Source organism: Ciconia boyciana, chromosome 5 (genome assembly GCF_034638445.1).
Source record: "Ciconia boyciana chromosome 5, ASM3463844v1, whole genome shotgun sequence".
In the NCBI taxonomy this organism is placed as follows: domain Eukaryota; kingdom Metazoa; phylum Chordata; class Aves; order Ciconiiformes; family Ciconiidae; genus Ciconia; species Ciconia boyciana.
In genome coordinates, this window is record NC_132938.1 from 75,743,361 (window position 1) to 75,887,539 (window position 144,179).

Genomic DNA, 144,179 nt, shown 5'->3' on the forward strand with positions numbered 1-144,179 from the left:
AGCTGCGAGAACCTCTTTCAGACTTCTATTCATGCCTTGCAGAGCTTGTACTAGTAACCCTTAGGAGGGCCATCCTTCAGTCTTCATTCTTTGAAATATGTTTCTGAGGGGTGCCACTCACAGTGCCCCACAACGTGAATCCATGGGATACAAGTACAGACCCGAGAACAATTACTTACCCAGAGCTGCTTTTCAAGATGTATTGCTAGACAGAGGCCTTTCTTGCTCTGCTCCAAGTCCGCTCCATGCTTCCGCATCTTGAGGTTAGAGGAAGCAAGAGGAAAGGACCTACTGCGCCCTTCATGCCTTGTCTCCTAGAGATCCTGCTGTAGCAGCCAATGTTCTCTGTCAGCATTGCTTGACTATAGGCAGTTCATCACGTGAATGTACATTCAGCGTACTTATCTTGAAGATCTACAGGTAAGAAACCTCACGTTCCTGATCTCCCAGTGGAACATGTGTGAAGATTCTGGACTTTGGAAGGACATCATGTATCAACGAACGTAAATCATTTGAGGTAAGCAACATCCCTTTGAGGACCTCAAGGAAAAAAGCATACAATTTTCTGTTGATGGGATAGGCATAGCTGTCACTAACAAGACCCTAAAAAAAAAAAAATTTTCTCTTGCAACCAGTGTGCATTTTGATACCTGTAACAATCCCAATTAAATGCTTATTTTAACCATGAAAGTTGTTCAGATCATTGTAGTGAAGTGTTTACGTAAAAACCCAAACAAAATAACTGCTGCAAATTCTAAATCACTGCTGGCAAGGATACTGCAAAAATGTACAGCATTTATTCACATACAGACAAAAAGGCACAATTCTACTGAATATTTTAACAAAAAATACAGCTGTCTTCAACTAGGTCTTTATAAATACTTCAAAAACGGGAGAAAATAAATACAGGATTGGGCCATGTAATATAAAATAGTCATCTCTACATATACTTTTTATTTCTATCTGTTTCTCTTCATGCACCTTTTTTAATTAATTTCAGCTGAATGGACACCAAAGCTAGGCACATAGTGAAAAATCTTCTGTACAAGGTTTTACAAATGTAATGACAATTTTCTCAAATTTCTGAAATTAAGATTTGTACACAACACGTATAACCCTTCATTTAGATTTGTGTGAGTTTATAACCTAACAAATGGCATTCCAGGCAACTTTACAGAAGTTCAACTAGCCTACAGTTGGACAGAATACACCAACCATAATCAAAGATCTCTTGGTCAGTCTGCACAAGGAAAGGTAATGCTTAAAAACAGAAATTCAGCAAATGGTTCTATCCCAATAAAATACAGGGGTGGGGTTGTATCATCACTGCTGTACTTACGACACCTCTTCTGCTGAGCGCTAAGCATGGGAGACAAAACTAACCTACAGAGCTGGTCATACTGCAGTCTTCTTACAGCTTTTTTGGTTTTGGTTCAGCTTAACTTGAAACATTAGAAAGCTTATTAACCTAAACGTCAGGGAGCAAAACAGATAAGGCATTACTTCTGCACAACGTTAGCATTCATAATAGTGCAAATTAACAAGGTACCACTTCCAAACTGGTGTGAGGTTAAGCGTTTACTTAGAATCAAAATTTAGATTATTCCGTCTATGGCTTGACAAACAATTCCCTATGTGGTCATGAGCTTCTTTCTTACAAAAAATAACAGCGCCTGTCTGGAAAACGTTGCTGTATGTCGAGTAGAACCTACCTGCGTTTACCTTTTGTCTGGCTGTTGTTGTTTGATCAAGTAAGTACTTTTCTTTTAACCCATCCCAAGAGTGACTACGTAATTTCAGATTCACCAGTGCCCTGTTTGACTTTCACCTCTGTAAGTCATGAAGTTAATCTAACTTCTCGTTCCCAGCAATGGTATTTTAAAAGTACGCTATCTTACACAAAATCCCCCTTCCTCAACATCATCCCAAAAGGTATCAAAAGGTTAAGACTTCGGAGTTTTAAAACAAATGCTAGGGATGCAGTCTGTTGAAATATTTAATTAAGTGATAACTTGCATAGCAAGATAGCGTGTTAATAAGCCTTTTTTTTTTTTTGATTGAATCCTCTGGAAGACTCAGTTATGGCAGAGTTCTATTGTGTTTTAAGTGTTCCCTCCTCAAGAGGCAAGGGTCCAACATTACAAAGTGAGTGGATGTGATAACGGCAGGCTAAGAGTAGGAAAGGGCGGGAAGGGAGTTCTTTATGCCTGTCTTTCTGGAACACATTGCTGCTTAAACTTTTTCACCAGTACATACCTGACTTACATCTCTGCAGGATTCCAAAATCTACAGGCTCCTAACACTCCACTCTTAGATGTGCACTCTACTCGGTACAAAACAGTATCCTAATGATCTGTTAATATTATTGCTCATAGCTTACTAGTTATTGCCATTTGCAATTATTTAAAAAAGTACACAATCAGAATACGAGTTCCCTCTTCCATCAAATCTAGTCCAGAATAGAATGAAATATTTTTTCTTCATTTGACTGTGAAGAACTAATCACAATTTATTGCCTTTCCATTTTATTCTATTTAAAAATATATATCCATGTCCATTTTAAAGCAACCCTTTAGTGTCATAAGCCTGGCTTTCCCAATACATACCATTAGTGCATACGTGGTGGGCTTTGGGAAATCCTACTGACTAGTGCCTTAGAAATTTTTTTCTGGAATTGTCATCATACTCCCGGAGGCAGGTGACTGACTAAATGGTGACGGGTTATTCCACAGGGTGCGGTAACCCACAAGCCTGCCCCCTCTCTCAGAACTGAGCCGTTCCAGAGCGTCCTCTGTGCTCAGCCTGAGTCTTTTCAAGCTGCTGCACTGTAAGGCAGCTGCAGCCCTGACCTATCCCTTCCTCTTTCTCCAGTATAACGTCATGGTCAAATCTGCTCATCTCACAGGTGTATTTACATGTCAACACTCTGGAGCTTATGGAGGGTTTTGAGCTGCCATCTATGCTCAAACTGAATGCAACAGAAAACATTCTGCCAACAGAGGAGAAAGACCTACCACCATCCAAGGAAAGTGACGGGGTTTAGCAGTGCAGTATGGTTAACCAACCACCTTCGATTCAATACACACTAGTTAAATTAAGAGCTTGTGCTTTTCCAGGGGGCAGGGGAAGGGAGTAAAATTTTATCAGTGCTTTTAGCTAAAAGGGAGGAATGCAGCCTACTTCCCCCTACCCACCCTAGCCCCTTCTAAAAGGTTTTTGTGAGTTATTTTAGCGTTCATCACAAATCCTGTTGTAGTAGTGATGTCATTTCAATGCTTACTCAGGAAAGTTGCAAATAAAGGAGATTCAAACTTCTCACAGAAGCGGGGGGGGGGGGAGGGGCAAAAGAAAACCAGCTTTAAGTGCATGTAAACATGTTTATACAGCTCAGGAATAATGGGTTATCAATTTGTCAGTCTGTAGCCATGTCTAAGAACTCTCCTCTCTCACACCAATAAATAATGTGGAGTTGGCTTGTAGGCAGTGACTCTACCGACCACGGTGCTGACACCGTGTCCCTGTGTCCAGTCAGGATGCCAGGATGCTTCTCCTAATAATGTCCGTCCTTCTGCTGATAGTGCTGTTTGGACTGAGCCGCTGCTGCCTGCACTTTTTTTCAGCCACTTCAGTCTCTGAGTCGCTCATTTCGGCATCGGGGATGTACCCATCATTCTCGCTGTCAGGCTTTAGCTTGCTTTTTGCCCTGTCCTTCGGTGAAACTTTGCCCACGCCCAGGTAGGGGTAGCTGGAGTTCTGGCGGCAGGTCTCCTCCGGGCTCTCGCCCTGCTGTTGCCTCTCCCCCTTCTTTGGAATTCGGAATCCGCCCCAGTTTTTCACTGGGCTTGTGGGCGTCGTAGGCACTTTAACTACTGTCTGATTAGAGTTTACTTTGACAAGACCCCCGTTGCATTTAGGCACTATATCCCTCCGCGTGCCAGGTGCTGACCTACCACTGGAGTGGTTCACAGCCCTTTTATTTTCCGATTGTCTCTGAGAGAGTTCTGTGGGTCTCAGTGGTTTGTGGTTGTGTTTAGAAGTCTTTTCCTTTAGTTCCGCCTTGATCACCTCACACTGTGGACGATTGTCTCTTCGTTTTCTGTGGTCTGGTATAACTATGCCATTTTTCTGCTGTGCTGATACAATCCGTGTTTCTGCAAAGGTCTTGTCAAAATTTAAAAAGCTACTTGGAGCTGCACCGCCTTCCCTTTGGCCGGGCTGCCTCAGCATGGACTTGCTGTCACTCCCAGAGCTGTTTCTTACTCTGTCCCTCTTGTGTGACTTTTTCAAAGAGTGGGTTAGAGATGTGCCCATTTGTTTCCTGAAGAATGCAGAATGCCATTTCAAATCCTCTATTTTAGGGGCATTGGGGCCCAAAGATGGACTATTGAACAACACCGTGTTTTCCATCGAGGAGAATGAGGAAGGCACACCTAAATGTAAACAAATCAAGTTGAAGTCAAGCAATCCCATGCCTGGGTAAATACCACTTTTGAATGTAGCTATTTTAACTCTGTTCCTCGTGCCTGGCATGTTCTTCAGCACAAACGGGTATTCGGTTGCCTATCCAGCACCTCTACATCACAATTAGGTGGCTCTGTTGTGGTTTCACAACGTACTGCTGGTGTAGTTTACAGTACTCTCCTGTAGCTGTGCGGCACCTAATTACACTTGTAGCAAATATAAATCCTAGCACTACTCTGTCCACTAAGACAGACTCCTCCGGGAGGGGAGGAAGCAACCAGCATGCGGATCTGATTAATAAACTCTCTTTTAGACAGAATCAGTTAATGAATACTTCAAGGATAATCTAGTTAATGCACTAACTTTGAAGTTACTCATCGTTCTGAGAAAAGACTACTGTCAATGAGATTAGGCAGAAAAAAGCATGTTGTTTTAAAATCGGAGCGCTACCTTTTCAAAATTCATTTCTTTAAACTGCCATCTATGATGCAAAGAAGCACACACTGAACACTAATGCGGCGGCACTAATAAACCACAGACTTACTAGGTACCATATGGCACCTGAATGTAAGTCATGGTCTCTCTGTCATAAGGAGTCATTAAAGAATCACACCAGAAAGGATCGGAAGCAGCAAGCCATTCAGCGCCCCATGGATAAGAACACAGACTTACCAGTTTCTATAGCAATGTGCCCACCATTAGAGCTACGCAGATTCTCCTTTTTTCTTCCAATCTGCTGATGCGTGGTGGACTACACGAGATTTTAATGAGAATAAATGAGGTCCTGTTTGTCCTTCAAAATTAGTCACTAGCCTGTAACCAAACCCCTCCATGCTTGTGCCTGCGGTCTTACGTGAAAAAGGTAACACTGAAGCATACCTGAAACTCTTTCTTGTTCCAACTGCTTTGCGTAGATATTAAATATCTGTTCTTGAACTTTGCAAACAGATCTCTTTATTTTTTCCCTTCGGGTCACCATGTAAGTGAGATTACGCACCTAGAAGACATCAAGGTGATGAGGAGTTTGACAGGAGTTGTGTTTCTAGAACGTCAATCTGTGCTTTGAATTAATTGAGTTTAAGTAAGTGCTACACACCATTTAAACAAGTTAGTAACGTATTTAAATTTAACCTTCCTCAACACACTTCTTAGAGAAGAGTCTTAAATACCGTTTAATTGACAGATTATTCCATCAGATTCGGGAGGGCCACAGCACAGAAGTAACTTCTATGAACGCCTGGATCAAATATATACACACAGATACAGGAAATCTAGAGAAATGCTGGAAATGCTTAAATATACTCAGTATTAAACAGCCTAGCACCATTTGCTTCTTATTGTTGGAGACACAACAGAAAATTATACTTAATGAGTAGCATGAAAGTGTGGAGAGCTATTCAGCAGCACCAGTCTTTCTGATGACCCTGCCACTGCAGTACGATTGATCAAAACGAAGGCAGCCAGTCTATTCATGCCATAGCACAGTGGAGGTAGCGGGGACTGGAAACAGTAACGAAATGAGTATTTATTTTGACTAGCTCAAGTTTTTTTAGAAGAAAAACTACATTTCTGCCCTTAAAATGTGACTGTCTAATCTAGACAGCTGTCTCAGTTTCACAGCCACCGCTCTCGTAGAGCTTAGGAGTTATCTCTTTCCCAGATGAGGGAATCGCCGAGAAGTATACGTGGGTGTTTCCCAGGCTCCTCTCTCAGTTCAGTGTAGCTGCATACAGCGGGGTGCCCTGTGGATTACAACCTCGTAGGCTGGCCTCAGCCATTAAGGAGGAGACGCTTAACAAGTGTGACTGACTGGTTTTGCTAAGGTCCTGCTCTATTTAAGGCTTCCAGTCCCGAACAGCCCGTACTTGTAAGTAACTGTCACTAGACTTGGGAGGGATTCGTCTAGCCTGGCACCCTTTCTGATACAGTCCATGGCCTTTTGTTCATTGCCTTGTCTGAGCCAAGCTGCACAACAGATGCGTCATGGCCACAGAAGTACCTGTTTCATTAGCTGAACTGGATGACAATGACTTCAGAATCTGTTCCTAGATGGATGACACTGTCACTGATGTCATTCATAATCAAGTCTACCTGACTTTACCTTGAAGAGGAGAAAAAAAAGGTAGACCCCATTTCTTTTTTTTTTTCATCCAAGTTATCTTGGATGTTACAATCACTGGGAACAACGGAGTAGTAAAATCCTAAAAATATTCCTAGAATGATGTATCCTGTTTTGACATCACACTTAAAAATGGAAAGGATACATACAGAATAATTTAGGAGCCAGAGAACATAGTGACAAACTCAGCTTATTTAGCTGATCAAAGAGAAGATTAGAAGAAATCTTGAGCAGAAACAAAAGAGACTAGATAACGGCTATCTCACTGAGCTATAGAAGGGTCATGGGCTCGAAGTTGACACTAGAAAAAAACTTCAAAAGAAAAACTGGAACAATTCATTAGAAGAGTAATTAGCCATCGGCATCCTTTACAAAGGACGCAGTAGATGCGTGAGCACCTGCTGTCCTGATTTAAAGACTAGACAGTATTCTGGAAGAAAGGCTCTAGTTCACCCACAGGTCACTGAGCCTGAGGTAGGACCTCCTGAGCTGGGTTCCGTATGTGGCCTGCAGGAGCCATATGCTGTATGGATGTGAAAAACTAAGGTAATTTCAGTACTCCTTCTGGCTCTACCATACCTTACACTCTACTAGTTAACCCAAAGAAAAACAAAAAGGAAGGAATTCAGGTTGTTACAGGATCAGATGTACTTAAGATAAAACACCAAACTGATCCTACTGAACTGTTCTTTAAACATTCAAAACCTAATCGAGTGGAGCATCATGTGCCTCCCAAACCTACTACACAGCTAGTCCACTGAAATGTCATCCTACTAGGCTGTGTCAATGACAAACAGATCTGCTGCAAATCAAGGGAAGTTTCATCATCTTTTCCTTCTTGTGCACCAGATGAAAAGAGCAGAGAAAGCCCCTAAAGGCTAAAAAAGCTCCAGCTGGGGGTTGCAGTGCAGTCCACAGCCATCGGTGTTAATCAGTAAAAAAGCACAAGCAGAAATAGGACAATCCAGTTACAAGGATATTGGATACTACAACCAAGACCTGCTGGCCCTGTGAACTAACCCTCTATTTGAAAAGGATAATTGACATGCTCTGGAGAAATTTAGTGTTAATGGTCTTTTCTGACAATACAACTTTAAGATGCGGCACGGAGTGCCTGCGTACAAGGGCAGTAACGGAGAGCGTAGTTTGGAAACTCGGCTAACGAAGGCCAACACACCTCACACAAGCACAGGCAGTGCAGTGGCTTACCCGCTCTAGATCCTGCCGGAGGTGTGTGAAGAGCTGCAATCTCCTGAACAGAACATCCTGTTCCCGTTTAGCCAGATTGTCCTCTTCATCCTTCTTTGGGGTAATCAAAGGCTTATTGAAGTTGGCTTTTCTCTTCAGCTTCCAGTACTGGTAAAGGAATCCCACCGGCTCCTCGGGCAGCCGCAGCGCTTTAGCCACTTCCAAAGACTCGACAAACGTATAAAACTCATCCTCCAGCTGCTGGAGCTTTTGCTTGCGGAGGCTGACTCTGTGGGCCTCCTCCTGGTTTTGATCCATGCTGTGGAAAGGGTCGATGTGGGCAGGGAGAGAGCTGTCCTGAATCCCGTTCCCGTTCTCCTGACCTGGGCTTTCATTGAAAGTCTCATCATCCGCTTTCTTGGTGGAGCTGTGCTTGGGACAGTATGACTTAAATTTCACCTCATCGTTCTCTGCCAGTATGGTCTTCATCTCTAAGCCACGGTCAAATGCACAGGTGACGTGAAAGGCTGTTCTGCAGTTCTTCACTGAACACTACAGAAATTAAATTAAAATTAATCAAATACAAATTTTAGAAGCCACACTGCCTAAAACTATCCGAGCAGCCAAGACTGCTTTGGAAGAACAACCCTGTTACCACGCTCTGCTTCTAAGCTGCATGTACGTTCTTGCTCGCCTTTAATTAGGTTTACGATTTAGTGCTTTTGGGCCAGGCAATGATCAACTGGCCCAGTGGGACAGGAGTGGTTAACCCCTCCCTAGCCCAATCACGCTATTCAATAACCAGCAAATCCACAAGAGGAGTGTTCTTGCCGTCACCGGAGCCACTCACGTAAGGCAGTGTTACACAGGAAAACGTTCCCCCTTTGACTGCGCCAGCACGAGAGAGGGAAAAACATCTCAATGGCTCCAGGCCAGTCTGGTACTTTTAATTAAAAATCTTTCCCAGCACCTGGACCCACACTACCCAAAAGGCCTCAACCAAGGGGAATTTTTTTTCTTCTGTTGTCCCAATTTTATACCATCAAATATTAAATCACTGTCAATCACTACTTCACCGACTACAGCCTTCACTTCACCTGGGGGATGAGGAGAACAGGAAATTCAATTTTTTGTCATTTTTCTTCCCTCCCGGTGAACCCAGCCGTCACGGAGCAATGGGCGCTTGTTCAGCTGATTTAGCACTTCATTTCAATTATATGTAACTTTCTCTTGCAAAATGCTGTCATAGCTATTGCCAGCTACAAACGGAAAGGTTTAAATATATGTATGTATGTATATACACACACGCGCGTACATATGCGTTTGTATCAACTCACACCTCTGCCTCCAGTGAGAAGAACGTAAAGTGGAAATGAACATTAGCGCTATTAACGAGGAGGAAACAAAGCTATGCTTAACCTAAGTCATCTAACCTTGAAGAGAAATGCATTGCACGAGGATGTTTATACAGTACTTTGTAAAGAAGCCAAATATCTTTCTCCTCTGGGTTTTCCTGCTCAGGTTGACTCAGCAGCCAGATGGCATATAAAGGTACAACGGAGTTTAAATTGCCAAAGTTTCAAATTAACATTCTTTAACAAAATCAACATATCAAAGGAATTAAAAAATACGAAAGCACCTTTTGCCCTTTCCTCTCTTACTAACAAACAGGGCTAAAGCAGCCCAACTGGAACAGCAAACAGTACAGAAGTGTACTTCAGCCATGGCTTCCAAGCTGCTCTCGTTGAGAATAATCAGCTCTCAGTGTGGCTAATGTTTTATTGGGAGAAGAGGGGAAAGCCTGTCTCATCGGAAGGAAATCTGCTGAACCTGGGAGAATATGCAGGCTCGTTTTTCCCAGCTTATTGCAGCTGCTCTCTGCCCAGCCTGATGCACACTTCCAGCTGCCGGCTTTTCTAATTGTTGTGCACATCTCACAACGTCTCCGGAGGATCTCTCTCTCAGTTCATCCAGTTAATGCTACTTCCTTTCTATTGCAGAGGCTTTGTATAATGTTCTCCTCTGCTGTATAAAATTTCACAACACAAATCTCAGTACTTCTCACTGCTAGCTTTAATGACACCAAGATTTACACAACTCCTATAAAATGTCAGGCGAAACTGTCATTTTTTTGGTCTCTCCCCCGTAATTCCAAATGTAGAACTGTCTGAAGTGGCAGCCACCGTGCCTGCATGTCATCATCCTGTGTCGTCACTAGACGAGGAGAGGTGGTATCAGAAGAAATATGGAAGGACGCTCCTGTCTCCCCTGCACACTAACACATCAATACGCCAGCGTTCAACTTAAACTACTCTACGTTACCCCTCAGAACAGGTCTGGAGGATGGGCAAAACCATTTCAACCATTTCAACAGCAGCCAAGAGGAAGGGGGCAGCTCTGCAAGGAGGTATTACAATTGCAAATTTATATGCTGTGGACAGATTTATTTTCTCAACTTAACATTTACTATTTTATACATTCCTTAAATGGAAACGGACTGATAGGTTTCTCTGGAACTACTGCTGCATTGCTGTTTTACAACTTTTTCTGGCAACCTCATCAAATGACTCAGAGCACGAGGAAAAAAGGAAATTGATAAAACCTAATTTTAAAAAAGGGTAGGACTTCAGCAATTCCTGTGTCTTAATCCTGGTCTTACCATCACGGATCCTGTAACATTAGGCTAGCCACAAAACAGAAAGAGCTCTACTTCTTCAGACTTCTCATCAGACAGTAGTATCTTCCTGTCTGTCTCAGGGAGCTTTCTGAGGATCATTTTCCTGAAGTGTATGAAGCACTTCGGAGGTGAAGAACATTACCACAATACTAAGCTACTTTTTATTGTCTCTTTCTGCACAGTCGCAACACTGCCCCGACTGGGTCACCTGTCCTTACTCTCATGATTTGTTCTCGAGTAAGGTAGATCAAAGTTTTGTCTCGCATCTCAGGAAACCAAGTACCTCCCTCTTTCAAAAATTCGGGGCTCGGTAATGTGTTTTCTCCATCTCTCTAGATTTTAAAATTGTTCTTAAAATTATTATTTAACATTTCTGAGTGATTTTCCACTATAAAGGATCTGCAAGTGCTTTACAGCTAACAACCCAATATAAATATGCTCATGAAACCACACGGCCCAGTCTGAAATGCTTTGGTGCAGATCAATTCAGTTATTTATCAGCGACAATTCACAGGCTACGGTGAGAAAGGCTGAATCCAAATCCAACTGAAACTGCGGAGAGAATTTCAGAAGTATGCAATGAGACAAATTGGCACTGGCCCAAGAATGAGTTGTTGGTATGAAACAAATGGCTTTATAGTGCTGGCTTTACAGTTTAATTATTTATTGAAATCATTCTTTTGGAAAGAAATCATTCTGGAAATCATTTTGGAAAGAAATCATTCTACAGAAATCATTCTTTTTGGAACTATGGAGACTAGACATTTATTTTGATTCTGCCCCGTCTTGCTGTTTCGGGTAGTCACCATCCCTGAGCTCAAGTGAGCACCAGAAGGCAGAACGATAACATGGCACCGCTTCTACAGCCATGTGAACTGGGAAACTCACACCCAGGAGTTCTTTTTCCCCTTAGAAACACCAAGAGCTCCAGAATCTACCCACAACCAATGGAGGAAATGGGGCTTATTTCCTCAGCTTGTGGCTTGCTTGAATCTCAAGAGCAGACCAGTCAAACAATCTCTTTCCTTCCTAGTGCTCAAAAAGCCTAATATTAAATGATCAGATACTCTCCTCAGCAACTTAAAAGCTGGACCAACAATAAAACAGTTACAGAAAAAACAGTTACAGCAAAACAGTCCAATGTTAAGTAGTACCTAAAATTAGAAATTCAAAACTACAACTAGCTTTGTCATCAAAGCAAAGGCATTCACTTCCACTGACTTCACTGAGAGCTGGGCATGCTCAGCACCTGAAAAATTCAGGTTGTTACAGGAAATACTCAACTCCCCCTGAGGCATCCAACTTGTCTTAGAAGTCACTACATAGGGACTAGCAGACAGGTTTCAGCACAGCAGCTTTCAGCATTCAAGCTTCGTTTTTGCAGGTGGTACATCACAGAAATATAGGTTTTTTTCCTCTACTCAACAACATTTAAGTTTTACTTCAGTGTACTAATAAACGTATCAGCATATCTACAAATTAGGAAGTCTTATGGGATGACCTGGCTATTATTATTAAAATTTTACTAACAAGTAAGAGCACACCAACCTTCAAAAGCACTCAGTGTGCAATTAAGCCCATAGTAACAAACAGGAAATTAAAAAAAGTTTACTGCGGACACACATTTTGTGTATCTACTGAAAGCTGACAAAACAAAACACACGGACATCTGTGCAATTACATTACCTGTATAGATGCTCCAACTTTTTCATTACAAAGGCTGCACACCAGTGCCCATCTACTGCTGGGAATGTGAGAAACCTTTGTGATGGGCTCCATTTTTTCTGGGCTTCCAATGCTCACCTAGGAGAAAAAAAGGTTAAAAATCACAGCGTGACTATTACACCATTAAGTGAAAAGGGAAACAATTTTATCAAAGAAATCAGATTCCGTGTGTGCATGTGCAAAATTAGCATGTTCCAAGTTCCTCAGTTTATAAGGAACTAAAAAAAATTAAAATTCTGTTTTTAAAATATCAGTTCCTCACTGCACAAACAAAACAGTTTCAAGGTGAAGCCCTCCAATTTAAAGGTGAAGCCCTCCTATCGTACAGGATGGGTATTTTGATTATGAGAACCCACAGGAATTCTCACTGTCACATCCAAACCCTCCTGATTCACCTTTAATGTTCCGTTTACAAAATAAATCAGTACTTTGTGTGCTTGTTACATGAGCTTTGCCAGCAGCAAAGGCCTAATTTTTTGAGGCCTAATTTTGGTTGACAAAGGTAATGCAATTACTCTCTTTACAGATGACGCTTCATCCTGCCAGACTTTACATCTAATTGAAAATCTTTTACACTGTCTTCCTAATAAGTACCATATATATGGTACACGCACCAGGTTGAACAATGTTTTTAACAGACTTCTCTCCCAGACTCAATGCGGCCCTGAACTCCCAGAGGATCGGCACCTACCTCTGGAATCCACAGAGCACAGCTAACGTGGACCCACTTGGTGCCGCTCCGGGTCGGCTTCATGGCACCACCCTTCTTGGGACACAGCAAACACTTGGGCTGAACGCCAAGCGCGCAGGTCCTGCACAGCCAGCTGCCTTCCGGCACCTTCAGGATCCCGTAACATGCCTGTGTTCCCATTTACAGAAAAGGGAACGAGAACAAACGAAACAAGATGCATTTCTGTTACTTTCTAGCTGTTCACACATAGCCTCTCACAACTCTCCAAATGTTCTTTATGGAATTTCTAACACTGTAGAAACATTAGCTTGTGGAGGATCTCAGGATGCTTTCATAAACTTAGCCAACCACATTACCCATTCATTCCCTAAAAAGATCTTTCAGTGAAAGGAGCAGAAGTCACGACGAGCTGTTACGCAAAAAACCACTGCCCACTTCAGTTGGGAAAATGAAGAATGTGTTTACCAGCCCAAAGAGCAAGAGGACTCCCGACAGACAACCCTGCCAGCAGCGAGCTACCACGAAGTTCAGTATCACAAAGACTACAAGTAACAGGAACTGGACTGTATCTAATTCAAAAGGCAAGAACCACAAAGTCAAGAGCTCTGCTGTGCAATACTCAATGTTATTCCAAAGCATTGGGGTTTACGTCTTATTCAGAGCGAAAAGTGCAGAACAGCAACTAATTAAGACCACTTTTTTCAGAAGAGTGCATCTTTATGGAGCCCTCTGTCCAAATTACTGTCAATTTTTACCTTCTTAAGTTTCAGATTTGATGTGATCAGAGCCTAAGGATCAGAGAACCACCACAGGTCCAAAAACATCCACTTTACTCTGAGTATCTTGCAAGATAGCCATTTGTACCTTACAGCTGTCACATCATTAGTACAAATGCATTTAAGTAACACGTGCAAGAAAATGCCATTCTTGCTCATCGGACAACACAGTTTTCCAAACACTGAATGACAAAGCAAACTTCTTAAAGCTGGGAAGGAAGGACACGCTGATAGGAAGGCATCTGCCACAGTAAGAAGCGTCCATGGAAACAGATATGGTAAAATTGTATCTGTTCTTTCATGCTAAGAAGACTTCTTAACTGCCACGAAAAGGTGGCACATAATAGTGCTTCATTAGCTCAGCTCAGGTCAGTAGGTTCTCCATGAAATTACAGTAACTATAATAAATCCTACCTGTGTCCCTACTGATTGCCTGAAATTTCTTTTTTCCCCTCTCTGCTGAGCCTAAGTTGCTGATACCAAAGGTGTGTTAGCCCCAGAAGTGTGCAGAAAGAGAGGAACAGAATATAGCAAGGGAAGTAACCAGGTGAGAACGTACAACAATACATGTGTATGTTTTGGGGAGGCTATTCCTCACCTTGTAACTTCCTCCACACAGACACAGTACCACTTTTAACCTGCTTAGCATGACATTTCTAGAATTACATGTAACAGTTCTCCTTCTCAATTACATAATTTCTGAATTCATCCCACCGCTCAACGGTGAGCTCTGCAAGAACTTAACAGATCAATGTCTGTCACTGGAAAAAAATCCAACCTGTTATCTTTAATGGTTTGGAAAAGTTTCTGTCACCACCCTTACACTCTCCCACTCTCCCACCACGCCCTGGCTGCCATACCTGGTGCACACAAATATTGCATTTGTCACAAAACACCATCTCGTTGCCATCTTCTCCATCTGGAGACTGACAGACGTCACAGACAACATCTTCATCATATTCAATCCCAAGTCCTTCTTCTGTCTCAATAGCATGATTCATGTTATCATAGCACCGTTGTTCAAACTCCTCTATGACCCTTTCCATCGTGTACTCATCCAGCTCAGGCATCCCTGGGAAAAAGGAGTTGTTACTTATTTAAAGGAAAGAGTGATAACCACCGCCACACACAACTCCACTTTCTTTTTTAACAGCTGAGTAGGTACAGCCAACCCCCACACGTACACATGCCATTCCTAGACAATCATGCCTACTCCAGCACAAACTAGGGAAACTAAAACCAAAAAAAAAGTCAAAGAAGTCTTATAACTGTATTAAACTAATAGAAGCAGAGTATCCAAACCGATCTTTCAAAATCCTGAGAGAAACTTTCATAAACTGATTTTGGCTTCCTGGTCTTGTTCTCATTTTTCCTTCTGGGACAGCACTGTCTATGGCTTTTGCTTCAATTTTGCAACCCAGATGTTGACTCTTTTGTGAAAGATTTGAAAGTGTTTTGAACCAGAAGTGATGGCAGTAGAGGGGGGAAATCAATTACAAAATCTGCTATGATACTTGCAGCAAACTTGCAGTTTCGAACAACGGTTGTTGTTTTTTTACAAGTTCCAACCCAACAGGGTGCAACCTCAACTGAGGTCTTCATCAGACCCTGCTACACCAATAAATTAGTTTGTTTTAAACAGTGAAAAACACAGTTGTAATAAATGCAACATCAAGTCTGAGACAATAAATAAATGCAATGTGGGATTTGGTCTTTTCAAACAGCTTCCAGCAGAAAATTATTCATGACACCACAGCTACAGGCTGATTACATTGTAGTATTCTATAATTCAAATTTTTTAATTATATTAAATTACTATTATAGACCTGAAAAAAAATCTATCATAGAAGCAGCAAAAAAAACATCAAAAAAAGAGTACAGTGCTTCCCCCTCTGGCTTCCATCTCTCACTTGCCATGACAATGAGCTGGCTCTAATACTTCCAAGTTGGTACTACACCAACCTTCACACAAAATCATGCCACACAAACAGCTGTGAAAGCAAGAAAGCTACACTACTGCAAACAATTGTTTTCCTCTTGCAAAGTCAGTTTAGCACAAGAGTCTCCATATACTTAAATCACTCCATTGAAGCGTAGGTTTAGGACACCCTGCTTTTGGTCTAATTCCCAATACCTAACGTTTACTGTGACATACGGAAGATGGCAACCTCACGATGTGTGTTTTAACACGAAAATCCTCCCTTTGGCTCTCCCTGTGAATAACCAAGCCACAAAATCCACAAAATGAAGAAGAAAAAAAACCTCTCTAGCTCCCCCAGATCAGAAGGCAAACACTCTACAAAAGTACTTCCAGCTTCCCTTAATGACAGGTAAACCTTTGCAGCAGAGATCAACGCATCCCATACTACCCAAACTGAGCAGCTGAAAGGCAGCAAGAGGAAACATCCAAAATCCTGCTGATGAAAGAGAGTGAATTTTGCCCTGCAGCCCAGAAATACTGCACCAGCAAAGCAGATGATGGCAGGTTTTAGACCAGTTTGCAACTTAACTCTAACCTCACGATTGCTATCACTTTATAAAAAGCCAAAGCCCTCAGAGATATGTCATTGACTGTGCAATTTATAAGGGTTAAAAAAGGGAATCAAGGGGCTGCAGCTTCAGTTCAGATGTTTACATTCATTCTTTTAAAGACAGCACATACATTTTCAGTACCTGAAGTACTCCAACAGGTATCAAAGAAAACACAAGGAATTCACAGCCGCAGGGACACCATAACGGAAGCGCTACAACTGTGGATCAGGAAATACTTCCCTTCTCAAATGCCCATTAATAGTATCTGTAGAGTGCAGTGTCTGACAGAACACCCAGGTACATATTTCAAGACCCACAACGTACTGCCTGGTACTGACAGGAGCCTCTCCTTCCCTCTGCGTACAGCAAAACTGAGTGGATAAAGATTTAGAGCAAATGAACTACGAGAAACTACACCAAAACACAACATCAAAGATGGGATCTGTCAAATTCTAGCTGTTCAGCATTTCATGTGCAACGTGAAGGTTACGTTGGTGTAGCAGAATGGCTACCACAGGGCTTCACGCACAGGTACAAATCTGCACGACGAAGAGCCCCTCTTGTGTGCTTTATCACTAATGCTATTCACACCCCAATGTAACACTGTGGTAGCCCTCCTCCGGTTTTGGCAAAAGACAGACAGACAGAGGGGATTATCTACATTGGATAGATGGATATCAATTACAAATCATAAAAAGTATTTTTAATTTTTCTTTGAAGAAAGCTAAGGGGACTTGCTGCTTCTGTTTTCCTTAAGATAACTGGAAAGGTAGCCTGAACTCTTGAATCATGAACTGTTTTGAAATCGTCTAAGCCCAACACTAAACCTGAGCAGGCCTGACTTGAGACCTGGAAAAAAAGCTTGGGTTAAGAGGCCAGGTCAAGGCTGAGTCATCTGTTTCTTCCATATGTGGGTTTAAAAAGGAGGAACTTTTAAAGAGTTATAAATGGTCAGTTTGTGGTTTACCAGGTCTTGAGCCTCTTCCACCTGGCACAGCACCTCTTCCCTTATCTAAACAATGTGGTAAAAGTTCTGTGCTGACTTACGTCCTCTTCAATTCCACTGAAATCCTCTCCTGAAGCACACACCTTACCAAATAAATGTTCCTGTTCTTGCTCTGCTCCCCTGCCCCTTCCCACACACAAGGCATCCCGTAGAAAAGGGAACAGTTGCTCCCCTGGTGACAGCTCCTCTTCCTGCTTTGGAACTGGAGCACACGGTCACAGTAAGGTTTGCAAGGTTCCTCCAATAAATCACTGCGGGAATTCCTTACTGTCTCATTCCCTGCGCAATTCAGCTGGCGTAGGTTCTCTACACCTGCCAAGACTCCTTGTCTATCCTTCGCACTGAACACCGCTAGCTAAAAAGATGATCCGGATATGTTACACAGAGAAAAATACATAAATAAAACACAAGGACTACCTGGAAAAACCACCTGAATGGTCAATCTAATGTTCTCTTCAAGGACCTTGATAGCAAAATGGGAACTCTGTGAGAATTCCCTTGTGAAATAGAAAGCAGCAGAGAAAAAAAACCACGTGGCCGGATTCTGACCTGGTCTAAGGAGTTACAACTCAACAGTTATGAAAGCATATATATCTTAGGGCTTAATCACATCAGGTCTGGTTTCCCGTGGCTACCCCAACTCATATGATTACTCTCTCTTCATACCTCTATCATCTCTTCCCACTGCTGCCCTCCCTAATATTATTCTTAAGATTGCCAGCTTTAAAAGAAAAATAAAGCAACAAAAACATAAGCACTCATTGCTCACCCATTTCTTTGAATTCTTCATTGGCAAGTTGCAACCATGCTACGTCCACGTCATTGAGATCGTAGCGACACACGCTGTCTGCTAAGGTTCGAATGTCAACATAGCCCAGCTCTGGAGGCTCTGAACCTGACGAAACAATATACTTCCTGGGACGCGTAAATGTGACAGCTTTTGTCTCAGACACAATCCTAAAACAAACAGACAAGCAGACATCAGGTATGCTGGGCTGCTGAAGGACTTGCTTCTCGAGAATTCAAAATGCCTCATTCTAAGTGACTAACAATCATCAGCAGTCATCTAACCATCTAAGCAATTGTCTTGCACCACTGAGATGGGAAGAGAAACAGTACAGTGCACTTTCGTAACGGACTGGTGGTATCATAAGACATTAATTGGAGTTGTCTAGAAACCCAATTCATTACCAGTATTCTAAAGAAAATTAAAAGATTAGAGGATAGAACTGTGCTTACTCTTACCTGAAATTCACACTTGTTTAAAGCTAGAGTAGGAACACTGTATTCATGTAGTGATGGCTGCCACACACAGAGCTGTTAAACTCCGTTTTAAGACTTTTTTTAAATCAATCTGTTTACCTACAATACCAAGATCAAGAAGATTCAAGGAAAAAAGTAGCATTTCCTGCTACATTTGAGGTTTTCTTTCTTATAGTACGTTTCTTCTGATTATTTTTTTGTATGTGTGTGTAGCTATGGAATTGCCTTCTTTGTGAAATTCAGAAGACCTTTCCACAGAGAATCAGTAATTTGCACTAGCTTCACCTTCACTTACCCAAGCAGATCCAAGCTCTGACATCCTGGGTCTGCATTTCCTCTTTCACAATCACTAATGTCATGGTGGGCCAAGTGCAAATATCAATCAGCCGCTGCTGAAACTACCTTCTCTCAGGTTTCGGAGGCTCCAGTTGGCCAACAACCAACCATGAAAGCGTATTTTAGCTGCAAGCTAACTGAAGCTTTGTTTGACCACAGGCATTGGTTCAGGAAACAGTGAAGTACCTACAGCACGTAACTTGTTCTAGGTCAGATTCCAGCAATGCCACAACTTTGCAAAGCCAGGAGCTGGGGGCAAAACTGCCCAATTCACAAAGGACAGCAGTTATTCTGCCAGCAAGCTGGTGACTTGCCTCCAAACAGCAAGATAACTGTCAGCCCATCTGCAGCACGGTTCTCTCAGTAGAGGACACTGCACCTTCTCTTAGTTAACTGCACAAACTGAAATTCAGTTTGGATGAATCCCACTTCACGATGTAACGCTGGTACCTGCAGGAGCGACCGGCCACGCTGCCAAATGACTGCCTCCTGCAGCACCAGTGTTGATGATTTTTTGGTGCTCTAGTGCTTCAAGGGAGGAGATAGTACCAGTCCGCGTAGAGACAACTTTGAGCTGGGAACAGCCTGAGCTCCACAACAAGCAGGACATCCTCCACCCTATTTTGTCCCCATCTGAGGTCCAACCTGTTAACTCCTCCTCCTATCAGAAGACCCTGATGTGCTGCTACTGTATCTGCACGCATAGATCTCAGTAAATCTTCTCCCTGTTTCCGTCTGCTGCACAGCCCTAAATCTTCCCCTCATCTAGCTTATTTCAGACAACAATCTGAGAAATGGTTGGCAAGAGGCAAATGCTGAATTTGGGGCTTCAGAGGTGCAGAAAGGGACTGTGGAAGAATACGAATCTGAATGACCTTGCCAGCCTAACTGCACTGCCCAAACTGTTCCTGGTCATACTGCACAGTAGTATTACAGACTACTACATCTCACAGAGAATTTACTTTAAACTGGGCACTGCTCTCCCAATCTTCTGTACCATAAGTTCCTTCCTGAGTACTTCTCCATGTGGAAATCATAACCTCTGGGCAGCACCCTGCACATGCTGTCTAAATACCACTGTAGTGGCACAGAAGAAATAAGCACAGGTAGTTTGGCTGCAAAACAAACCACCTTCATCTCTTTATTTCTGTGATAGAAAGACGTAAAAAAAAGCAGCGCTTACTACACACCAAAAACCACATTCAACTGAATTATCCATCTGACCGCATGCTTACACTGAATCACCACAGACTCACTCCTTTCCCCACCCCTCTGAACCTCCTCATGCTGCCCTGACCAGTCGCTACAAGGCCAAAACCTTTTATTCTCTATTATGTACCTCACTAGCATCAGCTATCTGTACTCTATTTTGCTTCTGTTCTACACTAGCTACTATTTGACTATTGCTGATTCAATTTACAGAACATCTCCCTCCCCTCCCAGTTAGGCACAGAACAGTTCCATCACTCCAGCACCACCACGGCAGGGCTCTGCAAGTGTTTTGTGAGGGAGAAAACTGGACAACAATCGGGCATCAGAGGGCCACTCTGACCAACAGGTACTCACCAGTGGACTATACAAGATAGCTCAGCAACTAAAAGAGTGGTGCCTCCTGTGCTGATACCTACAACTCTGGGTGCCTTCTTTCCCTATCTCCTTCAGTATCTTAGATTTGGAGCAACATCCCTGTTGACCATTGGCAGAGAAAAGCTCTCTCTTAAGTGAGTACCTGGATCTGATATAGGCACCAAACCACCTCCCTGAAAGATACGGGGTGGGGATCCCCTGGAAGGTCTCCCTCTGCTAAAGTCCATAGGTCTCCTGGCCCTGCTGCAGCCTTGGGAGATGCTTGAAAGAAAAAGCAGTGTTACACAGCAGAAGACAATGTGAGCACACATGTGCAATGTGTGTGCATTTATGCAGGGACTGGGTGAGGTCAGTGTGGAGCAGGCTATGAGCACTGCAGGGAAACAGTACGCTCCCATGTTCTAAACCGCACAGCAGAGAGGAAAATGCAGAGTTCTTGGAGCTCCAGGTCCAATCCTTCAGAAGGAGAAGGAAGGAAAGGGTTACCTGATGTGCGGGTAAGTTCGTCATTGTACAGACCTAGTGGGGCTTTGCAGCGGTCTGCAGGTTGCTGCACAGAACACAAAAAGCGCTAACAAACATTCCTGTAGTCCCCCTACTCCAAGGTTAAAGCTGGCAGATGCAGACCTAACAGAAGCAGAGCAGTGTCACCCAGAATTTTTTACTGTATATCAGAGATGGGACTGTTCTGGCCCCTCCAGCACTGGTGGGCCATTTGGTAATGCCTTATGGGCCAGCCTGGACTTACTCAAAGAGATCTAGTATGATTAAATGGCAATAATCCTTGTTCTTCCCACTTTCTCCAACTCCAATCCAAACTAAGCATAAAATAGGTAAATGGGCTGCAGCACGCTCCTGCCCTTACAACTGTACTATTTAATTTGAAACAGAAAACAATACCTAAGTGTAACAAACAAGGTAAGGAAAGTAAGGGTTTCTTGGATAAGAGCTAGAAAATCTCACATTAATGTACTTAGTTACCTGCACATCTGGATGGTTCTTAAAACAGCTGAAATGTTGTACAACAAACAATTTCCTAAAGTAGTAAATGAAACAACCAAAAAAATAACGTGAACCAAAATAAATGCTGTATTTTCTCTAGCCCTTAAATCTGGCTTGTCTAACTCTTCCTTGAAAGGAAACTATGTCTTGGAACTAAGCACAAGAAGCACTAGACAAGGGCTCTCCCAGCAACGCTGAGTGAGGTCAAGTCTGGGCTTAAAAATTGAAGCTGTTTTTAAGGTTCTGTCATTACACTCCATCCTAATGTAATGCCAAAAATGATTCTCTGACATTCATATTTCAACACACAGGCAAAACAGGCCTGATTCTTGACCTCTCCGACCATTCAAAAAGCTGAGGCAGGTTGCTCTTCGTCTCTGAGAACCAAGACCTTTCTAGCTAAACACTGTGGAACAAAGCTCAAGAAGCCAAGGCAATGTAGACATAAGCTGCTAGCATAAACATGTGTGTATTTGTTTACATTCCTCCAAACTATACCTGGCTACTGGTTCTGGGATGGTCCCTGGGCTAACTGGCACCTGAACTCCCTTTTCCCACTCCTGCCTCCAGGGGTCTGCCAGCACATAGTATTCATCAGGGTTCAGCTGGAAGGAGTCATGTAACTTCATGGCAGTGATCAGGTCCGTTCTGAACACCTGCAAAGAGAGTGACCAAGAGAGAAAAATAGAGACACTGACATTTGATATTTACACTCTATGATTCACAGCTTCAGGGTAACCATGGAGGACAGTGTGTAACAAGGTCACTGTATCAACAGTGAACTAACCCAGCCCACTGCAGGACAGAAGTTTATCTTCATCGCAGGGAAAGGGGTGGCTGAAGGTGCAACTACTGATAGAGTGACTTCCAGCTAACTCCACTAACAAGTCCTGGCACTCCCCCTGCACTGGAGACATGATGCTAAGAGGTGCTACCCACTTTTACATCTGTTTTGGCTGCAGTAAAAGCTGCAGGAGCTTTGCATCCTAAAACAGCAGCACAAGACTCATTTTTGCTCAAAGGTTTTTCGGGGTTTTTTTAATTATCAGAGCTCTGACTAACCCAAAGACATTCTAGAAATTCCCTGTGGTAGAAATCAAGGCGTGACTCTACCATGACCAGCCGCAAGAGGAAATTCTAAGGAGATGACTCTTTGTGCAAGTATTTAAAATAATAACCCAAAAGATCAAATAAAATAAGACCCAAACTGGAATTCTGGTGGCAGCTCCATGTTCAGCACAGGTGCTTGTTATTTGATCAGCTACAGACACCTCTGCATCATAGCTGTAACCTTACTTTGCCTTTGCAAAGGCATCCACCTCTAAAATAAGCAGGATGTTTGGCAACTTTTGGGTTAGCAGCCATAAACAAGCAGCGATGCAGTCTTCAACAAGCCACAGAATGAAACAAAAAGGGATTCACTCTTGTAGCAGGCATGCTGTGGCACTAGTGTGGCAGCTTCAGCCTAGTTTGCCACTGCCTGGCAGCACTGCAGAAAGCAAAGGGTGCTGTCACAGGCATCACAACTACAAGCCTGCACTTGTTTACAGGTATTCCAGCTCTCCCCACCCTGCTCTCCCTGTAAGGCAAGGTTGCTGTAGACTACAGCCACTGCACTCGGCACTCCTCACCTCCACAACCACAGATTTTTAACTACTCAATGACATGTTCAAAGGAAAGGGTTAAAAAGCAACCAGGTGACAGAAAATAAGCACCGCCAGGACGAGAAAAAGGTAGGTAACATCTTAAGAAAAGTTCCCCTGCAGACTCCTCAGTTTGTGGTAGACAGAGTCAACATCCACCCAGCCCCACGTTGCAGAGTTACAAAGGAAAAAAAGAGATTATCAGGGCAGCGCTCCTAGATAATCTTATGGGGCTGCTAATGGGGCAAAGTGACACAGCCTCCCAGTCTCCTACCCAGTCCCAAACCAATGGCAACACTGGCTGTTTTACGTTAGCTCCAGCCAACTGCTGCATATGGCTGAGGAAAAACCAGATGTATACAGAGTGCTAATTAGGCAGGCCTCCCCAGGACAGCAACTTCTGTCACAAATTATTCACGCACCTGAAATCTCAACAGATTCCCTACAATTTTTGGGAAGTATTTTAGGGAAACAGTGAACCTGACGGTTAATTACACTTCTGAGAATATTTCAAAGTGTGGTTTGCCTGACCACACTGCACATCTTGAAACCTCTCCTCCCTCCCAACACACACATACTATCCCACTTCTGTCTCAGTATGTTTCCATTTCCACTCTGGCTTTGTCATAAAAATAGCTAAAATCAGGACGTTTTTCTTAACACTTGTCTTGACATGTTCAGAAAAACTGCCAATGTTAAAAAATAAAGAATAATATTACCATATGAAGGAAAGGGTGAATGCAGGTAATGAAATATAATGAAATGTTTTAAACAATCAAATTACAAGTCCTGTGAGGCTCCAATCAAGAAATGAAAAATAAGCCACAGAGTACACTGGCTCACAAAACAAACAAGCACAGCTGGCCAGGGGATTCTGCACTTCGAAGCGGTTTGAATTAAAGCAATCAAATGTCAAATGAAAAGAAGACTAAAAATATAAAATGGGACACAAAACTCGCTCAGACTGAGAGCCCAAGTAACTCAGGCTCTCAGATAAATTTGTCACAAAACTCCCTCTAAAGCAAAGCTAATGCAGCACCTGACAGCCAAGAAACTCCTTCCCAGGCCAGTGGCCCTGTGACACCATTCTTTCTGCTCTAATTTCTGATGCAATCAGACTGCCCGGAGCAAAGCAGAGACTACAGAAGTGCTGGCTCTCAGAAGCGCTGAACACTTCAAAGCTAAAGGGTGAAACCCCGGCCACGCTGAAGTCAATGGGAATTTTGCCACCAACTTCAATGAGACCAGGATTTCACCCGGGGAATTTAGCAAGTGTCACTTTTCTGCCAGCACACTTATCATCAGAATAGCGTGCTGTGACGAGCAGAGACAACGCAAATAGAGGGAGGGAGGGAAAAAGACTGTGGAACAGAGCTAAAGGGAAGTATATGAGAAGTCCATCCAGGCTGAGAAAACAAGAGAGAACAGCACAGAACTGCAAAGATTCTGACAACAAATGCAGGGAAAGGAAGAGGAGAAAACAGAAGCACACAAACATCAACAGTAAGATTCGTAATTATCTCAGATTAATTCTTGATAGCCTTTCATGAGGTAGTTCTCAAAACTGGGTCTAAGGGGCTACTTCTAAGGGATGTACAAAAGATAACTAAGGAAAGCAAGCCTATCACCAGCAAGAATAAAGGGGGTCTCACCAGGGGTCTCCACATTCACCAAAAAATAAAAGGTCTTTAACAGCCAACAATCAGAAAAGACAGCTGGAAAACACCAGTACTAGGCGTAGTTCACACTAAACAATGAATGGGGTTCTTCTTGTGAAAACTCTTCTCTGGGACTCAGGTATACTGTCGTTGGGAGATTAATAAACAATGTTTTTTCTCAACACCAATCCCTCACTAATGCATCAGAAATACATGTATTGGGCAAGTAAGTTAAACAAAGAAATTCCATCTCCCAAAGCTAATGCTTTCTTTGCAGCCTCTACAAAGCCTGCAGTGTACTATTTGCCTGAACATAGGGAGATTCAGCAAGAATATTTCCAAAGAACTGGATCACATTTATGCGTTACTAACAGTTGATCCATCCTGGAAAGTTCAAAGATTTGTATCTTCCTTGATAGGACTTCCTCAAAGCCCTACGCAAGACAGAACTGTCAGGAAGTGGATTTCTAGTTTGACAAGCACTTTAACAAAGATCATATACCAAGACCCACACCAATATGAAATAAATGCATCTAATGTAAAGTTTCACAGTTCACAAATCAAGCTACAAATAAACCCTGATGCCTAAAATACTACAAGAGAGACTGTTGAATACATGCCAGACCATAACAAAATTCAGATAGAACCTGGTGCTGGCAGTGGCTGTGCCAACAGCTGAACTCCCTAATCTCCTGGCAAATAAAGAAAAAAAAAAGGGGGGGGGGGAGGCGCCCGCTAAAATGTAGCAAAAAGAAAAGAAAATAAAATGTAATCAGAAGAAATTGATCCAGAACCAGAACATGTATACGGCTTTGTATTTGATAGATGTAACAAAATGCAAATCAAATCCCAGAAATACCTCAGAAGGTTTTCGATCTTCATGTCTGGAACACGAATTCCTCCGATGTCGAGATCTGGAATGCTGGGACCAGGTGGACAGACCTAGGATACAGAAATGATCATTTGCAGACACTGCTGCCATGTATCAGTAACAGCCTTTGCTCTCTCCGCACACCCAAGAAGGCCAATTGACTTCAGTGGGACTATATGAGTAAGGCAAGCCAGAGCCAGGTTTCTATGACAAACCTCCAAAAGACTCTTTCAAAATGAACCAGAAAATAAAAGTTACTCAGTCATACACTTCAGTGATCACTCTTCTGTTTTGGTTTATAATTTTCTACTGAAACACGCATGTGTTGGCTGCACTGCACTTATCAGCCTTCTACCCAGCATTTGGAGAAAGCTACCTCATAACATGCTTCCCCCTGAGCATCAATAAACCACTTTCTGCAGATTAATAACTGACCAGGAGGTCTGCTGGTAGCCTGAGATGTACTCTTTGAAGCTAATGTATTGATGTCCTAAATATCTATATCGGTTACCCAATTTTTACCAGAGCAAGCCTTTTCAAGATGAAGCACACTGCCATGCACACACAGTAGAGCTCACAAAACAAGCTGTGGTCTCTTCTCCCAAGCAAATCTCTCAGTGTGGTTGTACAACTTTTGTCTGCATAATTATTCACTACATTCCAAACAAATTATATCTTTTTGCCTTGAAACCTTTTGACAGAGTCTCTGTCAGCTCTCAGAAATATTGTAACAGGAAAAAAGGAAAAAGAGAAAGAATCTACACTCCATTGACAAGGCAGTGCTTTGACACCAGACTGTATTATACCTGTGCAAATCAACTAATTTTAATTCAGTAAGATTTACAGGTACGGCAGGTATTTTCCACTGCCAACTACACAGCAGTAATGAAAAAAAAGAGCCAATAAATCCTTATGGGTTGGAGAGATGAAGGACTTGTAATAAGGTCTATATGATAGGGAAGCTAGCACCTACATGGTGAACTCTGAAGGATGAGCACAGATTTTACAACTCTGGGCATTAATTGTAGACAAATAAAACAGAACCAATGTAAAGGCCTTCCCACACTGCTCATTTCTTCACTGGCCTGTGCACATAGATGCTAGGAGTGAAAAGTGCAAGGCTACAGTCCATAAGAGCAACATTGCCTCACATCATCCAGCAGAAACATCTTGGGGATCAGAAAGCACCATTCAAAAACAGATTGCATAGGATGGGCTAAGTTCTCTGTTAAAAACAAAAATCAGTTTCAAAGTAAAGTGACTGTCCAAGACTTTCATTGAAAAGATACGCCTGAGTAACAAGTCATCAGAAGAATTCATTATGTTGTAGTTATGCTTTTGTCTTCTCTTTTCAGTTAGTAATACATTAAGGAATCTACCCCAATAAAAACCACTCTGTAACACAGCAATGAGTAACAGACGTTCTACAGAACATGCATAATGGTCAAAAACCGAAGCAAGGTACTCAGCAAACAGCTAAAAATCTTATCTTCTGAGGTAAGAATACAGAAAAGATTATTATAAGCAAATGTTAGTGTTTTAATATAAAAGCTGGTGATTTGAAAGGTTTTTAAAAAGTCAGGGGCACTTTTCCTAAGCCCCTCTATTTTACAATTATAATTTTCTTTTTTTTTTTGGGGGGGGGGGGGGGGGGTGCAGGGAGGCAGGAAAAAAGTGACCAACTGCCATTTACTAATCTGTGTGGAAAGCCAGACTCCCAAGATCATTTAACTACTATTCCATTTAAACATTCTCTTGAAAACTAAAGAGAAACACAAGCAGCAGTATAAACTCCTTCTGAGGATCCTATCAGCCCATACCCAAACTCAACCTAAAAAAGTCAGAGGGGAGTAAGTGAAATCACTCAAAAAGTGTCAGATGTACAGCTAAAATTCACGACAGAAAAACAGATTTTTTCCTGCAATATAACAATATAAATATTAACATTTTAACATTCTGACAGATGTGATTTCTTTAACAAACAGCTTCACATAGACAACACAGATTGTTACTCAGTTCTCGTGGGTTCTGATATTTTCCATCGGCAAGACATTAATATCTGACCAACTATCTGCCACTGAGGTATTCAGCTAGTTAGACCACCGCACCAGCAAGTCAGACACTTATTTGTGGATCTGAGTGCTTTGTACACTGTTGGACCTTGGGGAGGGAGCCTGCATACAAGATAAGGAATTAAGAACAACAAGCTGTACTGGCAAAGTGGTGTTTGATTCCGAAGTTTCTGTGGGAAAAGAGCTGGTGAGTCTCGAGGCTTTAATACAGTTGTTCCCAAGTAATGCATGCATCTGGCAAAACCAGAGCACTAGCAGTATGATGTACTTCTGGATCTTTACCTGCGTGCTTTAATTCAGCTCTGATGACAACTCATCATAAACTGAAGACGAGTAAGCAAGCATATGGGCTACTTTTTTTTTTTAATGTGGGTATTAAAAGATGGATTTCCAAGTCTCTCTCATGCCACAGAGAAGCTACAAAGGTGAGGAGTAAAATAATCCCTACCATATCTTCCACCTCCATTTCTTTACTGTGTCATCTGCAGATGCTACACATCAAAACAGTGTCTTAAATGTGTACTTCTATTTTAGACACAGTCCATGTACACAAGGGTTAAGCCACTGGGTTAATTAACTATTCCATGCAACATGAAAGGTCAACTCTTAGCACCAAAACTACAGAATCTTCATTTTAAATTACCTTTTTAAAGTGCTATGCGAAAGCACACTACGTAAAATTTCCATGCATAAAGGACAACTCAAACGCAGACAGCCTTCCTCAGGATATATTATAATGAGTATTTTTTCCATGCCAACTAACTTCCTACAATGAATAAGGGAAGAAATAGTTTCTTACATAGTTCTGTAATGGTTCTTTCCTTGCACATAAAATTGGTGAATGCACAGTGAAAACACACAATGTTTTCAGTAAGTTACTGAAGACCCTGTTGTATTTTTCTGAGCAGTGTAAACTGACTGTACATAATACTAGGAGAAAAAGGTGGAAGAATTTCTCATGGGACTCAGATTTTACTACCCACTAAGATCTGTAACTGTAGCTAACAGATGACCTCTGGCAAGGGCTTCACTTCAATAGGGAAAACATTTACTCACTGAATAAACAAAACCCAACTATAAGGCATGCATTCACAGATTCAAACAACCACCACCACTCAGACACAAAAGTGCAAGAAATTGAAGGAGCCAGCCAAATGACAGTAAAATATCCAGCCCATAACAGTATTAAATTTAACTACTTTTGAAATCTCAAATAAGAGTTTCAACTCTGCTTCCATTAAAGTTAATGGCAAAATATCACTGCCTTCAACAGTGCCCAGACCAGGTCACTGAATCACCCAAAGCTGCTTTCATTAATGAGCAATCCACCCACTCCAAGTACACTAATAAAAGTGCAGGAGGAAAATGAAGGATGTTATTTGTCTTTTAAGCATCCTTTCCATATTTTCATACCTAATCCAGAAGAGAGACCTCACTGAAAGAAAAAGTTCACAGGCGATTACAGCTGCTTCAGTGATTAATGATCTGATTTTTACGTCTAAATACATGAAGTAAGAACCATTCCTGGATTATACGGAAGGAACAATCTACTGTGGTCAAAACAAACACAGGATTCAAAACAGCTCTTCTGTATTATAAAAGCACATGAACCTAATTGAGTTACTTTAGAAAGATTCCAGACACTTTTCACCAAAATTATCCTCTTGCATTAAGTATCCGAAATGACTATATCCATCAACGGTTTTCTGAATACTAGCTTTAGTCCCAAACTGGATTAGGACCACCAAGACTAGAAAAACAACTAAAGATCAAGACAGAGTTAAACCCAGTTTCGGTAAAATAACAAAAAAACATAAGGGAAGTCTGAATCACTGGGATTTGGAAGATGTAAAACTTTTGTAAGATAACGTTATATACCTCATGGGAGAAATGAGTTCTACAGCAGATGGAAAATTAATGAGATGTTAAGAGAGCCCATACTACCAAAAGCCATGTGAATAACAGTGAATATGAAAAATACACAACTCCAAAGCATGAAGCTAAACACACACATCCAGAACATGCATCACTACCATTAGACATCAGAGATAAGAGGTGTCTTATTAAGCGCCTATCCTGTTACATGATCGTGCAACTTAAGGATGAACATAGTAGCCTAGCTAGCACCATCGCTCCAGGAGATACACCAAGACCACTCTGATTCTTTTACAGTTAGGAGCCTTTCAGATGGCCTAGATGTTCCTCTGTTTTACAAGGTTTTCATCACTGAGAACAATGGGAGGAGGATCATACTCTTACTGCATGTCTGTTTTCCCTTTGCATTTATCCACTTATAGACACAAAGCAAAAAGAAATCCCAAACCACTAATGAGGTGTAATTCACAGCAAGAAAAGCAAAGCTCTAACACACTACTGGTGCTGGAAAGGCAACTTCTAAGACTCGAGTACGAAAACTTTCTGTTCCCCTAGGCTATTATATACACCTTACGCTGTAATACAGTGCTTTTATAATACCGCTATAGGGTGTATGTAACACATACACCTCCTGATAATAAAAGAAAGCTATCAAGGACTGTGAATTCTTTTTCCATATTTGTGAAGAACACACACTTCCCAAAAGGAAAAAAATAATCAATTTTAACTGCATCAATTTATTAAATGATCCATCAGGAATATGTTTTGATTCAAAAAACGCCCATCAAAACAGAAAATTCCTCAGGACCAATAAAGCAATTCAAACCCTCGGGGAATTCTACCCCACAACTAATATACTACTCAGCATGAGCAGAGAAGGCTCAGCTATTATGTATCATGCACAAGGCTGTTGTAAAGCCACCTGCAAGGCACCCAGCTGTGTCCCTGGAGAACTACCTGCTGCTACAGCCTCTGAACACTTCAAACCCTCAGATCACTGGGAGTCTGACAGCACTTCCCCCACCGTAAATACACTCCCACTACACCATTACACCAGGCAGCACAACAGAGCAAAACATCCCTGACATGGATGTATGTCTGGCTGTCACTTCTGCTTTACACTGGCATTTCCAGATGCCTATACTGTTCCTCAACTCACTCTGAGACCAACTAGGTGCTGCTGCCAACACTCTGTCAGAAAGATCTGCAGCCTGAAGAGAAAACATAGATGCTCAGAGTCTCCCCATTTACTGCCTGGCCCACAACTCTCTACAGTAAGGCTCTGTGTCACTCAGACATAACTCCACATGTCTAGACCCAAATTCCAGCACAAATAAAACAGAAGCAGGCTATTCTGGGGGCAGTTTTCCATTATGTTAGGTACAGAAAGAGCTGTCTGTTGCAGAAGTCTTCAGGCCTTATCACAGAGAAAGCAGCATGTACGCAAACGCAGTCTATGACATTGCTTCACATAGCCAAATTCCCCTTCTCATGTTTCTGCTGCTGGAGGATTTGCCCATCTATCTTCCTTATCTTTATATAATAGTGTATTATTATACAATAATCTCATTCAAGATCAAAACAGAAAAAGCAGCAGCCTTTTATCTCGTCAACACCGAGCCTAATCAAAATTTAGCGTCATTTGACAACTACCCAATTGCAGCTGCTGCACAATGCATGGATCCGTATGATCTCTGCAGTGCTTTACAGCAACACTGCACACTTGCTCGGTGTCTGACAAACATAATGAACAGTCTTTGCAGCTCCCTGCCACAGCAGTTCAATACAAGTTCCCTCCTATGATCCCTCTTCTCAGTAGCACACATTTGAGTATTACAATCTCAAAGAACACACACATATCCATGTATAGGCACATATCCCTCTTCTAACAGTGAGGAATTCCTAGACCCCGTCTTATTTTTTATCACAAGACCCAAGTGCCACTCTAGCTCCCTAGCCCAAGGCTTCCCACTGTAGCAATGTTCTACTGTAACATTATACAAAGTTATAGCACAAGTTTAATACAGGTTATCAAAGTAAATTTGAGCACCTCCCAAGCTAGCATTCATAGATTGATAACATGATGTCATCAGGCCTTAAAACTCCAGTGGAGTTAGGTGTACTCAATATTAGCAGTCCTGTAAAGAAAAACATGCCTCTCCAAAAACGACGGTGGTAATTACGTGATGTCTCTTCCTCAGGCGCAATATCCTATCAGCCCAGGTAAGTCTTTCAAATCACTCTTCCAGAGTGCTCAAAAGCGTAACAACTTCACCAAAAGTCACCCTGCCCCAGTGAGCCTAACCTTCAGGTAAGATGCTAGCTCTGACCATTTGTCATCACTTCAAATGCCACAACCCTTTTTCAAAAGCATAGTAGTGACTGCTAAACTTGCTGCTTTGCCTGAATTCTAGCACTGTAACTACGTTACATTCTGTTGTTTAATCACCATCCCTCACCTACCAGCCACTTCAACTGAAAACCAAAAAGTGTTCTTCACTTCCTTTCCATAAAACGCTGCACAGCATTACGCGCACTGCTAAGTAATTGCCACACTTCAGGCCAGCAGCAGCTGCAATTCTGCGGTAAATGACACACACGCCTAAGGTTATGTACTCGGCAACCTTTGTGAAGGCACTCTGGGATCCATCTCAAACACAACGGGAATCCACTGGGATGAAAAGCCCTTTCTAAATCTAAGATGCCCATCATTCAGCCAGAGCGATGGATATTAGCAAAATATGTTTAACTTTAAAATAACATTTGTTTAGCAATGATAGAATAAGGGTCCATCTAAATTACAGAACTATATTCCATAATCCATAAGTATTAAATCTTTCATTTCTCGGAACTAATGTGAAACCTTGTAAATCTTAGAAGTATTTTTCATCTGCAAGTGTCTTCAGTTCTTCTCTCAGACACTCTGCATGTAGGAGTATGATGAATTGATAACCCCTCCAAGAATAAATGAAGAGGCATTGTGGGAGCAGGTATAGCGTGAAGAAAATCATGTTCCGAGTTCCTTGCTCATGGAAAACTGTAACCAAACTCTCTTTGACACCAAGGGGGGCCCGGATTTCACCCAAGCTCCCTGCAATACAACTGCCTGAGCTTCAGATCTTGTCTCAAACACAGTCTGTCCCCGTGTCCAAGTAATTTGTGCAAAAGGAATGCCCTGAAGCTGTAAGTGGAAACTACTCCACTGCACAACTTTATCTCACCAGGAAACAAAGCACATGGAATATTCAGCACAAACCACCTTTGCAGATTTGCAGACCAAGGAGGCTAAAAAGTCAGGTCAAACACTGAGCAGGAAAGATAAGACAGCTTCAGTATCTAACATTTAATTAGAGTAAGACCTGGAATCATACAGAGACAGAGGTTTCGCAATGGAGGAGCAAGCTGAAATACAATGTAACAAAAATTGCTTAAAAACTATCAAAGCCCTAGCCAGACACGACAGATAACAAGGAGGTAATCGAGTTTGAGGTAAACATTACTAATTTACTTAATACAGGGTTTGAAGGAGATGGCATGTACATCACAAGGCTTTTATGATGGGCCTGGCTAATACTAACATCTATTATAGTTGCTGTAATACATTATCTGAAAGGGACAGAAACTAACAAGCTGCCAGGTGACAAAAAAAGGATTACTTTGAGGTGCCAATAATCTTAAACCCTTCCCCAAGCCTCTCCCAATACCATTCCTCTGTATTTAGACAAATGTTCAAAATCCAGAACTATGCCTGCAGCCATTTTTCATTCAATTATACTTCATGGATAAAATGTTCAAAAGTGACCTATAATTTCAGAAAACGAAATCTCTGAGAACACACTCAGATATCCAGGGACTAACTGCAGAACTGCTGTGCACAACTTTCACTGACACCTCTTGCTCAGTGCTTCAAATATGCTATTTTGGCCTCATGTCTAAATGAGGATTTAGAACGCTGATTTTAAGGCAACACAGCTCGATGATTTTCAGTAGTTACGCTGAAGGACACAAACACTTTTGGGGGCTTGAAGTCTGCACTTAGCTTTTGGGAAAGAATCGAGTCAGAGAGCAAAAGAAGTGATGAGAAAATGAAAGGTTCTGTCTCTAAGCTGCAAGGCTTTAAAATACTGCAAATAATATATAAGCACCCACACTAAAATATCTTACGTCGGTAAACACACGCACACACTCTAGGATGGCAGCCATGTTGTTAAGCGTTCTTCTGTTCTATATTTCACCCCTAAATGAAAACAGTTCTCCCTTCTTTCATCTCACAAAAGGAGAGCACCTTTTTCTTCCTCTGAAGAACTACAGAGATGCTTATCTCTTCAGTAGAATACATTTTTAATGCTTGGAGTATGAGGTTTGTTCTTCTATCACCTTGTGACTACCAAGGAAACTGAGTCAGTTCAGTGATCTAATGGAAAGCAATCTTTGTATGTTCATTTACTTTTTTAGATTAATTCCATTATTAGTAGCATCATTATTATTACCTTCTAAATATTCAGGTTCCTGAGCTCAATACAATAAAATGTGTATTTCTTCATGCCAAAATATTTTCCAGGTGGCACTAGTCTACACACTGGAGCCTACCCCAGACACACATCGTCATTCAGGTTACTCCAACAACATTTATCCAGTGACACCCATGATGAATCTGAGACGCCTGATCACACAGTATGAAAACTCAACTTCAGAACTGAAGAAACCCAACAGTTGGAGGCCCAGTCCTCACCTTGCGAGATGAGGGAGAGCAGTGCTGAGCTCTAAGCTGAAGGACTATCGAGTTCAGTATGATGGGAATGCAAGCAGCACACTGGAGGGTCAAGAGGTGCCACCGACTGAAGGGAAGCAGATGTTTGGCAATAGGATTCCAACTAAGTGTTGATTAAAATTTCAACTTTTCAATTAGAAGACGGCTGTTTGAAGTGCTCAGACTAGTCTATTTAATTGTTTTCTGCCTCTTGAAACTCTGAGAAGGAAAAATAGCTAGTGATAAACTTAAAGCCTTCAACACAGAGCCCAGACATTCACAGAAATTTTTACCTTTTATTTTTTAGGCAACAAAATTTGCTTACCCTTCTAACACTGGTACCAGTACAGTGAATCAGAGATACTACTGACAAAGTAATAATACAGAAATTAACATAGTGAGAGTAATCAGTAATTCTACTAAAGACAAGGAAAGATTAAATGAAGGTGAAACCTGTAAGGGGAGACCCTGGACATTCAAACATAGTTGCAAGGAACTACTGGTATCTCCTGTAACAGGAAAAGAGGACAGAAAAGGCCTGAGCATCAGACATTGTTCTGAGGGAAGTGTGAATGACAAAAAGCCTTGGAGATGCTGACCCTACATTAAATGTTATCTCAGCTTCTGATTATTAACCCTTGATCTTTTTGAACATGTACATAGTAATAGAATGAATATGCAGGAACCTGGATCTGAATTTGCCCAGTAACTTCACAAGGGGAAAAAAACATAATCAAGTCAAGAAAAAAAATGTGTCATGAAAGGAAAGTGGTATATATTTCAAACACTACTTGAAAATACTTTTAAAATTTCACTGCCTTTTGCCATTTAATTTATTCAACAAATAGTTATTCATATTAATTAGGCTTTAAAATAGAGAGATCATAAAAGGGCAAGGGTTTGTTTTTCTCTTCCTCACTCATTTTCTTACATCTTGATCTATGGAACAGATGAAAATACAGTTTTTTGGAAACATAATTCAGTAAGTCAACAGCTCTATTCCAGATAGTTATATATCAAATGACATTACAAACAAGCATTATAATCAGCAACAGATCAGTCAACTGTATCTATTTCAGAACTTCAATTCCAAGATTATCTGCTTCATATTTTATTTGGTAAAGCCTATAACACAAGGCATACGAAGGGATCAAAGAGTAAAAAGAAAGAGATAAGAGAGTGAAAATAAACACTATTATCAAAATGAAACACTATTACATAAAGCTGCTAGGGAATGAAAAAAGGGTAAAGCAAAATTCTAACGAAAGACATCACATTAGCTGCTACTTGTCTATTTTACAAGTGAAAACACATCTTTGTTTCAGGGAAGTACACGTCACCTTTGAGGAAACACACCAACTTCAATTTTTATAACCCCAAGTAAACTTCTAACCAAGAAAAAACAGGTTTGATACGGGATTTTTCTTCTTCCAAAATCCCCCGACTGCAGGTAGTTCTCCCAAAACAAGCCAAATCCCACACCTCTTTAACAGATTTTACTCAATCCTTATTTGGACTAACTCCTAATCAGCTTGCTAGTTCTCACCTCCTCCAATCCTTTTATCACACCTTCATTTCAGCAATAGTTTGCCTAAGGTTGTTTTCAGGTGCAGATTTGGCCATACCTGAGCAGACTCCCATGCAGTACAGACACACCTAAGAAATGCATGCAGGTGAAGCAGTCCCCTGTGCAGGACCACAGTGTAGCACAGGGCTACATTCTCAGAGTAAAGCTTTCAAAAGCATCTGGAAAACCTCCCTGATCATTTTCTGTTACATTTCAGACTGAAGTCCCACAAAAGACTTCAGATTTGAAGATGTGCACCCAGACAGATCAAACTAAAACCAGGAAAATCTCTCTGACAACTGGCTAAGCTGCACTATTGTCAAGTACAATCAACTTGCTTGTTTGGGCAAATAAAACACCCTGGCACGTTTCCCATACTGTCATTTTATCTTCCCCCCCCCCCCTTTTTTTTCCTGCTTAAATGAAAGATTATCAATCCCTGGAATCCAAACACGAGAGATATATATACCGTACAGAGCTCAGTGTTAGTTATGTCAGTACAGAAACAGTTAAAAAAAATAAATATATTTTGTATCCAAATTACTGATCTACTGAATTCCAGTCTTGAAAGTTATTCCTCAAACAAGATAATCTTCAAATGAAGTAAGGAACAACTTCTATGCACCATCAATCTTTTCTACTTAAGTTTGAAGCAACATACCTTTCCATTGCATAAGAGAGTATGAGAACACTGAAGCACATTTAAAATCCTAATGCAAACTTCTATTAAATACTAAGCTGTGGACAATGTTAGCAGATGTCTCCATGCAAGTTCTGTCCTTGTAATGATGAATTATGCTGCTTGCAAGGATTTTGAAGAACATGACCAACTTTTTCTCTTGTTTTATCTTATTAACTAACACTGTATAGTCAATAGTGGGGGGGGATCCTGAATCCACTGTCCACCTGTGTTCAGAATGACTGAGTTCAAAACTAGATCCTTACAAGACACATTTCTACCAGTCCAACCAATATGCAGAATGCCTCTGTCACATAAAATACTGCATTAAAACGTGTTTTCAAACTCATAACCTACTGCACTCTACAACAAAGGAGCACTTACTGCCATTGTCGTCAGAATCCTCACTGCTGCTAGGAAGCCGACGTCGTTTCATGATCTCCACGGGAAACAGCAGGCAGCCTGCAAAGCAATGAGACAGCACTTAACCCAAGATAATAATACACAGTCATCAAGTTGTGTTTCTGATGGTATTCGAGGATTTACAGCACACAAAGGAAAACAAACAACTTTAAACAGCATCTGAAATATGAACAGTGAATATCTCAAGGATGCTTAATTAGGCAGTCATCATACGAGCAGGTGAACAAAACTGGAGAGTATCAATGACAACCCCACCAACACTTTCACCCCAAAACAAAAGCATATTTTGTTCTGAGAGGTCTTAAAATCACTAAATATCTGCAGTCAACGTGCTTAACTTCCCCTGCCCATTCTGACACTAGATTTGCAATACAATAACATTTTTACTGCTTGTGTAAATATTTACTTTGGCTAGTATGTTTTTGGAACCATTTTATTCCTGTTTAAAGTGCCAGATTTATGAATCAAAGATTAAAGTCATCCACTTACGTATAAAAAAAAGAAACAGCAGCAGTAGCAAGCCAAGTTTTCCCAGATTAACTAAACATGCATCCTCTATGCCCTGGAAGGCATCACCCTCTAAGGTAAGAGAGCTACTTCCTCCTGCAGGCACATTTCTAGCGCCATGCCTAACACTAACTGTTTTTCAGGAATCAGATCACCAACTGATTACACAAAAGCTCCTCCAAACTGCCAGACTTCCAGCAATATTGAGTTCAACTGCACATGAACCAGCGATGTGAAGGCAAAAAGTTCTGTGTCTTTTTAACTGCTATTCACTGGGCGTTGGTATTTTCGCATGTATTCTCTGGGCAATGAAACCAAATTCAGAAAAATTAAGGAAGCTGTAAATAGGTAGTCAGCATTTACATGTAGAAAGCTATTAAAAAGTGTAAGTTGAAGAGCAGAAAACACGTGACAAGACAGGTGCAGAAAGGCATATCTACTGGTTAAACTGACGAGGACTCTAGGTGCACATCAAGTCACCTGAGTCTTTGCTTGCCACACATCAATCGTGGTAACAAGGTCTGGGTGTTCTGCTAGCAGCAAAGCCCTCATACATACCTCTGGGGCACAGATCTGGAAGTCAGATGCCAAAATACTTTTTTGCTTCTAGGTAGGTGCAGAAAATCTAACCTTCTCATTTTCGTGTGAGTTGGGATTTCCTAGCAACCTTTCCACAAAACTCTTTTCAATTACCCTTCAGTATACAGTTAACTACTCCAACTTTGTTCACTGAGAACACGTCTCTTTGTAGTAAACTCAATAATGCTTTCAACTTTTATAAGACTAATTCCCAAAATAAGGAAACCCAAAAAGCCTAACCAAAGCCTGACACGATTTCCAAAAAAGCACAAAAATATCTTCTCTTCCAAAAGTGATTCATATAAAAAGAAATAAGCATTTTTGAGGGAATTCATTTTATCATCACTAGCAAACCACAAGCAACTGAACCTGAGACTCTATTTTACACTTCCAGTGAACTTAATATAGTTGTAAGAGCCCGAGCATTGCAAGATTGCCTCCTTTTACATATTATACATGCAAATAGAGGTGGGGGGAAGCCTCCCTCCCACAGAGTGACTTTCCAGAGTGCAATTTAATATGGCTGTCCTTGAAACATACAACAGTTTTGAGGTGCAAACTTTGCTCACTGAAGGTAAAGAGAAACTGAATGGTTCACTTCACCAAGGCTTTTTGTCACCATTTCATAGAGTAAAAGTTCACATACAATGTCTGATGCCAGAGAATAAAGAATCATAAATGACAACCTCTTACAGCACTAGAAGAATTCTCTCCAGAAGAATTGCTTTGAAGCAGACCAGAACTTTGTGTGTATGGCAGACGGAAATGCTGCCAATGAACAAACACACAGACCAGCCTGGACCATCAAAATCATCTGAATACAGACCTGGTATAAAGTAGTAGATCCAGAGCCAAGTTCTGATACGATCCCTTATAAAGACAGAAAGCCAACATTCAGATCCAAAACAGGCTAAGACAGAACTGAAAAACCAATTAGCTGCTACAAGGCCAAAACCAGGGGGATAAACATCTATTCTGTAAGGTACTTCTAGTAGTTCACATACTTTTCCTGCAACTGAAAGAAATATTAACAATAGCAATGTAAAAAAACACACTCACTTAGAATGGAAATATCTCCCATAAACAAAGTAAAGAGGATATGGAAGAAAATAAAGAAAAATTACATTATCTCAGAAATGTAGCTTGTATATTCCTAGTCAAAATCCTCACTTCTTGGTTCATTCCCACATGGTCTCAAAAGTACTATGCACTGTAAAGCAAAATAACATAGTGCATATACACTGAGACACACTCATGAGCTTGCAACGAACAAGAAAATTTGAAATTCTGTTCCTCCACATCTTTTTGGATAAGTGTATTTTGAGTTCATCTTCCTAGCCATACTTTCTGCAAATTCACAAAATAAGGAAAGACCTGGAAGCTTCTTCTTCCTACCATGTGTCTTTAAAAAACAAACTAAACATCTTTGTTGTTGTTGTTTAAGGGAGAGAGTGGTATTCACACCTCCCAATTCAAGCACTCTCCACAGTTCTTCAGGAAACACGAGAAGCCAGAACAGAAGCCACCTCCCTGGTGTACAGAGTATTAGGTAAGGCAGCTAATTTCCTTGGCCACTCTAGCCAGGTTTCTGAAGCTGGCCATATTGAAAAGCCTGTGTTCTCAAAAGTAACATTAAAAGAAATACCCCATTTGATGAAGCTTCTGTGAGATTCCTTTATAGATGCATGTGAAAAAAAAAAGTTAAAATCCAGAGATCTCATTTTCCCATCTTTGAACCTAACCTGAGTTTAGAGGGAGTCAAATCACAGATGGAAAAGCAGTATTTGGCTTCTTAGAGCAAGTCTCAAACCTTGTAAGATTAACCCCCTAGAATTTTTGTCATTAGAAGTAATAAAACAGCTTTTTTCAACTTCTGAAATCATTTTAAACCATTCCCACCAGATGTTCATATCCACAGTTCAGAACACATGTTCTAGGGATAACACTAGAACAGCTAATAAGAATTACAACCACACAGACTGAAATGCTGCTGCTCTTAAGGGTATCACAGTGCCTCTGCCTCAAAGACTATCAGTTTCTATCAGGTCATGGTGACCTCAAAGTCACGCAAGAACTGTATTAAAAATAAACACGGATTATGGATAGTGATGGTTAGGTGTAGACTGAAGGTGCAGGCTTTCCCTGTTCAACCACAGACATACACATTGTCCCAGCATGTTTAGAGAATACTGTGAAGTCAAGTAATGCTTTTTTAATCTTCAAGGAAAAAAAAAAAAAACAAAAACAAAAACCCACTAGTATCTCATTCTTCATGGGACATCCTTAAACTAAAAATAAGGAGGTATTTTTATACTGAAAATGGCAGAATGGAGAAACTATCAAACTTTTCAGTAAAATTACTTATCTCATTCTCTTTCCTTTCCTAATCTGAGATTTGAGTGCCAGCAATATTACTTTTCTTTGAAATTCTCACTCTTCACAGTGATGAAAATGTTGGTATTTTTCATTTGACTCTATTTTGACATACACTTAATATAGTCAGGTGCATACACAATGATCTGATCCAATTCTGATCTCATTAGAACATATTCTGAAACTGAAGTAGGTCTGTCAATTCCAATGGGTCAGAAGTAAAGGCAGGTTCATCAAGACTGATTGTACCACAGCTAGTTTAATGGTACAAATTGGCTACGAACACTATGCCTGTAAGCCAAGAGAATTCACATGTAAGCATAAAAAGGGTGAAACATTTAAGCCAAGCTTTAAGATCCTTACCAATAATAAGTAAAAACTATGCACTCAGCCTGCAACACTTGCAGGACAGGACGAGACCACCCAGGTTACCGAGCTCAATTCCCAACAACTGCACACAACCACATAATTGCTGTTTAGTCCAGAAGTTTCCACAAAACATTCACTGCACCCACACATGTCGCAGAACAACTTCCCAACCCCCTTCGCAAAATGAACGCTTCTCTGAAGCAAGGAAGCAGACAACCAAGCAGTGCCCTTGAACACTGTATCTTCTATCACAAACATTTCTACAGCTGTTTTTCCCAAATTCTTCCACCAGCCCCAAAAGGGCATTTGCCTGTGTATTGTTGACCTGCAGAGTAAGCCCAACACTTGAAAAGCTACAACAGAGTCCAGCAGCCCTAATGTAACAAAGGCTGCTGCATCACCAAGCCAAACATTCCCTGAGTTTTCAGTGACACATGTAAGTTCCTAATAACCCAGCAACTTCTGTATGTCGTTTCAGTTTAATCTCCTTCAAAGACGATTGTTTCTTCACGTTAAAACCATCCTTTCAGAAATCAGACTGACCAACACACAGCATGCGGATAGTTATTTCTCCTGAAGACTCTATTATAACTTACCCATTTATTGGTGGGGGGCAAGTGGACTCAGGCAAATGCCAGCCTTCAACCAAACACAGCTTTATAGAAACAGCCATGACTCTGCTGGCAATGTTACTGCATTTCCAAGGGTGGACAGGGCATCTAAGAGCGCTTCGTGCAATCACACCACTGCAATAAATGGCATAGATGGGGCAGAGGCCACGACTTTTTAGCCACCAAGCACCCTCAGATGAGCTAGCCATGCCAGGGCAGTACTGGTGAGGCTGGCACAGCTTGCAACGTGCTCCGCTGGACTGCTCCAGGGGCTGAAGGCACTGTGCTTTACAGAGACAGGTCACCAGTGGCTTTTCCATCCATTTTCATCCTGCTAGCTCTGAAAGCTAAGCTCTGGGTTTTACTCATTGATTAGGTACAAACTTCAAATATACAAACGTAACTCTGGACTTAAATGGTACAATTGCCCAGATCGTTTTTAAAGGCAAGATTACAAAGCCTGAAATGTCTCTTCCGGCTATGGTATTTTGGAGAGAGCACTAAGCCTTTTTCAAAATACTTGTAAAATGCTATGCAAATGAAATGTCTAGATGATAATCCATATAATCAATGTCAGGCCACAAAATAACATTTGTATTTACATATCCTTGTGGAGGTGAGCAGCAAAACATCTAACTCTACACAAGTAAGTAGATACAGTTAGGAATACAGGTATTTCTGCCTACTTCCCAGTATTTGCTGGCAGATACAGTGCAATGGGTTAGAATCAGCAACACGACACAGTACAGCAAATTCACTATTTTTACCAGTATGCATTACCACGCTCCTCCGTTCTTAGCTCTGCAAGAGATTAATTTAAAAGAACCAACAAAAACCGAAAACCACACTGGACAGCAACGCCAAGATCCTTCCTTTTACTTTTTTCCTCCCACACTGAAGTCCCAGGAGTTGCACAGGTAAGCGTGGAAAAAATCCAAATCCTTTTTCCTAGCTTCCTCGGAGCAGAAGTCCAGACATTACCCCATAAAATTGGCATGGCAGTGTGCACACATGTACACCCATGTGCAACACACCACAGAACTTTTTATGCTACTACTGTGCAGTTAAGAGCACCGTATATTCTTCCATTCAGTTTGACCCCAAGTAGAGAGATGATCAAAGATGTAAAGTGTGTCACTCTTTGTTATGCAAATAGCTAAACAGAACCAGATTTTTAAAAATAATTATACATGAAAAAATCTACATGCTCAGGTCAAAGGTTTTACATAGCACAATTCTTACTAAAGTATTTTTAAGGGCTGTATAAACCTCTGGGTAAAAAGAGTGTATAATTCAAACTCTGACAGACAATTAACTGTAACTGTGTTAACGGGTGTCACTATAATAAACTGCACTGAACAGCTGCAGAGACAGAATGGGAAGAAAGCAGAATTATGACAGATGTACACCCTGAAGACAAACTGAAAAACTGGCTTTTCCTGAAAGTAACCCACTAACTGCAATGAAACTAAGACCTAATTATCTCCAGTACAAGAGAAATCACTTCAAAATGCTTATTGTACAAATGGAAGTAAAGTCTGACATCGTCTTAACGAAACGGATGGTAGATGAAGGCTTCTATTACCGTAGTCTTTTTAAATAGCTTGTTTATGCCACCAGCCCAGCCTTCACCAACCGACACCTGACACAGCAAGAAAAAAAAAAGTTTTTTTCCTTCTATGCCCAGACCAAAAAAAAAACCACCACCATCACAAATAAGTTATACTATTAAAACCCACCTAAAACTTTGTAATTCCTCTTTACCACCTATGAAAGCTTCAATAGCGACATTTTATAGTCACAAAGACACAGAAAGAGTTCTTAAATTAAATACTACAGTATTACGTAGCACAGTCCACAGTACGAAAAAGCCACAGACCTTAAATTTGGAGACAAAATCCTCCAAGTATCACGAAACAAAAAAGTATGTTCCAAGGCCAAGAGTGTTCTCCAGAAGGAATATTTCTACTGACTTCAGCACACATATTCAAAATTTCACAAGGAAAGGCGGAAGCACAAGTTGGACTTATCAACCCAACACTTCTCAGCAATCCACATGCTTATTTATGCACCTGTGCAAGTCAGCTCAATAATGTTACCTTACAACCTGGGCAGTGGCAGCAAATTATTCCCAAACTGTACTGGTGAAACTGACTGCCCGAAATCTTGAGCAATGATAAACTGGGCTCCGTGAATTAACTCAACCCACCCTGCGCCCATTGCAGTTCATCTCTTCCATCTAGAAAAAGCTGTCAGCTTGGTCAGCTCCAGCTGAAAACAGGAGTGTGAAGCAACAGTACTAACCACATGGAGAAAACATTTGAGGAAAGACTGGAAGTTGTTGGGTTTTTTTACTATATTCTGTGAATTGGGAATGAAACCAGAGAAGCTGGAAGGGAAATCTGCAGCTGTGAGGGGAAAGGGGAGTTTGTTATTATTATTTTATTTTAAACATATGTATTAAACATAGCTCAAAACCAGGGAGCGAGTGGTACCTGAAGCCAGAGGGAAAATCCTGCCACTAAAACATACAACCCTTGCTGTTCCAACAATATCCCACTGAGTGTGAGAAAACTCTAGAAATAGAATCATAACAAGCATATTTTTGCGTAACTTTTATGAAGGTTTTATGTTTGCAAGTGTGGGCAGCTTTTGACTTACTTAAAAGACAGCACCCGCTTAAAAAGGAAATTAATCCAAATCACAGCTAAATCTTTCTCTAAAAAGAAAAAATGGGGCTAGCATGAAAGCATCTTCCTGTTTAACATTAAAATGTCAACTAAACGCTATCACAAATGCTAATACTACCTACCAGCTATCCAAGGAGAAGCAACCTATTTTTAACGCTTGCGTGCAGCCACACAAACCAGTCGGTTTGCAGGTCAGACATGGCCGGTTCTTACTGGACGGCTGACAGGTCTCAAGATCCCACGGACTTCACCTACGGGTGCATCTAATAAACTTTATTAGAATAAAGCTGCCAGCTGAAGGAAAAGAAAGAGACCGAGGGAGAAGTTAGTCAGAGGCACGTACTCTGCCCGGGACGCCCGGCTTTTTGAATCGTCTCACAGGTGAGCAGTGCCTCTACCGACCCCAACGAGCGGTCGCCACCCGCCGAGCCAACGGCTGCCAACTCAGGGCCGCCTTTCCAGAGGGCGGGAGCCGGGGCTTGAGGAGTAAATTCAAAAGCGGCGCCTCACGCCCGCCGGCTCCAGGCCGGCCGGGTGCCGCTCGGGGCGGCTGCTCTCCTTCTCCTCTTCCTCCTCCCGCAGCGATCCCACCTCAGCTCCCGGGCCGGGCGGGCGGCGGCTGCCCACACCCGCGCGGCGCCTCGGGCGCCCGCCGGCCGTTAACGCCCGCGCCGAGGGCTCCTGGCGCCGGCTCCGGAGGCGCCGAGACACGGCCAGCGGCGGGGAGAGGAAACGGAGCCACCTCCTTGCCGGCTGCCGCCGGGCTACACCTCCCCCGCGGGGGTGGCACCTTCCCGGGCAGCGGCAGGGCCGCCGGTTTCCATTTGAAACGGCCCGGCTCGCCCCCTCCTCCTCCTCCTCCCGGCTCCCTCTCCTGCTCCTCCCCGCCGCCGGCCGCACCAATCCGCTCGGCCCCGGCTGCAAATCAAACTTGGTGCCCCCGGCTCGGCTCCGTCTCCCCCAAACCCCTGTCACTGCCGAAAACGGCCAAAGCACCTTCCCCACCCACCCCCCCATCTCCACGCTGCAATGGAGGGAGCGGGGAGGGGGGGACACGGGACGGCGATTTGGCGGATTGAGCAGCAGCAGCAGCACGGAGGAGACTTGAGCTCGTTTTCTGTGTCTGTCTCTCCTCCCACTCCCAGACAGTTCTGGAAACTGTGTATCACCTCTTGTCACAGGAAACCAACCAGCAGGCGGTGCAAACAAACAAACACCCTTTGCCTCCACCCTCCCCAAAATAACGAACGCCCCACCGCCTGTCGTTAATGAACTAGCGAGCGCCAACGAGAAGGGAAAAGCAAAAAAAACCCAGCAACAAACAAAAAATCATCCTCCGAGCAGGCAAGCACCCGAGCCCAGGGACAGGCAGGGTGGCAGCGGCAGCAGCATCAGGGCGGCTTTGTCTAATTTCAGCAAGTGGAATAATCGCTGGAGCCGCGCTCGCCTCCTCCGGGAGGCCGAGGAGGGACCGTTACACAGACACAGCGCGGTTCTCCGGCACACCGCAGCCCAGACCCATCTTGCTTGCCAGGCCCCGGGGGAAGAGCGAAATCGCGGAGCTACCCTGACTGGCGCCCGAGCAACTTCAGGCGCTTGCCGCCGCTCCCCCGCGCTTGTTGTTCTGTTACGTTACGTTCGCGTTTCAACACCGCCGGTGACGTTCCGTTCCCTCGTCAACAAACTCCGGCACGGCCACGCCGATTCACCCCGGCGCGCCACAGCCGCCCCGGCAGAGCGACGTCCTGCCCCAGGGCACCCACCGAGCGCCGAGCCGCGGCCGGGGGGCCCGCTCCACCGCCGCGCCTTGACGAAGTTTGCACCGCGTCCGCTGCCGGCAGCGCCCCGCTCTCGCACTTCAACTCCCCCAGCCGGGGCGCGGGCAGAGCGCTGCGGGGCCGCCGTGCACCTGCTGGCCGCTGCCCCGCCTGCCCGGGGCCCGGCGCGGCCCGGCCCGGCCCGGCGGCGGGGATGCCGCCCCCCTCCCCGGCGGGCCCGGGCACCTCCGCACGCCTCCCCCCGCGCACACGCTCTCAAACACGTGCACTGCAGGGCTCTCGCAAGTTGCTCGCCAGCAGCGGACACAGTGCGCTCGCCTCGGGGGGGTTGGGGGGGGACACGGGGACCGGAGCACCTATGACAGCCCGCCGCTCCCCACCTCCAGCGGAACACCCACCGGTGCCCCGGAGCGCACCCTCCTGCGCCCATCGAGCACGCGACTAACCGGCTGCGGCTCTCCCGCTCCGAAAGGCAACTTCTGCTTAATTTCACCGATGAGCAGTTTTTATGCTTTCCAAGCATTTTCTTTTCTACGAGCGAACGCCAAGTGCGACGGGGGGGCGGGGGGGGTCAGCGTAACTACAAAGCTGCTTCTGCACATAAACACCTCCTCCCCCGCGCACACGCTCCCCGCCCTCGGCGAGAGGCGACGGGTCTCGTGGACATGTGGGTGACACGGTGACAGACGCTGGCCATGGCTCCCCCCGCCCCCTTCCTACGCATCAGTATCTGAGCAGGACCTGCGCTCTGCCATTGCCATCTGTCTACCAAGTTGCTCCAACGCTCCCTACTTTCCGCGGAGGGTGATGCCCGGCCATGCCCCCGCGGCGCCCGCCGGCGCAGCCTGCAGCGACGCCCGAGGCGCGGGGCCGGGAGCGCGGCACGCCGTCAGCTCGCTTGGCCGCTGCACCTTCCACGCTGCGCGGTCCTCACTTGCCGCGCCGGAGCCCGCAGCGGAACAAAAAGCCGCCCGCCGCTGCCGGCACCGGCCCGCCGCGCCGAGCGGCAGCGCGACCTCCCCTCCCTCCTCCCACCGCCCCGGCCCGGCACAAGTTGCTTGTGGGATAGCGGAGCCGCAACTCGGCCGCCTCCCCTCGCCCCGTACCGAGCCGCACGGCTCTTGGCGCCATGTTAATGACGTACTATCTTATTTCCACTAGGCAGCGACCTTCGGCACGAAACTGCTCTCTCGCCGCCTCCGGAGCGACAAAAAAACCCATCAAATATGGCTGTGCTGGCGGCTCCCCCGGCTGGCGCTGCGGCGGCGGGGCGGCGGCGGGCACGGTTACCTGCTGGCGGCGGCGGCGGCGAGGCGGCGGCGAGGGCGGGCGGCGCGGCCGGGCTCCCCCTGCGCGGAGGGCTCGGGGCCGCCTCATGAGTTCGGCGCGGCGCCGGGGAGCGGGCGCGGAGAGCGGCTCCCTGCGCCACACACACACACACACACACGCACACACACACACAGACAGACAGACAGACACTCTCCCACACACACACCCGCTCTCTCTCTCTCACTCTCTCACACACAGAGACTCCCTCTGACTGACGCTTGTACTTGTTATGGAGGAAGGACTCCGTGAATCAAACTCGTTTCTGGGTCACTGCTGCCACAGGGGGGAGCTACTTTAATCCCCTGCCAAAACTGGAAGGCGAGGGAACGGGGGGAAATCACAATAATGTAGCGCCGGGGTGGGGAGGCGGCGGCCGCGGCCCCGGGGGAGCCGCCGTTAACTCTTCGCGGGCCTGGCCGGAGCCGCGCAGCAGCGCGGGGGGCTCCCGCTGCCGGGCTGGGTCTCGCCGCCGTCTCCCCCTCTCCCTCGGCGGCGGGCGGCTGCCCGGGGAGCGCCTGGCTCCCAACTGCGCCGACTTGGCCGGAGCCCGGCGGTGCGCGGCCGCCCGGCTCCTGCCGCGTCCTCGCTCCTATGCAAGCGGGCTCCAAAATGAAGATAGGAGGCAACGTTGCGAGGCTGGCAGCTGGGAAATTATACGTGTCTGCACCCAGATCCCGCCCGTGGCACTGCTGGCGTTGCCCTGCAACAATCAACTCTTCTCTCCAAAAAAATTTAAGCCGATTTCGCAACCGGGAATTACGATGCTGCACAGGCTCCCTATGCATAACGCTTAAGTCTCTATTTTTCAGGCAGAGAAACTGAGGCACCTAAGAGTTAAATGCTGTGGCCACATACGTAGCGCATAATTGCCAGGGCAAGAATAAAACTGCAGGCTCCCTATTCTCAGCCCTCAGCGTTATCCCTCCAGCTCCCTAACTTTGATACTTCTCAAAGACTAGAAAGAGCTAACACATACTGCGGTTCAGTTCACATCTTTCTAGCAGGGAACGAAATTATCTTAAATTGGCACCAAATTACATACTAAACCTTCCATTATAAAAAAAAAGTATGTTTGAATGCAGATTTCTTTATTTTCCACAGAAATCACTTTACCTCACGCCATGCACCTGTGCTCCCCGAGTGAAGGAGAACTCCCCCTTTTGAGCAGAATTCCTGAGCAAATACAGTATGAGGTAATAAACACCACAGAGAAGATTCAGCATAATCTCAGACACAAAATGAGGGCGATCTGTGGAAAGTAATCCCCATAGTATGCAAATACAAATTAATGCAGCCTCCACAGCAATATTAGTCTGCCAAAGAATCACACCTTAGTTCAATAGAGGAATTGGGTCGTTACTCATCCATGCAAACCGAGTCATTTATCCTGCTGTCTCACCCGCCTACCACCCAATAATGAAACAGTACTTACATTGCTACACATCCTAAAAAGTTGTAGTTTACTCCAAAAATATCCTTTTCCCCCCAAGATATTTTTTCACTGTGATAATAAGAGTCGTGATTTTATTCATAGAACAGCCTGAAGTATCTTCAGATTTTAGAGCCTAAACTAAGACTTTGATTCCCCTCGTTTTCATCTACATGAAAATAAAAAACCCGTGCACATTCTCTACATTCTCCCATGCTTACCTTGGCGTCCAGACCTATAAAGATACCTGATGAAGTAGCTTTGCAGACATCAGCAGTCTAATTAGAAGTAGCTCCACTGATGTAATTCATATTTGCAGGATCGGGGCCTTAGCTTTTTGCCGTTCATGGTACAGCCATCGGGCACCTGTGATCATCTGTGTGACACACCAGAGCATATTATCTGAGAAAGGTCCACTTACTGCCAGAATTACATTCATACACCCATCATCTTACCTCTCAGCTTCCACGAACCTACCCCACGCGCTAATTTTCAATACTGCCAAAGGAGTCAGTGACTGGAGACTTTGTTGATCTGTATTTTATCTAAACAGCGTGTGCCCGCTGCTGTGCTATCGTATAAACCTCGGAATGGATCAGGTCAGAGTTTTTTCACTCAGAGGTCTGCAGGCCCCTTGGGAGCTCATGGACTACTTCTCATAAGTCCATGAAAAGTAATTAAGATTAGCAAAGCTACTGTCGGTTGGCATTTACTATACAAAGGTATGCACCTCTATGGGATAAATATGTTGGGTTTTTTTTTTTAAATACTGTCCGTTGTAAAAGGCTGAAGAATCACAGGAAATGCTGTTTGTCCCACTTTTCTGAATTCTTTCCAAGAAAGTTCAGAACTGGCTTCTGAGAAAACCTTAAATGTGAATATGCTCTAATTTCTGAAGAAGAATGATAGAAACTTTCCTCTCTCAAACTCCTTGGATTTGGGGCAATATTTTTGTTTTTCTGTAATTAGTTTTCCTTTGCATATACAGCCAAGTTTAAGTTACATCTTGTATTTTAGGAAACATTTCTCTTGGAAGCCATGCAAGGCCATACATGTAGGAACAGAACATGAATGTTTGCAGAATGATGGGCTGTGTTTTAGAAAGTAGCGACTAAAAATGCTATCTAAATTACTGTAGAAAACTCACCAAACGTGAGCCCTCTGCGCTGTAAAAGCCGCTAGTCCAGTCTCTGTGAGGAAGGTAATGCAACTGGAACAAAGATGCTATTTGGTCTCTGCGTGCAGTGTGTCACTGAGACTGCTCTGGAATAACGTATTCATATGTTTTAAAAGGAAATATTGAAAAATTGAAGGGCTAGTAGCTGGAAGAATAATTTTTGAAATTAATGGAAAACACTTCACAAAGAAAAGATTACATCCTGTACTACTTCAACACTACAGGTATCAACTTGTATACTAATACAGCTATGGTCAAACAGGAATGAACATAATCGAGCATACCAGAGTAAGCCACTGGCATGATTAATACAAAACAGTGCTAAAAAAAAGGATCTAGGTATGATCTGAATAAAGCGATGAGTTGTTCACTGCAGAATCAGCTTTAGCAGCTTAAGACACTGTTATGACTCCTGCTGAGAATACCAGTGGCAAGCAGCGGAATGGACTGTATGAGTGATCCTCGCTTGCTTCTCTACAAACTCAGTGCCCAGCTCAACCTGCCAGAGCAGGCAGGCTGCCTACAATGAAAGACACCGGGCAAAGAAAGAAATCTTAATTCTGCATTAAACATCTGACCACAGTCCGACTCTAAAGATTAGGAACCAAAACAGTGAGAGACAACCTCACAGTAGTCTTCTGCTACCTCCACTGGAGTTATCAGGCTTGGAGTTAGGCATTGTACTAACACTCAGAACTTCTGGTCCCTTCTCCAAGTTGTTTCATCAGATACAGCCACTCATATATTACATTTTATTTAATTTTTTTGATCATTTATATAGTTTCTTAATGTATCCCTCTTGACTGTTATTTCTGAGCAGATGCACAAAGCCAAGGGAAGAATATGTGGCTTTTCAGCACTTTTTTTCCAGCCTTTTGTGGAAATCTGTTGCTGCAGCAGTGTCTGATGAAGTATTTTTACTTACTTCTTTCTTTCTTCTTCTTTGGTTTTTGTTTTTTTTTAATTTGATAATACTCCTTTTACACTTGGAATCTTTTCCAGTAATCCTTGCAGAGTCTCCACACATGAAGGCGGAGCTAATGAAGCTGAGTTTCTCCCCACTGTTAAACTTAGCCCAAGTATCACTTAGAACTCAAAACTGTTCTTTTGCTCTTTTGGCTCCAGTTTTTAAGAACTTCTACTTCCATTTTCTCTTTCTTTATTTCGAAGATTAGAAACCTGAGGGGAAGAACACAGTACGGATCCAAACCAGCACTGTCAAGATTTTAGCTTGTACTTAATCTTCAAGAGTAAGAACTTCCAGAGAGCTTTCACATCTCCTGTGAGAGATGTATCTATTGCAGAGGGATAAGACAGATGCACACTTGGGTCAAATCCTGTTGAGGTCCATTTTGTCTCTAGTTGGTCTACTCACATGAGCAAGGGAAAAAAAAGATTTTGACTCATGCATATGTAAATCTATACCACTTACAAATTGCGTAAGTGCAATATTTTTAACTCCTGCAGAAATAAAACTTGCTCACATGGCTTACGTATGGACCATAGAGGAACACAGTTGTCACAGTTTTGTCTAATCCAAATACATAATTTATGGCAACATGGCACCTGACCACTTCACAAAATTATGCACAAAAAAATTAATTGGCACTCTGGCTTTTTCTTCCTTCTCCTTATCTACAAGCACTGAATTTTGGCATGTCTGGATTAGGGAGGTCAAAAAGACTAAGCTCAGGTAGTATGTTACTTCCTTTTACTCTGATGCTGAGGTTTACAGCTACCAGGATTGCTTGTGGGAGTGATTTGCAGATTCACAGGAGATACTGCAAGGATGTGCTTTCTCCTGTGCTCACAAGCCTCATTCTTCTAGTATATAGTTCCTTTGTTTTACTGAAATGTGGTTGTTGTGAGAGGTCACTAACTGGGTGTATCAGCCAGTACCCCAGTAAGCAGAAGCTGTGCCATTAAGGGATGAGGATGGAGGGGGATGAAAATGAATCTTTAGAGCTGAACTTAATATTTAACATGCTATCAAACAGGGTGCTTGCAACAGAGAGACTAGTGTAGTCTTTTTAATGACAAAACTTGAGAAGTAGAGATTATAATATCCATTTTATGTGTGGGTAGGCAGGGGCATACAAAGGTTAAATCACTTGCACAAGTCACGTGTTAAGTCCGCATTAAAACCAAGAATAGAAACCTAAAGTCATGCCTCTGAGTCCAAGGTTTCTAATGATTAAACTATATCCTCTCCTTTGGCCTGGTCTATAGCACATAACACAGTACAAAGTATACCTCCATGACATTTTGCACATAGATATCTTAAAATATTTTTGCAAGTCAAACGCAATCATTGCACAGATATGCAACCGCTGACATTGTATATTCATCTGAAAGTGAAGTGGGAACAGGTAGGCCCAATAGGTAAAATTTACTAAATTCCAAAATCTAAAAGTACAGCTACTGAAATCAAGCATTTCCAAATTACTCTAATTGAAAAGCAGAAGCTGACAGGAAACCAGTAGAACAAGAACCTCAAGGGAACAAATAGAAGCAGGCAGTTAACTCGCAGGTCTGCGAGTTAAGCAGGATGAAGCTGATGCATTACCTTTAAGGTAAACAACACAATTTTGTACATGAAAAGAGAAGTAATTAGCAGCCTAAATAATGCCCCAAGTATAGGAAGAATGGACTGTGAAAACCTCAGGCAAGTGAGAGTTTAGCAGCAACAGATCAAATCTCAGTTGAAGTACATACACGTGCCTATCTGGCAGCTCATCAAGCAACATTACACTGGCTAATCTAAATGAACTTCAATATTAAATTGTGTTTGTGCAGGCAGAAATCATGTAGTGAAAGAAAGGTGCTGTGACAAGACTCGTAGAAGAGTTCAAAAGAATCTGATTACAGATTTTCTGATTGCAAAGTGTGTCTTGATAACTGGTTGCTAAAAGTGGAGTAGTGGTACCAGTTTATTGGGGAAGTACAACAAAAATCAATTTCTTTTTTCAGTAACAACCTAGTGCCAAAATGACTTTAAAAATAAAAAATAAGAAAAGGCAACTTCAACTCTGGATCCTTAAGAGTCAGAAAAAGATTACTCTAAAAAAAAGAACAGCTGTCAAAATTGCTCTGAGCAGCTTGTGGTAACATTTCTGGAAAGAGCAGAAACCTTGAAAGTAGCTTGCCCTTCTGGGTTCCACTCGATACTTTATGGAATTGCCCCAGAGTAGGTTCTGTTTGTGGTCTCCCCTCGAACAGCCTCTTCCAAATGTGATGACTCACAGTTCATTGAATTTAAAGCTGTTTCCAGACCATGAAACTGAGGTCTGCCACAAGAGCCAAGAGATCATACACCCTCCATGGCAGAAAACAGATCTAGGACAATTAGACATCAGTTACAATGCAGAGGAGATATTCTGTTTATCCTCAATAGGTATAGCTCCCTCTCCTTAGTTTACCAGCTTACCAGTTTCCGTGCTTGAAATCCCCCTTAGGGGATGTGTCAATTATAATTTTGACAAAGGGCAAATTTTCTCCCTTAATAGTTAAGAGGTCCACTGATTTCAGATGCAGTTGTCCTGAAACCTACTTCAAATATTAGTAACTTTAGCTCAATAGTACACAGATATAAGGCAACAAGGGTGTAAAGAAGCCATCGCTTCTAAATAAAGAAAATGCTAGTCAAACAAATAGGCAACTGTTGTTTACTTCAGCTATTTTACTTTACCAGTTATATGTTTTAGAAGTTAAGTTATTCAGTGTTTAACACATAGGAAAAACGAATGAGAAAACTAAATTAAATGTCTTTTTCTTGTGGCAATATTGATTGCTGAGGTTTTCTACAACTTTCACCACAGAAGTAAGCACTAAAAACAGCTTAGAAAGTTTTAATCAGCATAAATGTAATAAAAGCTGCCTCATGTACTTGCATTTCACTATTATATATATTCAGAGGTTCAACACTACCAAATAGGACTCGGAACAGGAGGCTCAGAATATCCAGGACAAAAGAACCTTTACATAATAGGGAAGTTGAGTCCTTCTCTAACCTCCCTCCCTCTATCTCTCACCCCCAAAAAAGGGCGGGGGGGTACTGGGATAAACAGGGCAGTTTATGCCCTGTATCAATGAGCCACATAACCTTGCAGCAAATGGCCCTAGCTGACTGTCTCTGTATCTGGCCAGCATTAATATACCCAAAACAACACAGTCCACGCTGTTATGCTTCCGCTTTGCTAAGAGCTTATCAGAAATACACACCCAGTAAAAAATTCACAAACATAAGAAAAGCCACAGTACCCTTATCAGGTAGAGAATTATTATCTATTTTGCAAATAAGACATTGAGACATAATGGTAAAAGGATACAAATAAAATCTGCCCCTGGCAAAGCAAAGAGACTCAATCTCATTATTCAGCCCTAACATATTAAAATAGCGTAATCCTTCAGTGTGCTTTGAAACATACACAATACAAAAGGTCAGCTATCCTTAACGCTGCATTTGCACACTGGATGTGTCTAACCCCAAATTTCTGCTTCAGACTGTAGGAGAGCAGTGAGAGTTACAGGAGGTAGCAGAGTCTTTGCACATGAAGATGTTCAGAGGCAGAACCTCAAACAGCTGCATAATAAATTTTCAGTGCACATAATGTGAGGATGTAAACCATCCTCGAGTCATTTTATACCATTTATAACAGTAATTCTGAAGTTGCCTTTTTTTCTTAATGGACAAAGGAGTTTATTGCTTATTTAGAAGTTACAGCTTCTTTGCTACTGCTCAAAGCCGAGACTGCCACAGATATATTTAACTAAGCACACAGTGAAGAATGAAGAAAACTTGGAAATCAAATCATTACTCTGGCTCCTGTGAACTTTGCTTCACTAAGCAAAAAAAACCTGCAGCAAACAAAATAGTCTCTGACCTTCCAGAACAACATGTAAAAAAAAAAAAAAAAAAAAAAAGGTCTGATCTGCTTATGTGGGCAGATTTTGGCACAGGGTAAACATCTATGTTTGCTCCTCAAATTGCACAAGTCAGAAGAGAATCTCTCTGTCTTTTATCCAGGACATGCTTTTAAACCATCGCGCAATTGTGTTTCGTTGACAATATGTAGCAGGTTACTTTCTTCACGTGGAAGTGCGAGTACTGGGGCAAAGTAAATGTGCCAACTGCCTGTAATCTGGTATCTCTAAAGGAGGAACGGGCACATCCTGCAGTGAGCACACACATCCTTACGTAACTGCCAAAACCACAGTTCCAGCCTACTCGGCTTCTCAAATATTCAGCCAACCATAGCAGCATCTCTGCCCTCGGCCAAAGCTAAAGGTGAGCCCACGGTGTCTCAGATCTCTTCTGGAAAAGGGCCCAACTACTTAAGGGAGCCAGGCAGTCTTCAGCCACAGCACAGAGAAGGGGGAAAAAGTTTACAGAAGATAAGTTCAGGAAAGCCTGAAAGAGCGCCAGCCCCGTAGCAGACAGTCCCATGCCAGAGTACAACGTGTACTGGCACTCTGGTGTAGTGCTTTGGATCAATAACATCTGTAATAAAGCACATATTGACTGATAGGCTGGACAGATGCACAGAGGGAGCAAAGGGATTTTTCCTCTCCCAACATGCTGTCACTGGAGCCAGAGCAATGATTTGGCTCTGCCTTTACATGCTCATCTTTATTTCATGCTTTGCAAAGAGCTGCTCCTGTGGGTTCTTTGGGGTCCCCCCCCCCTTTTTAAGCAAATTAACCGTCTTTCATGGCTGCCTTAATAAAACGTTGCAAGTATTGTGCGCTCAGTAGTGCCTGACATGCCTCAGACATCCTGGTTTGCTTGTTTGCAGGAGTTCAATTTCAGGGAAGGAAATCAGTGACAGCAAAAAGTTCCCATACCTCGAGCAGCATAATGAGAGACCAAGATCACCGATTGCATAAGCCCTGTTGTTTCAGGTGAACAGATTGAGTAAGTATTGAAAATGTGCACATCTGTCATGTACTGTCTCCAGCGAGGAAGCCCCATTAAGTAAGCTAGTTACCCTTCAGAATACAATTAACATCAGCTGGTTAAATGTTTTAAATCCTTTTAAAGTTGCCAAAGATACACTAATACCCTGAATTCTACATGTTTCCATGAAAAAATAGCAGTCCAGAAAATCAAGCTACAGTATACACACAAAATCCTTTTCTACTACATACACGCATGCTTTGTTTTCGCAAGTATCTCAAAGTCAGGAGATGTCCAAGCCCAGCTAAGAGAAGAAGACACTGATACTTGTCTTACTTTAAAAATTCCTTCCATGTACCTACAATTTGTAAGCAACCACTGAAACCAAAAGCATGAGTTGAAATTCTCTTTTCGCTGGGAATGAGTGTTTATACCACTGACTTCCGTGGAGCTAAGATTTTTCCTGAGCCTATGTTTTATAATTACAGAGAGTTCTGTATAGCCATTGCCATTCAAACCGTATGATATTTTTTAATAAACTGATGTATCAAACACAGCACATTGTACTCTGATTGAAGACCACCATCTCAATCTGAACATCAAAGGAGGAGTTAATTGACAGAGGGTTCAAAAGCTGCATGTCATTTCCAGCGTATGCACCAAATGAAATCATACTTAGCAAGGTGTTTGCTACAGTAACCCTGTTTACACTTCATAGCACAAAAATAGACACATTTAACCCTGTGAAAATTTAGGCCGGGTCTGAGAGCATTGAGCACAAGCAAAGTGAAAAATGTGCTAGGTTACTGAGACTAGGTTCAAAGGACTTTGATGTCCAAGGCTAAAAATGTAGTTCAGCAAATTCTTGCTCATTTGTCTGGCTCTGGAATAGTCTGAACTTACTTAGTACCTCCCTGCATGATTGCAACATTCCTTGAAGATCTGCAGCTCTTATTTTTTTGGCATCATCTGAACTGCTTCAGTTTGCATAATGAGGTCATGGCTTCAGTCTCAGCCCAAGGAAGCCAGATGCGATGGTCTAGGGCTACCTATTGGTTAGATGCTTCCACTTTCTCCAAGCTGAATTTCGCAACACTGTGCTGCAGAGCCAAAGGGCCTGCTTGTTCTCATCCCGCTTCATGACTCGTGTGTGCTCTGTTGCACAATGTCTCAACTTTAATAAAAGGGATGGAGAACACACATCTCAGCCCAAGTTCTGGGCTGAGATTTTGGGCTAAATCATTCTCTCATATCTTTGTACTTACTAATTTTGTTCTGACTATAATACTTTTTAAAAACTGGAGGAAAAAACTCTTAATGCTTGACTCATTTTTTAAAACAATACTAATATTTTAGGTCTGAGACTTGCATAAGACTTTTGCTAGATATGCCAGAGACATAGGACGCCGACTAAAATATCTTAACTTTTTTGTATTTTTAACCTCTATTAATGATACCAGTATGTTCAGCTTACACTTCTCTATTGAGAAATCATTTTGTTCCACATAAAGGAAAATCTCCTGTATATGTAGGCCACAGCTTGCAAAAATAAACAAATAATACATTTGCTAAGAGATTAAGTTCATAAGTATGTTACACTGCTTGACAGTGACAACAAACCGTATGAATTTCCTCAAGGAAAAAAAAAAAACTTTTGCAAGAAACAAGTGAAGTTGCAATTTTTTTTTCTTTGCACTAAGGTTCCGTCACTTATCTCTTGGGTACAGATGACACTAATAACCATGTGCCTGGGCTCCAGCTACATTATCAGTTTCCTTTAAATAGTATGAGGGAAGAAAAACAGCAAGAATGCTGTATAGGAAAGTAGGAAGGCTTGGTCTTGAGCCTAATTTTGAAAATTCTTTCAGTTTAGCCTCCGAATTTTGTTCTACAGGTTTTCATATACAAGAATTTTTCATTTGTGCGTGCAGACTCAGTAGCTGCATACGTAGCTGCCCAAACTGCACACAATGTGGGCACAGCACCTGCGCACACTAAAGGTGTCCGTAAACAAGTTCTAGCTATTCAGCCCAAGCATTTTAAATGATCTCCACCCTTTAGGAGACCACTCTTCGCCTTTGTTGAAGATACTTATTTCAACCCTGAAGTCACTGGTCCTCATGAGTAGCATGACATTACACAGAAGCGTGCATACCCAAGTGTTTGTAAGTCAAGTTCTGAAGAGGACACCTTAACCCCTTGACTCCCATAAAATGCATCACACTCTAAAAAATTGGCTCTCATAGTTGCTGTGTAGAAGACTTGAGAAAGATCAGGTAGGTGAGGCTTCCAAAAAAAAAAAAAGGGGGGGGGGGGAGTAATTCTGTTAAATTTCAGGTTGCAGATGCCCTGCACCACTGAATTAACTGCTGATACTTCAGCTGAATCCTCCATGTCTCTACAAACACCCTCTAAAGCTAAAAGAATATCTAGCCATAACACAGAGTCCTGTTCACCAGGATTCAGCTAAACATTCAGGTCCTATTCATGATCAGAAATTCACAGCCAAATACAGGTAGTACCAAGAGCATTCTAAGATTTCTACAGCAAAATGTAATAACTTCATTTTAATAGGTAAACATGATGAGCTCCACAAATGACTTCTGAGGCATTAGAGATCATTAGTCCCACAGAGAAAGCACTAACATCCTGCAGTATCAAATTGTTTATCACTAATTTACAGAGACTGAATCCACAAATACATTTCTGTCACTTTGTAGTTGCTTAATTAATTACATATATTAAGCAAATTAAACTGAAGGATGCAGTGAGTACTCCCAGGGCAACCAATGGCTATGTCACCAGCAATTTGCTTCTTTTCCATTCAGAGAAGTCCTCCCAGTTTTCTTTTTCTTTTAGTGGCAAAGAGGATCATAAAAGGATGAAAGCTGTGATCTCACTAGCACAGTGGAGATCTATTGAGATTAGTGAGATAACTCCAAGCGAAGAACTTCATAAACATGTGCATGAGTGAACAAGCAGCCCAAACCTTGGGGAATCTTCAGATCGCAATCAGAACATCCCAGTGCAGCTTTTCATTATGATAAGACCAGAAGAAGCCCACAGATAGCGATAAAGCACATAGGCGTTTGCAAATCCATTCTAAACTTCATATGTGGAGTCTTCTAGAAAAGTATGATTTATAAAAGCTAACATTTAAATAATTTAATTGTTTTAATATATCAGATTAACACTAATGACTATAATATTTACTGATTTGTTATCTTTATATAAAATGTTGTTAGCGGCAATTGTAAGCTTGTAGTTAATAACTTCTTGGATAAAGCTGTTCTGCTAATTCATTTTCCTCTTTTCTTGTATAAAATAATGCAAAAGAAAAATCAACACTCAGATCTCAAGTGGTTAAAAAAAATAGAATGTTATTTTGCTTGAAAACAAAACAAAAACAAGAATAAAAAAATTTCTGTCCAGTATTTTCAATACCATACAGGCTGCTATGAAAATAGTTGACTGCCTGCCAGGCAGACCCAGTACCTCCACAAACACTGTTTTACACACATTTAGGTCCAGAGGCATCAACTGGACTGTTATCATACCTAAAATTAGACAACTTCATAAGTTTTTGTCAGACTGGGTGCTAATGTGCCCCAGGCAATTAACAATTTACTTTTTTTAAAAAAGAAAGCAATATACTGATGATTTTGATTTAAATGTTTAGGAGGTAGTTCTCCTTTTGATATTATTCCTTAATGTTCAGTCCTTGTACCGTGTTATCCCTATTGTGCGTACATACATATTTTTGGTCACACAGGCAACAGAACCTATACATGAAATATCACCACAGTCAGTTTATTTAAAATGTATACCCATTTTTGTTAATTTAAAAAATACAGATTTTTCCTGATAATCCAAAATCATCTTATAAAAATAATTTCTGATATTTGTGGAGCTCTATTTGGATTTTGAAAAAAAGATTATTGGCATTCATTTTTTCCTGTACTGTAAGAGTACAGGACATTTGAGCATCATGTCTTCCTCTCTCGTACAAAAAAAAAACAACCCCAAAAAAGAACAAAAAAAACCAAACCAAAAAACACCCCCCCAAAAAAACCCAACCCAAACCAGAAGGGAACATACATAAAGGGCAATTCCACAGCTATTTTGTGGTAAATGATAAACCACAAAGTGCTCCTTAGTGGATGTGCGGAATGTATGATCCAGAGTTTGGAGTGTCCTCATTTCCTCACACTTTTCCCTTTTTTCATCTATGTAAGAACTGCTGACTGCTACATTTCATAGGGAGAGGCAACCTTATTCTTCACTGGTTTAGGTGCCAGACTTAGGAATGACTAATTCTTCTGTTCTAGTATTACAGTAGCAGTTCTGAAAGGAAAAAGATAGAAAATATAAAAGTTGAGGGTTAATGCCTCTCCCCATCTTTTTTACCCCAATTGTGGGACATAATTTTTAGAATCTTCTTGGAATACTCTGTGAAATGTTAAATTTGCGCCATGATACAAGGTCAAAGCACTTCTTCCATACTCATTGATACCAGCCTTCACACTTTGAATTAAAGGTCAAATGAATCAAACAACTTAAATCCTATGCAACTAAAAGGAAAACAGAACAGAAGTTGATGACCAGAACAGCAGAACATTTGAACTCTTTCACTCCAGGTCCTCCAGACCCTTGTAGTGGTTTTACTTTAATGTCCAAATCTATGCCATGATTACACTAAACCTTTCTTGAATGAACAAAAAGTCCTCTGATAAACAGCAAAAACAGTAGATGCACTAAAGAATTTCATTGATACAGACCACAGCAATAACATTTTCAGGAAAAAATTGCTTCTTAGATATACCAAGCTCCAACTGTCTAAGAAAGCAATCTGCAATTTGGTTTCTTACTTCAAAGCAGGAGCTGGCTGTACAAATTTTCCTGGAAAATGCACTAGCTTGAACCCAAAATCTGATGAGCCATTCCTTCCTATGAATAGGTAACTAAAGCATAACAGCATTTTACTAATATATTTATAATCTATATGGTCAAAGTAAATAGCACTTTTCAACATATCTCTTCACCACAAATCACAGGCTAGATCTGGCTGCCAAAACACAAATTATATGTTCCCTCAAAGGTTACTCTGCTTCAGTCAATATAAAGTTTCCTCATCAAAATTATTCCATTAATTGAGCAGAACCTGTCTTGTGTCTTTTCTTTCATTTTAATGCTTCTTATTTCCTCTTCTCCTGTTCCTCATGGATATTCTTTGTGTTGTTTCCATTCCTGGCAGCTGTTCCTCCCAGCAGCTGCAACAGCAGCGAGGGACAGGAGTCACTTGGACTCTGTTGGCCACGTAAAACAATCACACTGGTGGTCCCCTGGTTACTAAATGCAGCATGGTTAGTTGAGCAAGAGCACCCTCTTTCTGAAGCAATTTTTGTGCCAGGAAGCCTTGCTGGTTTTCACAGTGGGCGAGTATCCTGTGACTGAATGAGATTTGGACTTCTCCAGCCAGCTCCGTGTTATAAACACATCACAGTCTGAAACAGCTGTCTAGACATTCATCAAGCTGTTGGGTTTCAGCCCTCCATATTTAGTCTTCGTGTGTCTAGGCTTGCTTGGATTGAACAGGCTTAAGTATTCTCTCTTTCTTTGGCACCTTCAGTACATTTCCAGAGCACTCACTAGCTCTCTATCAGTCACTCTTTCATGAGACTTCCTTGTCCAACTGCTTTGCTGAATCAACCTATACTAACCTTCCTCAAAATAAACCCTTTTCTACATCTGTGCCTCAGGACACTCCGATTTTCAGCTCATTTCTGCAGGAGGCACATGGCTACTGGAGCAAACTGATCCTTAACTCTGTGTGCAACGTAATACCTGCAAATCTCCATTTTAGGAAGCAGAAGCAGTTTGTAGATTTAGCTTTTAAAAATGTCTTATAGACTAAATACACCCATGTACATACCTACCTGATTCTCTAAATAGTCTAAAAGGTGTCCAAGACTAAGACTGACGTCCGCTAAGAAGTATACAATTATGCCTTTTCTACACAGAGCTGCTTCTCTGACACAGAAAGCCCACCAAACGTTAGCTTTTCCTCACTTCTCAGTTAGCGTACTTGTTTTCTCCATTCCAAATGTGGCTAGCAAAAGACCTATAAATCCACATTTCTTTTCATGGTATTACACAGATAAGTTTTAAAGTTCCTTCTTCTGCAAGGTGAGCCATTACTTGCTTACCTGGCAGAACGGTTAGGGGTTTTTTCTGACCACTACTTCTAGCATGTTAAATTGTACTCCTGATTCAAATGTCATCGAGTTATAATAGTCCAGGCAGCTAATACATAGTAGTCAATGCAGTGACAGTTGCATCTTTATTTCTTCCACTCCCAGGAATCATTTCCGTCAGGAAGGCCATACACTCATCTCCATTAACAAAGCTACACAGAAAAAAAACAGTCACATAAAACTTGTGGAACACTTCATAGAAATAATGCAGAAGTGGCCTTATTCTTTGCATCATAAAGCTGACATTTTTCTGAGTGCATTTTCTCAATTATTGTACACTTTGTAAGAATTAAAGAGAATTCAGAAAGTAAACAGAGTTTGCTAATTTATCAGTAAATATTGACATTTATACTTTAGAACTACCTCCATAGTAAAGGCAATCTGCAGAATCAGACAAAAAGCAGCAGGAACCATTTTTGTTTAGTTTGATTTGCTTTAGTAACAAACATTCAGAGAAGAATCACGACAGCAATTTTTTTAAAAGCATGCATGCCATGGTTTGAGCTGTGGCAGGAGTTATGCTGTCTATATTCTTGCAGTTTAGAAGGAAAGCCACCTTGTAAAAAGAAAAAAAAACAGCCCAAGGTTTTAAAGAGGAAAGCTTTTGTCTGGAGTTCTATGATGCCAATGAGTGAAATTCAGGTCTGCAAGTACAGTTCCATTGAAGTAATCACCATTAAGAAATAGCTCTCCTGCACTTCAGAAATGTGTTCTCTCAATACAAATAAGAGTTCTTTGTGTTTATTTTAGTGATGAAAATAACATCTACTACTCTTTTAACTCAGCAAAGAATATCTGTGAAAGAACTGAATTCTATTATTTCACTCTGGTAACCATCAATAGAATTCCCTACTAAACTTCCATCACATACATCTGATAACATCAGGATTAAACAGATGCTAAATATTAAGCACCTGCTTTAAAGACCAAACTACTGTCCTGATGACCTGTATTTTTCAGTAGGCTTTATTAATGATGGTTAGGTCTAAACTGAGCTTGTATGCTATCGTTTTTTGAAATGCTATTCTGTTGAAAACAGCACCAAAATGCTAATATTTAAGCCTATTTTTAGGACTCACACCTCACTTTAAATACTTTTTTTTGAGGTTGATGAGAATATAGCATAATTGTGGCTATGCTTTCATTAGCAAGTTGTGCAGCACAATCAGAGCAAGTCTGAAGAGCAAAACAGGTGTTGCTGGAAACCAAAAACCCATGCTACAGGTGTTTCTGGAGGGAAGGGGAAATGCTTTACACTAGTTCTACCCCAGCCTCCTGCACTGAATGACCATTAGCAGTTAAAGCACTTTAAATATGCTCCTGTAGGCTGCCTTTTGTTTTTGTTTAATCTGAAAGGAACTCAGTTTGTGTTATCCAAGACAATTTGGCAACACAAACCGACACGAGGCAAGGAAGGAGGATGGAAAGATTCATGTCACCAGGACATCCCCTCTCTACACTAACACATTAACATATACACACCCTGTGATGATCAGCAGAAATACCTGAGGCAGAAACCATTTCATATGGAAGAAAAGGATAGAGAAACAGCATGTTTTCCATGAGGGTTCTATTCTTAAAAGCTTTCCCGCATTTAATAAACTAGTACCTTTTCAGGAACATTACAAAGCGTGCTAACGTTGGAGTAACTGTTTAGGAAGGGCAAAAAGGTTACAGCCAAGATGTCTGTTTAGTATTAAAGTACCTTAAGGAAACTCAAATGGGACTGTGGTAGGAAAAGTAAAATTAGAAGAAAAAGTTGCACTTCTCAGACATTTTTTCTTTGAAAGAAAAGCAATTGTCTGTAGCAATATGGACACAGATGTTTTCAGATATGGAAATAAAATACAGATGCTGGAGACTAAATGAACTTCATATCTATATATGGGTCTAGATTGTCTCAAGAAGAATGAGAATCAGATTCTGCTCTTCATTTCATGTGTGCACCATCACTAAAGCACCAAGGGGTTCTCCAAGTTGTAAATTCATTCATCGTTACATCTAAGAGTAGGACATCTCCTGGTAAGTCTGACCATTCAACATTAATCCCCACTAAACTTAAAGGATATAACAAGTCAGTGTAATTAAACAGGAATTCTAACATATTGAGCCATTGCCATCTCTTCTCTGTAAATTGAACCCAGACCTATGGCCCAGGAGTTCAGATTTCTGTGGTCTGAGGCTGAGTTCTGCAAAGCACAGAGGTATGACCTTGGCTCAGCTTTATGGAAAAATTATTAGTAAGACTAAAGTGAAATTTTTTGAGTTGGAAGCAGTAACTCAAGCACTCGAGAGGCAAATACTGCCATGAAAAGGTATAAAACCCCAAAGAAGTAATAGTCAAAAGTCAGCAAGATCAAGGAACAGTTTGTTGCAAGAAGCAGCAGAGGCCAATGCTTCTCCACTTGACTGACCAGCAGAGACTCATCAGATGTTTGCATTAGGGGTGGTGCACACATTTCTGGTTGGCCTAATAGAATGTTGTTCCTGCCAATGTGCTAGCCAATAAATAATTACTGGGTACACATTGGTTATATATACTCCCACTTGCAAGTCTCTACGCATAGTATAGATATCAATACTAACAATTTTGATAACCTATTTTGATACCAATAGGCATTGCTACTTATTGATTCCAATATCCATTGGCATCATTACCCATTGACGCCTATCGATTTCAAAACTTTATTGATACCTATAAGCATCATTACCTTTTGATATCAATAGGCATCAATAGGCATCAATACCTATCAATAGGCATCAATATCTATCAATATCAACACCTTTCAATACTGATAGGCATCAATACCTATAATTTTTAATACTGATTTCAATATCTATCAAAAAGCATTGATACCTACCGATAAGTATTGTTATCAGTACCTCTTGATTTTTAAACCAAATTTCAATATTAGTATGCATCAAAACCTATTTCAATACCTATTTTGATAACAGTAGGCATTCAAAGAGTACGGTACCTATTGAAAGGAATCAATACCTTTTAATATCAATGTCTGTCAATACCAATCTCTATATCGGTAGGCATTGATAGCTATCAATTTCAATATTGATTTTGATATCATTAGGCATTGATACTACTGATATCAATAGGTATCAAAAGGCAGGCACTGATACCTATCAATATCTATACTGATTTTGAAATCAATAGGCATCAATAGACATTGATACGCATCAATATCTATCAATTTCAAGAGCTACTAATTTCAATAGTCATCTATACCTATTGATTTTTATGCTGATTTTGATATCAGTAGGCATCTATACCTATCAATATTGATACCTTTCAATAGCAGTACTCCTTATTTTTACAATTACTCCTTAATACCATTTTTAATACCTATTGATAGGTAGGTATTGATAGGTATTGATAGACTGATGTAGATAAACATTGATACCTATCAATACCTATCAATATTGATACCTTTCGATAGACATAGATACTTATTGTTATGGTAGTCATCAGTAGATGTCAATACCAATTTAATTTTTATACCTATCAATATCAATCAATTTCAATACCTGGGTATATTAAGAGGCAGCAATTCATATGGATGTTTACATTCTGGCCAAAGAGTCATATGAAGTTTTGGTATGTAGTTTATAGGTGGTATTATTTGGTATGGAGCTTGTTCACTTCTGCTATACCTCCTGGAGCAAAATATTGAAGAAAAAGCATATTATCCTATAAGATATTTTACATTCACAATCAGGTGTGCAAAATCCTGCATTACAAGGGTCAGTGAGCATGTGCAATATCACAGGCACAGATGCAGGGGTCATTTGTTAATAACTGGTCCTTGATATTTAGATAGAGGCAAAAAGATAATAGTCTTGTTATTTCATTATTTCCAGGAATTCCGAGTACTTACATATTGCTCAAATTAATTTGGTTTTCTTAGAAGTCAGTTCTCTTTAAAACAGGTAAGTTTCCCTTAAGCATCTCTCCAGACAGCTCCGTGTCAGCCCCTAGAGGTGTACTTCCTTCTTTCAGGTTTTGCAGAGTTATTAGTTTTATTTAGATTTCTCTCTACAGTACGGGGTCCTCTGACATGCCCACAGTTTCATTTCTGAAGGCTGACAACACAGACAGCCATATCAGCTTTTTTACTTTCAGCTGCAAACATCATTTCTCAGTCCCGCTCACATACCTCTAAACCCAGCAGGGCGAGACAGACACACTCCTACAGAGCTGCCTAAGAAGCAACAGTGCCACATGGAAAGACAGTTGGATTTACTGGCATTGTTTCTCATTTTCAATATTTTGTCAACTCTGCATTTTGGGTTTAAATTTGCTTATGTGACTAAAGGAAAACTGATAGCTACAAAAGATATTGCTTGCTCATGTTATCCTAACACAGATCAGTGTTGCAACCAGAGTATCAGCATATGTGGTGTCACTGGCAGCTCTTGAAGAGACAAGCTTTCAAAGTTCACCTCTTGCCTGCTGGAGAAAGCTAGGATCCCCAGAGTAATGCTTCCTGCTGATGGTAAATGTCACCATGGTATCACATTACCACAACTAGTTTAAAAAAGTCTGACATTTAAAAGATACCAACTTAGAAATTGCCTCCCAACTACACCACTGAGGAAGTACTGAGCAGCAAGGAAAAACCACTCTCTAGCAATTCAGACAACCTTCATTCAGCACTTTTGTTTTTTCCATGGGCATTTCCCATGCAAATAGTGACTCTGCCCAAATCCCGTTACCTTAAAAACATTAACAAGATCACAACCTTAAGGAGCATGGCTGATGGCCAATACTGAATCAGGTAAGTCAGGACAGATATAATACCCTATAGCAACACCTGCCACACCAAACCTGAGAATGAAAAATAAGACTGGTCGCCATCCTTAAGTAATGTGTACCAATATAAATGGTATCCCAACATCTGTGCAGTTGCTTCATTAAGAAAACAGTCACAAAGTGCGACGGAGGTTTTTAATAAAAACTGCCATCGTTTTCACAAGTTATAACAGATCCCGTTATGAGTACTTAGCTACAGAAACAGGGTGATGCACTTTGCAAACAAAATGAGTTAGAGTAAAGATTAAATGGCTAAAAGGACTGAGAGCAAGCACCTCAGCTTTTAGGTTGTTTCACCTCAGGAAGTAACAGCCCAAAGCGAGCTGTTCAGCAGATCTATGAGGTTGGTGCTGAAGCACCTCGTATCTCCATCATATTTGGTTCAGGAGGGTTACTTTGGATCAGAGCCTGGCCTAGGGCCAAAACATCTTCACAAAACTGTTCAAAACTTGCTGGAGGGAAGTTATCCTCCAGGGCTTCAGGACCTAAACTGCAGGTCTCTGCAAGAAGCACTGCACTGTCTTCTCATTTCTTACAAATATTTCAGGACGACATTAACATCAGTTATGAATGCAGCGAGACACAAAGAAGAGAGAGGATCCTTTGCAGCATTTAGGTGCCCATTTATACCATGGGACATGCTGCAGATCCACTGTGACACTGGCCTCTTGTACTGGGTCAGTCTGGGATGGAGTTAACTTTCTTCATAGCAGCACATATGGTGCTGTGTTTCAGATTTGCGACTAAAACAGTGTTGATAACACAGCAGTGTTTTGGCTATGGCTGAACAGTGCTTGCACAGTGTCAATGCCGCCTTTTTTTCTCACTTTGCGCTGGAAAGCAGGCTGGGGTGGGCAAGAAACTGGGAGGGGGCACAGCCAGGACAGGTGACCTGAACAGTCCAAAGGGATATCCCATACCATATAATACCATGATCAGCAATAAACACTGGGAGTTTTTGTCTTCCAAGGTGGCCATTGCTCAGAGGATAGCTGGGCATCGGTGTCACGATGGGAAGAGGTGAGTGATTGCCCTTGCATCACTTGGGTTTCCCCCCCCTCTCTTTCCATCGCTTATGAGACTGTCTTTATCTTGACCCATGATTTTTTTTGCTTTTGGTCTTCCTATTCTCTCCCTTATCCCACTGAGGGGGGGGGACCACGTGAGCTGCTGTGTGGGTGCTTAGCCACTGGCTGGGGTCAACCCAGAACAGTCATAAAGCCATATACCTCTACCATCAAGCTGCTAAGAGAAAGGACAGGTGAAGGAAAGCTTGATAAGAGCTGTTAAAGCAGCAGCCTTAGCACAGGAGAGGGAAAATTAATGACAATTAGGGAATCAGGTGGTAGAGCCGGCTTGGGTGGGAGGGATGACACCCTCTCAGCAAGAAAACCTTCTCTTTCGCCCTTTTATTGAGACATGAATTTCTGTCCCATCCTGCACCCCTCTTTTTGTAGCCTGTGCCATAGAGGAAGGAGGTAGAAAATCTCCTGTTGCCCAAGAGCAATGGATAAGTGATCTCAGGACAGCAGGGGACTCTTACCAGCATTTGCTGGGAATCTACTCGATTCCCTGCAGACTCACGTGCTAGCGGGCTGGGAGGAATGCTGTGGGCTGCCCTCTCTGGCATTCCTGCTGATGCGCAAGTCTGCCTACATCTCCATCCCATACTGGTAACGGTATGGTACTACATGAACTCAACATCCTGTTTGGAGTAATGGCATGACAGCACGCAGTGGCCGACAATAGCCCTTTCTCTCTTTCCCACCCCAAGAGACTTATAACTGATCCTGTCTGCAAGCTGTTTGCTGAAACTAGGAACCAACAGAGCTCCCAGCCTCCTAAAATGAGAGGGATGACTCTGTGCTGCACAGCATTTCTGCAGAGGGACTCCCACAGTACAGAAAGTCGCAGCAGCAGGATCGCATCCTTGCGGCTCCCCTTCAGGGACCGACTGAGGATGGGTGACACAGCAACTTCTGCTTGTTGAGAAGTGCAGGGGAGAGAGGGGTTACTGCAACCAGCACCTCAGCCAACAACTGCTTTGTATTTCAGATAAACAGAAACCTCCAAAAGGTACTTACTCTTGTCCCTGGGTCAGGGACAGGCTCCACAAAGTTACTGCCCTGTGAGCAGGCTAATCCATGGCAGTTAGTGTGAGAAAGGGGCTGCATTGTAGGTTCTCGGCACAGAAGCGTAGGAGAGCTGTGCTTTCGCAGCATGCATTAAACACAGCTCCCCGATACTGGGGCTGAGCTAGGCACTCACGCAGAGTTGGGACTGGAGAGGTAATTTCTGAGATAGGTGTTCCACAGAGGAATTTTTCTACAGCTGATGGCTCTGGAGGAAGTGTTTTAAAGGTATAATGGCCTCAGTCAGACCAGCAGTGTGCACAGTTTCACTGTGGCTCTGAGCCTGATGCCGTAAGCCTACCGGAAAGGTCAGGCACTGACTCCCCCCACCCCAGAGCGACATACCGAAAAAGCAGCACACTTTGTGGGGCTGGAATCCAGAGCCTTGGCACAAGGGGTTGCTGACGCCAGGCCTGGCTGGAAACACGGAAGGAGGTATTTCTTGGCCTGCCCCTGCAGGAGCCTTCTATGGGGAATAGGGATCCTGGAGCAAATGCCAGAACAGGCGCCCTCCTCTGGGTTCTCCTACATGGTGTTTATGTCCTAGGAGGTGCTGGAGCCCACGTATGACACCAGCTTGATGGCATGCTCCCAAGCAAAGATCCTTTCCAGCTCCACATAAAGAGTACACATCTGCTCTGGTGTTCCCAAGCATAGATGTTGTTCCTGACCTTCAAGGACTCTACCTTCACTCTTTTATCTGGTTGAATTCCTCATTGCTTGCCAGTCTCCTCTATCAGCAGCCATCATGAGATTAATGACTTCCAGCTAGGCAGCAGGATTATTTGATGGCACTAAAATTCCCACCATTGCACAACACGCTCAAAGACTATCAGTTTCTTGGGGCCCCATCCTGCAGGTCTCTGAATTTTATGAGGTAAAGCAGGTAACTCTAAACTTGGCAGAAGGTGGTGAACAACGTAGAAAAGGCATTATAGAAAGTGGAAACAAAAAGAAATAGGAATTCAGCAAGGGAAGACGGCAAGAGAAAGATGGGCAGTTACAGGAGGAAAAGGATTTCAAATCCGAGTAGGTACAGACGAATGAGGAAGGAGCACCAGAACTGCATGAGAGAGCAGAGAGCTGGCAGTCAGCAGCAAATAGGAAAGTGTTCATGGCGTTTAGCCCCTTACGGAGCACCAGAACTAATTCAGGGCGCTGTGAGAGCCATTGACGTTTGAGACCCTTATCTTGACCCTTCTGTATTGGGTCTTCCCAGATGACCTCCCAGTGGCAAAACCCAAACTGGCAGATAGAGCCTAACGAACTCCAGCAAACACTGGAGCGTATTTGGACCTGAACTTCCAGTTTTGTTTTCTTCGAGGGACCTAGTTGATCCTAGACTGCTTTGAGAACCAAATCAATATCCAATAAATTGGGAAAATCAAGGGCTTCACTTCAAAACCATAATCTTATTTAAAATCCAGCTACTAATATAGACACAGCTTTAGTCTTCCCATTACTGCTCTAAACCTTGGCAGGTATTTTCTCTCTTCTCTTTTTATTTACAAACTGGTAATTATTTTCTTGTACTTATATCTGGAGGACCCGGTATTTGACATGTGCAAACATTCTTGTCTACCACTAAATAAACTGCACCCGTTGCCTAGCTAACAAACATCCCTCCCCCATCACCACAGGCCTCCAAATACCAGTTTAACCTCATAGTCTAAGGATTAAATAGATACAGGTTCTGATGTAAAAATTACGGTTTCTATTGAAAAGCATCTAAAGACTAAAATTAGGGATTAGACCCCCCCCTTTGTACTGGTCACTGGATAAATATGGTATCCACTCCATTGAGTTCCCATGCTTTCAGAATTAAAAAAAGCCTGTAAAAATTGCAGGGTTTTGGATCACAGCACTTGAATTGTTTGGGAGAGTTGGGTGGAGCGTGTTAGTTTTTCACCTTGCTCTTAGAGTCAGGGTTGATGGACACATATTAGGCAGTATAAGTAAACTTGTAAAATCATTGCCTGTTCTACACATATTTTAGACACAAATTGAGACTACTCCACCTTTTGGGGAAAAAAAAGTGTCTTCAAGTTTCATTACAAAAAATAAAAATCAATCACTGTAAATCCTAAGGACTGTGAAGTCTAACCTACATCCTCAGTTTTGTGGTGTTAAAACTAGGAAGCGTCACATGCAACGTCTGACCTACATAGTCACACCACATATGCATTTACATAAGTGCTCCAAAGCTTTCCAAGGGCACAGGGTTCTAGAAAAAGAGCAAAGAGGGGGCATCTCCAAAGAATTTCCCTGCCAAGTGCAAATCTTCCCAAAACCACATTATTGGCCACAGCTCTTGTGCATGGTTCAGCTGAGAAAGCCTTTAATTGCAAAGCACTACTGATCCTCTCGTGGATTTAGGAGCCCCTAGAAAATGAAAACAGCAAGTTGCAATTCAGCAGCTAATAAGAACACACAAGAATTCTTTCTCTGAATAAAGCTGAAAAGCTCACATAAATTTCAGTGTCCTTGAGATACTGTAACTGCACCCAAGGTCATTTCCAACTGATGTTGGTCCCACAGGGAATTTCTTTAACTACTGTTCACTAGGCTGTAGTCATTCCTACTTTTTATGTCAATAAATCATGGTATTCATGTGGTCAACCAGAAGTAGCTGTAGCCTGGTAGCCCAGTCTCATCATCATATGGGGATCTAATATAATTTAGACCAGCACAGAACAGGCCAAAACATGCTAAGTGAGTCTTGCCTAAATATTTTGTCCGGGATTTAGGCATGTGTTCACTCAAATCCGGTTAAGTTCATTTTTGATAGAATCTACTCTAGCTACAATTACATTCAAACCACTATTTTCAAAGTCTTGTTGAAAGCCAAGGAGAGATTGACCGTAGTTCTAATACCTTTTTCCAACAGCTCACTTTAAATAATACATCTTTTACATTGATCTAAGCAAGTCCCATGAATCTTGAAGGAAGATCAAAGAATCAATGAAATTAACCTCTTGGCCTTCCTGGACTCTCCATCTGCTTGCCCACTCTTACTTCTAACTTAAGATCTATACATATCTTTGCAAATACATTGCTTCCAGCAGTGCTTGGGACTTTACTATTACTATTGTACTTGCCCATTCACCTGCATCATGTTCCTAATCTCTTTCTCTTTCTTGTTGAATAACTCCTTTAAAGGGAAAGTTTAGATTTGAGATTGATATTTATGAAGACTCTGTCTGGCAGAATGCAGTTTATATCTTAAGATACTGTACTTCTGTTAAGCTCCCTCTGTAAAAATGTTTAGGTCACCCCATAGGAAAATGTATGATACTGTAAGAAATACTACATACATACACACTAAGACAAGCCCGTATCATTTACAAACATCAGAATTGTGGGTTTTCTTCCTGTGATGAGTTTACCACAAGAGCACTACTTAAAGATAAGGTTTGGCTTATTTTGCAGCCTCCCGAACTTTTGGTGTGAAGTGCCACATTTTTTGCAATTCTTCCTTTTTCTTCAACAATAGGCTTTGTCAAATAATCTTGAAATTAAAAAAAAAAAAAAAAAAAAAAAAGAGAGAGAGAGAAGAGAAGAAAAAACCCTGCAAGGCACTTCTAGCTTTTGAAACACTGTATCTATTTAATATTAGAGTTACTTCAAATACTGTGAGCCATCTGGAACATTATGGCTCTGTCTTGACTGCCAGAAATGGGTTTCTTTTGTTTATTCACTAGTAGAGACCGTTTCTAGTCTACAGAGAGTCTTTAGTCTTATCACAAAACAAACCAGATAGTCAGCCATGAGCAAATGAGTACAGTGAACCCTGTCCTTAAATACCCCACAGAAACAGCCTGCCTCCCTTGGGATTTCACAGTAGGTAGTCCATCTTCCACAGGTAGGCAAAGCCTGACATCACGTTATTGCTGGTGTTAGAATTGGGCTTTCCTTTATTTTATTTTTCTGCAAAGGCAAAGCCCAGTACTTGAGAACCTGTCATTTCTAATGAATTTTCTGGAGAAAATATGGACCCTATATAGAAGGAAAAGGATATCTTAATGCATATGTACTTCAGCATAAAAATGTGTCACGCAACCGAGGCCTTTTGTCTTAGCTCTCAAGGCATCTAAAACTATACGGTAATATAATTCGTGATGCAAATACCTTTGCGTATGTGGTGTGGGTGTAACATCTTTCTTACTGAAATTTAAAGCAAACGGAAGAGCCCCAAACCCCCACAGCTTGTAAACTTATCACTTCTTTCATTATTAGAAAGCAAGCACAGAAGAAAATTCTCTTTAAAAAGGAAAAAACCCAAACACACCACCTCAAAACTATTCACCAAAGAAACAAAAAGCCACAATTGAGACAGAACCTTTTTGGTACCCTTAGCCAGACATAAAATGGAGCTGCCTTGTTTTACAAAGTGAGTTGACATCTGTTTGACTAGGACAAGCCTGTCCTGCCCCAACGCATTCTCATGCTCGCAGTGTAACCTGCGGCTAGCAGCATCCTCAAGGCCAGGTCTAATAACTACCAGAGCCCAGAGGAAATCTGTCTCAGTACTAGAAAAGAAATAATGCCATTTGATAGCAGATGTATGTTCTTATCATTGTTTGCTTGTAAAGCAATAAAGCAACTTACTCTTGCCTAATCAATCTCAACTGTTAAGAGTAAATACATTTGCTTTAGACACGGTCTTTATTGTTAAGCTACTTTAGTGCCTCTCTATCTCTCTCCTCCCTCCTTCTGTTTTGAGAATATAAGAACGTTGCCTTATTTTCACACTGTGGCACACACAGTGTGCCCACAGCTTCTACTGGGAAAGGTGGGAGAAAAAGACTAAACAAAGCCAAAAATCAAAAGAACTTATTTTTCCCTTTTCCTTCACTCCTGTCCAGTAACAGCCATACAGTAAATCTTTGTAAATGTATTTCCTTTTCTCTTTAATCCTCACAACTTTGTATATAGAAATTTAATAAATTACTATATCTAAAAAACTGTGATGTTCTATTGAATTTTATACTTGCATCTGCAGGATAGAACAGAAGCAGCCAAAGGATTTCTTCCCCAAACCAGAAAGAGGTTAACAGCTACAACCTCATCAGCTTTTTTCTCTGCCATTAGATTACCAGAGGTTACATCTTGCAGCTCTCGGCTACAGCTTCTCCCTTCCAGATGAACCACTATGTGTCCAATTCAAAACCCACCTACAAAGCGAGATAGCATCAGCATCCCATTCCTTATCAAATGCATCTTCGATCCATTTTTTGACCTCTTCTGGCCATGGCATTCAAGGAGCCTATTTTTGCCAATTAAATTATTAAAGTATTTGGGAAATTTGCCTTAAAGTATTTGGGGAAAGCGTGCATCTATAAAAACCAAACCAACAAACAACAACCTCTTTGTACCAGACTGCCAGCAGCTGAGCACTAGGGCAGGAATGCCACTAAAAGGCGGCAGATGTGCGCTCTCTGCTGTGGCCCCCCACTTTGGGAACTCGCACCCCCACCCCCTACCTACAAACTAGTTCTAGTTTATTGACTTTCAGGGCACACTAAAAGGCCCATTTGTTTTCCCTAGCTGCGAGAAGACTGGGAGGACCCTGGTGAGAGATCATAAAATTGGCTCCATTCTCACTTACAACAGTAGTGATTTGTATGTTAATAATAGGAAAACTCGGGGAGAGGAGTCTCCAGAGAAGTCTGTGTGTAAACCTATTCCCAAAGCGTGTCAGAAACAAAGCCAGACACTTAATTTCTAAACATTTAGTTAGTTAGAAAGAAATCCATGTTGGTGCCTAAACAAAAAAGTTCTCTTATTTTCAGAGGTGCATAGCACATACAAAATCACACTAGCCCAGCAGTCATTTGTACAGAACATAACATTTTGCTCAGCTTTTTGGATTTGACCAGGCAGGAAGATAAAACAATACCAACCATTAAACTAATTTAGTACATGTGCTCAATTTAAGAGTACCGTAGGTCTGCATTTGCCTACACAAAGTTTTCCAGTGCTCCAGTCTCTCTCACAACTGGTGCACTCCTTCAGCCACATGAGGTTTTAAATGTGGCAACATGACTTAGTTTCATTATTTCGGTCAAATTAGAGATCTTTTCTCCGCTATGAGCTGAACGTGGATGAAATTAACTGCAAGTGGGGGAGGGAGGAAGATGAAGCAAGACATTCTATTTAAAAGCATTTCTCTATATATCTACCTGAACATGAGAAATTCTGAATGATGTATCCAATCAGTGAAAACTTTTGCTAACGTTCTAGCTGTAAGAGGGCAGAGCCCTAATAAAATTTTGGTGAGAAACAAAAGTGGAATGGAAAGAATTAGTAACCATACCATTACTGAAGGAGTACATAAAAACCAGGCAGTGACAAACAGAAGAGAGGGACTTTAGCATTTACCACTGGAAAGGAGGAGCTACCAGAGGCATTGTGGCAGGCAACCTAACACTCAACTTGGAATCACAGGCAAATTAACACACAAGATCACTACACCTTTGTGAATTAAAAAAAGAAGCATAAAATAAGATTTTAAAAGCAACAGCATTGAGGAAAGAACCTGCAGGATGTGGAAGTGCAATAAAAGAAAGGAGTATGATTAACAGTGAAATAAATTTTTGTTTTGAAAACAAAGATTTTCAGAAGCTAAATTGTATACATTAAATTTTTTTTCCACTGTTCTTGGGACTCATTATTTTAAATATGCTTATTAGCTGGTCTGTAGTTGAAAAAATCATGCACATATTATGCTCTAGAGAAAGAAGAGAATGAGAGGTAATTGCTGCAAACTTTCATCACAGATGAAGGTACAATAAAGACCTTCCCTCAAGGAGGCACATCAATGAGAGCCTAGGATAAAAGGTGTGGTAGTAAGACAGCAAAGACGGACACTTGTTCTGCCTGAAAAAATGGCTAGAACAATTTGCAAAGCTAGTTGTACAGCCTTATTTTCCACATTTAAATTAAAAATTGCAGCAGAAAGTCCTTTTTCAGTTAAATCAGAATATAAAAATATCTCATTTAACAATACAGCTCCTCTAGTGGTTTTCTGTTTAGATATGAATGCAGATTATCTCTCCTGGGTCATTACCAAACAGGAGAGGAACATGATATACTGAATAATTACAAATGCTGAGTTCACAGCACTAAACTACAAGTATAGGTTTTTTTAATTATTGAAGTAGACTAGCAAAATATATTTCCATTATAAACTAAACCTTTCCAAAGAGTCAAAACCATGACTGCATGACAATAAGAGGCCGATGTGAAATTAGTCAGAGCTACAATGGCAATATCAAAATTTATCTTCGAGAGGTGATGGCTGAACTTATCAAGTAACAACCAGCAAAGAGTTCCTTACTGAGGGTAGATAAGTTCCACCTCTCCAAACTGCGTATTTTATAATCTGCTTATACAGCAGCTCATCCGTACAGCTGTCCCTTCATTTTAAATCCACCTGCTGTTTTAGCTGCTTCCAGTGTGCTAGCCAATGTGCAATACAGTCCTGAATTGGGTCTTCGGGATAAAGAACGGTGAAAAATACACAAGCCCCCACTATTCTAAAATTAAAGGTAAAGCAAGCTGTTAGCGTTTCTTTTAACTAAATGCTCTTGCTTCATACCCTACTTCAGAAACCCTGTGGCAGGAAAAGAGAGAGGCAAATTATTTGTAGTAGACAGATGATGCAATGCGCTGCATGATGTAACTTGAACTGTATTATATGTATGGTGTTGCTACACTCATCTCAATCTGGCAAACCATCTCCATGTTAACAGGCCCCACCGGTATCCAACTGGGCAGAAAGGTCAGGCTGAGAACATCCCATTGTAGGATCCATTGTTTTCCTATGAACTGTGCCTTGTCTATCAAATTAGTCACTTAAAGAAATGAAACAGTTACTTGGTTAAATGACTGTTTCCCCTGGCTATTAGGCAAAATGTATTACATCTCCAGGCATGTGATCAAATGATTGAGAGTTTGACCTAAATTTACTTACTGTGCTAAACAACCAAAGGAACAAAAGGAATTACGCCTCACTGCCTACTGTCAGCTACAAAGAATATCTATCAGTCTGTAACTGCAGATGAAATGCAGTTTTGTAGTTTTCTGTGCCGGCTTCTTGTAGCAATAGCAGTTCAGGTGACAAAAGACATTTCAGGGAGTTCAGGGCTTTTTTTGTTGTTTGGTTTTGGGGGGTTTTTTTGAAGCTTTATGCCAACTGTTTTTGCACTTTTGGGACCCTAAAATGATATGCTTTAGAGGTGCCTTGACATCAACATAGCTAAGCTTGTGTGGAATTTCCACTTAAGACAGATGCACTTTGAATCCTTACAAAAATACCAATCTCAAAACAGCAGAAGTACAAACAGATCATAGTCTCACACATTCGATAAACCAGACTAAAAACACATGCACTTTTTAGAAATAAGCTTTCTTTAGGGGGAGGGGGCATTCTGAAATTTCATAGACTCCCTTGATTTCTGGAGCACCTGCCAGAAGCTATTAACATGCAGTCATTTGAAAACAGGTTGAGTTCTTTTATCATGATGTCATTTAAAAGAAAGCTGGCAAAATAATACATTCAGTTAACAGGGCTGGATATTTCCAATTGAAATTCAAATGTTTTGGGCACCCGACTCCCTTTAATTCTTTTATAAATAGATTTTCATATTCTGGTAACAACAGTTTTTCAGTCCATAACACCCCTGAATGTGTGGTTCGTGGCCATTTTGCGAAGCAGCAGGGAATGAGAAATAGGGCTAAGGGAGTGATCTACACCAACAAAATAGTACTTATGTGCAAAGCAAAAAATGTACATGTGTCTATTCAGTCTCCCTCAACACAAAGTAACTTGCAGTTTTACAGGGAAAAACAAGGACAACTATGGAATAAACACTAGTGTGTAACCAACCTAGATGCCACAGTTCAGAGAAGCCCAAAGAGTAATACAAATAGGGACTGACACCACCAAAAGCAGCAGGACCTGGTTCCAGTCTATGAGATCAAAGGGTCCGGCCCATTTTAATAGAAGCATCGGTACCGTGCTATGGGCAAAGCCTGTCGGAAGAAGAGATCACTGCAGGACTACAGGCTTTATCAGGCAACACTACCAGCAGAACTAGGAAAAAAAGAGCATGAAAAGGGACTTACTGCTTGCTTATGAACACGCAGCCCGTACTGACACACTTGGATCTGTGTATATGAGTATAAAACTTGTGACATGAAGTGATTGTGCTTGCAAAGGTCATTTTGTATACTGTTTTTCCCAAGTCTAGCTTTGCTGTTTGGTCTGTTACAACATTTAAATTTACGAGTTGCATTCAGTGTTGAAGGTGTTTTAACTTGACAGAAATATAACATAAAATAAGTTTTATACACATTCCTCCCTTCACCTGCTCAACATCAAGCGTCTCTCAGCTCCAGCTTCCTCTTGACACCTCTCACCATGCTCAAAGAGAGTTTATTCTTGGTTATTCCTTTAACCACTTTTCTTTCACAAAAACTGCTATCCAAAGCTTAGCATCAGCTCTTAAAGGTTTGTAGGACTTTTTTTAAGGTTTTCTTCTTTGTTTTTCTGTGAACATACCTTTTTACAAATATAAATGTCTTTTTTCCCCAAGATGTAAAGGGAAAGGATTGAGAAAGGACCGAGTTTATTCCCAGTCCTAGGCACAGTCCAGCTTTATTTCACAAGATCAAGCAACAGGACATTCAACAAAAGGCAGGGTGAGGGGAAGAGGCACACATCCTGAGACACTGACAGTATGTTGACATACTTCTTTCAGCATCAAAAGGCTTCCTTCTTTTTGCAACTCATTTAAAGCTCTTGCTCAAGGTTTTGGAACAAATGGGCCATTGGCAGTCCCTCAAGATTAATTTTCAGAAATTATAGCTCCCAAAAAAAGCACTGCTTACAGATAAACATTTACTTCTGTGAGTCAAACCAGCACCCCAACCCACCCACCCACCCACACCCCCCTCCACACACAGAGCCACATTTCAGATTCTGGAGAAGATGAGCATTGGAGCCAATGTTTTAAAGGCACTTTGAATATATCTCTGGTGGCTCAAAAATGTCTCAATCAAATCTTTTTTCTTTCTAGAGAACAACACGATGCGGTGAACATTTATCTGATGTTTCAGATTATTAAGCCTGGATAATAATTCCTTGCTGCCGGCACAGTGAAGTTGTCTCCACCTGCCCCAAGCCCCACATCCCCCCCACCCCCCCGCCCCGTAATGCAAATCTATGCTCTTCATATACCAAATAAAGAACTGCAATCAGAGACAAGGGAGTTGCCTGCAGCTGAGCTGACAGTGACAAACTTCAAGTTATACAAAAGATCTCCTTACAAGCTATGCCAAATGGTATTACAAGCAAAGCCAGCAATCTGAACCAGCAGCCCTCTAGTTCTCGCTGCCTGCGCTATATTCCTACCTTCAGCAAAAAATCCTTCAGGGCAGCAAGAACAGCAGTAAACCTGTCATTAACAGCCACAGTACTGTCACATCAGCGACTCTCCCATGTCAGCTACGATCTTTAGCTCAGCTGTTTGCCTCTTTGGGGAGAACTTTCCTTGGCTGTCAGGAAATAGAACACGTACGTTCGTCCTTCATAAGCACATACAAGCACTCCAGGGCACAAATAAACAAAACAGTCCTATTCTTTGGGAAATTATGTTGATTTTTAAGAAGAAGCCAAAAGATGCCTCTGTGAATAGTCCTGTATATGAACTAGCGTGGTAGAACTTACATGTAAATATGCCATGTAGAATAAGCCACTGTCACTCGTTTCCTCTCCCTGCACCAGCACTGGAAAACAGATTGTTTTTACCACATGCTTGCTACAGAACTGTGTTTCCAAAACACATAGCTGAAGTCCTTGAATCATGGCCAAACAATTGGCTAAAACCCTAGAAACCTACAGATCATTACCTTGGGCACTGGCATCTAGAAGCACAAAAAAAGATCTCTTTCTTCATGTCTCATGAGCCTTTGTGCCCCTGTCAAAATCAGTTGAAAACACCTACTACCAATAAGGGAGCGTATCTGTTCAACAAACAATCCAAGGTGCTATCCATTAGATAACAGCATCTGAAGAGACAGAAGTTGCATAAAAGTAACTTTTTTGGTATAGCCAAAGCAGTTGTACCACAGTGGAGTTGTTGCAGTGGCAAACTAATGGCATTCTGATAAAGTAACATTAGCTTCAGAGAAACTTGGAGCATTAAGACAAGAGTTTTGAGGCCACCAAAATTGCTGGAGCTTACTCATATCTCTGGCCACGTAAAATACAGCTGCTAAGACATATCACATGGGACTGAGCAGAGAAGTAACAACACTATCAGAATGTACTTGGTAGTGCAGTTAAGAGGCCGAAGAAACAAAAAGTATAAACGTCTTCAAATTAGAATCCTCCACATTACTGAAGTCTGTAGGAAATAATTTCAGAGCATATGTTGGAAGGCTTGATTACCTAAGTACACTCAGAAATCCAAATTAATCTAATGGAATACTTAAACCATTAAATCCTTGTGTGGGTTCTCTCATTCAGAATTATGGTGGATTTAATGTTGTTCATCTCAAATTCATTTTCAAGACTAACTACTTGGAAGACTAGGCTTCTTATCAACTATATGCCTCATTCTTACAATTATTTACATAGCAAACTCAAGAGGAACCAAGGTGTGACTGAGACCACAAGAGCACTGTGTACCTGAATATAAAGCCCTTAAGAAACGATAGATACAAACAAATGCTGCTGTTCATCTCCCAAACAGCAGAGGTGTGTGTTTCCCCGGCTATGCATGCAGGCTTTCCATAGCAGAGCAAACCAAATTCAAAGCCTCAGTCCTCAAGAGCAATCAATGATCTAAGCCCAGCGCATACAAATAAGCGATGCACTGGAGACTATGAAGCAAAAGAACGTCCCTCCCAAAAGCAACTCATCTGTGCAGGAGACAGAAAGACACAAGAGCTAGCCAAGTCTGTGGACATAGCTTCTCATGGGTACTGAAGCCTATGACAAGTCCAGGGACCTAACAGCAACAAATTAAGACGGGGTTTAAATGCAAGTATATGCCAAGCAAGGCACTCTACTCTTGCCTGTGGGAAAGACAATGAAAGAAGATGATAGCTGTAAATGAACACACTATATTAAGATATTCAGGTGATTAACGCAGACCCTGTAGTGAGTAGATTCGCTTAAAAGGGCTTTGTCAGCCCAGTTGTGGTAGCTGGCTGATTTCTTTTGCATCTCTCAGCTAAAGAGGCTTATGTAGTAAAAGAGCCCAGCAGTAAACCAGAAAAGTATAAATTGTTCAGGGCCTTATAAAAGAAATAGTAATTTGATACAATGGGGGTCAGGATACAAAGCTGAAGAAGATGCAATTCAGACAGAAATAAACTAAGCTATATAAAAGGTGAGTTTCCACAATCCAAAAAAAAGATACCTTTACATATCCAGTGCTGACAAAACACATATTTTGACTCTGGAATTAAGCATCATGACCTCTACAACAAAGCAGTGCTATCAGCCACAGATTGGACCTGTGTGTGCAATGATGTACGTCTTCACTAGTGTGACAAATTCACAAAAAATCTGTATACTATATGCACAAATATATTAAAAATTGTAATTTACAAATAAGGTATATACTCAAAATGGTTTGTCAAGCGTTAAATGTTTTTAAAAGGGTCTGAGCTTTGTCTGTTTCTTAAAAAATTAGAACTACTTTTAAATAATTTATTTTGCAAAGCTTTAGGAGTGATGAGTTGCACAGGAGACAGAGAAAACCACAGAAAGCTCTAGAACAATCTAAGATAGCTTTCCTGCTAACATCATTCAACAGGTCTTCTGAGAAGTTCTCTTCATTAGGTTTGCTCAGCTTTATGTCATTTTGGTTAAATGGCTGAAAAGGAACATTCTCCCTTTACATCCCTGTTCTTCCCCAACACTATTTGCAGCAACCTTCTCTCTGGTGATAACACAAAGCCAGAACTGCAAGTCTATATATAAATATGCCATAAGATTCCCATATCTGTCGGCAAGTATGAGATTCAACTAAAACACATTTGAAAGAAAGTTTAAAAATCATGCATAATTTTTAAACAAGGATTTCAACTCTCATTTTCTTCCTATATCACAAACTCCTCCAGACTCACTGCATAGCACTTAGACATCTAACCACCTCATTTCTGAGCCATCTCACCTACAACTGGATTATTTTTTGCCAAAACAGCCTGAGCTTTTAGGATCCTGCTAAAAGTATGCTTGCTAAAGACTGCCTCTTCCACAACATACAACATTTTACTCATGAATGAACTTGGTGATGCTAGCAGCGGGTGTTGTGGGAGAAAATAAAAAGCCTAGAAGATCCCCTGCTGTCCTTTGTATTCTTAAGGTCTCACTCAAGCATACATCTGTAACAGCTTCAAACTATACTAGCTGAACAATATACCATGTTGTTTGTTTGCTTTACACCTATTTCAAGACTGAGAACAAACAGTTGTCACAATGGGCAACTTCAGATAAGTGAGTTTGCCAAGTTTTCTTGCCTCCTCCCATGATTATACTTGAGACAATGAGTTTTGCGTAAATGAAAATCTCTGTTTTGAATCCCCTATGGAGAAATTCTCCACTTTTCCTCCCTCAAGAAAAATTTCCAAGATCCTTCTATGAAGAAACAGGTGTGACATGATTACTGCAGGAATAATTAGATGCAAAAAAAATGCAGAAATGAATAGGGAGGAGTGGAAGTAGGGCCACTCCTTTTTGTAGCAGCTCAGCATTGAAGATCCGCTAACCTGCCCGCATCATCAGACAGAAACAAGCATCTCTACAGGACCTTCCAAGTCCACCTAGAGTCATTAGAAAAGCTGTAAGAAAACTGACTTTTTTTTTCCTCCACTGGGTGACTTGGAGTGAGGGGAGGTGGGAAGAGTCAAAATTAATACATTGTTTTCAATTGTAAGAATTTAGTTCCTTTAAAAGAAACCAAAAATCTAAAAAGAGGATCTTCTAGATGAAACAGTCTTTTTCAGAACTGTTTCAAGTTTCTCTCTGCACACTGATACGTCTCAACGTGCCAGACACAAATTTATGAAATGGTTCTGTTGGCCCAAAATAGGGCATTTTGGTTTGAAGAATTTGAAGAATTCACTCAGCTCTACTCAGTTGTAGAAAGTACTTGATGCATGCCTGAAAAGCAGTTGTGTGAGGATCTGCAAGAAAGTCTTGCCTGCTTTGTTAGATGGAAGTAAGAACCAAACCCTGAACTTACAGAAATTCTTTCTTTAAAGACATTCACCATGTCAAAACTCTGCATCTGGAGTTCCTCAACAACTAAATGAAAATCCGCACTTTAAATGCAAGGAGTACAGTAAGGATACTATAGGTCGAATACTCGCTTAGCTACTGCCAGAAACAGTCAGCTGCTTTTATACTATATCAAAAGGTTTTGAAAGCTGACAAAACTAAGGATTCTACCAAAGTACATTAGAAACATGACTAGCATACAAGACAAAATTATCTGAGGATGAAAGTAGATTATTTTCTTTTAATTGTGAGGCATGAGTCTGTAATCTTTTAAAGTAGGCCATTTCTTCAGTGGGAAAAAAATTCAGATGATAGCTTGTATCTCATTGCATGCCAAGTTTTGGCCTCTTATGGTACAAACTGGATCAACTATAAATGCTTTCTTTTATGTGTCTGTCAACAACTCCCCACTGCTTTTATTTTCAGTCTCCTGATTTTCATTTCACATGGATAGTTTGATTTGTACAAAAAATACAGTTTATATTGATCCAAGACGTTCACATCTGTAACATGATATCAACAGGATTATGCCAACATGGAGAATATGTAGAAAACACAGCAACCTAAAAAATACTCTCTGATACCAAGTAAAAAATATGAAACCCGTCACATTAGGTTTTGTGATGTAAAAATATTTTACAATATCATTCGTGGACCGAAGCAATGAGAGAGACATCAACTTTGTTTCAAAATGTAATTCTTAGATAAAAAGAAACTTTAAAAGCTATCTGCACTCGTCTGTAATGCATAATTCCGCGCATATTTGCTAATGCACCTATCAAGCAATTCAGAGTCAATTTTATGAAAAGAAATAAACTGATAGATCTGGAGGACAAGATACAGACAGCATATAGACACAGACAGACGTACAGCAGAAACAAAATTAGTACAGGCTCTCACATACTTCACAGGGGCCTGAAGAAAGCCCTTATATATATATAATTATAGTTCTGATTCTTATACACCTTTAAGTGTGTACAAGGAAGACTGCCCACTTATCTATTTGTATGTTGTGGAAACATGTTACATCTCATATAATTGTATTAACGTGCACCAAACAACACGTGGCTTAGGTCTACATAAAATACTGATCCAGTGCATGCCATCTTTAAAATTCCCTTGCTAAGATTTGAAATAGTGAAGAAAATGGGAAGACCATCATTTCTCTCAACTCCTTCCGATCAAGACAAGTCACTACAAATTATCACTAGAATCCTCACCTAAAGAAACTGTCTCTTGAAGGCACTCTCCACTTAAGAGAAGCTGGAAAAAGTTGGGTTTAGAGTTGAAAGGAATGAAGAGCTGACAGCCAGGAAGTGGGACTGGCTGGAAAAAGAAGCTCATGCGACTCTCCAGCAATTTTAAGAAGTATTTCACAGGAATGCTCCCTATATGTCACATGCTATCAAGAAGCCAGAATGGATATAATGCTATGAGTCATGTATGGATGAAAATACTGGAGCTATAGATAAAAAGATTGGAGCCCGTTACCTATTAATCTGTTCATTTGTAGCTCCACATCACCAAGAGACACGCTTGGGAAAGGTGAAGACTGAAGCCTATGATAATATCTAATCCTAATAATGTTAGCTTTTGAAGAAAAACTCACCATACCCTTAGGGAGGTATTCATTCTTTCTCTACAGCAGAGCAACATCAAGATACTGAATATTGCAATTGTTGCCCACAGGGAGCAAAGCCACTAGAACCATGAGAGAAAGAGTCTGAAGGCTCAGAAAAAGGCCAGTCTATTTTGGATTGACTGCCAAAGGGAGGAAGAAAAAGAGCACAGCCTGTGAATCAGGTGCTCTCAAGTCAGCACTGGAAGAGTGAATCTATCCCTACCTGTAGGTGTTCTTCTGGTCATTTGCAGTTGACGTTCAAGTTGCCAGAGTGGTGGTTTGTACTACAATGAAAAGTCCTCAACAAATATGGTGAGGTACTCTGGTTTTACCTGAATCCTGATCAGATAACTTCAAAAGGTAAATAGGATTATTGACTGGATACGTAACCCACGTTTAACATATATATGTATGACTAGTATGTGCATGTGTATAAGGCTATTTTAAGCAGAGAAAGAATCTCTGCATCTGGATTCATCCTTTGGATATTCTGTTCTTTTTTCCCCACAGGTCACGTCAATGAACGCCATACATACATGAGTCCACACAGCATAACCTGCAAGATACTTAACTCATCCAGAGTCTTGATTAGACTTCTATGTTTGCTCTGTCTCTGAAGTGGGAAAAACATATGTATAGGAATAGGTAAGAAGGTTTGAAAAAGGGTTACTGAACGTGATATGCAGCTTCATAATTCCATGGGATCAAAGTTGATTCTTCTCCAAGTCAGACCAAGGAGTTTCTGTTTATGGTAATGGAGATTATGGAGCAAGTTATGCTGGCCACTCAAGGCTTACAAACTTTTCTAGTGTTAATCAGCCAAGAAACCAAGAAGAAAGCTGTTCTGTTGTTTTGTTACTTAAATAAGACCACCTTTCTTGGATTATTGGTTCAGAAACACTTTTATATCTGAAGAGTCATATACACTCCTTATCTTCATGGAAATAAAATACAAAAGTAATTTCACCACTCTTTCTCTCTTCCCTAAACAAAATGTAGAAAGCTTGAGAATTTTCTTAACAAAAAAAACCCCCAACCTAAGTAAATTCTGAGTTTCAATTCTCAGCTCCAGTCCTGCAAGAGAAAGGAAGTTGAGATTTTGACCCCAAAAGTCAGATTCTTAATTAGTACAAACCTCAAAGTTCCAAATTCATCTAACATGAATCACTGCTTCCAACTGTTGAAGCAAATTTAGTATACGTCAGCAGCACAGCGTCCCTTCCTACAAATGAAGGGAGAACAAAGGGAAACTGGATTTTGAATAAGGTTCTGCACATTCATTTTTTGCTCATAGTTAGTCTTCAGAAGTAGAAACATTAGCATTGACTGACATAATCAACATCTAGTCAGGTTTTTCTACTGCAAGATAAATTAGGCTGTTTTGATACACTCTTCCCACACAAAGCTGCATATTTCCTTTTTGCTTGATGGAGAAATTGGAATTGGCTAACATTAGGCTCTTAAATGACAATTAACTTTAGCAATGTTAAGAATGCCTTCATTCAGTTATTCAGATTATTGAGATTGAATGTTTTTTTTGTGGCATAATTGTTGCTGTGCCAGATACATTATAACTAAAAAAAGAAATGTTTTCTATTCTCTCTTTCTTCTTCTTAAAGGACTCACTGAAGCAAAATTTCAGTGAAAGATTAATGCAACTCTGGAGGAGATAAGTTTCTAACAAACAGGAAAATTTGAGTGTTAATTATCAGCATGAATTGAAATAAAGTTCCTCCTTAGGAGGTTTCTATTCTGAGTTTCCAGTGTAAAAGGGAAGGACTTGCCTTTCCTTCTTATCTTATATATTATGCCAATCAATTTACTTTAAACAAAGCGGGAGATGGTATTTCCCCAGCCTTCCCTCTCCTTGTTGTATGTTTCCTTGCACAGATTTTAATTCAGAGCTACATGCTTTGGGAAACATTTGGAAGGGAAGGTGTGATTTGGCTTAGAGGCAGAGACTTTGTTTTGTTGTGGTTTGGGACTGATTTAGTAGCACACTTCAATTATGATTCTTTGAGTATTTACTAAAAAAGTGGAAAATGCTCAAGAGTGGTAAGGAAAAAGCTCTCCAAAGCAACAGGCAAGGAGAAATGCATATGTCACATTTACAAAAGGAAAAGCCATTTTAGGTTTCATAGTTCCTCACCCCACAAAGGCAGAACAGTCTTTTAACGGCACTTTCTGGAGCTTTACCTTTGGCAACCTTTTCTTTTTTAAACACAACTGAGGGAATGCTACACTATAAATAAATAGAAAAGCATGGATGCCTTAACATGCAATTTTTTCTGTGATCTGAATACCACAATTATTTGGTGTACCTCCCTTCTTTTCCCCACCCTTCAGAAATTGCTGTATGTAATTGTATTGCATGGCTACAGCTATTTTCCTTCAGCTTAGGAGCTCATTTTCTCGTCTAGTTTTGCTTCCTTCCTCTTCTGTGTGCTTAATTTTCTGTTTACCTTTATAGATATAGATATATATCTCCATCCTGTATTCTCTCTCTCTCTCAGAAGAATATGTGCTGGTTGAAACATCCAGCAGAGGCTGCACAGGCCTGAGCCTCACCTACAGAGCTGAACCTTATGAAAAGAATGTATGCACACAGTTTTTACACTATAACCACATCCTGATGTACGTTACTGCTTCCAGTGTATGCCAAGCAATGTATTTTAAAGGTGATTTACAAAGAAAAAGACCAGAACAGATACCTAGTGCAAAAAAAGCAAGCCCAAAACAGCCTTAATCATTTTGGAGTTCCTTACGTTATAAGGGAATGAAGAAAAACAGAGTTCTTATGTAAGACAGCACTAAAAATAATTATCTTGATACTGATCTTCACTGCCTTAAAACTTTTTTAAGCCAAGGGTTCCCAAAGAAATAATCCTCGCATGCTCTCTCTCACTCTAGTAATTTCTGAATCAATTGGCTAATTTCCTCAAAGATAGTGATTTTCATCAAACGTTATGATATTAGGTAGTTAAGCTAAGGAGGGAGAGTATCAACACCTCAACAGAGAGAGAGGCTGGAACACAAGTTCCAGCCTTACTAGACACCAGAAAATGCATGCATAGCAGAGGTATTGAAATCGTCCTATCTGCAAAAAAGCTTCAGCTGAACCTCACATCTTCCTAGACACCAAAAATTCCAGCTGCTCAGGCAAATCTGTAAGAAACCAGGGTTTGTTTGTTCTGCTGCTGGTGGAGTGACTTGGTTGAGAACTGCTTTCACAGTTTTTATAAAAGCAGTTCAATTAACTTACATACCTGATTAGCTGGTCTAATCATCTGATTTAGTTAATCTAAATTCTTTTTATTCCTCATCTTTCCCTACTGCAGCATTTATCTGTGCTTTGAAGACACAGGCAGCATTCATCACATCTGCAAGACAACTGGGACAGGAACAATTCCTCCTATGGAAAACTTATGAAACATTCCTCAAAACCATCCACGCATCATAACATAAAAGTTTATGGAAAAAAAATTACCATGTAATTTAAGCACATGAAAATTATGATAGAGTGCATAAGGTGACACAGATGTCTCCCTTCAGGTTATCTTCTGCCAGATGTCTCAGCTAGCAGATTTGAGTGGTAAAAGGTATGCAAAACTCTTATAAGTACATTCAGTAGTCACAGTAATTTTTTCCTTGGTCTGTTATTTCGTTACTAATGTTGGTAGAACCAAACAAACATGAAACATTTTTAGAATGGAAAGAAAAATTTACAATAGCCAAAGTATCTGCTTGTCAACCGCCCTGTTCTAGTTTTGGCAACCAGAGAATAAGTTGTCTAAGAAATTATTTATTGTCTTGCTTGAGAACTAAGTTTAACAGTAGAGCTGGACAAAAGCACCCAGAAGTTGCTGCACTAAAGACAGTGTGATTCCGTATGCCTTACCCAGCACTGGGAATTTTGTCCATGTGCAGAGTGTAGAACCAGAGTTATTCTTTGGGTAAATAATTCCCACTACATACTGCTTTAAGGGAATTGCACGCAGCCCATTTTTCCCCATAACTGAGAGTATAGTTTAGCAAATGAATTGAAGCTTTCAATCCTGATGTGCAGTTGTGCAAGAGAACAACAACGAATTCATAATTAGGTGAATAGGTTTTTTCTCACCTCTTCCCCCCTCCCCCATACGAGCAAGAGTAAGCCATTTGTTGAGCTTGGTTTGGTTTTAGAACAGCTTTGATGATTCAAGTAATATTCAGCTCAAATTAGCATCACAGAGTCTCTTATCCAGCTTTGTTGAACTAAAAATTGAACATAGTATTAGCAAACAGCAATACGCTAAAATAGTCAGTCTGCTAAGTGTCACCTCTTATATCAAACACCTAAAAGGCTTTCCTGTGATTTAGTACTTAATTACAGCTACAATCATGCTGCAGATGAAGCGAACTCTCGGTGGTTTTTCCTTAGATTTATTTATGTCTACTTTTGAGAAAGTTTGTCTTAAAATCAGGGTATGAATTAAAGCTGCCCTACCAGATTTGACAAGGAGGAAGCATTAGTCTATCGTATACCTGAAGTGTACAATACCTGCAGGCAAAGTTCAAGACGTACAATTTATCAAAATTCGTGAACAGAACACAAACACCGATTACATTTTAAGGTCAGCTGGTCACTTTTTAACTTCCAAGCACTTAATTTTGCAACCCCGTCTGTGCTAGCGGACATACTAAACAATATGAATGTTTTTGTGGAGACTTTGGGAAACACAGTTGCCTCCGTAAGCAACCTGAACGCCATGTCTTATGGATTTCTCATGTCTTACTTTTTAAAAAATAGCATTCTTAAAAGTGTTTGTCCTCCGATCATGGATGTGCACCTGCAACTTCCAGTTCCCTTTAGGAGGTCATTTGGGGCAGGAGAATTAACAATGTATAGCTATGAGACATTCTCTCTTGACATAACGATTCTAATTGTCATGCTCACTAGAAAGATATTAATTGACAAATCCCAATATGAAATTTGATATTTCCAAAGGGAAAAACTGAAAAGACAGACAAGACTCTATGCTGGCTAAGGACATGTGGCTCTCATAGTTTCAACTAATGGAAGAATGCATTTACTTTGTAAATTGATTAAATTTTTTCTTCTCTTTTTCTGCTTACTACTATTGCATTTCCATTGTGCCAGGCTAAGCAATTGCAGGTAGCAATCACCTCAGAATTAACCTGACTGTATGTAATGAGGAGGAAAATGCAATAAACATTAATTGAATTGCAGGAAACACCTACTATCTAGAAGTGACTCTAAAGTGCTTGGAAAACATATGGAAGGAAGAGGTGTAAGTGCACCTGCCACAAGCCCTGATTCCATTCCTGCCTCAAATCCTATTAAAATGAAGATGTGCCCACAGCAGGTGACACCTTACTCCTGTGATATGTGTATATAATGACACACGTTTCACAGAGGATCTCTTTCATTGCTCCTTCACTTTTGTCCCACTCCCCCCCAAAAAAACCCCAACCCTCACACGTGTACTGGGGTTTGTACTCCATTCCTCAGATCTACCAGTGGTCACCGTCAGAACATGCATGGATCTGACCCACAACTTGTCCTATGTAATGGATTTACATGCTCTTGTTTCTTGGAATCCTTCATGTTCTTCTTTAATTTTGACATTTAAAGGCAGACAAACAAATAAACAACATATGTTCCTCTTCAGTATCTACCTGAAATTCCCATGGCTGCTAATGGCATGGGCATTAAGATAATAGATTTGAATATTTAACACTGCAGACATTTTATGAACCCTGGGTTTCCAAGGATTCATTCTGCATCTTTTTCCTTACTTCACAGCAATCAACCACAATGGAAGTGTCGCTCATTTTGTTTAAACACACACACACAAAATTACAGGAGCTACTTGTTCTGAATTCTTCAGCTATCACACACAGAGAGGAGAGTCTGCACCAGAGTGGAGCCAAAACACCAGCCCAGATTATCATGATAGCGTGATCTCACAGTCTGCTGAACTGCACTCTATCACAGAACAAAATGTCCTATTCCAAAATACAATGGAAATATCTATTTTTCTCCACTGATACCAAGCTTCCCCATGGTAGGTGGTGAACTACATGCCTTCTGAAGCTACATTTGTCCTTATCGTTACCTTCAGTGAAGGCATTCTCTGCAGTTCCAGAAGTGGAAACAAATCTGCAAATATTTATACACCATGGACACGTCCAAGTGCCACCATTCTGACTGCCTAGTGCTTCAAATTTTGTTCTGTGTCTTTCATATGCTCTCTCCCCTCCCTCTGCCTCATAGGGTTTTAATTTTAGATTCAGATAATTTAAGATTACTGCCCCTAATAAGAAATGGTTTAGGATGTTCTCCTCCTCCCCTCCCATTACAAAAAACAAGAAACACTTATATTACACACATTTCCAATTCTGTGCACTATATGTTAGCTGAACTATGGTGCAGAATTGCAATCTGCTACAACGGTGGCTTTTTTAGTTATACAGTAGTAAGATTTTCACTAAAAACGTCCAATTACCACATAGTTTCCTACTAGTTGGGATTTTAAGTTTAATTTTTAAGGGAAGAAGGATTTTGTGATATTCCTGCAGAAGCACACACAGACATATAGTAGGAGTCCAAATAACTTCTGTAGGCACTGGGCAATTTTGGTCAAACTAAACTTGTCCATTATCAGCGGGAAGGCACAGGGGAGAGGTACATTATGAATAATGCCATCCCAAGAGAAGCTTCAGACGGAGTTCACACCTTGTCAGATGGCAGAGGACCGAACCACTGAATGCTATTGCCATGGGTAAGTCTTCCTGCTGCTCACAGAATTAATTCTGTGTGCCAGCACTGCAGTGAGAAGGGAAAACCAAAGGGTCAAGATCCCTTGGAGCAAATTTTCTTTTCTCCTGGTTGTATCCACTCCCAGCTAGCTGCTGAGGGTGAGGGAAGGAAGCAGGGAAGGGAGGCTATTAAAATCAAATGCTGAAAGTTAGAGTAGGTGAGACACTTCCTAGAGTACAGTCCCACTCCACAGAATCTCCTCTGAAAGATGGTTGACAGCACAAAGTTCTGCAGGAGTCTCTCTCTCCACCAGCCTAAAGAGAAAGGTAACCCCTGAAATTGAGTGGGTAAAGTTACATAGTGTGACCATCATGATTTACATTTGCAGAAGCAACTTTTATCTGAGTCCAATCACAGAATATAAACATGGGCAGAGTCAAGTACTTCAGTGTATAGTAAACTGTCTATGTCAACAAAAAATCAGGTCTGAGGTGAAAACATACTCAATGGCCCTATTTTATGCTCAAAACTTACGGATGTAAAGCCAAAGAACAAGATTTTAACAAGAAAAAGAAGAAGTTGTTGAACTTTCTAAGGAGTCCAGAACCCTCGCAGTAACTATATCTGCCGGTTCTTGAACAACAAAACGTCAGCTGTGAGGGAGACTCCAGAACAAAAAGACTACAGCTTTTCCTGCAACTGCTCTACAGTTAGACTTCAGGGTAACACAGCTTGCCACTGTTAGAACTAAACATGAATTAGGCAAAATACATATCCAGTGTGTTGAAGCAACAGCTGAAGTTTTGATATTAGCTTGTTTGAATCTCTGCCAGCATCTTAACATTTGGATACATATTTGAAACTTACTTAGACATCAAATCAAACATGTGTACCATGCAGATTTTCATGCATAACCTTCTTTTCAGAAATGATATTTTGTCTGAATAGCCGTAGATTTTCGTAATTACTCTCTTACAGCTTAAAAGCAGGAAAGCTATGAGAAAAAGAGGCAAAACCACTTTGCTATTCAACTGAATTCAAATAGCGACCAAAGTATTTACACCTTAAGAGATTCTAAAAGTAAATCTATACTGTCCCAAGGTGGTTATTTCATATTACATTTACTGCATATGACCTGCTGTTCCACATGAATGGCCACACTGAGCCAGACTTTCTGCGACAACAGCCAGTGGCAGATATGTGGAGAAAGAACACAAGAGCAGGGCAAGCATGAAGTGATACTACACCAGCATATTCCTCTGTTTCACAAGAACTTTCTGAGCCACAGAGGACATCTGCGCTCAGAAGGCCCTCATGGGCTTTCATTTGTCTCATCATTTCTGAACGCAAGCATACTTCAGGCATTCATATTACCGGATGGCACGGATTTCCCCAGAACTGCTGCCTTTCTTGTACGTCTCCAGTCTGCCACCTGATCATTTGAGGCTCCCCAAATCCTTGCATTCTGAGAAAGTGTGGTTACTTGTTTCTTAGCCACCTTTTCCGTGCCACACTGGATTTTACAGTCTTCTGTCATGTCCTCCTCACAATCATGTTTTTCCCAGCGTTAATCATCTGGGTTTTGTGTGGAAGTCATTCCACATCTCTGAGTATCCTTGCCACTTTTCACTGTAGCTGTTGTCATGTGAAATGAGGAAGTGAAAGTGGGAAGTGCACTGAGTTTCGGATGGGGGGCACAGAGGTGTTTTAAATGGGTATGAGCCTATTAACTCAGTTTCTCAGTCAAGGCTAGAAACTTGACAATCTCAGCCTGGAACTGGCTAATTCTGAATGAACTAGCCCAAAGACAGGAAGCAATTCCGCATATTAGAGCAGCATTTTGCAAGTGCTAATTAACCTAGTTTAAAATTTTTAAGAAGCAGCCTGAGCTAAGTAAAACAAACATGTTTCATGCACATTCTTCTGGCCATCTTTTCTCCTCGTTTCCACTCTCCCAGAAAGCTGTCATAAAAGGCTCCCTCCCTGGAGTCATGCCCTGTTTTAGCTCCACTTGTCTTTCCTCCCCCAGACTGCAACACACAGAGAAACAATTTCTGCAATTCCTCTTCTCAAGCTCTCATGCGCCTGGCTTCTGCCCAATAATTTTATAGCAAGGAAACCCCCCACTTAACTCTTTTCTGAGCCTCCAACTTCCAGATTTCTTCCTCTTGGAATGCCTTTCCCTCTGTCCTAAAGTTGTCTTTGAATCTAAAAATGAGGAATAACAGGGGAGAAGGAAAATTGAATTGAAGGCGAGGCAGGGGGAGGTATTTAATAGTCAAAGCTATCAGGCAACAATTTTTATGACCCCACAAATCAAAAATAACTGAAAAAAATTCAAGGTCTGTATCATATAGAGACATTTTGAAGAACATAAATCACTCCTAAGTAGTGTGGAAAAATGGGAATTGTGCTTGAAGTAAGCTAATGAGGTCAACACTATAACTTCCTAGGTTCAGAATTCAGGACTAGAAAAATTATCCTTATCTGTTGGGAATCAAGAACTTCTTAACCAAGTATTAGAGGCCATAAAACTGCTTCTCAGATTGCACTACTAACATACAACTTGCTTTATATTAAAGGAAGAATAAATTTCACAGTCAAACTTTCCAGCCAATATTTAATGGCACAAAGTGGGAAGACAACAGTGCAAAGTCCACAAATTTTCATCAGACATATTCTACCAGAACAGTAGCTGTAAAATGCTAGCAAAAGTATATAATTGTTTTATAACTTTGCAACCTTAAAACAGACTTATGAAAAGGCTTCTGCAATGGTCATCTTTTTTCATTAGTAAGGAAACTAATTGTTTCCTTCTCCTCCACAGTTTTTAAATTCACCCTGCACTGCTCAACATGAAGACATGTGCATACACAGTTGAAACAGAAAAGCTAAGCGTGTTTCCAAGCTCTGCTACAGCAACTAACTTTACAAAACCAAAACCCAACTCTGTTCATATATTGGAACTCTCTGAAAAAAAATCTCTAAATTCAATCTGTAAAAGTCTGTAAAAATGTGCAATAAGCTATGCAAGCTTGTGTCATATGCAGAAAGAAAAGAACATGTGATCAATTTACAAAGCTAAAGAGGATCTTGCTAAGTCAGCAACATTCAAGTGCATTCAGACATGGAGGATTTTGACCTATACAATGTCATGCTGATTTTGGACTTTTACGGAGACATTATCCATACGATTTTGAGCTGAATGAGTCAGCTTAAAAACTCCTTAATTATTCTTAAGTATTGATGTTTTGGCTGTAGCAAAAATGCATCCAATTCCTCTCAGTGCCTGTTACCTAGATCCATGTTTCTCTAGACTGACCAAGATTATAAGGAACGATTTATTGTACAGCTGAGTGAAATAAGCACTGAAATAAGACTGCTGCCTTTGGACCACTCTACAGCACACAGTTTACTAACACAGACACACACATACCTTGTCTTCACTGAGGACTATGCATGCTTGGGACCTCTGAAAGTCCTCTTGTTTAACAAAATATGGTTCGGGCCTAAATAAGAGCACTCGTCTTGCTGACCTGAGGTAGGTTTAAATCAGTGTTAAAAGCCCTGAAGATCCATTACCAGTTCTCTCACTCACTATTGACTGCACATCACTTAAACATGTTTCTCGCCCTGTGGGAAAATAACAGAAGATTGGCGAGGAGGATTGTAAACACGCTCAAGTGACTTGCAGCTGGGGTGTCAAAAAACACATATATCGTACTAATTGTTGTTTGGCCTTGTGTGTTGGACAAGCAGATCATCTGTGTTTAGATAACATAGGCCTGTGATAGACTTAAAGGCACCCTATTGAACATGCTTGAGATTCCTGCCCTGCTGTGGGAAAGATCAAAGCACAGTGGTAAATTACACCTGCACAAATCCCTGAAATACAGGCAAAAACAGCAGGTTCGGTGATCCTCTAGTAAGGACCGAGCTCTGCGGTGCCTGCATTCCTGCTTGTGTGTCTCTGCCCGGGTGCTGCTTCGGGGATCCCCCGGTTCACAAGGTAACAAAAATAAATTTAACTCTTTGCATTTCATCTGTGGTTTTGTGGTTGTTCCTGCATCCTGCCTGTGCTGGCTCGCACATCTGCCGTAGTCGGCAGGATCCAGGAACAGCCATGCCATGGCTGGCAAAAAAGTCGGGGACTGGGGACGCCATGACGGTGGCTCCCCGTATTCCGGGATAGCCTGGTACCAAGCACTGGACCCCCATGGCCACTTTCCTGGCTATGTGGGCTCTGCCAGAAGCACGGCCTGAAATAGATGTCGGGGCAGTGGTTACCCCCCAGACAACTGAAATGGCTACACACAGATTGCCATGGAAAGTGGCATCGGATTCTTCTCGCAAGTTAGCGGGGAGATTGGGATAGTTATTAGTTACCAGTCTTGGAGCTCTTGACCGTGAAGTTGTTGCATTACAGAGTAAAATGAGAGAATTGGAAAGGGAAGTCGGGACTTTACAAGATGCAAAGGTGATCACACAGGAAGTAATTACTGCTCAAGCAGAGTGGTGCCATGGGCTGCAAGATACTGTAGAATGGTTGTTAGTGCGTATTGCTAAGAAATGGAGGGGGTCGGGGGGGAAAGTGAGCAGCTGTGTGGTGCTTAGTTGCCGGCTGGGGTTAAACCACAACAGTCCTTTTTGGCACTGAACGTGGGGCTCGAAGGGCTCGAGATAACGACAGGTTTGATTGGAACATGCTAGATTGAATCTATAGCTGTTATTGCTGTTTAGCTATTAATTGGCAGGCTCCTGTGCTTGCCATGGGGCTTTGCTTGCCTTACTGTATATTAGAGTCTAGTGCTCGTTAGTGGCTGCTTTTTGCTTTTGCTGCTTGCTGTACTGCTGATCATCTGACTCTGCTGTGCCTGGGAACGTTTTGGGAACAGCAGTGGCCATGCATTGGTTACAGGACCCAATCCGGACAGGGTAGCAGTAACAAGAAGTATGAAAATGCAGTTTTTGAGAGGAGCGCCTGCCTCACTAAAACCCTTCATTATACCAGCAGTGACAAATTTTGGGACATAGTTTAGTCGGCATGGAGGTGTTGGGTTGACAGTTGGACTAGATGATCTTAGAGGTCTTTTCCAACCTTAATGATTCTATGATTCAGGTAATGCAGGTGCATTAGCAAATACCTTGAGGGAAATGGGGGTTGTAATTTCAGGACTGCCTGGGTGGTGGATAAAGGAAAGCCGGCAAAACCAAAAGGAGTTACAGCATGGATGATGAGGAAACAAATGTGGAATGATCTTCTGCAAGCCGGTGTCCCACGACCAGAAATAAACGGGATTACAACATCAGAAATGTTTTGCCGATGGCAAAAGTTAGCGCCTACGCAAAAAAGCCGACCGCCCCTGGCCCAACCACCAGCTCCGTGCCCACCCGCTCCTCCAGCTGAGCGGCCAGACTCTGCACCTTCCCCTCGGGCTCGGCCTCCTGCTTGCCAAGCCGCTGCTCCCGCCTGCAGCCCCAGCCGGGGCAGGGCCAGGGGCTTTACGCCTCTCTGCTGGGGGACTCTGGTGCTAGGTGGTGGTGCGGCCGCAGGTGGCCCCAGATTTTCGGAGAGCCTCCTGCCGATGCCACCCAGTCCCCCACCATGCCCTCTGCGGGGGGCCGCCATATCACTCCTGCGCATAGCGCAGCAACGGCCGGCGTGAGGGGAGGGGCAGGGCCGCAACCAATTAGTCTAGATGAGCAGATTCATATAATAAGCCGTGGGAGTGCTGTGTGACTCTGCACCCCAACTTCTCCTCTCCTCTTACCTCTGCTGTTGATACCAGATTCTCCAGTTCCTGTATTCCGGGTATCTCGGACGAACAGCTGTGCCGTATCTAGAGGAGATGGCATCGGGACAGTGTGACCGGTGTTGCGAACCCAACATCGCGTTGACGTTCACTCTGAAGAAGCGCAAGCCATAGCTCTCCAATCTGTGTGGGCAATCACCACACATCAGGTTATCCAACCCCAAGTGGTGTCAGCTGAAGGAGCTGGAGCCGCGGCGCGTGTATTACTGGAAGGAGATGACACTCCTGTTTTCCTCCCGTATCACAGGTTGGCTCGTCGTCCTGCTTTGTAGTCTTGTACTACAAGCGTGTGCCCTGGATACATTTCCATGAGATCAACATGTAAATACTTAGATTTGGTTGGCCTCTACTGTAACTAACTCATCTTTTGTATTGAGGGAGGATTAACAGCTGCAGATCTTTTGACAACGTGTTTCACTGGCGTTCCAACCCCAGTATTACAGAATTATGCTAAGTGCTTTTGATATTAATGTTCCTCATTGCTATTTTTTCCAAGTAGGTAACGGCTTTACGCCAAGGAATATTACAAAATCAGTTGGTGGTGGACTATCTCCTGCTTAAGCATCATGAACACTGCTCCGGTTTTGAAGGCATGTGTTGCTTCAACATAACTGATGAATCAGCCAGTGTAGAGGATGACATTTAACATCTCCAGGACTTAATGCATCAAATGAAACAATCTACTGGTGGTGCCTGGCTGGCTGAGTGGGACACCTGATTCAAAGCATTATTGTAGAGATACGTTTATTCCTTTTTCTATATGTGTTTATTGCATGCCTCTGTAAATTACCCTGCCCTACACCCCACAAGCCCAAATGCACACCTCCAGCTTTGCCAGCCCCAGCGGAAGTGGTTCCTTGAGCAAGGGGAGGGAATGTGGGAAAATAACAGAAGATTGGCGAGGAGGATTGTAAACACGCTCAAGTGACTTGCAGCTGGGGTGTTGAAAAACACGTATATCGTACTAATTGTTGTTTAGCCTTGTGTGTTGGACAAGCAGATCATCTGTGTTTAGATAACACAGGCCTGTGATAGACTTAAAGGTACCCTATTGAACATGCTTGAGATTCCTGCCCTGCTGTGGGAAAGATCAAAGCACAGTGTTAAATTACACCTGCACAAATCCCTGAAATACAGGCAAAAACAGCAGGTTCGGTGATCCTCTAGTAAGGACCGAGCTCTGCGGCGCCTGCATTCCCACTCTGCCTGGGTGTTGCTTCAGGGATCCCCCGGTTCACGAGGTAACGAAAATAAATTTACTCTTTGCATTTCATCTGTGGCTTTGTGGTTGTTCTTGCGTCCTGCCTGTGCCAGCTCACACACTCCCTTACATATGCAGCTAGCAAGAAGAGGGTATATTCCATGTATAGCTTACAGCAAGTGCAGCACACTGGGCACTGAATAGTATGACCAGAAATCTTGCAGGATTTAATTTACAATCTTGCATGTTGTAAGCCCCTCGGGACAGGAAACTCTCATGTTTTATATGTCTATAAAACAACGTGCATACCTATGACACTGTGTAAATAACAGGATCAGATTAAAAACATCTGTAGACACTCTGGCTGATCTATTGTCTTGCTGCCTGCTGTCTCTTCATCATTTTTGATGGCAGACGAGCCATTTCACACAACAGGATTGCTAGCAGTGCTGATGCAGCTACATATAAATCTGTAGCAACATGTTAACAAGAGACCCAATGAAGAGAGAAATTAAAAAATAATAATAATCTGTCCTTCAGGCATGACCTCCTGAAAGGTTTCTGTGTGATTTTTGTTTACTTTTTGCCAAGAAAAGATAGGAAACATGGATGACTCAAACAAAACAGTTTTGGAAATGTGGTAGGAGGCAGTAAGGACAACATTTCTTTGATTCAGAACTAAGTCTGTTGTGATACAACTTTTCTCTGGCTGCCCAGAACTGTCAACATCTATTCATCTATTGTAAATTGCTTCTGTGAAAGCAAAAATAATGTATGTCCGCAACATGGTGATAGTCACAGAAGATATAAAGAAATTCACACACTGTGCAAGTATTGAGTACAGAAATAATGCTAAAAGGGAGGCAGACTGTTATTGATACCAAGCAGGGAAGGGAACAACTACATTTCCAAGAGAGAGGCAAAGAGGAATCCTAAATTTAGAACAAAATTCAGAACTGAAGCCAAGATACTGTCACCACCAGAACTGCGTGAACATCTCACAGAAAATCCTTCAACAGTGTTAAACTCAGCTCCTTTAGGTTTAGAAGAGGGAAACAAAATCAGTTCCCTTCATATGAATCTTGTCTCTGTCCTTCAAATCACTATCTAAAAATTAAAGCTGAAACACTTTTCTCTCTGCCCCGCTATATACTTTTCTAAATTGATTATAAGCCTTTCACTTTGACTCCATAGTCAAACTTGCGGCAGCTGGTCACACGGTAGGTCTGCTGAATTGAATGGGCCTGGTATGTTCTTGCAGTACACCTCAGGCTGCTTTCACAAAAGACAAGCATTAATTAAAAGTCACTCCATCTAATAAGAAACTTCACTTTTGCAGTGAGGAATTAAGAACCATTAAGACAGAGGAAAATGCCAGAAGTGTGAAACTGTATGAAAAATGTTTTCTTCCAAATGATATGATCCAAAGATACCAGTCAGACCATTTCACACGCGAGTGCTTCCCTCCACCTTTCCACGTTATTCTCTCAGACCTAACCATACTTAGTCTCGTCCATTTTCCTCTCTCCTTCCAGCAAGTGTGTGATGTAGTGATGACACTTTCTACAGCTGTATTCAAAACTGTGGTGTTTTCTATTCAACTTTTACCACTCCTTTTCAAACAAACACTTTGAAACCTAACAAGAAAAAAAAAATGTTATGGAGCAGAACACTTCTCCCCTTACTCTTCTGGGAAGAGAGAGGTGGGCACATACATACATATCTATGAAGATGTACATATAGAATCCACATTACTTCCAAATGTAGAGTATGTGAAGCATTTACATTGATATGATTTTTCTCTTTCATGTCACAAGTCTGGATACCAGAGACTTTCATTCTGCAGAGAAGACAGGATGCTCAGCTTGATCAGGACATTCACTTACTAAACATCTCCCAAAAACCCCAAGACTGCGTAAAAATGAAATTAGAATGTGATGAAACTGTACTCCTGCCTGCTTTACAACCAGAGGGTGCCAGGCCAGCTTGCTAGCAAGGACTTAGCAGGTGTAAGACACATCTGTTGCAGCTGGCAGCATTTTATACTGCAGGTATACTTAAACCCATCTTCTTCAATCTCCTCCCTGTGCCCAGGAAGGGACTGACAAGAAAAGTAAGTCAGAATCTTAGATAGTATATCACTTACAGTAGGAGATTTTTATTAACACACATTAACTGCAACAATAAAGCATCTTAATGATTAAGGACAGGATCCGGTTACTACTTGCACCAGCAAATAGGATAGAGTCTCCGTCATGTTGTTCCTGCTGCTGTGGAAGCAATCAGTAACTGAAGAAGGAAAGAGCTAATGAAGGCAATTGAGTAGCTTTGAAAACAGCAAAATCCAAGAGAATCCTAAATTCTAATCCCACGGCACAACACAACCTTTCCAGCTACACACAGTGCTGCAGCATTTACTAAAATCAGATTGTGCTTTTAAAATGTAGTTCATGTTGGGAGTACTATATATTTGGAAGAATTGCAGGCCATTAACTCTAGGCCTACTAGTCTCTATGGATTCATCCTAGATGTGCTGCTGGTTTGCTCATATACCATTTGTTTCTTTTTCACAGCCTAGAGAAAAGAAAGCTCACAATTTAGAATAAAATTCTCAAGAATGCCAGAAACAGTTCACAGGGACAGTTCAGCTGTTCTGTAACAAAGCCTTATTTATAAAACACATACATTTCTCTTTGGAATCAGGAATTTAAACAAATAGATTTTGAATTGTCCCTTTTTTAGGACTTTGAGATTTATTTCAATGAGAAGCTCAACCATGTGTTTGTTCATTCATTCATTCAGACTGACAGTATCAGAACCTTCTCTTTTATCTTTTTCTAGCGTTTAGGCACTCCTCCTTCACTGCATGAAGTTAAAACCCTCCACAAATTATTCTGAACACACTAGGAAGAAGAACAGCAGCTGTGAAGTTCCTGGCCATAATCAGAAACAGTTCCTACTAGACTTGGATGGTGGTAGGAGGAAACAAAATGGAACACCACCACCCCACATACACACACATCCCCACATAGACACACCCCAAAGCAGCCATTTTCTGTCAAAAGATAAAGAAAAATAAAACTGTTACACAAAATCAAGTCAGTTTTGCTGGAAGACTACTTAGGAGAGAAGAGTGAAAGCATATTGGGGGTAAGGGGCACTTACAGAAGTGTTGAGCATTCATTTCAACCTTCTGTTACCCTGAAGAAGAGTGATTTTTGTTTTGACTAATATAGTAATGTAAGTGAAGGTTGAAGAAAAACATTAAATTGGCCATCAGTCTTTCCCCCTCCTTTAAGAGCTGTTAGAAGTTTTCTCATTTGCTTCCTATTCTGAAGGGAATCAACTCTAAAAATCTTCTCTTCAATCAAGCTTTTCAGCTAGGGCTTCTTACCAGTTTCCTACAGTTCTTTCCCAAATAAGGGGAGGAGGCAGAAAAATCAGAATTTTGTATACACTCTCAAAACTATCTTCACTATCTTTCCCCTATTATTCATTTAGAAAGAGCTTCTCAACCAGATCTTCAAGTAACTCAGACCACTTAACCACATGCATTCATTCATTCACTCATCCAGTCACTAATGGAGCTACAGTCACTTAAAACAGCTGAAAAATATGACTCCCCTTGCCTTTTACCTTTGAAGTTCTTGATAAAGGAATCCTTTTAATACACAGAGGACTTGAGGTATGGAATTATTGCTAAATCACTTCCATTTTGTCTTGGTGCTTCAGCAAACCAGCTCTACCCTGCACTGTGTCAGTATTTTCTGTCATCTTGTCATCCTTCATGTGACTTGACATACATCATCTGCCTGCATTATTAATCCAGGAATGCAAGGCAAAAAGTTTAGCTGGTGAAAGGTTTCTGCCTTTTTCTAGAACAGCAAAAGGCTGTTGTATAAGCAGAGAAAACAAAACAAAAAGTATCACAAGGATGAGTTTCATTTCCCTCAGACAAAATACATAATTATTCCCATTCTACATTTGTAGAGTTTAAACATACAAAATGCCACAAAAACACATAGAAAACTTTAGCACGTACTCACCATTAGCAATAAAAGATGAAAAACATCTGCATATGAGGATACATGACATGAAACACCAGGAGTCATGTAAACAACGCTCTATGATTTATCCTAATACTGGGAATTGCAGGATGAAGGCTTTTAATCAGATGGCCTCCAGCAACAGCCCTGTTGCCTGGGAAGTAAACACACGTGTAAACGTTTTTGATAAAGGCATGATACAGCCTGTATCATAAAACAAGCCTTCTTTTTGCATCTCTTTATGTCACAAAATACGTTTACATTTATCACAGCTATATGCATGTAAAGTTAAAGGCTTTGATCGTTTCAGGTTGTTTCAGATCATTTCTGCTTGTACTGGTGATTTACTTGGCCCATTTGTGTGTGTAAATTTACCTGCCAACTTCCAGAACCCAGAGAAAGGTAGACACCAAAAATTTAGTGAGAATATAAAGATTTCCCAATGAATCATATCTACAAAGGAGCATAATAAGCTCTTTGAGATACAAATCTGTCTTTATTTTCATGTGATACATAGCATGAAGCTATCAACAATAAATCTTAGGAGGGGATGCTAAATTAGCATAGCAGTTGATTCAATTTCAGTTTTACTCTATACTTTTAGCAAAGGAAGAGGGAATCCTTGGATACAGAGTGGCAACGTTTGAGGGAGACATAACAGTACTCCAAAATGATGATAGAACAAACAAGAGCAAAAGCTTGATGCCACCCAGTTCCTTCGCACTTCACAGTTAAGGAGACTGTAACTGCTCAGCTGCAATTTGGCCATAGAGCAGAGACTGGTAGGCTTGTACAAAGTGATAATTGCGGGGATCTTTAATGACAGGCTGCCACATAAAACATAGGACAACACAAACTGAAGTATTACATAAACTAACAAGGAAATACTGAAGATGAGTAGCCAACCCCCTAGTGCAAAAAATAAGTGGCAAGATGAAAAGGTATTCACGTGTACTGTAAGCATATGGGAAGGAGAGGCAAGTACGACTGTCTGGGTTTATGGCTTCCTATTGCAAATACCACATCCTGATAAGCAGTATTGTATCATTGTATACGATGTGTCACATGTTGTTTAATGCTAAGTCTAGTCCAAATTTTGCAACTTCTACATCCCAAAACAGTTTTAAGCTATCACCTTTAAAGGTAAGGAAGATGCCCCAACTTCTGCAAATTCTTTTCCACTGACATTTGGATCACAGATTCTCAGGATTTCTAAGCATACTTGTTTTTCGTGAACATACTACCACAAAAATCCAGAGGCATTTCGAAGAATTTTTTTCTGTAAATGTTCACACAACTATAACCTCTAAACAAGCTCCTGTTCAGCAGTTTAGGCACCCTAAATGTGTTCTACACATTATCAGACCAGATACACATAGTCAGTGATTCTACTAGATGAGCCCAGGGCAAACCTTTCACTGACCAAGCTATCTTTCCCTCAAAAAACCAAAAAAATTGCTATGTTTTGTAATAGTGTCCCAAATCCCTCTGTGACAAACTACTATCCCCCAATGTCAATCACAGTTTTATAAGGACAGCAAGAAACTGCAAAACTTGCAATTGCAAAAGCTTTTTCCATTGTATTTAAGAATCTTATGTTCCTGAGGATAATTTTGGAAATTATGCGTAATAAAATAGCAAAACACGAACTTAGACATACTTGTATGAATAAAGCATGTACATATAAAAATAACTATACACAGTAGAAAGGATGGGAAGTAGAAAATCAAATTTCATGGGGAAGTGACCAAGCACGCGGCAACTGGGAGACATGGTATCATGCTTTGCTTTAGTGCTCGGGGTAGGGTCAAGAGAAACATAACCCAGAGAGGAGGGACTCGGGATGATAGCTGAAAGCGAGCACTAGTCAATTAGGCCCAGAGATTGAGTCACTTCAGTGTGAGAGCACAGAGACACAAGGACAAGGGAGCAAGCAGACTACCTTCTGGTATTTGAATATAGGAAGCCAAATTACACCTCAGAATCACTGTACCTTCAGCTGTAGTAATGAAGGTTGCTCATATCATGCACCACACAGTCACAAATTATGAAGAAAACACCAGTCTCTTCTACTAAAGAAAGTATCTGTACCTTATGTGACAAACCAGGACTACATGCTGCACCATCACTAGATTTCTTTGCATAAATGCCTAGGAATCTCAGCTAACTTCACTGACGTATACAAATTAATTTGTACAACAATAAAGCTGGCTTTTTACCAGTTGGGGGCAGATTCAAGAATAAAATCAATATAATATTTAAAATAACAGAACTGATTTATCAACCACTGCCAAAGCTATTCAGAACAAAATACTTGTGTAGATCAAGATCTGCTATTTCTTACTTATTTTTTTAAGTACAAGGGCAAAGAATGGTAATTTTGCATGGTTCCTTTACCAGACAGCTAGTGGTTGCCTAGAAGAACTGTAACATCCTCCGTTCATTTTGTCAGAAAGCATAACTTCTGGATGCTCATTTTTCTGGATATAGTGATTGGAAAGGGTGACAATGAGTAGTTTGGAAGATCTAAAAAAAGTCATGTTTCTTTCACACTCTATCAAGAGGTGAAATGGTGGACTTAAGAACCACGCTTCACTAGGTCGGGAGGATCATCAGTTCCTACTATGGCAGCACTGCTTCCTGAAACAAAGGCAGATGAGCTTTGCTATTGAGTTTTGGTGTGGATATGAGTTTCTACCCAAAGAGTTTCACCTGGAAGGAAACAGCTCAGAAGCCACATTAAGAAGAAAACCATGCCTGAATTACTGACACATTCTGGTCAAGAACAAGTGCATTCTTAAAATGGGTTATTTATTGAAAGAGTTTTAAAGCTCCAAATTGTGAAACTGTCTCTGTTTATGTGCTGTGTTGAAGAAAGTCAGACTTGGCACATGTTTCTCATTAACTGTACTAAAGCAGTTCAGTTTCCCTAGAAATCCCCAGTTTCTCCTCTGCAGTAGGGTAATCTAGAAGGCCCCTAATTTTAGCTCTTCAGTCTGAAAGGGTAGCACATACATAAGTAGTGCTGAGTGAATGCTGCTGAAATGTCTATGATTATGTGGAATGCTAAAGCAAATTGGCTTTCTTGGCATATACAACATCATTAAAATCTTCAGAATAATGTCCAAAAGCAAGGAAGTCTCACAGATATTTTTATAATGCATTTCACACATGAAGCATTTATATAGACATCTTAAACATCTGTCAGCGTAGTCAAGTGACACTGTGTGTTCAAAGATCCCAGTCACATAACTTGTTTCAAACCGGTCATAGCAAAAAGCTAGCCCCTCCGCAACCCAATATGTTGGCTATGCACAAAGTATAGGCCAACATTTGCACATTGCCAGAATAACCCTAGAATCTGGACACAAACAGTTTTTTAAATTTGTTATTACTTCTGAACAGGAAGAAGTAGAACGGGCCAAATAAACTATGTACTGTATCTAGCACTCTTTATAACAAAGGTCATATTGAGAAAAATAGTGCTGTATGTTTTTCTCCGATTTTCTCATTTTCAGGCAGATTAAATCACTTTTGAACTGTTTGCTTGTTTGTTGAGAACAGCTTTCAAGATGAGGTAATTAAAGGAAACCTATCAATTTAGTATATATTTTCAAGTTAATAATGTTGACATACTGTTCAAATAAACCTCCAATTTACTACAATCTGTTTTTAGACAAGCCCTCCATTTTAACCTCCAAATGGAAGGAAAACTAAGTGACTTTCCTCATCTCACTTAATAGAGAACATATGTTCAAAGATAATACTGTAGGCTTGTTCTGAGAAGCTGTTCTTCCTCTGACAGAGATGCAGGGAGCTTGCATAGGAACACTGATACATAATGAAAGTACACATTGCCATAAATCTCGTGCACTGTAGAGGTCACTTCAGAAAAAAAGAGACTGCTGATCGGAGAAGCACATATACATGCCCGAACAAAAACACTCTGGCCACAGGTGAAAAAAGAACCTGGTGTACCTCCTGTCAGCTGGAAGGGTCAGAACTAAGAGCCACCTCAATCCTAATTTTTTTGGGGGGGATGGGGAGTGGTAGTGAAGGGACAGAGAGAGGATGGAAAGAAGGAAGGGGTCTCTACTATGACAAAGCACAAGAAGCAGCTCTGAAACAGAACTGTTTTAAATCTTTGCATTACAAACTCTCTCGAATAATTTCAGATGGAAATGCTACAGTAATATCAACAGCAACTTTCATTTATTTTATAAATATTTATGTAGACCATATTTGGTTTTATAACTTGCATAAAGGATGTCATTGTCACTTGCTTCTCCAGGTCTCAACTTTTTAATCTACAAAAGAAGGTTAATTCACCTGCCAAGGCCACTGTACTCCATACTGGAAAAGCCAGTAATAAAACTCACATTCCTTGAATCCCAGTCAATTTGTTGATTTGTTAAACCATGCCTATAAACAAGCCAACATTTTAAATTGTATCTAGAAACAAATCAAAGCCACTTCATTCTGTTGTGCTCAATGCCATGCCATCACATCATGAAGACGGGGGCCAAGTATGGGCACTTACATCCAGTAATAAAAGAAAAACAAAGATCCATCACCAGACATTATTAATATTTAGTTGCAGATTTATCTGATCCTACAAAGCCATGCCACATCAAACCTTTCAAGTGTATACCCACCAAATAAAACAATGACAAGAATCACTGAACAATTCTTCAGTATGCTTTGGCACACCCCATGTTATTGCCTAAAGAATAGGAAGTGTAAGTTGTCTTAGGAGCAAGAAGTGACAAAACTGCATGGTTAGAAACTGGCCTTGTGAGAAACCTGAAAGCTACATCCTCTGTTTGTTCTGTGCAAATCAATCATTCAGCTCACAAGAACGCATTCAAAAGTCATGTTTTAGAGCAGAGGAATCCTACCCTGAAGGATACAGCTAACACATCCTAGACCTTTCCCTCAAAGTCACCACTTAGAGCCAAACCCTTACCAGTTCAGAATCCGTCCTTGTATCTTCAGCTGACAGCCAGCACCAACTGCACGGATATCCCAAATCCTGAACACCTGGAACAAGTAAGGGTAAGCTGATCAAGACAGAGTCACAAGCTGAACAATGCAACATTCACCTAGCCATTCAGAAGGTCAAAAAACAACAAGAAAACCCGTACACATACACACCACAAAAGTTTGTACACAAAGATTTTGCAAATAAGCTTTTAATTGTGAATGGTGAAGCTATCCTTAAATCTTGGGATTCTTGGGCATAAATCTACATCAACATATAGCTGGGGCCTTGCTTTTAGCTCAAGAACAAAGTAAAACACGAGCAGTAGTGAGAAGCCATTCTTATGTAAGCCCTTGATACTGTTCCACTTATCAGGGGATGAGGCATTAGTACTGTAGCGGGCACCGTAGTTCTTTCTCTGCTTCATCAATTCTGTCAAGACATTGTTCAGTCTGTGAGAGAATCGTGATAGAGAAGCACTTTTTAAATTTGTTTATTTTTAAAAGACCATCATCCATTTCCTTACTCATACACATGAACGAGATCCTGAATTTGGGTGGGGATTTTTTACTTGGGTTTTTGTTTGTTGTTTTTTTTTAATGTAGAGAGTAACCCAGGCAGTGTTGCATATGCTGTTGACAGAAGCCCCACCTTAAAATGCTGGCAGCACTGCAGCTAGCTTTAGAAGTGACTATGGTTCAGATTTCAAAAGTAAAGGTGGCAATTCAGCCTGTGGTGCCTAAGCCTACACTTAGATGCCAAAATATGGACATAAATGTCTAAATAAATGGTTTGGTTTACAAAAGACCCAAGTCTTTGCTGGCCAAGGAACTTCCTAACGTGTGCACCCCCGGGTAGATACTTTAAATGGTTCGATTATCAGAATTGCTTGTGCAAACCACTTCCATTTAATGCAGTGGTACCTGCTGCAGATCACCAACTAATAAGCCTGAATAATTATCAGGCATCTGTCTTTAAATCATGGGGCATTCACTGGAAGAAGTGATTTTCTGCACAGCCTACCAGTTGCTGAAAACAACAGAAAAAGAGTGTGATTTAAGTCAACCATGAGAAGTGGTTTTGTTTTTAAGTTTGGGATGAAAAATACTAAAAGTACTACAGAGCAAAACACAGCACTTAAGCTTTCCTTGCAAGAAAGAATTCAGTTTACAAAACAATATCAGGAGAAATATCTTTTTACTCAAGAGTTCAGTAATTTATATATTCATACAGGCTCAAAACCTTTCTTTGCCCAAGATCTGAACCCCAAGCCCCTGGTCTTCTGTTGCTGCTGTTGCCATGCGTGTCCTAAATATTTATCAAGACACAAAGAACAACAAACAGGTTCACCATTAGGGAACACCCAGCATGGACGCCACAAGAAAGGGGACACTTTAGATGCATTTAACTTGTGTTTGAAACACAGGCCTGAGCCAGAGCCCAAAATTTCTACAGCATTTATACAAAAACTCTTGCTCCAGTACAGACTTGGTACTCATTGCAGATCACATCAAATGAGAAAGCTTAACCTAATGCTAACCCCTTGCGCAGGGATAACCAAAGCTGCAGTCTATATGAATTGTGCCTACTCAGACCAATTCCTCAGCCACATAAATTTTGATGCTTCAAGTGACAGCGTATGACAGACAAGCAATCCTGAGCTCCCTCTGAGTAAAACAGAGGTTCAGAAATGAAGCAGGTGGAATGCTTCATTCCACATTCCTAGGTAAACATTTTAAACAGCTTCCCAAAAGGTTACAACCTAAAATGTAGAAATCAGACCACAGTAATGAAAGCTTGATGAATAGCAGTTCACAAAAAAGCTCATCTGCATATTCCAAAAGGCACTTGCAGTTTTTGAAAAGTCTTGCATTACTTTTATGTCATGTTATATTTTTTTTCCTGTGCAGGTATATTACAAAATAATTTGAAATGTAAGGTGGTTTAGTCTGCCTTATTGCTTGGAAATCCTCACAGATCAGGGTACGAGTCACCTGGGCTCAAAACAAAGCTTGGAATATCAGGGTGTGGAGGAGATTAACTGTAGCATCAAAACATATGCAGAAATTTCTCCAATCAGGATGGCTTATTAAGGAATCAATCTGTAAGCCCCGGCTGGTTTGTCACAGACATTTCTTCAAAAATACAAAATTATGGATCATTAAGCAATAGCTCAAAGAGTTCAAACAACATGAAACCTTGATAAATGAGGAAGTTAGAATAATTTTTAAATTTTGCATAAATGCCACCAAAAACATCACAGGTCAGCTTGAAATAAAATCGCCATAAAGCACCTTAGGTTTCTATAACTCAAAAGACAATTTCAAAGTTTTTTTTCTCATCCATTTGGGAGAGATTTTTGTTTTAGCAGAACTGTTTGCTGTCTGTCCCTATACAATGGATCAGTCTGGCATCAGTAGATTTTACACAGCTCACGGCAAACAAGGTTAGGAGTAAGAGAGAAACTTAGCCAGCTTTGGCTGCTACTGTATGCAAGTTGAAAAGCTATTTATTCTATTGTTCTAGTTCTGAAGTAATATTTTAAGGTTTGTAGAGAATAAAGTCCCAGGCAGTCAGCAATTTAGCTGTAGATGTTTTATGTAAAAGTCCTTGTCTATATTCTACCCCCGACATAAAGTGAGCAACAGAAAACGTGAAGCGAGCTGTAAGCGAACAGTAATCTGTCTGCAGAAGTCATGTGCAGAGAATGACCATCTCCATTATGAGGACTAAACAGGTATTTTTGAGTCCTTTGTATTCACAGAGAGGTCCCAGGTCACACTTATTGCCAGAGTCAAATGTTCCCAGGATCCAGGGGCTTCCCATTCTAGAGCCTGCTCTCCTTAGGAGCTGGTCATATACTAAGTCCAGTAAGTTTCAGACCATTGTTCAAAACACTGTTTTTACAAAATGGTACAATGTAACTTCAGAGACTGGAAGAGTACTTTAGAGAGAACCAAGAGTGTCAATGTTTCACAAAGCATTCTTTCCATTGTGTTCTGGATACCTGAATATATCATAATTACTATCTGAAGCTTAAATAAGTTAATAAAATGAGATGTTAAGGATGTTTATTACCATTTTTAATAGTAAAAATTGTGAAATTAAAAAAAAGAAGTCTGTGAAGATCTGGGGCCCAATGCTTACAGATACGTGTTCGAGCTTACCATATTTTATATCTGGTAGTTAAAATGGAAATTAAGATAATCCAGAAAAGAAACGGAGTAAACATACAGCTGGTATTCAGATCTAATTTTTAAAAAAATGCCAGTATGATGCAAAGCAGCACATTTTCCAAATGCTGTTTACATCCTAATATCATCATCTTTTAGCTGACCATTAGGAAATAGTCAAACACATTAAAGTTTGCAATACTCTTTTGAAAGCTGATTAATGGTCATTATTAGGAATTATCCATATAGTTCGTTCCAACATTTGCAAAAAAACTTTACAATATTTTCATTTTAAGAACTAACAAAATCAGGAATAAATCAGAAGCTTTAGCTCAGGTGACCTTATCTTTCAGTGCTGCATGACACCAAAACAGACCTGATTCTCCCCATCCCTTCCGCACTGCCTATTACAGCAAAGCTGCTGGATCAGCCAGCTGCAGGCTCCTCTGACTTAGAGACCTAGCAAAAACTCACTTCCTTTTGGAATGAGTCCCTCTTGCATTTCTCATTTTAACAGTCACAATGTAACTGCAAGGTTATTCTCCACTCTGAAATCAAGATTTGGCCCTTTGACATTTTGAGTCATGCTAAGTAGTCCATTTGTCTTTAACAAGATTACCCCTTGATTATCTCTTTGGAAGGCAATTGATCAATCAATACTAATGAATTCATTTAGACAAAGGATCTAGTATCCAAGTGTATGTATTCAAGATTGAATTTCACATTTACCTTTAAGTTCTTAAATATTTTTAGTAAGGGGTCTATAGACATGAATAGCTTATTAGGTGCCAATAGCTTCATTACAAAATATTAATCACCTTTATGGTTTCTTCATACCACTGCCTCAAGTAAAACTGATTTGAAATATGGACAGCAGAATTAGAAAAGACTGATTTCCCATAGCTTTAGCACTCACAACTGGATTCTTCCATTTCTACAAAAGCACTAATCTGACAGAAGTAATCAGGGCATTCATACTACTGCTGCCACCTACAGATTATCTGATAACTAATGAGGGTTGAACTGACACTACCACATTTTCCTAATGAGAGTACTTGTAGATAGGTGCATAGGAGAGATGGATTGCATTTTCATGAAGCTCATAGAAATCGAGTATTTCAAAGATTGATCTCCATTGTCAGCTTTGGCTGAAATTAATCAATGGCTTCAAAAGTTGTTAGGGGAGGCACAAACACCAAGAGATTACACTCTTAGTCTCATTTCCTAAAGAAACATAACATTGCAAGCCTTGTTTATTATCACATACACACCTTTCAAATAGGTTTAATCTGTTAGATTATTATAACATCTTATTGCAACATTTTTCAAACTGTACTTACTTTAGGAGAAACTTAGAACCTTGTCAAATGAATCTGACCTAGTAACTCAAGAAATCTGATGGGGCCCTATTCAGCAAAAACAGCCAACTGTTGAATTCCTTACTCTAAGGGATTTAATTCCCCTCAATAAGATTACTCGAGACACTGCAGACTGACTGCCCTGCAAATACTTGCAGTTTCCCTCTCAGCTGACAGAAACCTCATAGATTAGCACTTGCTTGTTACCCTAGGGCAAATCTTATTCCAGGCAGGCAAACTGGCTTTTTCAGATGCCTCAACTTCAAACACCGTGTTAAAACAAACAAACAAACAAACTTAAATAATAAAGAAAACCACAAGTTGTGTGAAAATGTTACTAGTATGAAAGCAGCATACGCCTAATTAACTGAAGTAAAATGAACCAGACTTGCACTATAGCTGGGCACTGCTGCCGAAAGAATGGTAGAATGTAGACAGTGGTGACACATGACTTAGCAGATCTTCTTTCTCAGGTGTTGAATGTAGTTCTTCTTAAAGAGAGTAAAATATCCTTTTCTGAAGTTTCTGGTCTCAATCTCCTCTCTTTAGAATTTGAACACATCAGTAAGCATTTCTTTCTATCCTAAGCCCAGATTCCTCTGGCATGTTGTACTTGGAACCATTACATTCCTGTATCAGTAGTATTATCCCATTTCTGAAGACTATCCACATCCACTTAGTGCAGTTTTAAATTAATAAACACAAGAATCAAGTACTGAGTCTGAAAAACATTCTTTTTCATTTCATTTAGGACTCTTAGTTGTACTAGTCCCTTACACCTTTCTTCTCGTTTTCCTCCTCTTAAACACATTCATGGTATTTCTCTGAACCATAGAAGGCTGCCTTCCCTGCAAGCAGCAAGGCAGCCTTCAGTTCTGTGGAAAGCTGTAAAGCTCACTGGCAGCAGTGTCGAGCGTCCCCAGGGATCACCTGGAGCCAGGCCATCCTGTACCCTGAAGCACAAGGCAGATGAGTCTCAGAGAGCCTTTTCACTGAGTTTCCCTTCCACTATTTTGAAGTGTGTGACCAGACCCATTTTAACACATTTCTGAGGGCTGCTTGGCAAGTCTGACATTTACCAAGTTCCTGGTGCACTGAGATTTCAATTAGTTTATTTCCCTTTCTTCCACTGACAGCAGCTAATCTTCTGGCTAACCAGCTTCAGAATCTCAGGTAAACTTCACCCAGCCCTGTCCTGAAGAAGCTACTTCTTGTCTGTGCCATGAAAGGAAGCTTCAGCAGACTAGGATTCAAATTTTGTCCTGCTACCGATTGTACTGTAGCCATTTGTTAGTGATATGTTTAATGAGGTCAGCATAACTCAGCATAATGTACTCATAAATGTATTTAATATTGATTTCCTCCACTTCACTAGCAAAGTAATGTTGGACAGACCGCCAAAATATTAATTGGTTTTCCAGGCATTTTTCTCTTCCTAAGGTTGATTCCAACAGAAAGATTAAGAAAGTTTAATCTATCATCTCTAAAAATGTATCCTACATCCAGGTGTTCTACTGTTTCTGCCTCTTGGTATCCTCTCTCACTTTCCTCACACCATAAAACCTGGCTCTGAGCTCCTTACAGCTATTTGCTTCAGCATTAAACTCTCTATTCAGCATTTGCCTTTCCTTTCAGGTGTTGCCAGTGAAGAATCTACTTCTCCTTGGTGGCAGGCCAAATCAGTCCTCATCCAATTGACTGTGAGGACATTTGAAGCTCAGAACTGCTTTCCTCAAATACTTACAGAAGTGTTTTTCCCAGGAAACCTTATCATTAATTTCATAGTTTCTGGCTAAAACATGTCAGCTAGCATCTGTTCACAAGCCTGCACAAAACACACTCCCTATTTTATATAGACAGTATTCTATTATTTTTATCAGCCTTTGAATAAGATTACACATTTTCATCAAGTTTCAACAAAATGTTGAAGCAGGTAAACTGACCAATGTATATCAGCATCTCCCAGACACAACAGCAGCCTAACTGGGAAGAATCTTCCCTACAAAACATCCTGATCCACATGTCGCTTATAAGCCAGCTTAAGGTTTGCTAAGTTTTCCATAAGGCTACATTAAACAGTACCAAAAAAAAAAAAAAAACCAAAAAAACCCAAACAAACCAAAAACCCCAACAAACCAACCCACAAGCACATCTTATTTCTTTCATCCCACAGGGGAACTCCAAAATGGAAAGGGATCATTTGGAAACAGTAATACTAGCATGCATAGTATTCTTTAAATATAATCACAAACATTACTTATTTGTGAGTACTGAAGATAACATTCTAAGAATTCAGGAAACCCAGATGATACCAAACCAACAGTAATTTCAATTTTGATGCTCTTCATGCATGTAATGTTTCCTGTACCATTTGGTGTGTTAACACAAAACATGAATTAGAAATACACATTCAGTGCAACCAAATCAGCTTTCTGAAACATTCCCTTTTACTTTCTCAAGTATACATCGCTAATTACATGTTAAATTATGTATTTTTAATATAAACTAGGATTTTTCTCTCCTCATTTACTAATTCCAATGTATTTAATTAGTTGCATTGATAGAGGTTTGCCTGCATAGGAAATGTGGATTGAGATCTGCTCTTAGTGAGAACGGAATAAGCTTCCAAAGCTCTGTAATAAATTGTTCTGAAAGCACACTCTGCTTTTCCCCAAATGTCTATCCTTTACCTCTTCCCAGCCTCTTTTAACTGCCCTCTCCTTCCATCTTATAGCTTACTCTTAAATATTTCTAAAATGATCTCCTAGTAAAAAAGCACAGTCTAATATTTCACAGGTGCACTCATGCTCTCTAGGGTAAATGTATCACCCTGTCATCACCATGGTCAACACATTCCTCACAATCACATTATCAGCTGCTTGTGTTGTTTCTGTCCTTATGGGGTGGTTGGGAACGCACAGAACTGCCGTGTGAAAGATTTCCAGGTGCAAGGTTATAGCTTTGCATCTGTTTTTCTTCTCATGAGAGGTTTTTTCCTCCAATCTTTATAGGATTTCCATGTGCTCTTATTATGTTATCACTAGCATATGAAATATACACAGCCTTTTAAAAGCAGACTAAATACTATGCAGAGCAAAAGCAACACTGGATTACAAGATTAAGGTGATTTTACCAGGGCTTCATTAATATAAACACTATAAATAAATTAGTCCAGTTCTATACATCACTATGATTATGCTATCCTGCATTCTCAGCTATCCTTCACTGTCATTTAACTTCCAGTTACTTATCCCCAAACCTCCTTTTACCTAAAACCTGAGAGCTATCTTTCTTACAGAACATCAGTGTAAAAGGCAATCATCACTTAGACAACTCTATATGTGAACTGCCAAATAATTCCTAACAACACTGCCAATTCTAAGTTTCAATTTAAAAAAAAAAATAAATGCTCATCCCTCCAGAACTTTAGTGGCAGTTGGGTCCACATCTGGACTTTGCACCTTTATACAAGATGGAAAACAAAAGATCTATTCATTACTGAACTTTAAGGAAGGCGCATCTGCATCCCAATGTGCATTGCCTCACAAATGTCAGACTCACAATCTGGAAAACTGGAAACACGCTGGAAACACTGTAATGCTCTCATGGAAGACATGACCTTGCCAGCAGTGATTCTTATTTTCCATAGCTACATACCTGGGTATGTTAGGGTTTTTGCTTTGTCTACCAAATTGGTAAGGATTTTCACATCAATTTTTCTGATAATATATAAACTTTATCATCTCAGGAGACACCATGGCCAAAAGACATCCTTTGGTCCACCCACTCAGTATCCCTATCTATACAGATCCACAGCTCTTCTACATCTGACTCCAAGACCACATGTTCCCTGGAAGCTGAGGAGAGTTTGAACCATCCCAAAGCACACTACCAGCAGTAGATTAATAATATTCTAGACTACAATTGAATAAGGGAGAATGACACTGCAAGTACAGATGCAATCCTAGATTAAATCTGTTTATACAGTAGGGGCAGTTGTCACAGAAGGTTAAGACTGAAATCTTGAAGTTTTTAGAAGAGGAAAAACCGATTCTAAATTAACAGCAATATATTTACGTAGCTCTTTTCTTTTCAAACCCTATGCATTTCACTTGTTGCAAATGAAAGGGATTTTTGTTCTATCAGAACCTACTTTTAAAGGGTTCCTTCCCATCAATTTCATTAGCATCTCAACAGCACTAACTGTAGGTTTCCATGGCTGAATAGATAGATGGAAATTTCATGACAAATTATTAGGCTTTGTCACTGAGCTTTTATAGAACATCGCAGTCTGTTCCGTTACTTGTCCCACCTATAACATAGTTTGTTTAATGAAATTTTCTTCATTCTTCACCATGTGAGGTAGGCGAGTATAGTGCATTTGCCTTCTTTAACATCTCCAAGAACTTTCATTTTCCAGAATTCATTCACATACTGAAGTTGAAAGGTGAAGATTCTGAAATTATCTCATAAGCAGGCCAGAATTTCTACCGCATATCAGAAAAAATGATCAAATTCTTTTGGAAAGTCAGTGTATACTTTAAACTCTCTCCAGTGAATATAGTAGACATGCTTAAGATTTATTTGTAGGTAGCAATCCTTGCATCTCTTGTCACTCAACTAAACAGCACACGCATTTTTAGTAGCTGTTATGTTACAAAACAAGACTCAATTAGAATTAGATCATGCCAAAATTGGAGTCCAGAAGATTTACACTATGCCAGATTGCATACAATACTCTTGTTACAGCTAACACACAAGCCAAATTCCAATGAATACATTCTTATAAAATGTTTTGAAATTCTATAACATTAACCCTGCTTTGGATTTCAGACTCTGCTAGTGCTCCCTGACAAATAGCTTGCTGTTACGATATCAATTGTGCTGCTTTTAGAGTAGACTATAAGGTCATATTTTCACTACAGTTTAGAGGAAAACTTGTAGGAAGCCATAGCCACAGAAGAACAGAAAAGATATGCCCAGAGAGGCCTATTTTCTCCAGGGCTGATACTGCTTGATCAATACTCAGCATCACTGAAGAAGATCTTTTTACTTACCAAAATTAGCAGGATAAAATAGCCAACAAACCTCAAAAAGTATTTAAATACAACTATTAAAGTTTTATACTTTGAATTTTAGCTACAAAGGAATTTTGAAGAGTCCTCAATATTAGAATCATTTGAAACAAAAAATTAAAAGGGACTACATTCTTAAAGGAAATATTTTTAATAATAAAACTTACTAATTTACTTGCAAATTAAAAAATGTAAAATAAAAGTACTGCAAACTTAGGAAGAATATTGTAATATTCTTCTCATACATAGGACATAAAGTAGTTGAACATTTACATGCAAAATTGAAATTAACTTCAAAAAGGGACTTTTGAATAGCTTTCCAAAGCACATGTAAGTAATACTAAAATCCACTTTCTACCCTCTATGAATACAAGCCATCAGAGAACAATTTATTGCAATATACTTATAAACTAAATCACTTGGAGAATAATTTTATTCATTTTGCCTACATTTCACCATCAGAGTAACAATGCTGAGATCCAATAATAAGAAGCACAGTAAAAGCTAGGTGATACTAGTTTAGTTCTTCTCCCCGTTAAAGAGTTTTGCTAGTCAGTTGTGTAGTACCTTGCTTTCTTACCAAGAACAATTTTACTTTCACACACAAAATAATTTACTACCTTCTGAAGAAAAAAATTAGACCTCATATTGCACTGTTTTGTATTGAACTAACCTACGTTGATTTTTAAATTGTTCAGGGGAGACTCTTTTTTCTGTAATCCATCCTTTGGAGATCCTGTTGAGTACATCAGGTATTCTGAAAAAACAACCAAAAGACCAAGCCTATCCTCTAGAAAACACTAAACAAAGCTAGGCAACATACTAATCACGTAGAGAGAAAGGGAAGGAGAGCTAGCCAAGTGGCCTCTGAAGCCAGCCAGTAACACGAGGACACAGCAGCAGCTGTGCCATGAGGGTTTAGATCTTTTTCACCTGTGTTGAGCTGGAAGCACTCGCTGAGAAAGGCTGTAGGTTTAGGGAAAAGTCTAGGAGAGGTTGGAAGTAGCTTCTAGATAAGGTACCATAAAATAAGGTTGTTATGTTTGGCTGAGAGCAGGTTGTGGTTTAGCGAACAGGCTCCTTGGATTAATTAGATTGGAAGGTGACAAGTTCCCTGAAGTATGGGATAGGGCCTTAGCAGGCAGATATGCTCCCTGACAGAAGGTTTGAGCTGGGTTATGAGCTTGCTGTAGGAGTATAAGCTTTTGGGACCCTGCTCTCTGTGGGCCCAAAGCTTAGTGGGAGTTTTGCTGGGTTACAGGAAAGGACATGGTAAGGAGTGTTTCAAAGTGGGATATACCATCACTTTACAGGATCTGAAGGTTCATGTGCTAGATTTGGAAGCAATGACTAGAAAGATGTTTCTGCTAGGGAGCAGTGCATGCCTGTGGTAGGTTGGAGAGACTATTTTGGAGGTAAAGGACTAGGTGACAGTGGAGATATTTCCTAAGGCAAAACAAAACATCCATTGTAACCTTTGTTCCGCTCCTCGTGGGGAGCATGGTCTGGAGGTACTCAAGCTCTTTGAGTTGAATTAAGGCATTTGGGGACACAATCCGATGCTGTGCTTCTGTACCTGTACTTGCATTATTATCTTTTTATGGAAGCTCTTCTGTTATCAGAGTCTCCTATTCCATTAGCTGTTGCCCCAGATAATGGAAAACTGGTAATATTCTTGATGATTAGTAACCACGTACAAAAAACACAGCCCCCAGTCACAGTGAAGTTGACTACTTTCTACTATATGGGGAAGCAAGTTCCTGAATTAGATACTTCAAGTTAGTTGCTGAGAAGACCCTGGTTTTTCCCCTCTCCCTTTTCCCTCCCTTCCCCACTCCAGCTACTGTTTCCAGTATAGCACCATAAAACTGCTCACCATCAAGTAAGGAGTTTTCAACCACCACAGGGTACTTGAATGCCTGTTTCTGTAAAAATCCGTAAAAATCCATAAAAATCTCTACGGCTGTAATATCATCATTGCCAGCATATCAGCAGCTATTTGTAATTTAATTTATGAAAAATGTTTGTTTCATAAACTATTGCTACCAAATCATCTCAAGGTAGCACTGCTATTGCTTTCATTTTAGAGAAGTAATTTGCAGTGCAGACAAACTAGCAATAGAAACCAAAGCTAGTAAGTTCAACATGAAACTGAAACAGGAAAAGATGAGTTTACTAATATGCCTAGTTAATTCTGTGAGGGCTTGCAGCTCATTTTTCATCCCAGTGAATTTAATAAAACTTGTTGAAAGAACTATACACAAAGTGTCGTTGAGAAAAAGTAATATTTAAATTTATTTCAATCCAGTTTTACCATAATTTTTTAAGGTTAATTGCTATGAAGTTTACCTGCTATGGATGAAGTTAACTATTTGCTCAGTTATACACTTTAAAATTTCTTTGCAACAGATATCACTAAATCTGTTTGCTAGCACAACTCGTGTACATCGTATACACCAGGGACAGAAATGGGTTAGAGACTGGAACAGTCTCGAATAACTAAGAATGCTCATTCTAGCTCCCTAGTGAGGTACTTTAGTAGGTACCTGGGTTACAATGGGACAGTAGGTACAATGGGAAAACTCTTGTTGCTGCTAATAATGAGGTAACTACACTGTGACTAACAAAAATTAATTATCTTCAGGATTGTCAGTTTGTCATCTGTAAGCATATTTTTCATGGAAGTTCTTATAATCTTGGAAGAAGTAAAAACAAGATGTCATTTCTATGGATCAGGTCACATATGACTATTGCTAAGGCTCTTGCCTATCAAGTGAAAATCAGAAAACATTTGTAACTCTGCGAATGTCAGTTGATGTTAGCAGAATTATTTTATATTATGCTTGTCATTGTCAGTAAATAGCACTTCTATCAATAATTTAAATTCATCATAAATTGGCATAAATTCATAATCTCAGGGGTATGTAGCCCATTACGGTTCTGTGGATAATAGATAATTTAGGCATGCTTCTAAAACTACATTCTCTTAGTCTCGGTAGGAAAGCTGTACGAATCATACCAAGATTCCTATGACAATGAAAAAAGCAAAACCAAAACTCGTCCACGTTTCACTGAAAAGAAATCACTGAAGAGGTTGCGGGGTACTGCAACAGAGAAAAAAACAGTAATGATTCAGACCTCTGAATATACAATATCCCTTATATGGCACACAATAGCAACAACCAATCTCTGATGCTATGGCCCAGTAGTTAAAGCTAAGACCTTGAAAAAATCACAGAGCTTCTTCATCCATGACACAGTGCAAAGGGCAAAATAACAGTATATATTCTGGCCATTTTTTTCAGCATAGAGGAAAATTAATGTTTCAAGGAAAAATAAAAAGAAAACTGTTTCCTGGGGAAATAAGCATTCTTCTTTCATCTTTTGACTAAATTTTATAATTGTAAGAAAATAAAATCTTACTCCTATAAGAGTTTATCTGGTTTTGGTACCTGCTAAATATGTGAATTATAATGATCTATTTGTGATTTTAAACTCATTCCTATTATGTGGGATATTAAGAAATAAAATTTCTCATGGCTTTAAATTGGAAATTCCTATACTCATATAGAGCACATACGGCTCTGTATTACATTGAGTATTATTTAGTATCAGGTTTTCATATGCAAATCCAAAGCGTGAACTGCAATGAAAAACTGTGAAAGCTTAGATTTTTACTACCAATCCAAGGAGAACTAGAGTAAAAATTTGATACATAAACAACAGCAACAGGATGGAGAGATGATGGATAGAAGGATATTCGGATGGATAGACAGAAAACAGTATTTTGTTTTTCTGTTGAAGATTGTCAGTGGTTCAGCACTGTACAAAACAAAATAAATAGAAAAGCATGTTCTAGATTACAGGATGGTCTGGTGATTTTTTTAAGTGTGCAACAGTCATGGTAAATTGGATGTACTAGTAATGATAAGCTTGGCAGAAGCTGTGCTTTAAGGAATAATTTGAATTAAGGTAGATCAGTAATTTGCATATAAAAGGTAAGAGAGAGACCTTCAGAAATATGAAACACATGGTCTTTAACAGCACTCACTGATGCTGATTAATGTTTGAAAGCGATCAACATAGGTCAACATAACTATCATGAAGAGGTCAACATAACTAGGGCTCCAATAATGTTTCTAAGAAAATTGCAAGAAGTTTGGATTTATTAATTCATTTACAAGTGACATAGATGGTTAGCAGACGGATGCTACAAAGACACAGTACTCAACATTTGAAACATTAAAAGATTCTTGCATATCCTGATCAAGTCACAAGCACATGCAGCAGCTGTCAGTCACTGGGTCACAAATTGTCTGATATTACTTCTTTGGAACTTGGCGGTCCTCTGCACTGATTCACCATTTTTCTTTTTATAAGAGATTATGTATTTCTTAATGCAGCTATTTATTTTGAGGTAATTACAGAGATGACTTCTCAGTAATTATAAGGCATTCCTTTTACTTTCCCCAGAAATTTTCATCATTTTGCTAGTGGCCCCAGGAAAATACTCACTGGAGTCTAGTCAAGGGAATTCAGCATACCTAGTAAAGACACCTATTGCTAAGCATGTGAGTAGTTCTGTTTAAATTAATGAGTTTACCTTTGTGGTAAAAGACAGGCACACGCTACTTGTCTTGTTGAATCAGGATTCTCCTGATGTAAATAAACTAAACCTGGGATTACTTACGTGTTTTGAAAATCAAAATCTGTAAACTCTCATCATCAGTTAATTTACATGCAGAAGAATGACATTCGCATTATTCCATGTTAAATGACTAGCAATTTTCTGTAGAGAGTTAAACATTTATTTGACTAAGAATATCCTCTGGAAGGTGGCAGAAATGAAGACTACCAAGCCTCGTATTTCTAGGGAGAGGATGATTTTAGATGAAATCAAAGGAAATCCTTTCCTTACATCTTACAAAGAAATGATTGACAGCCCAACGAAATGTATTAAAATACTGTTCTTGGATAAACTGTTTTTCAGCTGGCATTTATATTTACAATTACAGTAGGTATGCTGTAAGGTTATTGCACTTTGTTCCAAAACATGATGCCTAATTATCTCAGACACACATCTTGTCCAGTAAGGCAGTTTTATGAACCAGCATAACCCCAACTAATACTTCAACATTTTGATTAATTTTGAAAAAGAAAAAAAAATTGGTTTCTTCATCATCTTTTGACTGTTAAGCAAGCAAATACTCACTTGTTGCAAAACAATTTTATAGTTAATCGCTTTCACAAAACAAAATAGTGTTGTAAGCTACCTGTAAATCTAAGTTATAAATCTAGGCTATCCTGTGCTTAAGCACTTTGGCCAAAAGAAAATATGGCCTTTGGCATATTTGTGCATTTCAGAATCTGTATTTTATAGCTACAAATGCTTGACTCTAACTATCTCCCCAGTTCCATATGCTTAGTTGTACTATTCTGGGCTAATGAAAGAAAATAGGTTAGTCACCAAGAAAAGAATCCCAATGTAGAACATCCAGTTCTAAAAGTTATGATTGATACAAAAAGACTCTCACAACCAAAAGAAACAGAAAATTAGCTGCTACACCTTTTAAGAAAATCTATTTCTACTAAAATTTTATATATTACTGAATAGATTTCTGGGAAGGATTCATTGCTGGTCTTTCAGAAGCAGAGAAATTTTTTTTCTCCAGCTTCTATTTTTTTTAATTATAAAATTTCCTATCTACCCATTACAGGAGAGAATTATTCCATGAGCTCAGTATATTCAGCTTAGACGGTGGGTAACTTAATTATAATCTTAAGCAGCTACCTGAGAGGCAAAACTCTCACAAAAGTTAGAAAGAGTCTTGCTCTAATCAATGGGAAGTGACTATGGCTTCACCCCTTGCAGAAGTGCCTAGCACACCAGCCAGTGCTGGTATGAATTAGAAACTTCTATGCATGGAGGACCTAGCAAGGTCTATAGGCAAGAACGATACGAGCCATGAGTCTGTACAGGAGCAGGAAGCAGAATGCTATTAAAGCTGCATTTGGTAGGCACAACATTATTCTAAGAAGTTAGTATTTTCCTGACTGCTTAGTGTACAAAAAAGACAGGGATCCTACTCATCTGTCCACAGTTTATCTTCTTAATCATAAGTCTTTTCTATGGGTTACAAAATAAGTAGCAGATTCCTCCTTCTTGGCATAATTCAGGAAGTTGAGGTTCTACTGCTAGAATCATACAAAATTTAATTTAATGCTGAAAATCACCAACACATCTAAAATGCTGCTTGTTTCAGGCAGTCCATTAAATATATTGACAGCTGTTATCTGACAGTGAAAGTAACAGACTTACAATTAACTAAGCATCCCAGAGTTCAGACTGTTTAGGAAAAATTGAAGGCATTTTAACAGAGAAAGCTTCTCCTGAATCTTTAAAAAATCCCATCTGATTTACCAAACAGTAAGGTGTCTGAAACACCCACTGGATAGATTTTTACTTTTTGATGCCCCACAGTAAACAGGATGTTATACATGCTAATTGTATTTAAGTCTGTGCAGATGTATGAGAGGAAGAGTACTGGTTTATGAGCAAATGTAACTCCAGCAATGCAGAGTTCCAAGTATCTGACCAGAAAATGTTGACACTGGATTCGATTAACCACAAACAGTAACGCTCCAGGGTTGAGAGGGGAAAACTGGGGGAAAACATTCACAAAAACCATCTGTGATTCTCTCCCAAACTGTCAGAGACAGCAAGTTTTCCACACACCAAAGGAGTTGTAAATCCATTGCTCTTTCCTGGGTGCTCTGAGATTTATGTAGAACGTGGGAGAGCCACTAGAGATCAGGGCCCTCAGCAGTAGACTCTCTACCTCCACTCAGTTATTGAGATGTGGTTTTTGTGGGCATGGTAGGAAAACTGATTCAGTTTTAAGCTGTTTTATCAAATTGCTGTTCACATCTATTTCCAGCCATTGCAGAACTCTCAGCTTCCTTCTTTCCGCCTTTCTGCTTCATCCCTCCAATACCTACCACCCCTTTGAGAAACTCATGCTGTACTATGCAAAGGCTGTTTAAACATTGTTTATTGGCATAAAGCACCTTGGACCCACAGAAATTCCTGATGGACACAGGCAGGAGATGGTAGTGTTGAAATAGCCAAAAAGGCTGTTTTTTACAAAGGGAGTAAGATTTTAAAAGCATTAGACTTGTAGAACCATATTGTGATGATCCCACATAACTAATAAACTGGTGGATGCACAAGTAATCTACCTTTTCACAATGCAGAAGGGCTTGTGACAGCCATGATCTCTGCAATCTGGGAGTGCAGAGAGTTGGCCACAAACTGTAAGTCACCAAAAAAAGGAAGCAGAAGAAGGCATGATCATAATTCAACCAGTCTCTCCTTTCAAAGCAAGGTTGAAGAATGAGAAGGAGGAGAAACCTACTACATCCTTACTATATGACAGAGTATGCCTCAGAGAAGTGCAGACACTTCTAAAGATGTATTAGGCACAATCTCTTTGGTACAGAGATTTCCTTTTCAAGGGAGTGCAGCTCTTCACTGCCTCCTGTGAAATATTATTGGAAGAAATGTCCAAGATAGATCATAAAATTTTTCACAAAACAGAAGTCACAATGTGAAAGCACATAGCTTCCTCAGTTGTCAAGTATTTGTTGTTAACAGAGACAATGCTAAGCACTGTGTGGTAAAATTTGCTGTAATGAAGAAGTATATGAAACTGTATCCCTTAGAAATTGATATCTGGCATTTTTATTGAAATAAGACAGGTCATCTGCAAATTTGCATTTACTTATACTAGTGGCAAAATCATGTCAGGCCTGTAAAAGTGAAAAGCCTTAATGTTTGGAATAAGTCCTGTTTTATTCTCATGACTTACAAGTCATACATAAAGGCGAGCAGACAGATTCTGAGATCGTACCTGAGAGTATATCTGTAGCTTTTGTCAAAGTTAGGATAAACTTTAATGGTGAGATTTCCATGGGAATACACAATGCCAATGTTCTAATTCCACAAAGCCCTGAAGTACATGCTCAAAATCAAATACGAGTTTTGCACAGTGGAATAAATTTATACACGTACTTACACGTAGGTGTGTACTTTAGGGCTTTGTTGAATATAGGCCTAGATATTTTAGCTTATTGAAGACGCTTTTTATTTCAGCAGATCACTAGTAAGAACTTTATCTGAACAGATTATTTAAACTTTTCTATATGTGGGATATGCTTGTGTATATATCTTTACATATAGATAGATATTTTTCCCCTGTCTTAAGTATGACAGGAATATGAAATATTGTCCTGTCAAGCTACATTCTAAATGAATTTCTTCTGACTACTATAAAAACATTAATTGAATTTGAAGACGTTTCAAGAGCAAAACATATGCGTTAAAATTCTAGATAGAAAATATCAGGAAATGATCATCCTTCAATTAAAAATAGTGAAGGATTGATCTCTTGAGGAGAATGTCAAGATTTAGTGACTCAAAGGGTACTACCTAACGTAAATTGCTGACCAATCACACATAACAAAGACCTACATAAACAATTTGGTAATTATTGCAGGGAGCACCATTAAAATGGAAATCTGTAAAAACAGTGTGTCTGAAACATTTCACTGAATCTGCATATTTACTGTCTCTTAATGATTTTTTAATAACATGTTTAGTTTGCACCTAAAAATGATATACATAGATCTACAAATATAATTTAATTACTACTTTTGCACTTCCCATATTAGCTACATAGAAAAATGGAAAATCACCATAGGAAATATATATATGGATAGATTAATTTTATTGTACTTGCTGTTAACACCTGTAGGCTAGTTTCTCCACTGATACAAATCGGTGTAGTACCACTAATTTCAAGAAAAGTATGTTTTCTGCCAGCTGAGCAGCTAGCCTTGTTCTTTTTGTTGCATTTTTTTTCTAGAACCAGATGGAGGCAATTTAAAAATACAGATATGAGACTTCTTAGAGAAATTATTAACATTGCATTATAACATATTTGTATTTTTAAACTAAACTGTAAAATCTGGCATGGAACTGATTAGACTTCAAATTACAGTTAACTTACTAGTTTTGGACATTACAGCAGATAGCCCTTTCAACATAAATTCCCCTTTCACTGTAGCTATTCAGAAATCTCCTTCATATACTGAAGTGTTTCCTACAACCTTTGTTGTCACAGCTTAGTTTCTGTTCCTCTCCAGCTGAAGTAACAGTTAACGTCTGGATTGTACCATGGCTGCATTTTCCTCACAAGATACAAATTCTTGGATAAAGAAGGAAAAGCTCAAAACTATTCTCAATAGTGAGGGAGGAACTAATAACTCAAGGAACATGACATTTTTATTAAGCACCATGGTCTAAGTTTCTTCAGGAACCAGCTTTAATAATTTGGTTGTACATTGCTCTGAAGGGATTAATATTATTTACTTATAAGCATGGCTTGGAGCAGGACTGCTAACACATCCTGTACTCTTTCATCAGCTCTGCATCCGATTTTGGCTACACATAATTCAGAAGAATCATCACAGAGTGATTTCCCAACTATCTGTGTGCCTCCAAGCACACGCAAGGGAAAACTCTACCAAGCATAAAAAATGGCCTTTAATATCACAGTACACCTTTTGAGATGCTTCCCTAAACTAATTTGGAAAAGCAGATGAGCATTTCTGTCTGTTTGTTCAGAAAATTATAGCAAATTCTACCCTGTTATATATAAGAAGATCAAACTGTGACCATCTTCAGTATTAATCACTGCTGTCCATATAGATTTTACTTTTTATTCTCCATGTTTTATTAAATACTTGATAATATTCCTGACTGTTCACTGTTGATAGCCAGAGAATGGCAGACTTTTAAGAAAATGGCATCATTATATCACTTCTAAATAGTGCATTAAGAGAGAAATAATATATTCAAATGTAAGTGTTCTTAATGTGTCACTGATAAGACTAATCTTATTTAAGTTATAATAATTTCAAAATGCCTTATAGAAATAACTAATTTTAAAGGTACATCAGCTTCAAACTCTTATAGAATCTTTTAACATACTGTTATTGCAGTAACATCCACAGTTGTGACAACTCAGTAGAAGCAATATTTCTCCCTACTTTTAATTTGTTTACTCTTTTGTTTCATTATCAGAAGGATTCATACCTACTGGAGTTCAACAACAGATTTAAGAATACACACTTTTAGCCTCTTTAGGACTTATGATAAGTGACTGATCTCCCATTGTCAGTGGGAATTCAAGAAGGAACTTTATGTTTAAATGACATAATAAAGACTAAAAATATTTCTCATCCAGTTGAGTGTGTTTGGCACTTTGTGTAACTTCACGAGCACAAAATCTGAATGTGCATATGCTGTAACAGCACAAAAAAAACCCCAAACCTGTTTGCACCAGTGCAGGACTTCAGTATCCCCTTTTACAATAAAACAACAAATCTTGCATCAAGATTTTCACTTGAACAACAAGGTAACTATAAGGAAGGAAGGGAGGAAGGGAGGAAGAGTGTAGACAGGACTAAAGCTTGCAGTAAGGATAAGTAAAAGTGTACATGCAGAAGACAATAGGGAGGTATCAAAATGTTCCCTCATACAAAAGGGAGGAAGAAAAAGTTATCTTCCAGTAAATAAACTATCTCAAGCATTAGGAGAAGGAAGTACCTGAAGTACATTCAGCCAAGAATGAGGAAATCAGCTGTGGTTGATTAGCAAACAATTGCCTTATTTATATGAACTCAATGTACTGCAGTCACTCTGGTGATTAACTAGTTTGGGTCTGCTGCTGATCATAAAAAGGTTTTCCTTGACACTTGATAAGCTAGATAAATATGGCTCAGAGATTATAATTTTGTGGAATTTTCCATATTAGATTAGCCAGAAATGAAAGAGAGATTGCCAGGTCAAAAATAATGGCTGGTGACAACTGCTGCTTCTCTGTATTTACACTGCAGACACTCCCACAACAGCCTCCCTCAGGACTGCAGCCTGACACTGTAGTAGGTACTTTACTAATAAGGGACGTGGCTGCTACCTGAGCAAATCAGTAACAAAGTTCAGAATACTTCATGACGTTACAAATAAATAGATCAATATGCAGTTATAACACTCAAGCACTGTGCTAATGCACAACAAATGGAAAATAGGAAAAAACACAGAAAAATAGCATTATAGGCCTCCAGATTTAGTACAGCCATTAATGTAGCTAGTTCTATTTCATCAATGGAACATTCTGAGATGGACATGAAGGTGAAAAATACTTGGTTCAGCTTGAGCCAATATGAGAGCTTAATACCATCAAAAGGGTAACATCCTGCTTTTCTTCCATCCCTTTCATTCCCAGCCACAGGTCCTTTACCACTAACGCTTTGCACTGAGGCCCACTTCAGATCCCCATGTACACACACACACACACAAAGAGCTGATTCAACTCACGAATCTGACAGAAGACTGATTACGTATTTTTTCTGGGTCATCAGGGAGAAATTTCTGTCTTTCAGTAGTGATGTCCTCGTCAATTACTGATTTGGATTGAGCCATATAATTTAATTTCATCCCAAAGGTGTACTTTCATGAGATACTGACTTCACTGAAATGATCTGGGATAAAAAAAACAAACTCCAAAAAGTGGATTTTTAAGCTAGATCATTTCAGTGATCCAGTTTACAATGCTTCCTAAAAATGTTCTATCGGCAGAACTGACGAGGCAGACAATTTGAACACAAGACTGGAAAAAAGCCATCAAGGGAAGGAGAGTTTCTTAAATTTGCTTTCTTGGGAAAACCAATGTCTGGCTAGCTTGCACCTTTAGCATCCATGTATTTTCAGACAGTACAGAGTTCAGTTACTTCACTGGTGGCATACCTCAGTGCCGATTAATTATCTATTTTTGCAAAGTAAACTTTACTAGTGACTCTTCTTTTTCCAACATTGCTTACACTGTGAGTTTTCACAGAATGGCTGAGACAATGTAACATCATTCTGCTACTTGAAGTGGCTGTCTTGCTTCCTTCATTCACTTCCTCCTTCCTTGTCCCAGTTACAGCACTTGTGTGAGCCCTGTGAGAGGTGCTTCAGCTCCCACCAAATCACAGAGAACTATTTACTTTTTTTTGCTGGATTAGTTTTCTCTGGTTTAGTGAGTGGAACTGGCTTATGGTAGGATCAGACAAACACAATAGCCAGCATCAGGGAAGCAACAGGAACGTGTGGCCAGGAGAAGGCAGAAATGGAATTGATGCTTTCAGCAGTGACAAGCCACTAAACCAGTTCAACCTCAGAACAAGAAAAACAAAGCCTCACCCTGACTGAAGATAATAACCAATGGCTCAGGTACTGTTGGCTGTAATATTTGGTCCAACATCTGAATTTAGCAGTTTTTCAAAGAAAGTCTTGTCACCTTCCATATTTTCTGGCTATAAGCAAAGAAGAATTGCAGTCCTCCGTAAGAGAAGCCCACCTTCTTGGCAATGAAAGCAATAGTTCTGCACCATGACAGGTAGTAGTAGTGGGAAATATAATTTGTGTCTTTCATGACACTGTTAGTAATAAGTGAGGTGATACAGCTAAGAATGTGCTTTTTGGACCAAGATCAATACAGAGGACTTTATCAGATGGAGGAGATTTCTCTCCTGCCCCTCTGTCCCCTCACTGAACTGCTTATCATCCCTAACTGCCTTCTAGGACACACAAACCTCCACTCGCACCAAATGTGTGGTGGCTCAGTTAGTTCTCTCTGGGTCCTTTCCTAGGAAAAAGCAGCAACACTCCTGGCCATGGGGAAGGGAGGGTGAACATTTCCATTAAAGCACGACAACCACAGAGATAATACAGACCCAACCCTGTGAGGGGGCCAAAGAGGGAACAGAGAAAAAACAGAGAACAGAGCATGGGCAGAGGCACGGTTATGCTCAGAGCCAGGCTGCGCAGACTGTGATAGAGCACAGCAAAATCTAGTGCCACAGATACAATCCTGGCATTGCAGGAACTAATAACTGTATCATGTACATTTCGAATTGCAGTATTACCATACATCACCATATGCCGTAACCACCCACTGGTAATAGCAAGGATCCTTCAGCTGTTTTTTTCAAGCACAAAAAAGGGATCCATTATTGGCTGGATTCTGTCTGAAGGTTGTGGGAGGATAATGGCCACAGGAAATAAAACACAGCTATTGCCATCTTAACACCTGCAGTTTTACTTCCATTACAGCGTGACTCCTCTAGGCATAAAGAATCAACCTGTTTGAATTGTACCCCGCAGATACTTCTCTAAATACAAGATGATTTTACATGGGCTGTCTCCTGGGTTTTTCTTAAGTAGAAGGATCAGGCAAGTCTTAGTCTTGTTAAATTTTGCTGTGGATCCAGACTGATGCCAATTAAGCCACAAGCATAACTGTCTGACTTTTGTGATATAGCAACATGCCATGTGAGACTACAGCAAGAGATATAGCCAGCAGCCCAGAATGCAGGAGTGTCTGTGAGTAAAAAGGGAATTGGTCAAACAAGTATTTTTCAGACCTATTAACATATTTTCTTTCATGTAGTCTTGTGTACTTCTAGAAAAGCCAAATGTAGCCACAAAGGGATTTATTTGCTTTTAAGGACATCGTTTCCTTGGGTATATTTGAAGAAAAGTGGATGTTGAGCAATTCGAATGAGAGTACTGGATAGCTCTGAGGGTTCCAGGCACTCAGCAGTGCATGGAGTACTGCCACCTTTTGGTCATTTTCTGCAAAAAAACCTTTTCCTTATTTTTTAAAACCTCCTAGTGAGTAACATTGTTTCTTTTTCCATAGTCTTTCTTTTCTTGGAAATTCTCTCTCCCTTCTTTTAACTGAGAGGTACGGAGAGATATTTGGAAGGATATTTAATATCCTTCGTTGTCCTTGATTATTAGGTCATTTTCTTGGTTTGCAAGTAGTCTTTTTTTACAACACTGAGAAGGCTTTGTGTTTGATTAATGTGAAATAAAAACATATTATTACAGTTTTATTCAGACTCACAACAATGCTGCTATACGTGACTGCAATCTTTAGATACTGCTATCCTAGACAGAGTTATTAAATATGTCCTTCTTTAAAATAGGTGTCACAAATAATAATAACCAATAACCCCAGTCTAAACCACAAGACTGGAAACCAATATCCTAAGAAATTGACAACTTTCAGTATGATACAAAAAGCTGCTGACATCCATTCACTCCAACAGATATTTAGTGCAGGGGATTGTTTTTCTGTTGTGAAAAAGAGACACCTCTTGCATTCCTCTGAAGTCAACAGGAATTCTTAATAAAAAGACCCGGGTTGAAACTTTTCAGATTGTACTTGATACTTCCCTGCATGAATTACTGAATTTCACTTAACTTCCTATCCACATGTAAGATTTAGACACAATTCTTTTTCTAGGGAGAAGAGAAAAATGCCAATTCTGAAAATTTCCAAAGGTCCTATTCCTTGGACTGAAGGAAATAGGAACTGAAGGAGAACAGACAACATCTTGCACTGCCAGGCAACAGGAGAGTAAACTAGCATATTTACTTTTATGAGTTTAAATCATAAAGTACTCAAAGTGACCACTCACTTCGCTTCATCTCAGGGGTTATAACCTTTTTAGCAGGTCCTGTTGCGATAGGACAAGTGGTAATGGTTTTAAACTAAAATAGGATAGATTCAGACTAGATAGAAGGAAGAAATTTTTTATGATGAGGGTGGTGAAACACTGGAACAGGTTGCCCAGAGAGGTGGTAGATGCCCCATCCCTGGAAACATTCAAGGTCAGGTTAGACAGGGCTCTGAGCAACCTGATCTAGTTGAAGGTGTCCTGCTCATTGCAGGGGGGTTGGACTAGATGACCTTTAAAGGTCCCTTCCAACCCAAACTATTCTATGATTCTATGATTCTATGAAGACACTTCAGGGGGGGGCAGGGAAACTGGGGATTTTCAGACAGGAAAGAAGCAGACTTGGGTTCTTGCAATATCTGCTCTTTCTCCTGCATTTAGCTATGATCTTACATCCCTGCAGCCAGAAAGAGACTGTTCATGAGACAATTCCCCAGGGTACAGGACATTTTTTTAATTTAGTGACAAACATTTTTGCAAAATTGTTCTATTTTCTCAGAGGGTAAAAGGTCAGGGATTACTTTGACTGCTGCATTAGACCCTTATGGTTACATTTTCAAAGCTATGCTTGTGTTGGAAACACAAATCCTGTTATTGTTACAGGATTAGTGCACATAACTTTCCAAATGCTGCTTTGAAAATGGAGCCAAGAAATATTATTTGTGTGTACTTTCTGGAATTAATGTAGGCTGTGATTATTGGCCAGTCTTACAACAGCACTGTTACATACACATCTTTTGATGTACTATCTGTAGACACTCATTCAGACCTGTCTGGATTTCTTTAGTAGTTAGACATTTATTAAAAAAAGAGAGTAATAAGACATCCATTTCAACCTACCTCTTCCTTTGCTGCAGATTAATACAATTTGTCTTGACTCTGCTAACACTTTTTCTTGCCTTTTTTTCAATTGTCTCTTAGGAATAAAGAAAAAAACCCTTAAAATTAATAACATAATCTTTGCTTTGCTTAGCTCCACTAGAAACTTCAAACCTGCGCTGCAGTGATGGAATCAACCTGGTGCTGGCATTGCCAATTCCCCAGTTCCTTGAGCCTGATTAAACATTTTCTCCCGTTCTGAATTAAAACAGGTTTAGAATCTTATTACATTGTACAATTGCCTCAGGTGAGAACTAGTTTTCTCCTTCTGTTACTGTACAGCATCTATTGCAATCAGAGTGTTAATTTCTAACTATAAATGCTTAAAATTGTCCTCTGTTTGTATATCAACTTTTAAACAACAATGGGCCTTCTAACTATTGTTTTAACCACTAAAATCATTAATAACGAACTTGACAAGGAAATAGAGGAAAAGAATGTGTCTTGTAATGGAGAGAACACCTAGTTTCTGTACCTTGATTACACTGAGGCATGACATACATTGCCTATGGAGCACTACCAAATCTAAAGCAGTTCCAGACATGCCTGGTGACATATCACTAGGCACCTGACAGTTTGACAAAGCTAGAAAGCCTAGAATTTGGGTACCACATAAGTAGGCATTTTCAGGATTATAATTTTGGCCTTACGCACCTAATTTTGCATTTGGCATACTACAGGCTTATATACTTATCCTGATCTGATTTTTTCCTGATGTTGTAATTATCTTTTTTTCTGTTTATACAATAAAGGAGGAAGCTAGCTGCTGTTGGCTTCCTGTGTATCAGCAGGGTGAGAGGGCCTCATCGGGAGAGTAATTCAGTTACCTGTGATTAATTCTTCCTCTGAATTGCCCTCTGGGTGGTAGAAACCTTTTTCTCCCAACAATTATGGAGGACCCTAGGAAGGCTGATGACCTAACACAGGCACTTGCCTTAGAGTGCCTTGAATGAGGCTGTGTGAAAAGCATCCAAAGTTACAAAATAACGCCTCCCTTGCATGGGTAACCCAGCAACATCCATTTTTTATAAAAGCAAGTAAATTATGGTAGTTGTCTTCTCTGATATTGTCATGCTCACATCTTATACAGAGCTGACATGCAGTCGATATAAAACACCACTTATCCCACAAGCCACATTTCAACTATTTCAAGACTAAATCTATCACTGACCTTAGCTTTCATCTTCCTCTTTTGTCAAAATTTTCTAGGATTTAAATATAATCCAACTAGAAAGAACAGAGATTATTTCTTCAGTAAGTAATGATAATTCCTCTTGTGTTGGTGTGGTATAAATACAGACAGCATCCAAAAGTCTTACAGCCACTGGTGTAATAAAGTTCTTTTTTGGTGTGATTAAACATCAAATAGTTTTAAAGAACCCATTTATAAAATTTGAATTTCAAATGCTTATTTCACTGCTGAAAATCTTGTATTATGTTCAGAGAGCTGATCTATAAATCCTCCCAATCCTTAAACTGCACTGGCCAAAGTACTATCATTCATTAGATAAGGATAGTGACTACCTCATTTAAAATGAATCCTCGTAGATGACAGGCGGTGGAGGGAATATTTTCTAGTGTGACATGAGCCAGAAATACAGTTACCTAAAGGAAATAGCATTGAGGGGTAGCAGATATTAAACAGAGAAAATGCCTGCATGATGATGACTGTGAAGGAGGCCATTCAGAGCTTCTACACAAGCAATATTTCTTACATAGTCTTGGCTACAATCCAAGACTATACACTCACACACATATGTATGTATAAAAAAAATACAGTCCATCCTGGTATATAATTTAAAACGTAAATTACAAATCTTTACATATATTAATCCAACAGTTGTGGGCTACTTACTATGAAAGTCCACTGTTATATGTTACAAGGAACAATATTATTCTACTGTATTGTTTAAATACATTTAGTCTTGTGATATATAGAAAACTGATTGTGTAAATCTGGATCTTATGTCTCATTTGGCAAGAAGCAGACATTTCTAAGGGTTTTAATCCTCTGAGGACAAAGTAATAATTCAGTTCCAATTCTTGCAAGTTATACACATGCCTAAGTTCTTGCACACAATATAAAAAAGTCAATGAGAATGTTCACATGACTAGATTTTAGGCATATCCATAAAGTTGGAAGAACTATGGCCTTAGTATGTACATGGATAGAAGTAGTTTTACAACAAAGTGGAGAAGAAGGGTCTGTAACAACTAGACATGTTCTCCACAGAACCTGGAATAAAATCAAGGACCTTAAATTGAACACATGCTTCAAAGCGATACTGAAGTATAAATAATAATAGCCTTAAGGATTGCTTCAGTCTGGTATTTAATTGTTTAAGGTTTCACCTTCTCTATGTTTGCAGCTGATTTTCACCTAAAAAAAAAAAGCAGAACTAAAAGAGCAAACTCACTATATATTTTTTAGGTAAGTAAAACCTTTTGGAGATTAAGTAGGTGTTTTGAAATTACTGTTTCTCTTTTAGCTCTAGTGCATAACAGAACAAGTTTGCAACAACTTATGGATATACATAAACACATTATGGCTGCCTACCTGTTGCCATGATCAACACATGGATGTGTTGGGATGGAATGCTGGTGTGTTTTGCAGCCAAGCCATGCATCTGTACAGCCTGGCCTAACAAAGGGCTCTTTCAGCAATCATAGATAAGGTCTCTAGAAGGGAATGGGCTTCTAGATATATTAGAACAGTTTTGCTCTCAGCAAGGTGGAATCACCCTCTCTAGGAAGTTATTATGGAGTATACCAGTGCTACATAAAGGAAAGTCTGTGCAGGGTACGCAAAGGCCTACCTGCATGTGATCGATCACACTTGTGAGAGCAACTTATTTTACAACAGCAAGTTGGAGGGAGTGGAGAAGGGCAAAGGACAATATATTTCTGTAGAGCAAAAAGTAAAGTCTTCAGACTTTCTTAAGTAAAAGCTTGAAGTCGTTTTTTTTTTTCCCTTCATTTAAAAGAAAAAAAAAAGCTAAACCAGACTTAAATAATACAAAGCAAAAAAGCAAAACCACAGGATTGAATACGGGAAAATGAGAGCTACTTCTATCACACTAACCTAAAGCAACCAAGTGGTGTGACATGTTCTTCCAGTGCATGGCTAAGGCAGAAATAAAAAGCTTAGTTCAAATTCAGTTTGGAAACAAGAGGAAAATGCTTTCAGTTACATTTTAGTCTTGTCCAGAACAGTTCTGTTGGCATTCAGGATGCATCCACAATTTTTAAGATATGGGGTACCTCCTGTCAATTGTTCAGATGCATTTCAGCCCAGAGTGCAGCAATAAGGTCAAGAGAAGTTTAGAATTTATTACAGAGAAAAGATTACTGCTGTGGGACCTCTCTGGCATTGAGCCCTGGAGAGCAGAAAGCAGCCCCCCATAACTGCTGGTCTACACAATCTCCATTGTTCTCTCAGGTTTCACAGCTGCAAAGGTTGCTTCCTCTTCCAGAAAGCAAGAGCTCTCCTCCCTGCAAAGCTGCACAGCAGCTCCATGACAGGAAGGATTTTTCTCTTTCTATCTCATTTGGGCATGGAGGGGGGGGGCGGGGGGGGGTGTGCTGACTTTGTACGCTCTTCACTGCTTCTATCGCCCTGCCCCAGAACCAATTAACTTGGCCTGAATAGCCCAGTGGGTCTCAGGTGGCTGGGGCTTGATAAGGCATTTCCTCTCTGTGTGCTAGTCTTGATAAAAATTACTTGAAGGATATATCTCCTAAATTATTTAATCTTTTTTTATTTAATCAAAAAACAACTTTTGCCTTATAGATAAGAGTTTGAAGATAGGCCAAGAACACATGAATTAAATATTTTAAAGCCCTGTTTAATTGATTAACTGTGTTCCTCAGAGACACTCTTGCTAGTTCCTATCTAAGAGGATCCTTCACCTAACAGTTTCCTTTAATGGAGGGAGCTTAGGCTAAACATATTTGCCAAACTTTTTAGTAACTTGATCCCTTTCTACACTGGAATTCCCCCAAGCCTCCTAGCAGGAATCACCCGCAATTCCCAGCTGATGACAGTCCGAAAGGCAGGATATTTGTGGCATAAGGAAACTACAGTCTGAACAAATCTCTGGAGTTTAGAAAGGGATATATCCACGCTAAAAAATGGGAGCTGCAGCCCTGGTATCCCAACACCCTGCTATGGCGTAGTGCCATCTCGTGGACACCAGCGGTTTCCAGCAGAACGCAGGGAAGGTGGAAGGGAAGGGAGGTGGAAGGGAAGACGAGAGAGAATAATAGGTCGTTTCAGAAAAGAAACTAAACCCCGTTTCATCTGCTATGTTCCTGATGTAGTAGAACATTCAAAGCAACTTACAGGCGTCTGATTACTTAATTACCGTTGCATATGTTTATCCTTGAGTGCCTTCATTGTCTTTTCAAGCAACATATATGTGAAATCTGGGTGTGACCACTTCAGAAAGCTCAGACAAAACATGTGAAGATTTGGACCCAAATCTGAAGTTTAATCATGAGTAACTCTAAGTAACAAAGGCAGTAAAAAAATTACTAAAATAAAGGAGATATAAGAGGTTAATATAGTCCTTCCATATAATTACTATTGTGTATTAATATTTGTGCATCATTTTTCATATTTAATGCAGTTAAAAATAATTAATCTACCCACAAAACATCTCTGTGAGCTAGGTACCAGAAAAACCTAGAAAAAAAAGATTTGTTTTACTTCACAAATTTGGTGGTCTGAGAAAGACAATATGTCATTGTTTTTTCTCTGATGCAGTGATTTCATATTATTTCCAAATGATCCTATTCCACTCCAAAGGGAAGTGAAACAATTTTGATTTACAATTATTTAAAATCACAGACTTTCATTGGAAAGCTAATCTGTCATGCTTCTGAATTCCCACTTTCGCTGTGCATATGCATTATTTTGTCAGTCCAGTAAGCTTTTAGTGACTATACTTCCCAAAACAAAGGCTTCACTAATCAGCAACTACTAAAACAGCATCCAGTCTGAATCTAACCTTTTGCAATAAAGTAATAAAAAAAATAACATCCAGATTAAGAACTACTTTGTTTTCCTAGGTAGATCACAATCTCCTTCACTGCTTTGGTTAATTTTTTTCTGACATGACTGGAAACTCTTTTGCTAAAGGAAATATATCTGCTTTTATTAGATTAGGGTTTGGCAGCAAACTCTGAAATATTATAGTCTGTCATATCAGATGACACCAGGGCTTAAAACTTTTCACATTCCTTTAGTTACACATTCTAGTAGAGCTCAGCACAAATTCTCACATCTGAATTTTAAAAAAGCCTCCTTTTTGCTTTCTGCCTCATGCTGAATGAGGACAAAGAACTCTGGCATTTTATTTTGTTGGAAAAACTCAGTTGTTTTTAGAGTAGAAAAAATTAACTTGGCTTACTTCCATCATGGATGTATGTGTTGCAATAAAATTCACTTTCTTGAGAGAAGGTGCCCACACTCCCCATAAAATGCAGGAAATTTAGGCATTCAAACCAGCAAATTTAATGGACTGACACCTAAGCTACCTGTAAAAGATGCCAAAAAAAAAGGAGAGGATCTAATATTTGCCACCCATAAGCAGTTAGGGGCTTATCTTTATTCGGGATTCTCAGCTACTGGCTCTCTTCTAGAGCTGGTGTCTATGTCCCATCAGCCCCTTTTCATAAAAAATAAGACAGAGGATTCACAGTGCTTCCCAATTTGCAATACTTAGTAACTTAATGGCTAAAGCATTTACTTTTGTAGGGGAAGGTGCATGTTTGAATTCCTCCTCTGGATAAACTGAAGCCTCGATTTTTGTTCTTCCATGACCGATGTCAGCTACCTGCTTTTCAGGATACATGATCAATACTGGTTTCTCCTCTCCCTCTGGCTCCAAACTAGAGAACAAGAAATGCAAATCCTCTGCTCTAGGAAAGAGCTCTGACTACTGTGTTTTGTGGGGGGCACACAGAAAAACTTTACATGTCGTGTTCCTACCTCTCTTTTGCATAGATGGATCTAGACCCAGTTGCCATTAAAAACCAAATAAACAAACAAACAAAAAAACCAACTACAAACCCACAGCCCTTCACATAACATTTCCAAAATTCCTTAATCTATGAATATAGTTTAACTTCAAGCTGGTTTTGTGGACATTCCTTATACATAAACTAAGTTCTTTAATTTCTGACAAAAATGCAGACTTGAGGTTTTTTTGTCTTTTTTAAAATGGAAAGACTTGCTTGTCAGACACAGTAAGATTTTAAAATGCTACTCCAATCTTAGAATATATAGCTGACATTGACAGAATGTTTTATGATGTGATCTCTCTCTCCTACTTCCAGCTAGGATTAATAAAGTCCTCACCTCCCCTTTGGCCTCCAGATCTTATTCCAGCAGGAAATCACACTTAAAGTAAGTGATCCTGCCAGATACTTCATAGATTCTCATTAACAGTGAAAGTGGCAGGCATGTTCCATCACAGATCTTCCCAAATGCGCTGAAGTGAAACAGGAAAAAAAAATAGGTGTGTTTATCTACATACGTAAGTATCATCTGTTGTTATAATTAGTATCCTTTATTTCTAGACAATACACATGTAAGAATTTGGTTTACCCTGAAGTTTTTAGGAGTTTCTTTTTGTATGCTTATTCCTGTATTACTGCAGCCAAATAACTTAAATCATTCATTAAGACCTACATTTTAAAATATCATCCCAATACATATGATGAAATACTTTACACAGATACATTTCTGAGCATTATTATGCTGTACAGTACAATGTACAGTGCATTTCTCTGAAATGCACCTAATTCCAGAAATATTAACATCATTAACATAATGTTTTTAAAAGCAATCTAGTGAAAAAAAGCCCAAGTGCAGTAAAATAGAAACATTTTACCAGAGATGAGCCAAAGTGCTTGAGGGACTCTGTTAACCAGTTCTCTTCTGTTCAGGCTGGGCCCAGTGATGGGACTGTATTCAACACCATGTGTGACTGTCAATTTTAAGCACGGCATGACAATGCAGCCATGTGTTCAATCAACTTTTTGCATTACTCTGGAAAGTTATATCAAATCTGTATTTTGTAGGCTTTTTTTCCTTTTTCAAACACTAGCATTTCCAGGATATGATTTCTTGTTCTATACTGTGAGTTATTATTCTAGATTTCCAAGGGGAAAGGACTGGTATTTTTGCCTTCAAGATTGCTCTAAGAAAACACCTGCATTTAGAATAAGAAATTTTATAGACCTATGAGATATTATCCAGGGTACAGGTGGAAATATTAAGAGTTATATCCCATCTGAGGCTGAAATGAATATATTTTAATTTTCTTTTTCGCTCTTGCACACATGGAATATGTTTAATATAATTCTCAATGACTGTAGACTTCTTTAAAGCCTAACTAAGATAAATTTACTGTCAGAAGAAGGAAATGTGTATTCACACAGGAGTAATTACTTTTAGTCTTATTCCACATTTTAGCCTGAAACCTAGTGAGCATTTTTGTTGCCACCACGGAGAATGTGACATGAAGAAAACGCCTCTAATTGTAATCCCATAACCTCTAGCTTACTTTTAACTTAACTCTAGCTGTTACTATGATTACACTATAAAAAGAACTGCTGAAAGATCAATTGTGAGTGGCACCAGAAAAATAAACTTCTTTTATTTCTCTTGACTTCATACACTATAGCAACATAGGTGAGACTAGCCAAGTTCAGCAGAAGATGTGGATACCTGATACACTATCAACCAACACTGTCTAGCATGTTTTCTCAAGCCAAATTTAGTACTAAGTAGCAGTGTCCAACATAATGGCTCAGTCCTGCTCCCATGACATGACTTTTGTCAGGCAAATGCACCTGAGGTCTAAGAGGCTAGCTAGAGCCTTTAGCTTCCAACACAACAGAGTCACATAGCCAGTCCTACACCTCCATGCGCACCTAGAAATCACAGCTGAGCCATAGTGCACGTCATTTTTGCCAGGGCAACATATTTTAGTAACAGTATTACAAAATATTCTGTAGTTTTATAGAGCTTTACAAAGGATAGGGAAGGATGGTGGTGCAGAATAATCACGTCCTCCTAATGGTAGTTGTCCTTATCTAATTTTTCAGATTTGAGATAAGAACATGTTATGGTATTTTGATAAGATTTTTGGGTTATTTAAAATAAATATTGGCAGATAAGACACACCTTGCATTTTAACAATGTTACAAAGGTAATTCTGCCTAGAGGTCTTCATGGTTTTACAGATTCCACCCACACTTAAATGTCGGATGTTCTTCTGACTAGCTTTTGATCCAGGCAGATACTGCCTTTTTGGTCTAGACCTTTAACCTCTGAAACAAATTATGCTGTTTACATGCTTAAAGCTCCTTCAGACTAACTATAGTAAGTATGCAACATCCTTCAACATGATCACAAATGATTTCTTATTATTACTATGCTGCACAATGTGAAAAATACATATTTCTATAGAAACAAGGTTATTATTTGCTATGACTGAGTTTAAGCCTCATAGCTTTGGCTAATACACAGGACATGCTGTTATTTTGTCTTTTTCATTCAGACCAGAACTCTTCCTCCTGTCAGTCAGAAACAAATACAGTTGGGCACTGTGACTCTGATTCTGCCCACAGGTTCCAGAGTAATCTGCAGTGCAGTTTGCAAAATATACCCTTTTTTATTACTGAAGCCTATGGATTATTTTTCAGGAACAATTTAGTTCAGTTTCTTTTTTTCTGAATGCCATTGACTGAGGTTATTCCTCCTTTGTTAATACTGATTGTCATTGTATGGAAATCTTAGATTATTAGTCTTAAAAATTCTCTGTTGCATTGCCCTGAAAATAGATCATCCTGTTATTCTTCAGTGCATAATTTATATTCCTTATCTTCCTAACTTGCCTGCTTAAATCTGTACTGTACTAACATGTTTTCTGGTTTTATACTTCAATTTATATACCAACAGCATTTTAAAGCCCAAGATTGTTCTATGTAATATCCAATTACAACAGCATTACAGCCAGGAAATGAAGTAAATTATATTGATAAGCTACATCCATGAAACACAATTGTATGCATCTGTCTGTGGCAATGATAGCATAAGACATCTTGTAAATGTTTACAGTTGTCATTTTAGCATCTAAGTTTGATTTCTCTATTAAATACAATTGGCTTTCTCTTGCTATTTATAAAGGAGCCTTGCTTCACAGAGAATAGAAAAGCAGCAAAACCAAGCAGGACACTAAATTCCTCTCAGGGTTCTGCTGACATCAGAAACCACTCAAGCTTTGCTCGAGACTCTTCATGTATTTATAACCCTGTAGTTTACAGTTTTCTTCCACCTCCATTTACTCTATACATGGGTGACCTACCGAAAGCATGCATGACAGCCAATATGGATCCCTTATATGCCGACAGTGAGCTGTCTGATGTTAGGACCCACACTCCAATCAGGTTTGAAAATGTCCTGGACAAAAACATTTCTCATGTAGCAAAAACTATAGGAGCTGCCTGCTAAATACTATCCATAAAAACAAAACTATTGAAAAGTGAGGCTGACAAGATAAAAGTAACTTAAGAGTCACTTCAGAGATGAGAAGAACATTTGTTTTTTGCACAAACAGTGCTGGTTTTCTTTATTAATATATTTCTTTGTTATTAGATTTCTGCTGAGCCCCAAGGCAGAACTTTTTGGGCCATGTACTCAGCCTTTCCTCAAAGCCAGGTGAAGGCATCATTTAATGAGAGATGCTGTGCAACTGCTACCTGCTCCGGTGATCTTAAGTAATGTTATGACAGTGGTTACAGCACGCTTGTTCTCCTCCCAGTGACTCCATGGATGTCCCTTCTACTCTTTTTTCATCGTCCTGAGTAATTCCTGCCTTTTTTGAAAGCCATTACTAGCAAGCACAAGTTTAAGTAATGAGACTATTAAAGGTCAATGCATTGGTCCTAACAGCTTTTTGGTAGCACACAGAACATGAGGCAAGACACAGCACTGTCTGACCACAGTGAAATCCATGTATTGGGTTCTTTGGCTAAGAGGAGCGATCTGATTAGCCAGGGATGTTTCTGGCATGCACGTTTATATGAGCATGCTCCATCAGCGTTATATCTTAATGGTAAAAATCTTCCCTCACTTACATACAAGTAGAATAATTTTCTAATCTTATCCATAAAATAGTACAGTATTGTTCATGTTGAATAAAAGCTTGCTCTTAAATGGGCTTGACAGAACAGTTTCTATTAACACCTCTTCAAAGGTAAGCTAGGGCTTACAGCAGGAATAAATCAAATGCCACTGGACCATTTTGTACTTTGTTGGGAATAAGATTTTTCTAGTTTGTTCATTATATTAAAACACTGCTTAGTTAAAATAATCCCACTCCCTTTTAATTGCAATCAGCCCTCCTGCTTCAAAGCTAGCTTAGTTGCTTTGGATCTTCTAGATGTATCTAGGTGCCTCTTTGAAAGGCACAAAGTTACCCATAAAAAAAGAAGACTAAACCATTATGGTAAGGTGTAGATGATATCTGGGTGCCAAAATTCCAAAATTTGGGTTCTGGAAATCCTGTCCCAACAAAGGAGCTACTGGGGCTAATTTTTTTCGTTTTTGTGAGTTGAGGTTTCTATGCTGTGAAGAATGAAGTAGCGTTCACTGTAAGTGGGAGTTGGAATGTCTGAGCCTACACCACTCTTGATGTGTGCCCTGAAGTAAGCCATTGCTGTCTCTGCCACACTTCCTTCAGTGTAAAATGAGCATATTGTAGTACCTTCCTCAGAGCAGGGATGGAAGAATAACCAGTAATACAAACATGTAAAAAAATTTCTGATCCTTAACTATACAGTTCTAAAATAAGAAGGGTCACAGGATTGGCGCTCTTTTGTATACTGATTTTTTGACTGTAGTAAAATTAAGAAACTGTCAGAAAAATTACCAGAACATGAAGATTATTTGTTGTTTAATCTTTCACTAAACATTTGTCAGTTATCAGTTTCTGGATGCAGGTTTATGGTAGAGTGAACAGCTCTTAGGACTAGATACCCAAAAGTCCTCCAGCTTTGTCAAGAGATTAATTCAAGGGGAGATCAGAAGTCTACACCACCAGCTGCAGGACTGTATGCAGGCCAACAGGAGCAAGCACACTACTCGGTACTGCCTCCAAACTGAAATAATTAAGAACCAGTTTATGACTCATCTATGATATGCTGTCTCTTCAGTCTGTGCTTCGTTCATAAACAGATGGACTGTAAATATTCATGAAACAAATTTTTCAAAACCAACTTGTAACCTCATAACCAAATACTAACTGGATAAACCTCTTTGAAAATATAATTGAAACAGATCTCTGGATGTAAGTGTAAGAAATAGAGAACATAACACCATAAACCCTGACTAGGCATCTTTAGAATGATTTTAGAATTTGAAAGACACTATTAAATGACATAATGGCACTAAGTTAACCTGGTTTTGCAATGACATTTGA

The 144,179-nt window shown here is 40.3% G+C and overlaps 1 protein-coding gene across 11 annotated transcripts; it reads right to left on the reverse strand.

The window, feature by feature from the left end:
- Window positions 1–3,528: 3,528 nt before the first annotated feature.
- On the reverse strand, window positions 3,529–102,198 carry JADE1 (jade family PHD finger 1). Of its 11 annotated transcripts, none has more exons than XM_072863221.1 (12): window positions 44,374–44,795; window positions 44,153–44,293; window positions 36,863–36,940; window positions 25,524–25,606; window positions 21,862–22,019; window positions 17,945–18,132; window positions 14,498–14,709; window positions 12,862–13,029; window positions 12,132–12,248; window positions 7,790–8,320; window positions 5,341–5,458; window positions 3,529–4,430 (listed from the first exon to the last, which is right to left on the reverse strand). In XM_072863221.1, the coding sequence occupies exons 3-12, from the start codon at window positions 36,912–36,914 to the stop codon at window positions 3,529–3,531; spliced, it is 2,529 nt and encodes an 842-aa protein (XP_072719322.1). In that variant the 5' UTR covers window positions 36,915–36,940; window positions 44,153–44,293; window positions 44,374–44,795. The 11 variants fall into 11 exon arrangements, with proteins under 11 accessions (XP_072719322.1, XP_072719327.1, XP_072719319.1 ...); XM_072863229.1 differs by lacking the exons at window positions 44,153–44,293; window positions 44,374–44,795 and adding exons at window positions 5,134–5,212; window positions 97,302–97,401 and having other exon boundaries at window positions 4,296–4,430; XM_072863226.1 differs by lacking the exons at window positions 44,153–44,293; window positions 44,374–44,795 and adding an exon at window positions 102,181–102,198.
- Between the last annotated feature and the right edge of the window lie 41,981 nt (window positions 102,199–144,179).

Bases quoted from the DNA above. Each gene is read 5' to 3' on its own strand.
- JADE1 (XM_072863218.1), bottom strand. From the start codon at position 97,386: ATGCCATCTCCTCTAGATACGGCACAGCTGTTCGTCCGAGATACCCGG. The intron at 36,941-97,301 runs GTAAGAGGAGAG...ATTGCTTTGCAG, and splicing joins ATCTGGTATCAACAGCAGAG to GCTGCCTGCTGTTTCCCGTG. The intron at 22,020-25,523 runs GTATTTCTGGGA...CTCTCTTTGCAG, and splicing joins AAGATCGAAAACCTTCTGAG to GTGTTCAGAACGGACCTGAT.